Source organism: Halichoerus grypus, chromosome 3, assembly GCF_964656455.1.
Source record: "Halichoerus grypus chromosome 3, mHalGry1.hap1.1, whole genome shotgun sequence".
Lineage (NCBI taxonomy): Eukaryota > Metazoa > Chordata > Mammalia > Carnivora > Phocidae > Halichoerus > Halichoerus grypus.
This window is the reverse complement of record NC_135714.1, coordinates 110,714,890-110,850,015: the sequence shown is the minus strand read 5'-3', so window position 1 is coordinate 110,850,015 and position 135,126 is coordinate 110,714,890. Positions and strand designations below refer to the sequence as shown.

The window sequence follows — 135,126 nt, the reverse complement described above, 5'->3', positions numbered from 1 at the left end:
AGGTACATATGCCTAAACTCTCCAAACACTTGGGCATTTCTTCCTACTGAGAACCTCATGGGTGTGGTAGGGTGCTGATTGAGGATCAAGTTTGGATGGCCCTGTCTTCTTCATATACGTGTAAAACCAACCACAACCTCAGTCGGTATCATCAGGTGTGTCCTTATGCTATACGAAATTATGTGTTAAGATATTCTATTGCACATTTCAATTACATCGAGTCATGGTGCTGCCATCTAAGCATATAAGATCCAAACCAAACTCTCAATTCTAATGTTGTGTCTAAAGCCCTTAGAAAGTACAATATGAACTAAAAAAACCAATTACAACCTTACCTTTCAACTGATTTTCCGTTTGTTATTGGGCAAGTCCTTAATCTATTTGAGGTCAAGTAGATTCACTCTTGAAATGAAAATAATAATACCTGCATTATATACATTGTGGAGTAAATGTGAGAATTAAAATCAAAATGACATGAAGTACAAGAATATGCTTTGTAAAGCTAAGTGAAGTGCTACTTAAAAATATGAGTTATAGTTGTCGATAACCAAATTGTGACACAAATATCTGAAACATGAAAGATTCTCACTTTTTCTTGAGTGTGATAGGGCCTTAGATAATGCACTCCTTATTTACAGTTTCTTCATTAGGGTAAAGAAAACACATTCTGATTGCAGAGTGTTGGAGGCACTTGGAAGCTCCAAAATGGTAGGCAAAGTGAGGCCAAAGATGTTACACATAATGCCATTCTGATACATATAGCCTATACCAATAATAATATCTAACTATTTCCTAATTAATTATTCTATCACTCTCTCGTGTTTAAAAGCTATATCATCATTGCCATGCAACCTGAACTTTTATCTTCAGTCTTTCCATCCATATAGTTCTGTTTAAAAGCATGGTGATTAAGAGATTACAAATGTCCAAATTCAGCTGTGCTACTTTTTACGGGTTTCATCATCTAGTGGCTAACTGGTAACCACTCTGTTTTCTGTCTTGAAAATGGGTATGATAAAAATACCAACCTCTAAGGTTAATGTAAGATTCATATGAGTTGATATATATATTAAATGCTTCATAAATATTAGCATTTATTATTAATACCTTAGTAAAAGACACCTAGTTTCTTAGGAAAATTTTTTTAAAAGACAAAAAAAATTAAGAAGCCAGTCTTGGTTCTTCTCTTTTCTTTATAACTGAAAGCTGTGGGTTCTTCCTTCAAGGTATATCTTAAGTCTCATGTCTAACACCCCCATAATTATTAGTCAGCTTGTCTCCCTGCTTTCTTTCTGACCAAACTACAATTTATTTCCCTGTCACTGCCAGAATGATCACCCTCTAATCAAAATTATCCCGGGAGTTATTTCTTCCCTAAGGTTAAATCTCAATTCTATATTGTTTTACTAATATAAATCATATGATTGTCTAACTGAGCATATTTTAACTGGTTTTCTTAGGCTTTATTGAGATATAATTGACATATAATATTATATAAGTTTAAGCTGTACAAAGTACTGATTTTGTATATGTATATATTGCAAAATGGTTACCACAATAAGATTAGTTAAAACATTATCACCTGACATAGTTACATATTTTTTTGTATGGTGAGAACTTTTAAAATCTACTCCCTTAGCAACTTTTCAATATACAATATATTATTGTTAATTACAATCACCATGTTGGACATTGCATCCCAGAAGTTATTCATCTTATAATTGGAAGGCTTTACCCTTTGACCACCTTTACCCATTTTGTCCATCCCCCACACCCACCCCTGACAACCACTAATCTGTTCTCTGTTTTTATGTTTGTTTTTTTAAGATTCTACATATAAGTGAAATCACATAAGATCTGTCTTTGTGTGACTTATTTCACATAGCATAATGTCTCCAAAATCCATCCATGTTGTCACAAATGGCAAGATTTCCTTCTTTTTTAATGACTAAATATTCCAATGTGTCTGTGTGTGTGTGAAAATAATGAATATCCATTCATCCATTAATGGACATTTAGGTTGTTTTCATGTCTTGGCTATTATAAATAATCCTGCAAATGAACATAGAGGTACAGATTAAAGTAAGCATATTTTATCATAAGTATCTAAGAATACAAATATGTTTCTTCAACATAAGACATATTAGATACTACAAGATTTTTCAAAAGTTACAAGGAAAGATTATTCAAAATATTAAGATATTGGGGGCTCCTGGGTGACTCGGTTGAGCATCTGACTTTTGATTTCTACTCAGGTCATGATCACAGGGTCAAGAGATGAGCCTCACCTCAGGGTTCGAAGCTCAGTGGGGAGTCTGCTTGAGATTCTCTCTCTCCCTCTCCCTCTGCCCCTCCCCCTGCCCATACTCTCTCTCTCTCTCTCTAAAATAACTAAATAAATCTTTAAAAAATATAATAAGATGTTGGATACAGTATGTAATAAGCTTGTTGTTAGTATTCTGCTCTTAAAGGATGGAAAACTAGTCTTAGGTTTCCTCAGATTTCCATTATCCCCAATCCCATTTTATTTTATCATTTTTTTCTGTGTAGGCTTACAATCTCTATATGACTGATATTAGCTGCTATTCATATGTTTATTTTTTATTTAAATATTTCAATGCTCAGATAAGTCCTTTCAGTAAATCTTCTTTGAATTCTTTATATTTTGATTTATCTTTTGGTTGACTGGATTTTGTCATCATGAAGTCTTTATTTGCCAAAAAAATCTCAAAGATTCTGTATTCTCTGATTCTTGCATGCCTAAGCTTATCTACCCATTGTTTTCATGGTCAAATGTCAACATGAGCAGTTAGTAAATCCTTGAATCATAGAATCCATATCTATGGTTTAGTAGTCTTTGGATAAAAACTACATTATCTATATCAAACCCGTATAACATACAACACTGACAAGATTAAGATAAATCTTATAAAGGCTCCCACTTAGAAAATAAAAGATGAGAAAAAACACAAAATAGTCATTCTTCTGGCACACAATAATATTTTGGTGGGTCATGACTGTTCAGCAGAGACAGGAGTGCTTTGGACAGCCGAATTGGTGACCTTTGATCCAGCTCTCTGGGAATATCTCCCTTGTTCATTGTCCTGTATGGCCAGATGTGTGATTGGCAGTACAGAAGTTTATCCTTTTGGGAGATGTACAGTTTTATCAACCCTCCTCCTGTGGTATAAATGTTAGGGGTAGGGATATTGCCTTAGGATTTAAACAGTCATAGAAAATTTTCAATCAGACTTTGACTGTCTTTGGCAGAAGCCCTCTTATAATACCCAGTTAAGATTCCTGTATATTTTCTTCCCATATGTCCACCACCAGATACATTGCCCAGAAACTCATTTTGGGTCTAGAAATATTTGGCTCTTGGCACTAAACTTTATCACTGGCATCGTTTTGTGGTATCTGTATTGAGGAAGGTTCTAATACCTCTGAGTAGGAAGGGAATGATTATCTGTTCCTTGTACCTTGCTTTGTATAAATTTACAATGAGAGAAGCCTTCTTCAGCCAGAGATGGCTTGACAGGAGTTCTTGTAGATGGATCTGGTAAAGGGAGGTAATATTCAGCTGACTAAACTTATCTCCTGTTAACTCCCCCAACTGTGACTCTGATTACATTAACTCTGGTTTGAGGTATGAAATTTTAGGCTTCCATTTGTTAAAATTTCCAAATAATCTCAGTAATTTTAGCATAAAGTCTCTCTCTTAGCATTTAACATAGTTATAATTTGTTTACCTTCTTCCCTCAAATATAAAGCCCTTTCTACCTTCTGTATGAGTTTGCCCCTTTCTTATAGGACTTTAATGAATGCTATAAAAAATAGCCAATACAGACCTATGCCATGATCTAAGTAGTAACATAAAACAAGCCACAGTTTAACCGATTGTTTTGTTAAGGCATAATATATACTGATAACTTGTAAGCCTGAAAAAAGCAGGATCCTCAAGTGTTCTGTCTGCTCTGTGTTTTAAGTTCAGCAAGGTGCATATTTTAGGATCTGTTCCTTTCAGAATCCCATATAATGCAGACTTTTAATTTAACATTGTAACATCTTAGTCCTACTGCTGTATGAGACTAGATTTTTTGGAGATGTTTGTACTTGGCTACATTTATAGAAACATCTTTTTCTGATGATAAGATGGAATTTTAAGAAAGGTCTTCTCAAAACAGCTTAGCATAGATTTTGGTTCCTATATCCTACAAAGCAACTGAGAGGAAGAATGAGAACAAAAGAAACTGCTTTGCTCCCAGCCTCAACATATGCCAGAACATAATTCATGTCCCAAAAAAGCAGTCAGATAACCAACCAACCCAACAAAAAAAACCTTGGCCACTTCAGTTTATTCAAAATTTGGGTTCTCAAAAATGAACCCAATCCTCATCTTTATAAATTAAAAGCAGTCTCTAGACAGGACAAACAATACGTCAAGATTGGCTAAAACATCTAGAGTACTGGATTCATTTCTGTATCATCTAGGAATCTTTTTTCCTTCAAATGACAGATAGCTGATCATAGTAATTGGACAAATTTCTTCTCGTGGCAAGAAGTCCAGAGGAGGGGGTGACTGACATTAGTGCAGCAGTATCACATGTCCTGGCCACTGTATTTGCACATTACTCGTATTCCCCTCCAAGTAGCAAGGTCGTTGCAACTAGAGTAATTGCACCTGTTTTCTAGCAGGATGGGAAAAGAAAGAAAAAGAGTGAATCTCATTACCAGAAAGCAAAAACTCTCCCAGGGACATCACAGTTGACTGTGGCCCATATCTCATGGGTCAGAGCCATCTGACTGGCCACCCTCGGGTAAAAAGTGGCAAGAAAGCAAGGGTTTTGGAATGACGCTTAGGTCAGTTTTAACAATGGTGGGCTGGTCAGCTCCTGAATGTTTACAAAATCTGACTGGTAAACTTTCAGGAATCATGTGAACCAGTTGTTAAACGGAATCTATTATTAAAAATTAAATTATATGAACTTATACTATATTAAAAGAGAAGTGATGAATACTCATCTTTTCCTAATTATTGAATTACATTTTTCTATTGTTTATATTCTTGGGGCTATTTATTTCAATCACATCTTTATAGAGGAAATGCTATTTAAATGGTGTGCTTCTATGTGTCTCTTCCCAAGTTTGCATTCAGAGATATCATACCGGTACTTTACTATTGAGCCTGGTGGGAGCATTTATACCACAGAAATCAGAAAATGCTACATACAAATTGGGTCCTTTTGTGTCTGTGTTTTGTGGATTGTCCAGAGTTTAAAACATGGAAGAGAAAATTTTCATAAACCAGATTAAATTTAAAATTTTCCCTGCCCCTAGTTGTTGCATTGTAATTAAACTTGAAAGTGTGTCTGTGTCTAGAGCTATTACATTCTGAACAACTCAAAAATTTGAGAACTATACTTCCAATGTTCGAAAACTATGATCCAATCCGCAAAGAAATCCCTTGTGTCATTGACGAAAGAACAAAGACTTAAGTCTTTGTTGTTTCACTTTCATCTTACTCATTGAAGTAAGCCAACATATCAACCAACATTCAGATCAAAACCATACTTGGAGAGTCAGTTGTTAAACATTTACCAGCAGGCCACAGGCCAATCAATTATGTTTACCACAAATTCCATGTCCCACAATGTGGAAGACATACAGTCAGAAAGGGAGATGTCCAGAAAGAAACATAAAAAATAATGAAAGGACATCATATAAAAAATAAGTTAAATGTGTTTGTGATGCCTTATCCTGTAAAAGGTAAGGTTCACAACGTAAATTATAGTGTTTGTCAAATAACTGAGGCTTTAAGATTTCCGTTGTCCCAGCAGGTACTCTCATCTATGGGTTTAGGCTAAACAGGCATACATATTTCAGTTCAATCTTAGGAAGAATTTTCTAGCAGCTAAAACCACCCCGAGATGCTGATTTACATTGTATGGTTTACATTGAGAGGTAATGCATTCCCCACTCCTGGAAGTGCTCAGACATGAATTTAATGCGATCTGAACTTTCTAACCTCCAAAAGTTTTCTAGATGAAGTAAGTCTTTTTAGGTCCTTTGCAATATTAAATCCATGTGAGTCCAAGAATTAAGATATTTCTGAACAGATTTATTTAGTGTCACATCAAATTTTATCTATTCATTCATTTAATATGCACTTTTTTGTTGTTGTTTCAGACAGAATTCTGGGTACCAGTGAGAGTCAATAACAAAACAGATAAAAGCCCTCACCTGGTAAAGCTGGAAGAGACAAATGATAAACATATGAACAAATACATAAGCTAATTTTAAATAGTGATAGGTACCATAAGGGAAAATTTAACAATATAGGGGAAAGAGAGTATTGGGGTGGAGGGAGGAGAGGTTATTTTGACTAAGATTGTAGGGAATGGATGTCTTCCACACTCTCTTTGGAGATGTTATTTCAACAAAGACCTGATTGGTAAAAAGCAATGACCAGCTATAAAGGTCTCCGGTAAAAAGAGGAAGAAAGAATAGCAATTGTAAAGATCCTAAAACAGGAATGAGCTGTGCATATTTAAAATAAGGCCATTTGGCAAGAAAGAGAATAGTACACATCAAGGTTAGAGAGGTAGTAAGGAAGTAGATGCTGCATAGTCTACTGTAGGACATGCTGAGGAGCTTGGGTTTTAGCCTAACTTCATTGGAAAACTACTGGAGGCTTTTAAGCAGAAGATTCATATGATTTAAATTATATTTTTTGAGATCAAATGGCTTATGTTCTGAAACAATTCAGAAACATATCTGAAAGTCAGACAAGTGAAGCTAGATTTGAGAATGTCATTTATATTTGAAACAAAATCAGAATTCTCCTCTGTCTTGACATTCTAGATCCTGAATACACACGACCAGAGAATCTACCAACATCAAGCTCTCTAAGCTTCAGTTGTATAATGGGAATGATAAAGAGTACCTATGTTATAAGCTTCTGTGAGGATAAAATTAAATAATAATGTAAAATCCATGGTACGATCAATGAATGCTCAGTAAATGTTAATCTTATGCCAAGTAAGCTACATTTATTTTCCATTTTATCCTCTGGATTCAGCATCTCAATAAATTCTTTTATTCATTTTATAGATCTTTGAATTACGTAACAGTAGGAATTTTATAGGCAAATATCAGGCGTACCAGAAAAGAATATTCCAATACCTAGCTCCTTCTTTCTCCATATATAAGATTTTTAAATAAGAGTAATAAAGAAATTTATTTTATTTTTATCCAATTAACCAATTGTATATCTAACATTATGTTATTTTCTTATTAAAATTGTTTATATAAACAAAATTCACAACAGTGTAAATATTTTTTACAATCTTACACATATTCATTGTTAACATGTGGTTATATATGTATATATATATTTGGTTCTATATATTTTTGGTTATATATATATTTAGGAGAAGGTGTGGGAGAATGGGGTAACTGGGTGATGGACATTAAGGAGGGCACGTGATGTAATGAGCACTGGGTATTGTATAAGACTGATGAATCACTGACCTTTATTTCTGAAACCAATAATACATTACATGTTAATTAATTGAATTTAAATAAAAAAAATTGAAAAAGAAAAAAAGGGAAAAAATGTGATTCTATATTAACTTTCTTTAAGCCAACTTATTACCCAAATGCTTTATCTAGGAAAACTATTTTATCACGGTACATACTTGATTGTATTAGTATATTAAAGAACTTTCTAAAATTTAATAGGAAATATTTTGACAAAAAGAAGATAAATATTAAGTATTGTCTGCCACAAGTAGAAAACTTTAAGAAGTATGACATCTAAAATATCACACAAAAATAGAAGTATCAGTCACCTTGGTTGATGTGAAGTAGGGCAGAATAAAATAACCAATCCTATATATATAGCATTTCAAATAAAGTTTCACTACCATAAACCCCATATAATCAGTTATACAAATTAGTGTCATGTCCATGCCTAAGTGAAGTCACCATTAGGTAGGTATAATATAAATCTAGTTGATGGCCTAAAACGGATGTCATAATGTTTGTCTTTCTTAATATTGACAAAATGTTATCCTGGTGTGAAGAATGAATACATCAGTTATTTACAAATGTACCGTTTTGATGGGAAGATAAGACTTACTTTTCATTTATTCAACCCTCCTGCATGCTAACACACATTATCTCATCCCATTTTATCCTTATAATTATCACATTTTCATTGTTTCAGATAAAAAAATCTGAGCTTCAGAACAGTTAAATAAATGGCTTACTCAGAGTCACAGAATAAGCTACAGAACTTGAAATCAACCTTTGCTTTCCCCATGAAAGCTTGTTCTAGTATCTTGACAATGAACACCAAGGTCATATTTTCTTTAGACTAAAGAGTATGTTCTACTTGCAACCATTCTGCTGGAACAACAGTTAGCCATGTCCCTCACCATCCAACACTCTCTCTTGCTCCCAGCCTTGAAAAAACATGTTTTTTGCCTTCGTGATCTAAAAGTGGCCTTTCTTATCAAAACATCAATATACTAGATCAGAGTTCAGAAAATAGTATTTTCACTTTTAGTTATTTGACATTGTTTAGTGTTAAACATATCTTCCACTCAAGTACAAACTATCTTGAGTGCAGAAACTATCCGGTTTATTCTTTCTTTCTGGAAATTCCTCTGCTTTTCTATGATATTCTCACCCTCTATAAATTCCTCTCTATTTGTGCATTATATTTGCTAACCTCACCTGGCAGGGAGGCCTGGTTGGGAAGTCCAGTTGGACAGGAACAGAACGTACACGGACCCAAAGATTAAATGTTTGAAGCCTTTCCAAAGGAAAGCACTAAGGTCAAATGGAAGGGTATGTGCAAACTGTGTCATTAGAGATGAGTTGGGCAGAGCCAGTGTTTGATCTTAAAGCAAATGTTTAGAGCTGTGATTTGCAATAAACAAGGAATCAAAAAGGATGGAAGTGGGAGTTGTCTTGATCAATTTTAGACACTAGTCCAGCAACTCTCAGAGGATTTAATCATTATTTCAAGCACTTGTTTCTTTGGGTGGATTGGTATCATTCACAGGGGCCTAAAGATAATAAACTGGCATTGAATAAATGTTTAAAAAGTATGTCATGGAAAACCATGCATGATCTGCTCTGCACAGTCATATATTTCATCACTGGACATGAAAAGGCTTACTGATTTTTCTCCTGCCTTTTAAATGATGAAACTTGGCCTTCTCCATTATTCTTCTAACATTACATCTTTCTGTTCTTTTGTTGTTTCATGTCCCTTCCCAATAATCTAAAATTCCTTTTATTCAAGCCATTGAATCCCCACCGTGTACTTGTCCTGGATACTTCCACTGGGCTTTCATCCACCCATAATCCTTCCTCTTTCTGATCTTTCCCCATCTCCCTTCCTCTTGTTGACATCTCATCCTTTTCCACCTGGTTACTTGGTACAAAGAATGAAAGTCAATTCTGTGTATTTTGGACAACTAGAAGGTAATATCCCTTTCAATTTGACCATGTTTTCATAATCACTCGAGCCTCATGTACATTGGGTTATGGTCAAATTACAAAATTTTAACAATTTTCTACATTTTCAAGTTTAGGTTTTGTTTGTGAGTAGTTTTCTATCACTTTTGAACATCAACCAAAAAATCAAAGAAAGATGATTTTGTTTAACTTATAATCAAGGAACAGTTTTAAAACCTATTTGATATTTCATTCAAAGAATCATATCGCCTAGCAAATTATTCTCCTTTGCTGTAAAGGTTCCATTGTTATAAATCAAGTAACAGTATCGAAACTGATGAGGATCAAAACTTCAACTACAAATCAGTCCCCTAATTGGTCTTTCCACTTCCTTTTTCAAACCTCATCTCACAAATTTCCTCTCCCTATTGCTGCCAAAATTGTCTTTCTAAATTATAATACAATCATGTCAAGCTTCTGTTTGTAATACATCAATATCAATATCCTTCCTAGGCAGTGGATGAAGGCTCCCTAGGGTAGCATCACAGATTTCCATCATGACATCCACAACCCCCCTCACACACTTCATCCTAGCCATGCCAAGTAACTATTTTTTATCAGTGTCTAAAACTGTGTTGGGCTCCTGTGCTTTGTACTCCTTTATATCTGAGCTGCCTTCCCCACTCTTTTCTGCCAACCAACAATGTCCCCATTCTTCACAATTTAGCACAAGCTTCACCTCCTTGCTCTTTCCTGTTTCCTTAGACCTGGCTATTGTAGGTTTTATTGCCCAACTTCCTGGCGTCAAATTCTTTTTCTGCCACTTAAGCTTTTAGATAATAGCTCAATGCCTCAGTTTCCTCATCAGCAAAATAGTACTCAGATTAGTTAAAATACATTTTGAACAGGCCCTGTCTCATTAGGCCCTAATGTTAACATGTATTAAACCTCTTTCTAATTATTAAAATGAACATTGCTCATGGAATGACCAGAAGACATTAGGTTCATTTCAATGACCTTCTCCCACTAAATAAAAGTAAATTTCAACCAGATGGTGGTAAGTGGAGCCCACAGTCTAGGAATACCAGGTGTCTCATCACTCATCAAGTTCCCGACATTCTTCCCAAATCTTGTCTCAGTACTAAGAGTGAGCCCTGCTTGTGCAGCTGAGAGTACCATTCCAGAGTCTGAGGTGCTTCCATCTTTGCCTGTCTGCCTTCTCTCTAGGTTTTCTTCTAGAACTCAGTGTCTGAAAGCTGCAAAAGCTACAGTTGCCACAAGGAGCCACAAATAGGCAACTCAGAGTTTTAAAAGGCAAGTGGAAAGCCCCTAGCCAAGGAAAGGCAAGCATGGGCAATCAAGGGACAGTAATCCCCTTAGATACCAGCACTGAAAATAGAGTTTTTTCTATGGAGCTCTGGCCAGAGGGTTGTGTGTAAGACTATGGCAGCCTGGAAGGAAGGTCCACAATGGTGCTCCAGTGATGGGGGTTTTAGGCACAATTAGCCCTATAAGTTGGGCTAATAAAGGTGGCTGGGGGACAGATTTGCAAAAGAGGGGTTAACTGGTTTCTGCATGAACAGAATCTAGTTTCAGAGTTGAAGCAGAATCATGGGAGCCACCTAAGCCAGGTATAAAACTTCAGTTGCTTGATCCTAGTGGAGGTACATCTAAGAGGCCCGGAGAGCAACTGAAAAAGGGAAAGAGAGAAAAACAATATGGGAACATTGTATTATTTGAATAATTGTAAACAGTGGTACTGGGACATACCAGTGAGATTTCAGTCCTGCTTAAACCCCCAGTATCCAGAGCAATACCTAGTACATTGCAGATGTTTAGTGATTGCCTATTAAGTTACTGTCACTTTGAAAAAATGTAATGAAATCCCTCAAATCACAAATATTTTTTTCATTTTAAAAACATAAACAACTATATCTGCCCTATATATTTAACAGAGTTGTTGTGAGTAAAGTGTGAGCTAATGGACACTAAAGAGAGTCATAGGAAATAAAGTAAGGTATTCATTTACATTGAAGTGAGAGAAAAGAGGGAAAATCATAGAGAGAAGAGAGGGTGTGTGTGAGAGAGAGAGAGACAGAGAGCGAGACTTAGAAGTGAGGGGTGGAGGGCATTAGAGCATCTGGCCTATGATCAAGTGACTCATTTTACCAAAGTTACTTCCTTTCTCTTAGAGAAAAAAAGTAGGCAGGCACCTTGTTTAATCATCTTGTCAACTGGACCTCTAGGTAAATAGACATGATATTTTCTAGAAGGATTGGTCCTTTTATAGAGAAAGCCATTAGCAGAAGTTTGCTGCTTGAGAGTTATTTTTAGTAAATAAACCCCAGGTCTATGGACTTATGAGGACTGCATCCTGGATAACGTCTTCTAAGCTACATAACACTCAGGGATATAAAATGGAAAATGGAACATTCTTTCTGCTTTGTGAGGTATTAACTCACAAGGTCTCACTTGGAGACCCCTCGATTACTCTGGGCCAAAGATGTATATCTGATGTGAGAGAAAACAACTTGGGGAAGCACCCTCCAGGTCCCAGAGCCCTCTTTTCTTCCTCTGAGTCTCTTGATTGTCATATCCTTGAAATCATTAGTGAAACTTGGTACTAAATAAGACACTGGATTCACTAGAGTCTGACTTCTTAATCCAATCTTGGAACCAAGTAGTATCCAAATAGTTTCATTTCCTTTTTCCCCTTTACTCACAGCGACATATGGGGTAGAAAAGTGATAAAAATGGAAACCCACCTCTCCCAGTTCTGTGTCTACTGGGGATGAATTTAAGAATACCGTTTCAGCGTTAACAAAATCCATTAATAAATCTTTAGATACAAAAATATGCTACAAAAAAGTAAAGGGTAGAGAAAACAATTTCTCTGCAATACAAAGTAAAAAATTAAATTTTCTGGAATAGAAGTACCCAGAGAGGTATGGGAATGCATTGGAAAGCCTTCCAATATAAAACCTTCATTAGAGTCTGAAACTCTAATGTTTCAGACATTTACATAAAATGTAAAATGCTTTTCAGGAGTAATTTCAATGTTAAATAATAATAATAAAATAATAATATAATAAAAGAACTGGATCTCACATCTGTGGGAAATATTTTCCAGGAAAATGGTAACATGACCCACCATGGAACTAATTTAGTAAAATTAGGAGATTAGAAATCAAGACATACAGATATGAAAAGAGGAGAAGGAGGAGAAGGAAGAAGAGGAAGGGAAGGGGAAGCTGCCTTTCTTCACCCCTAGAAACTCCATATAGATTCGTGGGGATTCAGGGATCTAACTGTCTATGTGACAGGTTTTTAATCTACAGCTATGGACAAGCTCAGCTGACAGCTATGACAAAGTTATAACAGTTAATTTGATATAACATTGTATGTTTGCAAAGTCCAAAGATTTGGGACAATGATTTAGAATATGCAACTTTAATGAAAACACATCTAACTCACCTACCAGGATGGTAAAGAAATACAAATACTATGATTGGCTTACCTCATGGCTTCATCTCTGTAGTTGTATCAAGTTAAGGATTTCCTCAGTAGAATGTATGACTCTGACAGACAGTTTTATAATTTTCATTTCTTCAGGTATCATATTTACTTTTTTTTTAATTTATTTTTATTTTTATTTTTTTATTAAAGATTTTGTTTATTTATTTGAGAGAGAGAGCACATAGAGAGGGGGGAGGGTCAGAGGGAGAAGCAGACTCCCTGCCGAGCAGGGAGCCCGATGTGGGACTCAATCCAGGGACTCCAGGATCATGACCTGAACCGAAGGCAGTTGCTTAACCAACTGAGCCACCCAGGCGCCCTATCATATCTACTTTTTAAATGTACTTATCTTGAATTGACTATATCTCAATTTTTAAAGATTAATTCTAAAAGTAATAAAATTAGTCACACATGCTAGCCCAGTTATCCATCACTTTAATAAAATACCACAAAGATTAGTGGTTTAGAACAACCACCCTTTTAATATACTTTATAATTTTGGGGGTAGCAACTGATGCAAGGTTTTTCTGGACAATTATTTGGCTCCACATGTCAACAAGGGCGATTTGGTAGCATCCAGCTGATACCTAGGGGAGTCTGATGGGTCCAAGACAGCTTCACTCACGTGTTTGGATCTTGGCAAGGCTGAATTCAACTGAGCCTCTCAGTCACTCCATGTAATCTTAGGACATCTCTACATAGTCTTTTCAGATGGAGAGCTGAACTTACACTGAAGCTTAGGGCTCTAACAGCGAGGATTCTACAAAGTAGGAAGTGGCCCTGGCCCAGAAATTGGCAAAGCATCACTTCCACTATATTTTACTGATAAGGCACTCACAGAGCCCAGCAAGATTCAAGTGGAGGGAACCAGTAATCCCCCTCTCAATGAGAGGAGTGTCAAAGAATTTACAGCCGTCTTTAACACACTACCTTATTCCATCCAAAATTGTAATATCCCAGCCCATTTAATTCATAATGATTGACTTTATATTTATAACATTTTAATAAATTTTTATCATTCTATCCTACAATAATTGGTTGAAGGAGGACTATCTAAATATAAAAACAAATGAGTTCTTTGTCATCTGCTTACTAATCCACCTAGCTCAGGCAATGCATGATCTTTTTAAAGTTGTTCTCTTTTTCTTGAAAAAAAAAAAAAACAACCTTAAGCATTTATATGAGATGAAAGTTGACACCTCTACAACTCTTTGTTTAGATTTGGAGTTGCATAGGGTAAAATAAGGTATATTTTCTTTTGTCAGGCAAAAACTGCAGAATATGAATTATGTTGATTCATAATAGACATGTCATTTCTAACCTTCCAGTCTTCACAGTCTGAAAAACAAATTCCACTAGTCATAAACATCCTCTTAACTGTACATATGCTCCACCTTAACCTTGAATCTCCTTCAGGTAATTCCCCATGCTGAGTTGTTCTGGTCTGACATCTCCTTTGTGTGCTGGGATTTAAGTTAACCTTTTATACTTTTATAACAGATGCCGCATATACTCTAGTCAGGGATTTGGTTAATTGCTTCCCTGATGGAGAGACCATTCTCAGTTGCAAGGGATTTAAAAAGATTCAGGAAATCAACAACAGGTAAATTAGGAGAGGATCAGAGACTTCCCCACTGGAAAAAAATGTAAATGTTAAAAGCTTGATCTAATCCTCAGGCTCATGCATATTTCTAAAATAGGATTTGTCAACTGCAAATGCAAAGTAGCTCCAATTTGATATTAGTGACTTCGTCTGTTTTATATGCTGAAACCCTAAAGCAGCAGAACTGACTGCCAAGTATTGATGTAAAAGTATTGACAAAACAGAAGGCTTCACAGTGAGGACATCCTCTTATAAGGCTCTACACAGTGACTCTATAGTTAGAGCTGCTGTCTCTGCAGTATCGCATCCCTGGTCCGCTGACCTGTTGGACTTGATTTCACCTTCTAGCCCTCCCAACAATTAAAAAAAGGGGGGGGGAGTGTAAAAGGAGGGGAAGGAGTCAGTTAACTATACCATATGTAGGAATACATTACCTGAAACAAATTATCTTTGCAAAATAAGGGAGGAAGAGAGAGCCATCATAAAATAAGCAGATAAGTTCTTTCAAAGATTCAGGAGTAATGAATAACGTCTGCATCATATCTTTCCATTGAATCACACTTCAACAGTGCATACAGGTCTACTATGACTTTTTTAGAAAATAACATGCTGTGGGTAGAATCTCTTCTCAATAAGTCATTAGGTAAGGAAATCGTATCCTTTAGTTAATTGTGAGTTCTATCAAACCAGAAGATATACTGATCACCGTAATGGATTTATCGTTATTCTAACCTGCTGAAGAGGCTTAAAGAAATACTGAGGTTTTGCTGTATTTATATAACCCAAATGCATGCTTTATGGGAGTTAGTATTAGTGACATAGAGAAAAGCCCTCTATAATAGGGTCTGTTTACCCTGGGGGCTGACTAGACAACCATTTGGGACACTAATAGGGAATATTAGCATTTTTAATTACATTTATTTTTAATTCATACTTTTAAAGTTTTGTATATGTTTCATAATATACATTGTATTTTATAGAGTCATATACATACGTACTTTGCAAAAATAGATGACAAACATAATGAAAAGGAATGCTCATTTTTTTTAACCTATAGTTGTGTATGATATCAAATGTTTGGTGAACACTAACCTTGAAAAGTAGAATTATTCTTAGGGTAAACATGGTGTTCTGATTTTAACAAGAATGCCAAGAGGACGAGTAGAATAAAAAGAATATAAGCTTTGAAGTCAGCCTGTCTAGAGTAAGAGTTCCATTTCCATCTTCTAAAAAATAATATGGCCTTAAACCAGTTATTGACACACCTATAAAATGGGAATAATAATAACAAGCTTCATAGAGATATTCTCAGGATAAAATAAAGCCTAAGTAAGGAAACTAAGAGACAGGAGAGAGCTGAAGTGACATGGACAGACCACTCATGTGCATTCAGCATTCTACTAAGGCATTTTATAAATACAGCAAAATCTCTCACAGGGGCTGAGGTTTTGTCTCAGTCACCCCACCTCAATCTTACCTTATAAACTTCTCTTATGATAAAAAATCAAGCATAGCACTTCTCTCTCCTCTTCTTTGCTTTCCTTTCTCCCCATTCTTTGTTCCTGTCACTTATCTCCCGACCCAAATCCCCTCCATCTCCCCTACACCGCAAACCAGCAGCAACAGCAAATATTACAGCTCAATGTTGAACTATAGCTCTAAAGATTTAAATTTGATAGCCAAGTAATTGACTCCAGTTAATTGTTTCTACTTTCGATGCCTCTTTTTATGTCTCTTTACATAAAGATATTTTAAATGGTAGAGTTGAAATAATTATCCAAATATTTCATGAATAAAATCTTCATTGATGTGCATTTATTTAGGGGGGACTAAATTATCCAATTTTAGCTACAAATATTGATCAGATTCACCCAAACTTGTTTATATTTTATCTTCTATAATTGTGTAACTAAATACCAACACTGTTTATTCTTTTCTAGTGTCCAAGTTTTTTGTTTTGTTTTGTTTTGTTTATTTAAAAGATTTGGCCCAGAGAGAGAGACAGCAAGAGAGGGAACACAAGCAGGGTGAGTGGGAGAGGGAGAAGCAGGCTTCCCGCTGAGCAGGTAACCTGATGTGGGACTCGATCCCAGGACCCTGGGACCCCAGGATCATGACCTGAGCCGAAGGTAGACTCAACAACTGAGCCACCCCGGTATCCTCTAGTGTCTAAGTTTTAACTGTTGGGGACAGTGTAGCCCTGGAAGTGACTGGGTGCAATAAGCTGTGAAGGATTTCAGATAGGTAGGGGAGTAAGGGATAAACCCTTATGTAGGGCTTTCCTCCCATGAGTTAGGACCTCAGAAACATTTAGCTTCATCAATCATAATAAATAATAATAATAAATAAGAAAAGAAGACTACAGTATATTCAATTCTAATGGCATAGATTTGGAACAGTTCTAATGGCATATATATCCCTTTACAGTGTAATTTCATGATTAAGAACACAGGCTCTGGAGATCGACTGTGGGTCTTGCTAGCTCTGTGACATCATCAAGTTGTTTAACTTCTCTACAGATTTCTTGTGAGGGTTAAGTGAATACATAAAGTAAAACTCTTAAAACAGTACAATCATTGTTTAGAAATTATTTGGCACTATTTTCATTCCATCTTATAATAAAGATGGCACCATTTATAGGAGATTTCTACCTGGAAACTCAGGAAAATCTACCACATACCCTGAATCACTACAGTGACATTGGTATGGATATTCAAAATAAATATTAAATGATAAGAACATTAAGTTTAGAAAATGAGCTATGCATACGATTATGAGCATTCCCCAAACAATCTCAGGACTTATTAAGAAGACTGAAAGTAATACTTTAAAATCAAGTTATCATCATTAATAAATCACTCAAAAAAAGGCTTGAAATGTTGTGATAGGGCAATGACATTTCTATTTCTACCTCACAGAGACCAACACACCTCAGAGACATCAACATCATTTATAGAATATAGGTAGGCCAAGATATCCTATAAAGTTATTAATGTCATCTCCTTTTAACATAAAATTATACAATGTACAAAGTATAGAAGAAAGGAGCCCACTCAAAATAATTTGTCATTTTGCACATGTTCCAGTGAGAAGTTTCCAAGAGCAGTAGGTAAGAATATCCCAAGGCTCTTGGAACTTATACCCCTATTTTCATGATTAAGATCATTTAACTATCTTTACTCTTTCTAATCACAAATATACACTAAAAAGACCATTTAGGAAATTGCTGGATAAGCTTTTAAAAATGTAAATCTAATCCTGACATTCTCCCTCTTAAATTGTTTTCTATATCCCTAAATCAATGACTTAAAAAAAATCTGGGGATCACACATTCCTCAGAGACAGAAAAGGGCGGGGAGGATGGCTGGGATAAAAGATAAAGGATGGATCTAGGACTGATCCTGAAGCACTACAACATTTGGAGGCCAGACAAGGCAAGACTAGTATAGGAGATAAAGAAGGAGGAAGCAGTGAGGTAAAAGAAAAAGTAGGAGAATCTGTCTTTGAAACCAGAAGAAGAAAAGAGTACTGAAGAGAAAAGAGCAGACAAGAGTGTCTAATTCTGCTGAGAGTTTGAGTAACATGGAGATGTGACCACTGGCTTTGACACATGGAGATTGTTAAGACATCATCAAGAGCAGTGTAGGCAGTAGAGTGGAGAGATTTAGAGTAGATGAGAAAAAAAAAAAAATGAGAGATGAGGCAATACAAATGGTTGTAGAAGTATCAGTAAGTTTGATACAGAAATGGGAAGATAACTAATGGAGTACATAGGTCAAAAGAGAGTATTTTTAAAGATTTTATTTATTTATTTGAGAGAGAGAGAGAGAGAGCACGAGCCGGCAGGTCGGGGGAAGGTGGAGCAGAAGGAGAGGGGAAAGCAGACTTCCTGCTAAACAGGGAGCCTGACAAGGGGCTGGATCCCAGGACCCCAAGATCATGAGCTGAGCCAAAGGCAGACACTTAATCCACTGAGCCACCCAGGTGCCCCAAAAGAGAGTATTTTAAGAAATAGATTCTAAGTTCTATAATGGTCAGTGATTTTGTTTTGTGCACTACCCAGTGCTCCGTGCCTACTACTATGATGTTGGCACACAGTAGATGATCAAAGAATTTGCTGGATGAGTGAATAATGAAATGTAGGGTATAAACTAGAACTTAGTTGAGGAATGATGGATAGGATCCAATGTAGAGAGAAGTTTATGGCTAGAGAGAGGGGGAAAAGCAACCATACCTGCCTTCATTGTGTGGAACTCTTCTCTTGATTTAGTACCATGTCATCCCCATAGGTCCAGAAACCAGAGAGTTTAGGATGGCCTAATTATTTTCTTCCACTAGCAAACTTCTACTTATTTTCTATTTCACCTTGTTTAGTCCCCTCAAAGAAACACTTCCAGATGCCTTTTTGTATTTGGAATCTTCTCTTTACTGTGCTAAAATTGTTGTTTTTACTTGGCTGTCTTTCAAACTCGTCAATAAGCGCCTTGATGGTAGAGACTATGCCCTACTTGACTTTTCATCCAGTGTCTAGCAAAATGTCTGGTATAAATCAGACATCAATACACATTTGATGAATAAATAATAAATGACATTCCTCCTGGGCATATAACATGCTTTTCAGTCAGCACACACATTCCGGTCTTCTTGGCATTCTCTTTTATTTCTCATTACACAGTAATCCATGACTGGATGTTAATATTTTGGTTTACTAGTTTTTAGTGGGTTGATAAGCTTGATCGAATTCCTTGCAGTTTAAGAGAATGAATAAATTCCTTTTATGGATTATGCAAATTTGGGAAGTAGGACCCTAATCCCAAGAGGCAGAGGCCCAGTCACTTTCATTGTGTACCAACTTAACCAACATAGATAGTAAAAGTAATAATTTATGATGTCATCTCACAAATGTTGAATAAAAATATTTTCTTATTTTCTTGAGTAGTTTAAACCCTTAAAATTAAAATTTTAAATTATACTTTATTACATTTCATGTGGACATATAGTCTTCCTTTTAGCAATCACGTAAAGCCAAACAATAAGACAATAGACACTGTCACAATATAGAACAATATTTTAAACTACTTTTTATTTAATGTCCAAATTAGATTTGTCCTAATTGAATAATAATAAAAAACCTTTGACGGTAAGTTCTCATCTCTAGTCTTTGTTGTTACAAAAATTGTCACTAAGTGAACTAATATCGTTAACATTTATTCTTATATCCCATGGCTTAAAGAAACTACTCTGTTTTGAAATATTACTCATTTTTTTTTGTAACTATGTTCCTCTGGTCTTTCATTCCTATTAATATTCAACATGAAATATGATGTCTTTAAATACCAATAACTGTCCCAGTTCATCCATAATTCATAAATGCCTTTTTAACATGTAATCCATAGGTATTGGTATTGCCCATTGATTCTGGAATTCAAATGAGATAGAATAGTGGTAAGTAGCACCAGAAAATAACTGTCAGTTTCTGCAGTTTTATAAAAATCAGCTGTTTAGATGCAGTTTATATTAGCTCCATGTCAAGGAGGAAAAGCTATTAGAGGCACCCTGTGGATCCAAATTCCATTTTATTTATTTTCTTTACATTTTAACAATGTTTGATAAGGTAAAGTTCTTAAGAGATACTGTATCATTTTCAAGACAGGTTACTGAATCTTAAGAATAAACTAGTCCTACCTATGACAAATGCCATTCTCAAAAATGAATTTTAAAAATATTTACAGCTGTCAGTCCAAATATATGGCTGTGTTCATAGAAATATGATTACGATTCCAAAGTGAAAAAACAATGCATGGGTGAAATATCGTGTCTTTCTTAAATTAATCAAAGAGCAGTTCTAAAGACAACAAAGAGGTGTCCCTTTAAGGGTTAAGATGTTTTTATAAGGCTTTATTTACTTCTCCTAATAATGAATGAAGCTTTACCTCAAAGTAGATAAAAATATTTCACTTCTAGAAATGCCTCAAGAAATTTAATCCACTTCCATATTGCACATTATAATGTTAACAATGACCAACTATATTTCAGATACATTCAAGCCAAAGAAATGCTTTTTCAGTTAGGACAATATCATGGCATGTTCTCTAAGATATGTTGATTAATCAAATTCTGTAAATGGTAGGGCTAAAAATGATATTTGTATTTTATCCAAACTTTTAGTCTCACATTTCTTAAAATGCTGAGTGTATATTCTAAATAAGAGTTAGGAGAATATCTTGTGAAAAGTGTGGGATTTTCATCTCAGTGTGAGGGTGACAAACAAGAACACAGACTGCTCTCTTCCTCACTTACTCTGCTCTAGTCACTTATATCTGTTTCTGTCAGGGTTTGAACATGGAAAGAGAACCACCATGATTATTACCAAACAAGTAATATATTTAACTTTAATAATTATGGGAGATGCTCAGGTTCATCCTTAAATAAGCCACACTCATCCCCACCAGAGTGTCTCTCCCTTTTTCTGAAATGTCTTTTCTCCTCATGGCTGGTTCATAAATTCATCCATGTCTCAACTAAAATGTCATCTCCTCAACAAAGCCTGTCTGGCCATCCTATCTACTGAGGTATCCTCCATAATTCGGTATCCCCTTACTACACTTTACTTTTATTCACAGGTCTTATCATTTATTGACATTTTAAAATAAATTTAATAGAGGCGCCTGGGCAGCACAGTCATTTAAGCTTCCAGCTCTTGGTTTTGGCTCCAGTCGTGATCTCAGGGTCGTGGGATCAGATCCCACATGGGCTCCTCGCTCAGCTCTCTCTCTCTCTCTAAAATGGGTAAATAAATCTTTTTAAAAAATAAAGTAAATTTAACAGGTAAGTTGTGCATTAATTATCTACAAGCTTGATGGGGGCAGCCATTTTGTTCACCTTGTTCACCATTGTTTTCCTATAACCAAGAATAGCATTTAGCGCATAAAAACCACACACACACACACACACAAATAGTGGTTGAAGGAAAGAATGAATGAGTGACCAGGGTAGTAGTAATAGTGACAAAAAAAGTAAGATAGAGAAAAGAAACATTACAAAGCATGTTAAAACAGGATTCATTAAATCACTAGAAGATAGAAGACATAAAAGGAAAGAATAAAGATGACATGGAGGGGGCACCTGGTGGTTCAGCCTGTTGAACGACTGCCTTCAGCTCAGATCATGATCCCAGGGTCCTGGGTTGAGCCTGCATTGGGATTCCTGATCAGTGCTTCTCTCTCTCTCCCTCTGCCCTCCCCCTGCTTGTGTTGGCTCTCCCTCTCTCTCTGCCAAATGAATAAATAAAATCTTAAAAAAAAAAAGATGACATGGAGGATTTTCAGACCAAATGACAAAATGAATTTGTTTTCCATAAAATGCAAGGCCTTTTGTAATCTGGTCTATGCCTCTCTCTCAGTACTTCATCTCTTGTGAACCTGACCCCATGTGCTTTTCATTAGTCCAAGAGTAATTACAGTTCTTGGAAACACCAAGCTGCTTTTCTTGTGCTGTTCCTTATGCATGGAGGATCATTACTTATCATTCACCACATTGTTAGTAACAACCTATGCTCTAAATGATGTGCTTACTCTTCTCACAATGACCAACTACCTTGCCCAACAGGCAAACATGTCAGTTTTCAAATTCAAGTCCAGTATCACCTCCTGTTGAGAGGTTTTTCTATTGATAGTTGCCTTTCCCCTCAAGAGGAAGGGGACCCACTGGACCCTATTCAAACTCTATCATGGTGTCTTCACCAATGCCCCATCCTGAACTTGTTTACATCTGTTCTGACCAGCCAAGTGGGAGTTTCTTAGTGGTAAAGATGCCCTTTATTCATTGAATTAAGAGGATAGGGGAGAGAATATCAATTTTTAAATTAAAGGATGGATCTAGATTGGTCAGTTTGATTAGAACAAAAAAGGAGTTGTAGTAGAAATAACTATCAATCTAGTGCAGTAAATGTGTTGATTTATTTTCTAGGTAGTATGCTGAGTATAGAGGATACAATGATGAATAAGATGAGATTTCTGTCCTTAGGAAGTGAAAAATCTATAAGAGAGCTATACCTGAAAATTAAAATTACAACATAGAGTTATGTACATGATATAAAATTGTATCCAAGTTTCATATGTTAAAATATATAGATTTGAGTTTTATAAATATAAAAGAAATAGTTGAATTTATGACATAGAATCAGATCACATCAAAAGCACATATACAAAGCAAATGCCAAACTAACACAGTTTCCATTGGGATTTCAAGACTTTAATCTTTCCTTAGATTCTACCACCTAGGTATCTCAGTAACACACAATCCAGTGAATAACTAATCAAAATGTAAATAACTAAAAAAATGTATGACATGAGAAACTGACCAAAAGTGATAGAAAAAAATTTATCAAACAAAAAACTCAACTAATAGTCTAATGTATGCTCCGTCCACCTGTAAAAAATGCACAAATGTTTTGACTATTTTAATAATGTTCTCCTCCGCAACACTGCCCCCACCCCTCACCCTGTGCTGTAATGAATATTCAGGTTAAATCAGATCATCAATACTAATGTCCTTGAACATAATTGATAAAATAGCTTTGAAGTAATGCTCATGCAGTAAAAAATTTTCTGGTTGAATAAAGGCGTTGAAAGGGTTAGAAGAGTATACACATATCATGGAGAGGTAGAAAGCCAAAATTATGTCATTGAGAGTAGAGAGGGCAAAATAAATGTTGGAACTTGCCTTTAAGAAATGTGGCACACATGTGAATGAGAGGAGAACCTTAACAATCTGAGGTGTCACTTGTCACACATATACACACACGCTAGATTTGTATGAAATGTCGTAAGATTTATGTGGATGTTTTCAAAAGCATATGAACAAGTTAAGGTAGTCCTAGGAAGATCAAATGACTGATTACTCACCAAGAGACCTCACATAAAGACAATAACTTGGTAATTTCACCATGTCCAGATGTTGGTCTCGAGAATTGCTAAATCTAGGTCTCCCCAGTACCATAAAGCTGAGAATGGCTTCTGAAAATGATACTCACAAGTGACAGAAGGGATAAGCTAGGACCCAGCTGACTTCCTCGACAGCTAGACCAGTACATAGAGTTTTCAGGCAGAACCTTCTCATGGCTGTGCATCTTGAAAAGAGAGGAATCAAAATAAGGAGAGTTAGTTATATAATTCAGATGGCTAATTGCATCATACTCTGGGACCTAGTCCTTCTAACTCCACAAGCGGATAGAATGATTCATTAACAACTTGGAGTTCCCCTCTACCGCCCTCTCTCCCTCTCCATCTCTTTCTCCCTCTCTTTCCTCTCTGGAATTTATTTTGGCACTTCTTTCCTCTTTGATTAACCCATTCAGTCAAGACAATTTCTTTTTTTTTTTTTTTTTTCAGTCAAGACAATTTCTAATATGAGAACCATCTGCCTCTACTTTTATTCAATTTGAGTTTTCCTGTTTCTAAATTCTTGAAGGAAAGGGGGGTGGGTTGGAACTTACAATCACACATCTACCACCTACATTTTCTATAATGTCCCATGCTATTATATCAAGCTACTTTCAGATTTGTGATTCGTGTTCATACACAGAAGCAGATGGAAGTTTCTCCAGCTCCTTTACAGCCTTTTGAGAACATCCACATTTCCACTTGTAATGCTAAAGATACTCTGAACATCTTGTATGGGACATTGATCTGATTAGATCCTGATTCTGAAAGTATATAAACCAATAAGGAGAAATTAAATAAATATTGATGTAACCCTACTGATGTTAGTAAACTTCTCCCTTGCTAATCCTTTAGATAAAGATCATGGATAAAATCACCAATGACATCTTATACCACCAATATTATACTTATGGAAAATAATCTGGGTATGTGAACAGATTTTAGGTTGAATTTTTCACAAAATTCAATTTTGTGTTCATTCGACTGTTTAAATAAATCCCCATGATGTTAAATAACTCATCCCTCTCTGAACATCTGCAGTAAATGCTTTCAGAATTGAAGAAGTTAGACATAATAGGCATGTTCACAGGCTCACTGGTCAGAAAGACTACGAAAATAAAATTTTAACACAAAAAACACTAAATGTAAGTATTTCTTTCTTAAATTTAAACACTACTCCTGTATCATTAAATCATAAAAGTACACTCTTTCACGTTTCTGTTTTTACACTTTACTTTTAAATTTAATGTTTTATTTGATCTTTTCCACAAAGAGAGTATAGTATCTCTACTTACAGAAAAGTAAACATACTCATAGATATTAAGTAATTTACCCAAAGTGATTCAGCTAACAGGTAGCAGACCAAACTGAGGACTAAAACCAGACCCATGGAAACTGAATCAAACTCTAAAGGAATTTTCAATATACCAATAACACAGTGTCGTTTGCCTCTCTTTATCAGAAAGAAAAGTTATTTTTTTTAAATGTGTCATTTAAATGTAGGAAAGGTGTTGAATCTACATTCTTCTCTTTAATCCTGTTTCAAATATATAATGCCAGAATTCCTTCTTATTTTATCTTCTGATCATGAAATAACCAGCAGTGAACCCTCCCTAGAATAATATTAAAGTATAAAAGAAGACATTACAGTGATAATATTATATATATATTATATTAAGGCCAGTGTTACCAGCAGAATAAAGACCCCAAAGGGATGAAAAACAAGAACGTCTGCAATAAAACCCATGTTCTGAGCTCAATTCTGTGTTTTTAAAATTGCTGAGAGTTACAATGAGCTTACTATGAGCAAAAGGTCTTGTTACCTGTTCTTTTAGACCTAGGCTTGGAGTATCAAAAGTAAATAATGGCCTTGTAGTTTTCATGAAGCTTCTGCAACTCTCCCCCAAAGGCTACTGGTAATGACTTCTTGTCAAAAGGAATAGAAGAAACATTTTTTCAATTCCTCTGGAAGTAGTTCTGCATTGATTTCAGAGATATAGTCATGCACCTGGCCAAGCTGGCAAGTGGACACTCAGTGCCCTGCAGCTCTCTGAGGCAAATCAGAACCTTAAATTACAGCAGCAGCCCAAACGCTCTCTTGTTCCCTTCAGATTTTCTAATATCACTATTGCAGCGATATAATTGATTTCACTGTCATAGGTTTGGTGTGTTATGCTCAAATTATACACATAAACATAGTATCACTTATATCTCAACATTAAAATCTCTAATATGTATAAATGTATATGTATTTGAATTCAGGCTTTCTGTTGTCAATGTTTTCTTGGGAAAAGTCATTCTTTGATTACAGAAAATTTTTATTCCAACAATCTATGACACCAGATGAAATCATTTCATTTTAGATCCTCTGACATTTTCAATTAACTGGTTAAAAATGGATTTGTGCAAATCTGGGTCCAGATTCTGGCCACTTCACTTACTGGCTATATAGATTTAGGAGCATTGATTAATATATCTAGGTCTCAGCAAGATGCTGGAAAAAACGATATACTTACTGGGAAATAATGGTAACACTCATTTTGTAGATTTGTTAAAAGATATGATCCATAAGAAGCACTTACAGTGTCGGGCATATAGTACATGCACAGTAAATGTTAGTATTAGCTTAAATTAGTTCTATTAGTGATAGGTATCTCAAATACATGTTAGCAATTATGATTCATAAGAATCATGAATTGTCTCCCTTGTACAGTTTTTGTTGTTGTTGTTGTTTTTGCTGTTTCTTGATTTGTTCTGTTTGCTTAACATACATATTTGAGATAGGTAATTTCCATTTAAGTTGTTTTGAAATGGAAAGAACTATTAACATAATAAATAAAAACTACTTTGCATGTAGGTTTACCCTTTAGTGTTAAAATAAATGTAGAAGACTGAAAATTATTAGTATCTCTGCAGTAAGATAAATAATTCATAATTGTCAATAGAAAAATAAACATTTTAAGAGGCGCCTGGGTGGCTCAGTCGGTTAAGCTTCTGCCTTCGACTCAGGTCATGATCCCAGGGTCCTGGGATCAAGTCCCGTGTCAGGCTCCTTGCTCAGCGGGGAGCCTGTTTCTCTCTCTGCCTGCCACTCTGCCTGCTCATGCTTTCTCTCTCTCTCTCTTTCTCTCCCTGACAAATAAATAAATAAAATCTCTATCTAAAAAAAAAAGAAAAATAAACATTTTGAAACATCAGAAGGTAACACCCTATAATAGCAACAGCAGGTTTCTTTCCTCTCTCCATATCTTCCCTGTGAAACACTTGATTTTCAGTTAAGATAGTGATTATTGCTCATTTGGGTAGCTAATAGATTCTCCTCATCTAGGCTCCCAATACTTCCAAATGAGCTTTTAGAATGAAAAGTAGTTCTCTGGAGTCACCCAACACAGTTTGTCACCCATCCTGAGATAACATACAGTGAAGTCGGGAACTTCAGTGTGTATTTGTGCAACTTTGTGCAACTTTCAGTCTTTCTATGAAGTATGGGCTACAGTGTCAGTAGGACCAGATCTGAATGACTTCTATGCCTTATAGTTAAAGAGAGAAAGATCTTTCCCATGGCCTATACATGCACGTCCAATGTGATAGCCAGTAGCCACTTGTTTCTATTTAAATTTGTCTTCATTCATTTAAATTAAATAAAAAATTGAACGTATTTCCTCAGTTGTACTAGCTACATTTCATATGCCTAGTAGCCACAAATGGCCAGTGGCCACCACATTGGGTAACAAAAATATAGGCCATTTCCATCATTACAGAAAGTTCTATTGGTCAGCGCTGACCTCGACCTTAGAAGAACAAAAAGACAAGCAAAGCCTGAAGTCAAGTATTATATCCCATCTAGAGGGTATAATGAGAGGTAATCAAGACTCACTTCTTGTTCTTACATTTATTCATATAATTTCCTTCCCAAATTAGTCCTGATTTCTTATTTGTTGTATTGTTATTTGTAACTTTATAGATGTAAGTCAATGAATGTCATTTCCACTTGTGGAAGAATGACAATGATATGCTCCATGTATGGGTTGTTCAGATTCAGAGGGAAATTTTGGTTATTTTATTTATATTTTACATCATGTTGATGGTAAAACTCTTTTTTACCCCTAGTATCTTTTTGGATATACTGTGGCTTCTCAAAACCCCACTGACTGAATTTCATTCCATTTGGGAATAATTTAAGATAGTATCACTATATAAAACTGCCTATTTAAAATTTCATTCCCCTGAATGTCCCTCTGATAGGTTCACAAGATTTCATTCCCAATGCTTAATATTAATATCTTGTCCTAGCCGGTCTCTTATTGTTACAGTTAAGAGAATCCATGGGCTGTAAGACTTTAGAGAAGAGTACATTTGAAACATGCTGAACAGTGGCGCCTGGGTGGCTCAGTCGTTAAGCGTCCGCCTTCGGCTCCGGTCATGATCCCAGCGTCCTGTTCGAGCCCCACATCGGGCTCCCTGCGCTGCAGGAAACCTGCTTCTCCCTCTCCCACTTTCCCTGCTTGTGTTCCTTCTCTCGCTATCTCTCTCTGTCAAATAAATAAATCTTTAAAAAAAAAAAAAGAAACATGCTGAACAATTGTCCCTCCCTAAATTCTGATGATAAAAGACATCCTAGAGGAAGGGCTACATTAAATGTTCAGATGATATTCTGCTTGCCAAAGAGAGCCAGCTGTTTATACTTGGCGGCATACTGCAACAGAATTATCTCATTTGCAAATCTTGGAATATGGAGATGCAGATAAATGTTAGCACTATAAACCAGCAAATGTAGAATGAGCTGTATTCTTAGCATTTGGAGGAAGATTTCATATTTCATATTTGTACATATGGAGCTTTAAAAACTTATTCGTAAACATGCCATCTGAGCAACATGGCACATAAGGCATTTTTAATATGGCCAAAGCTGTATTAAGACACTCCTTATATAATGTTATACAAACAAATATTTTAACATTCTACTCATATAAAATGTTAATAAGGTGTTTAGCAGCAGAAACAAAAGTGTCTTCTGTGTTTTCATAATAAAATGAGTGTTTTCTGCCAATCAAGCGTCATAGCTAAAGACAATATTACTCTCTCTTAGAGACAAAAGGTCACATCAGAATTTCTTTGGTAAGCTCACATGGTTCACACATTCACATCTAAGCCTTCACAAAAAAGTAAGTTCATCAGTCAAAAGGAAAAAGTGTATTCTTAAGAAATTTGTTTATGGGTCTGAAAAAAATGTCAAGAATTCAAAGGATTGGGTGATGACGATTTTTTTAAACATGAGATTTTATTTTAGCTCAAGTAATTTTTTTTCCCCTTGAGAGAAAAAGACCCTTCATTTAGGGTAAAACATTATTATTTGTCCTTGAATGGAAAGAAATTTGGCCATCACTACTAATAGCTAAGCAAGGAAAAAAATCTGTTCTTTTCCCCTCAGTTGAAGAGAACCATTCTGGGTCTGTTAATCAATTCATTCTTTCCCCTGAAGCCAGATGCTCTTTTTAAAACTACAAATCTGATCACATGGAATTCTTAATTAAAACACTACAATGGCTTCCATTGTCCATAGGAAAAACATCTAAACCTTTAAACCTTAACATGGTCTACAAAGTACTGCTTGATTATTCTTTCCTGCATCTACACCTGCCATGACACTGCACAGAGTCTCACAGGGCACCTAATACACAGAGGCACTGTATAAATATTGAATGAATGGGGAAACAAACATTATAATTTTTTTTTTCCTCAGGCAAGATGCATGCAGAGAAAAGAGATGGGTGGGATATGTACATTTACCTGACCACCCTATATAACATAGGAATACCTTTGTCTCCGCATTCTCCATCTCCTTATCATGTTTATTTTTCTTATAGCATAAAATATCTGACTTTTATTATTTTATGGCAAAAATGTCATCTGGTTTATCCACTTATCTCCTAAAGGCTTAAAGAATTTGACATTGAAGTAGATGCCATGATAAATTTCTATTGAATTAACAAATGAAGGAATTAACTCTGCTCCTTAAGCACTTACTTGGGTCATCTGTTAAATGATCCAAAAGCATTTTTCAAGGCCACTTTGCCTTCAGTCATTATCTTCTTTCCCATCTACCATTCTTCTCTCCATTTTTGAGTAATTATTTGTTCAACGCAAAGATCCTTTTGTTCTTCCCTCATTTAAAAAGAGCTTTATTGGCACTCTTTGCCTTCACAATAAAGTTCATGGTACTTAGCCTAGACACAAGACATGGCCCTTGCTAACATTGCCAAGCTAACTTCCACCTTCATCCCACACTTGGCATGTTACAGCCAAGCTGATCATCTCTCAGTTTTTCAGGTCCACCATACTTTCCCTCACCCACTGGTGTGTCTTTGCATGAACTGGTTCGTCTGGCTAACCCCTTTTATCTGGATAAATTCTTAATTTTTTTGAAGGTTTGTGCTGTAGAGTAACTTCCTCGGGGAGGGCTTCTCTAGAGCTCAAATACTGGGGGACTTCCCTGCTTTGTATTTCCCTGATGCTTCCTACTTTCTATATCATATACTACTTACCTTCTTATCATTTGATTGCTTACTTGTCTGTATTTCCACTAGACAGTGAGGCTTTTGATGGCATACGTGATCATTGTTTACACAGGTGGCTGAGCGTAGGGTATTTGCTGAATGAGGACATGGAGTTAAACATCTCATAATTCTAAATCAGCTGCAAATCTCTGGCAGTTACTTTTTAGATGGACACTGGGTACTCTTTCCCCTAAGACCTAAAACAATACTGGGGACAATAAAGACCTATGGGCTACCGCAAAGAGAGAGAGAGCATCATGATTGATCCCCTGATTGGCCTGTACTGACCGATGGATAAAGAAGTTCAGCTTAGTCGAGGGACAGACTGACATTGTCCAGAGAGGAACTGAACTCATCGCCAGCAACCTGCTTGAAAAAACTAATTCTTTATTATCCTAAACTCACACACCCAACTCCCCATAGGATATTATTTCCAAACCCAGTATCACTTTTCTTATTCCTATAAAGCTGCAAAAACTGCCATAAGAAGCAAGAAAATGTAGGGAAAAATCCAGAAAAACATAATATAAGAACTTGTGGCATTAATTTACTGATTAGTCTCTGATTTTCTAGATTATATTATCTTTGGAATAAACTCTTAGATTTCACCATAAAGCACGTAAAATTGACATATTATATTCCTTCTAAGATTGCAATATTATATTGCTACAAGTGTCAAAGTGGATAAGAATGGAATCTTAGCATATCAAAATCTGTTTTTAACTGCGTACAACAATGCTAAACTCTACGTTCTCTTTTAAGATTATTTGGACAACCTGACATAGCATTAAGAGGGGCTGCATACATTTTCTCGGCCACAGCAGCAATGGGAAGACAAGTCTCCTCCTCTAATCTGATAATAACAATTTGTTATCATAAATCAAGAACTGCCTTAGGAAACAACTGGAAATATTGAATAATTACCGGAGAAAGAATAGTTCAGCATCAAATGAGCCAAAACTCAAATACCCATTTTGAGACAGATGTACATAAGTTTCCATGTAGATACCATCTGATATAATTGCCTAACACATTTTTAGTTTTGGGAGAGTTCTTTGCCTCTTTTGACCTCAATATCCTCATGAAAATGGGGATAATAATGTCTGCCTCACTGTTTTTTTGTGTGTGGAAATTTAATTAGATAGGAAACATAAAGTACTTAGCACACTATTGGCATAAGCTCAGCAATAATTGGTTGATATGTTGTTTAGATATTTTTTATGGCTTCCCAATCAAGCATGCTAATTTAATTTTAAAATGACCTTTGATTTTTTAGTTATATGGGGAGAGAGGAGGGGGAAATTGCAATAAGGAGGGAATAAGAGAGTGTGGTATAAGGTTGGAAGAATTATAGGGAGCCCAGAATGACTTGTCTATATTCAAGATGTTTCACTGACCAAATGGGCTGAAAAAGCAAATGTTGACTTTAAACAGTTTACTACAGAAAAGCGACCTTTTAGAGAACTAATTTGTCAGTGATTAAGCCAACAGACCATATGAAGGGCCTGCTGTTCTTGAAATGTATTCATTTCTGTTATCAAAGAACCAGCTCCAATTGACTAACACAGTATCTCCTAGAATTTGTAATACAGTTTAAATATGTAAAAATTCTGTGTAGCTACCTCCAAAGATGGTGCCCCAGTGGACCACACCTCCTAGGAGCCATTCCCTTACGTAGTGACCCCACCTCCTTGGCTGTAAGTGAACTGTGACTCACTCTTGACCAAAGGAATGCAGAGGAGGTGATACTATGGTCATAATGACCAGAAGTTGAATCGGAAAAAGCCTTACAGCCTTAGAGAGAGACTCTTAGAACATTTATGTGTGGAATGCTCCCTCTCAGAAAACTAAACTTACTCTTTGAAGCCTAAACCACATGAAGAGGCCAATGAAGACAAGCCAGTTGAAATCCCCAGCTGAGTTTTCCTTAGCCCAATAGCCAGCATCAACTGTCAGCTTTGTGAATGAGCAATCTTGGAAGTCTAGCTCAGTTGAGCCTTATTCTTGCTGCAATTCCAGCCAGTACTTAATTGCAATTGCATGACACATCTCAAGTAAGAATTGTCCAGCGGAGCCCAAACAAGTCACAGAAACCAAGTAAAATAATAATAAATTATCGTTTAAACATCCTGAGTTTGGGGGTAGTTCTTATGCAGCAAAAGACAATAGGAATGGATGCCTGTTAAAAACTCCTGGCACAGAGAAAAAGGTATTAATAAGATAAGTTCAGTTGATAGAATCAGAAATTTATCAGAGAGTTTAATTTTGAATCAAGTGCTATTCAGTTGATGTCAGAAACTTGGTAGAGATAAATTATATTGTATTACAATTCTAAGAAGAACACAATTTAATTTCCCTAAAATTAAGATGCATCTTGCTATCAATGAGATTGTATAATTGACATTTATTTTTCTCAGAAGTACTAAAAGATGCTTCTTATAATTGATGGCATCTTAGATCTTGGAATACAATATATTGGATGGATAGTCTAAAAGACTCCCCCTTGGGCTAACTTCCTCAGAATTTCCTGGAGAGTCGGTTTAAGAAGATTTCTAGTTTTCACTAAATTAGAATATCTTGGGGCAGGACCCAGGCATTTGCATTTAAACTTCCCAGGTGATCCTTATGTGTAATAATATTTGAAAAACATTGATTCACATAGCAAAATCTCTGTCCTAGACTAGAAAATTAAGTAACCAGATCCCTTTACTTTAGCTCCCCATTGATACATGTTCATTAAGTTGTAAATGGCATTAGACTTTTGACACTTCTAGAGTCTTAAACTGAATTGTTCAGTAAAGACACTTATTAAAAATATTCCTATATTTTCTTTAAAAAACCTCTATAAAGTGTAATTTCTATTATATTTCTCAATGACAAATTCATTTTAAACATTAGAATATTGAATCTCCTCCTCCCTGATAGATAAACTTTTATGTTATTTTTATGTCAGTGATCCAACTGTCTATATGCCATCTATTCTAAGCCATCACAAATATATATGTTTCATGAATGTCAATATTCCTTCAATTCAAAAAGATTTAGATATTATAATTATGAATGTCATATTTTAATTAACTAGATTCCCTGGGGAGAATGTGAAAATAATTCTTGAGATATACAAAATTCTAAAAGTTGGTATAAATCTGCACAAACATGCTTTCTAAATATCTAAAATTTTATTTTACATTCTATGAGGTTGGCATTACCCTAATACTAACACCAGACAAGATACTACAAGAAAAGAAAATTATAGGCCAATATCCCTGATGAACATTTATGCAAAAATGAACAAAATATTAGCAAACCAAATACAACAATACATCAAAAGGATCATACACTGTGATCTAATGGGATTTATTCAGGGATTCAAGGGTGGTTAATATCCACAAATCAATCAACATGATAACCACATTCACAAAACAAAGAATAAAAATCATATGATCATCTCAATAAATGCAGAAAAAGCATTTGACAAAATTCAACATCCATTTATGATAAAAACTCTCAATAAGGTAGGTATATAGAGAACATATCTCAATATAATAAGGGCCATATATGACAAACCCACAGCTAACATACTAAATAGTAAAAAGCTAAAAGTTTTTCCCCTAACTTTAGGAACAAGAGAAGAATGCCCACAGTTATCACTTTTATTCAACATAGTATTGGAAGTCCTGACACAGCAGTTAGGCAAAAAAAAAGAAACAAAAGACATCCAAATTGGAAAAAACAAAATAAAACAGTCACTGTTCACAGATGACATACTATATATAGAAAAATCTAAAGCCTCCACTCAAAAGCTATTATAACTAATACATGAATTCAATAAAGTTGCAGGATACAAAATCAATATACAGAAATCTTTTGTTTCTGTACTTTAACAGAAAGAGAAATTAAAGAACAATCCCATTTAAAATTGCATCAAAAAAATAAACTACCTAAAAATAAATTTTATTGAGGAGGCCTAGATATTGAAAACCGTAAGACATTAATACAAGAAATTGAATAAGACACAAATAAATGGAAAGATATTTCATGCTCATGGATTGGAAGAGTTAATACTGTTAAAATAGTCATATTACCCAAAGCAATCTGCATATTCAATGCAATCCCTATCAAAATAGCAATGTCATTTTTCACAGAACTAGAAAAAATAATCCTAAAATTTGTATGGAACCACAGAAGACCCTAAATAGCCAAAGTAATCTTGAGAAAGGAGAACAAAACTGGAAGCATCATGTGCCTTGATTTCAAACTATACTACAAAGCTATGGTAAATAAAACAGTATGGTACTGGCACAAAAATAATCACATAGATCAATGAAACAAAATAGAGAGCCCAGAAATAAACCTATGCTTATATGGTCAGTTATGCTATGGCAAAAAAGGCAAGAATATACAAGAGGAAAAATACAGTCTCTTCCGTAAATAGTGTTGGGGGAAAACTGGACAGCCACATGCAAAATGAAACTGTACCACTTTCTTACACTCTATACAAAAAAAAAGCCCAAAATGGATTAAAGACTTATATAAGACCTGAAACCCTAAAACTCCCAGAAGAAAACATAGGCAGTAAGCTCTTTGACATCAGCCTTAGCAATATTTTTTTGGATCTGTCTCCTCAGTCAAGGACAACAAAAGCAAAAATAAACAAATGAGACTACATCAAACCAAAATGCTTTTGCACAATGAAGGAAACCACCAACAAAATGAAAAGGCATCCTACTGAATAGGAGAATATATTCATAAGTGATATATCTTATAAGGGGTTAACATCCAAAATATATAAAGAACACGTATAATTCAATATCAAAAAGACACAAGCAATCTGATTTAAAAATGAGCAGAGAACCTGAATTAACATTTTTCCAAAGAAGACATACAGATGGTCAATAGGCACATGAAAAGATGCTCAACATCACTAACCAACAGGGAAATGCAAATCAAAACAGCAATGAAATATCACTTCACATCTATTAGACTGGCTATTATCAAAAAGACAAGAAATAACCACTGTTGGTGAGGATGTGAAAAAAGGAAACCCTTGTGCTCTGTTGGTGGGGAGTGTAAATTGATGAGGCCACTATGGAAAATAGTATGGAGGCTCCTCAAAATATTAAAAATAGAACTACCATACAATCCAGCAATTCCACTTCTAGGATATTTATTCTAAGAAAATATAAACACTAATTTGAAATACATATTTACCTCTATGTTCACTGAAGTATTATTTACGATAGCCAAGATATGGAAGTAACCTAAATGTCCATCAATAGCGGAATAGAAAAAAAAACCGGATTATAAATATATTATCTATTTTTAAATTATTTATATTATATACGTATATATGTATATTATATATATGTGTGTGTACATTTATATATATATATATATATATATTACTCACCATAAAAAACAATGAAATCCTGCCATTTGTGGAAATATGAATGGACCTAGAGGGTATTATGCTAAGTGAAATAAGCGAGACAGAGTAAGACAAATACCATATGGTATCACTTATATGTGGAATCTATATAAACAAAACAAACAAACAAAAAACAAAAACAAAAACAGACTCATAGATACAGAGAACAATCTGATGGTTGTCAAAGGGGAGACAGGTGAGGGATGGACAAAAGCGGTGAAGGGGATTAAAAGGTACAATTTTCCAGTTATAAAATAAATAAATCATGGGGACGTAATGAGAACATAGGGTATATAGTCAATAATATTGTAACAACTTTGTATGATAACAGATGCTAACTAGACTTGTGGTGATTATTTTGTAATGTACATAAATTTGGAATCACTGCATTATACATGTAAAATAAACACAATATTATATGTCAATTGTTTTTCAGTAAAAATATTTCAATGTCTTAATTGTGTAGAGAAGTGGACTTGTTTTGCAAACATCTAACAGATTACCTTCATATATATAAATATGAGTGTATATATATATATACATATATATATAGTGCTTATTGCATAGCTCTTTAACTCTCTTTCCCTAGAAATGTAGAAATTGTTGAGTCAATTGTGAAATTAAATTTGACAGTTCATATCCTGATAGTCATGTTGCTAGTATTTGTGGCTCCTTTTTGTTCACTAAAATGCAGCTGGAAGCAAATACACTGTAAAGGTGCCCTAGCCATCAGCAACCTTGATAGTCAACCCTTCCAACTGGTGAATAATTAAAACCACTACAATGCACTACTACAGTCATTTCTGTCCATCACATGCAAAATACGTTTCCCAGAATTTTATTTTTGGAATGACTTGCTTAAATTCTCACTTTGAGAACATGGGGACAAAAACATATGTTAATAAAGTTGTAAGGAGTGAATTCAGCTTCACATGGTGGCAGGAAAAGAGAGCAGATTGTATAACAATTATCTTTACCTGATGGCATTGCACACAGAACTGCATTTTGTATAGCAATTCAAATTTAATAGTTATTCAACAAATGTTTATTCAGTAAGTTCTGTAAATAGAATAAAAGTCTATGTAGGTATGAATATGCTGCAATAGAAAGAATCAGCTTGGGGCAATAATATTTTTGAAGTTAAAAAATTTGCAATTTTGTTTTTAATTAGAACCTATTTTAGAAAGAAACAAAGGGAGAAAGTTCACATTAGGAAACTGAAATATCCAGGGATCAAAGTTCACCTGGAATTACACACTCAAATATACCACAGAATATTTGGGATTTTGTACAAATATTAATATAATATGGATTATAAATATCCACTGTCTTTTTCTGACTATGGATTTGAATGCTACTATTCTTTCCAAAAGCAATCATTTTTAAGCAGTAGATGACATTTAAAATTCTTCCTTTCAACCAAATTTGGGTAACATAAACTTTTCCACATTGCTTCACACTGCAAGAGAAGTCTATTATCTGCCAAACTAATGGCATTCCAAATCAAAAGAATTTCATTTGAAGATAACCAACATTAACTGCTAGCTATTTGAACTGTCAAAGCCCAAGAACATTATATGTACCAGGAGTACTGAGCTGGGGTAATGAAAATGCTCCAAAAATTGGGCTTAATGATTAAAAATGTCTGATAAAAGAGCATTTCAATCTTTTGAATCATAAAATATCAATAGGACATAAGGACAACTAAATAACTTTGCCCGTCATACAACTATGTGTGTTCATCAATTATCTTTTGCATTTCTGTAGTTTTATTCTTTCTCCTTCTTCTAGTCTAAGTAGTGGTGGATGGAGTACTGGTACTAAAATAGTGGTTGTACTGGCAATTACAATAATATAAGTAAGAACTATCATTTAGTGAATGAACATTTACTATATGCTTAGTATTGGCTCAAGTGAATCACCCCATCTGAGAGGTTAAGGAAATTGCTTAAGGTTTTGTAGCTATTAAATGAGAGAGAGTGGGATTATGAATTCCCAGTCTGTCTGACTGAAATTTTCACCTTTACCAAAATAAGTACTATGTAAGAAATATGACTTTGTCTATAAACTCTGTTAAGATCTTTCACAAAATCACATTTTATTAATATTTAATCATGATAATATATTTTGGCTCACATAGAACAATATATTTTATGATTGTGAGTAATTATTTTGTCAATATATTTTTTTAAAGATTTTATTTATTTATTTGACACAGAGAGAGACAGCGAGAGAGGGAACACAAGCAGGGGGAGTGAGAAAGGGAGAAGCAGGCTTCCTGCCAAGCAGGAAGCCTGATGCGGGGCTTGATCCCAGGACCCTGAGATCATGACCTGAGCCGAAGGCAGTTGCTTAACCAACTGAGCCACCCAGGCGCCCCTATTTTGTCAATATTTTTAATAGTGACCTATAGTTGTACATGAAAGTGTTCACCTACATTGTATGTATTTTTAAGTTTTCAGTTCTCAGGATTGTCAGACAATGTGAATCAGGACACTGTAGGAGTTAGTATATACCTAGAATGGAAACTAATGGGCAGACTCCATCAAAGCAGGAGGAGAATAAAAAACTGAGATTCACAGTCAAGTGAATCAGTAATACAGAAGTCAGAATCAAGGTTTCAAGCAAGAGGCTAGCTTATTTAGGAAAAGTCTAAAATATTAGTATTCAAACTTTTAAGACTCAGATTCTCAATTTACTAGACAAACTCAAGATAATACTTGGCTTAATTGAGCAGGTATCTAATAGATGAATGTGGTCCACAAATATATTTATCTACCAAGGATCTAACATCTGATGAAGAATAGTAGGAGAGGCTACATAAAACCCAAAAAGGGTCAGATAAAACAAAGAACCAAGAGTATGACTTACTGCAAATGCTTGACTGACTCACAAGATAATGTATATTTTCAATTCAAAAAACATGATTCAGTAAGATGTGTCCAAACAAGCTAAATTATTGAAGAGAACTGCGAAGTCTGCATATGAAAAGATGCACATGAACCTTGAAAATGCTTTTGTTGCATTATTTAGACTAGTTATAAATGTCAGGTTACTGCTGGTGGTACTGTTCTTAAGAGTGGCATTTGCAAAATAATATTTGCCAAAGTTCACATCACTATTTCTGTGAAAACCATAGGTAAACTTCCTTTTACACAAATTTATATGTTCCCTTAATGAAGATACTATAACTGATACTAGTATAACTATTGTTTTAGTTGAGTTGTTCTTACATAATAGGCTTGATTTACCATATGCCTAAGATGTCTTAAATACATATATCAACTGTTTATGAATGATACGATTATCTCGTAAGGGAAGTACTTTAATTAAAATTGTTTGACAACTACCAAAAGTCACTGTAAATGTTCATGGATTAGCCCATTAAACATTCAAAAAGCTCATTTGTTCAAAATATTTTAATATTGCTTTTATATTGAAAAATGCTCAAGATGTGTTTAATGCATTATACTTTCCTTATTCTACTATTCGTGGACAAAACAATTTTAATGACTCATAGATTATTATTATTAGATGTACTATTATTATTTTGTAATTTATATTAGAATTAAGAAATTTCCACACAGAGAAGCATATACTTAACATAGTTTTGAAAAATAATAGCAAGGAATAAAAATTCTGCATGATGAAATTTATTTATATTGTTGGAAGAGATGGAAATGGTGAAATAATATTTAACAAATGAATAGATGGGTTCAAATAGACAGTAAATTTTGGTGCCAGATTCAAAGGTTCATTATTAAAGGATATGTTGAAACAGAGACAAAAATATCTATATTTGCAAAAACTAGTATTTTTAGCACTCATGAAAATTTAGTGAATTTAGAAGTGATATTATGCAAGATATTAATGTTGTGAATTTAGTTTTTTAAAAAGCAAACTTTTTAAATTTTGATATCATTGTAAACTCTGATGCATTTTTCAGAAATAACACAGAGAGATTCCATTTACATTTACACATTTACTCCCAAAGGTAACATCCCGTAAAATTGTAATACAATGTTATAACCAGGATACTGACATTGAAACTGTCAAGACACAGAGCATTCCTTTCACCACAGGGATCTCTCACATTGCCTTTTACAGCCACACCCACTTCCCTCTCACCAAGCACACTCTCTGCCGCCAGTCTCCTTAATTCCTGGCAACAGATAATCTGTTTTCCATTTCTATAATTTTGTCATTCCCAAGTGTCATTCCCAAGTGTTATGTAAATATAATCATTCTGTGTATAACCTTTTGGGATTGGCATATTTCATTCAGCAAAATTCTCTGAAGATTCACTGAAGATATATTTTTTTAACAGTTCATTCCTGTTTATTGCTGGGGAATATCCCAAGTATGAATGTATCAGATTCTGGTTAACTATTCACCTATTGGAGGACATTTGGGTTGGTTCCAGTTTGGGGCTATTATGAACAGTTTCTAGAACCATTTGTGCAAAGTTTTTTGTGTGAACATAAGTTTTCATTTATCTTGGATAAATGGCTAGGAGTATAATTGATAGGTCATATAGAAATTGCATGGTTAGTTTTTAAAGAAATTGCTGAGGTAGTTTCCAGGGTGGCTGTTCCATTTTACATTCTCACCAGTAATTTGAGAGATGATCCAGTTTCTCCACATCCTCACCAATATTTGATGTTGTCATCTCTCTTTTTTTTTTTTTTTTTTAGGCATTCTGATATGCATATAGTGAGATCTCATTGTGGTTTTGAATTCCATTTCCCTAATGGCTAATGATGTTGAACATCTTTTCTTGTGTTAATTTGCAATCTGTATGTCCTCTTCAGTGAAATGTTTATGTCCTTCCCCATTTTCCAATTAGGTTGTTTTATTTTTAACTGTTGAGTTTTGAGAGTTGTTTATATATTCTGCATACCAGACCTTTGTTGAATATGTGGCTTGTAAATATTTTCTTACAGTCTGCAGCTAGTCTTTTCATTATCTCTTCATGCTCACAACAGGGTCTTTTACAGAGAAAAAAGTTTTTAATTTTGAAGTTCAATGTACCATTTTTTCTTTTATGGACATGTTCTTGGTGACAAGTGCCTAGTCCTAGATCTCAAAGAGTTTTCTCCTATTTTTTTTAAAGTTGTATAGTTTCATGTTTTTTATTTTAATTTCATGATCATTTTGAGTCTTTTTCTTTTGTATAAGGTAGATTTAATTGGAGATCTTTTTTTTTTTTTTAACCTATAGATGTCCAATTTCTCTAACACCATGTTTTGAAAGGGATAGCTTCCCTCTATTAAATTGCATTTGCACCTTTGTCAAAAATCACTTAAGGGTATTTATATGGATCTATTTCTGGGTTCTCGATGGTTGCCATTGATCTATGTGTCCATCCTTCCACCAATACCACACAGTGCTGATTAGCTATAAGTCTTGAAATCAGGTAGACAGATTTCATCCCACTTTATAATTCTTTTTCAAAATTGTTTTAGCTATTCTAGTTCCTTTGGGTTTCCATATTAATTTTTAAATAACTTTGCCTATATCTATAAAATCTCTTCCTGGGATTTTTATATAAATTGCATTATATCAGTATATCATTTTTGGGAGAATTGTTATCTTTACTATATTGAGTCTTTCAATATATAAACATAGTATATCTCTCCATTTACTTACATCTTTTAAAATTGTTTTCATCTGTACTTTGTAGTTTTCAACTTATAAACCGAGTACATGTTTTTGTTAGATTTCACTTAAGTTTTTCAATTTTTAGTGATTGTAAATTCTGTAGTGTTTTCAATTTCAATATCCATACACTTACTGGTTTTATATAGAAATATAATTAATTTTGTGTATTAATTTTTTACTCTGCAACCTTGCTTAAGTCACTTATTAGTTCTAAGGGGTTTTTGGGTAATTTTTTGGAAATTTCTATGTAGACAGTTGTGTTATTTGAAAATAAGAACAGTTCTATTTTTTCCTAATATATGCCTTTCATTTATTTTTTAGTCTTTCAGCATTAGGTATAATGTTATCTCTAGGTTTTTTTAATATATGTTCTGTATCAAGTTGAGGAAATTTCCATCTATTTTTATTTTCTGAGAGTTATTTTTTATTATAAGTGGATGTTCAATTTTGTCCAATGTTTTTCTCCATTGGTTGATATAATCATGTATTTTTTTTTATTTTGCTAATATGGAAGATTGAATAAATTAGTTTTCAAATATTGAAACATCCTTGCCTCTGTAGCATAGACCTCACTCAGAATTTATAATTATTTTTATATATTGCTGAATTATATTTGCTTATATTTTGTTAAGAATTTTTATGTATACGGAAGAATAATAGTGTGTAGGGCTATTTTTTTTTTTTTTGTACTGTATTTGTTATGTTTTGGTATAAGGGTAATATTAACTCGATAAGGTAAATTGGGAAGTGTTTGTTACTCTTCTATTTACTGAAAAGGATTGTGTAGAATTGATGTTAGTTAATTCTTTAGATGTTTGATAGAACTCTCCAGTGAAACCACTTAAACCTGAAATTTTCAATTTCCAGATTTTTTATTATAAACTCAATTTTCTTCATAGTTGTATAGATTTTTAGATTTTCTTTTTATAGTGAGTGAATTGTGCAAATTTGGATTTTTTGGTGGAATTGGTCAATTTCATCTAACTTGTCAAATTTATTCATGTAGAGTCATTCATAGTATTCTCTTTTGATGTCCGAAGATATCCTGAGTTTAATTCCAGTTTTATTATTTTGTGTATTTTATTTATTTCTTTGTCATTTTTGCTTGTAAATTTAATTGATCTTTTCAAAAATCTGTTTTTTTTTCATTGATTTTCCCTATTGTTTTTCTGTTTTCAAGGTCATTGATTTCTGCTCTTATTATTATTATTTCCTTCTTTCTACTTGCTTTGGATTTATTTTGCTCTTATTTTCTTGATTCTTGAGGTGAAAACATTGATTTTTTATTTGACTTTTCCTCTTTTATAATGTAAGCAACTAGTAAATAATTTTCTTCTTAGTACTGTTCTAGTTGTATCCAAAAGTTTGATATGTTGGGTTTTCATTCAGTTCAAAGTGTTTTGGGATTTTCTTGAGAAAAATTTTCTTGATACATTCTCCTTTAACCATGGATTATTTAGAAATAATAATTTGCTTGGTTTCCAAGTAAATGGAAATGTTCCTGTTATCTATCTGTTACTGATTGCTAGTCTTATTCCATTGTGGTTGGTGAAGGTCTTCTTCATGATTTCACTTGTGTCAAATATGTTGAGATATGCTTTATAGCCCAGGATTTGGCCTATTTTAATATATGTTCTACGGGAACTTAAAAAGAATGTATATTCTGTTGTTGTTGGTCAGAGTATTCTATCAGTGCTGATCAGATCGTTTTGGTTGATGGTGTTGTTTAGTCCTTCTGAATAAATATGAATATAGTTCTTCTATATTTGCTGGTTGTCTGTCTAGTTGTTCTATCAATTGTTGAGAGTGCCCAGAAAGATACTAGGATCAAACACAAGCTGTCCAGGGGTTAGGATTCACCCAAAGGTCACTGTGTTGTTAGACAATCATTCTAAGTCATATATATATATGCCACTCATGTATTCCACAGCATGAAATTAAAAGATTTTTCTTAATTACCCAGTGCACCTAGTATATTTAACAAGATTTAACCACAGAAAGATAACCAGTGGAGGATGTATATTAAAAGAGTTATTACAAGGTAGTGGCTTGTTGTGAAGGTTGGTTAAGCAGGTTAAAAATCTGCAGACCATGCTATCAGAAAAGGCAAGTTGAAACACGTAAGTATGAGGTAAACCTGCTGTCCACAGGTGGAATTTCTTATTCAAAGATGCCTCAGCTCTGCTCTTGAGGTCTTTCAACTGGTTGAACTATGCTCACCCAGATTATCTACAATAATCTCCCTTACAGAGAGTCAACCAAATATGGACTTTAACCACATCTTTGAAATACTATCATGGTATCATCTTGATTAGTGTTTGACTGAATAACAGGATTGTAACCTGGTCAGTTGACACATAAAACTCACCATCACACCAAGCTGTTTCATCTCCTTCAGATACCTCTCCAAAAAAATCCCTTCTAAGTGAAGCTTTCTCCAGCTCTTTTACTTAGAATTATACCACCTCCCACCAAACACTCCCTATTCTCCCTTCTTGTTTTATTTTTTTTCTTAACATGATTGCTACCTTTCACAATCTATACTTTGTTTAATTTATCCCCCCCCATTAGAATGTAAAAACCATAAGCATAAGTATTTTTGTTTATTTCATTCATTGTTACATTCCCAACAACTAGAATGGGCCATTGCACAGAGTAGACATTCATTAAATATTTCTTAAATGGATGACCAAGGGGCACCTGGGTGGCTCAGTCAGTTGAGCTTCCAACTATTGATTTCAGCTCAGGTCATGATCTCAGGGTCTTGGGATCAAGCCTGATGTCAGGCTCTGCCCTCAGAGATATCTGAGAAGATAATTTATTTTTACTTCAAAATGTATTGTTTTATTTATATTATACCTCAGAAATAATTTTCAAGAAAATAGCAGTACTGATTTGCATAGTAAAACTCCATAAAAAAATTATTTACATAGTAAATTTTAAACTATACACATTATTTGACTCATCAATTCCACTTTTAGAAATCCACCTTATAAATAAATTTTCCAAAAGTTTACAAAGACAGTTGTACAGGATGTCCATTACAACACCGATTATAAAGGCAAAAATAATAACCTAAATTTTTATCAAGACAGAATTGGTTAGGGGTGCCTGAGTGTCTCAGTCGGTTAAGCATCTTACACTTGATTTCAGCTCTGGTCATGATTTCAGGGTCGTGAGATCAAGCTCTGCGTCAGGCTCCACACTCAGCAAGGAGTATGCTCGAGATTCTCTCACTCTCCCTCTACGCCTACCCCCCTCGCATGCACGTGCTCTCTCTCTCTCTCCCTCTCTCTAAAAATAAACAAAATCTTTAAAAAAAAAGACAGAATTGGTTAAATAAAATACTGTACACTCATGTTATGAAATACCATACAACAGGTAAAAAGAAAGAGGCAAAACTATGAGTAAATATTTAACTACGTTAAGTGACAAAAAGATAAAGAATAAAAAAGAGAGTATGTATTATTAACCCATGTGCATGAACAAGGATAAGCATGATAAAAAATAAAAAATAATAAGGATAAACGTGTATATTTAAATACGTTTGAATATCAATAAAGAATTGCAAAAATACAAAAAAAAAGTGTGTTAATAGTGTTTATGTCTACAGTGTGATGGAAGGCAAAAGCACACTTTCATTCTTCATTTTTTTATGTTTTAGTACTGACTGACTCTTCAAAGTGCATTTATTACTTTATGATTAAAAATTGGGTTACAATAAATAAATAAAATATGCATATGCTTTGACACAGCAGTTTTGTTTCTAGTAATTTATCCTAAAGAAATGATTAAGGATGTGCATAAAGATTTATGTATATAATGTTCATTGTAGCATTGTTTATTATAACAAAAATGAAAATAGCCAATCCTGCAATGTGAGTGTAGTTAAATAAATTACAGTACATCCATTTTATGGATATCATGTATTCATTAAAATGATGCTGTGGAAGTTTTCTCCTAACATGATGTATCACCCTTTCTTAAGTGTAAGAAAAGGGGGTAGTTACAAAATAGAATGTACGGTAGGCCCACATTTTGACTAAATATAAGCATTTTTTACAGATGTCTCTATGTCAAATTCTTAACTGATTGCCTCTGTTTAGTCTGTCTTGGTTGGTTTTTATGGGTTTTTTTGTGCATTTATGTAATTTTGAACAATTCTGCAAAAATATGCATTGCTTTTAAAAACACAAAATGTTACAAAAATAATTTATATCATATTTAAAACATGAGAAATTTTCCTGGATGAGAAAATAAAAGGCTCACAAGTTTAGTGTAAAGTTTATAAATACGTCCTGGTCCAGATTTTTATTAGTAACACCAAAAAGGGTAATTTACTACAAAGAAGAAACAAAATCAAACATCTGTCAGGATAAAGTTGGATAAAATCAAGCTCACTGGGAAAAGACTGAGAATTGAGTCTGAATGAAGGCAAATATCTAATCTTAAAATACATATTAACTTAGTAAAAATTAACTTTTATTATTGTTATGTCACTTCACTTGATTTCAAAATAAATAATTACAATAATTACCATATGCCAACTGTTAGCTATATGGTTCTTATGTAATTCTTACAACAGTCCTGAAATAGGCCTTACTATCCACTTTTGGGGATATTTTGCCAATACTGAATGGAATATCATAAAGACTTCAAAAATTGCTCAAATATATGCAGTTAGTAAATAGTACGGCTGAAATATAATCAGATTTCTTTGATCCCAAACTCAATATACTTTATCTCCCCAGCCTGAGAAGGTGTTTTACTACTTATATTAAACAAACCTGATGTCCAGATATGTTCTGGACATAGGGACACTTGAAGGAATAAATCCAAGCAATGAATGGGTATGACCCAAGGGAAACTAGGGTTATAAGCCCAGGATAATTATAGCACAAAATAGAATTTGGGGAAAAACTTTAGTTGGAGGAGTATGGACAAAACCTCTAAAATTTAAAAGAGTGACTAAAGAATAGTTTTGAGTCTTCATAGAATAATCTGCTTAATCCCCTTTCTTCTAAGCTGAAAATTTTAAAAATGGTAGTCAAGGACTTCTTTGGGCAAATCAATTATTCAGCAATTTCAGCTTTTTCTCACGCACAGGAGAGCATTAGTGGGGACAATAGAAAAGCTCTGTCATGGGGACCCATGTTTTTTGGCTCACAGGAACTTGGTAGACCCCTGAAAGAGTCCTTTGACAGCATAAGTGGCACCTTGACATAGTCAGCAGTAAACTTGATGACTACAGTATTGGAATTAGCATTGGTGCTGTGCAGCGGTATCGAGGAAGGATCTGGGCTGGGGAAGATGAGTGCCTGTCTATGACAGGAGTCTAGGAAAGGAGGCCAGAGCAATTCAACTTGTCATAGTAAGCAGAGCAAAGAAGGGGAAAGGGAGCAGCATAGAGGATGGGCCCATTTACTAAATCTTAAAGTAAATCCCTCCCCCTCAAAAAGGAATTAAAACCATCAGAGGTGTGATAGAATTGTCCGGAGGCCACAATACCAGCTATGGAAAATGTGAGAACATAAACTAATACCTTTTTTCCATAAGGATATAAAATATCATATGTTTTTATTGCTTTGTAATACATAACTAAATTAAAGATGTAAGCAGTTTATCAAAATCAAATGTTGTCTACCTCGTTGGTGTTTAGCAAAACTATCTGTATGAATATGCTTAGTAATTTTGAGATTTCATAGTTTTGTAAGCTTTTGTATCCTTTTAGAACCTTTAGGATATTTTCTCCCTAGTAACTATGACTATATGAAGTCATTGGTAGGAAAAAAAAAAAAATGTCAGCTACCTCTCTTTTTTCACTAGTCCGATTATTCAGTTCCTGAACTTAACCAAGAGGCTCCTTCCATTTCTCTCTTTTGCTCCTTCTGTCCCTACCCCCCCCCCCACTACTTGCCTTCCTTGAGTCAAATATCCCAGGAAAAATCAAAAAAGAATCAGAAGTGTCTTTGGATTGAAAGGGATAAAAACAACAGTGCATTAACAACAATGACTCTGAAGTATAAAAACATGGAGGAGGGAGTAAAAAGCAATCATGTTATATCTATCTTAATATTATGAATTCCTAATCATCAGCAAGCAATAGTGTGCAGAATGAGATTACCAAGGGAACAAGTATAGATAGAGGAGAAAATTCCACGGACAGAGCCATTAAGATCTTGCAAAAAGACTGAAAATCAACATCCAGAAAGACTAAAGAAGAATTAAGAGAAAGAGAGGATAAATGTTTCAAGGAGGAGAGAGTGATTAAGTAGGTCAAATGCTGTCAATGGATAAAATAAGTAAGAATTGGCAGTTGGAATTAACGATACAGTGATTATTGGTGACCTTGATTAAGTTGTTTGAGTCATATGGGGAAAAAAAATAGAATGGAGGGTCCAAGATAGAATGGAAGGGGAGAGGTTAGAAGGCTAGGAAACTCTTTTGAGGAGCCTTGCTGTCAATTGTAGAAGATAAATAGAGTATTAGCTGTAGACAAAAGTGTAATGAACCAAGAATTCTTTTCAAATGGGAGGAATAATAGCATGTTTATATGCTAATTGGAATGATCCAACAGGGAGGAAATCTGAGGATGAGGTAAGATAGGGGAGAATTGTAACTGAGTAGACAAGAAGGTTGTGATCTAGTGCCCAAGAGTAGTACCTGGTGTAGGCAAGGAGCACACACAACTCATCAGTAGTAGCAAAAGAAAGGTAGAGAATATGGGCAGAGATATGGTCAGCTGGATAGCCGCCGTGGTGGAATTCTTCCTCTAACAGTCTCCTTTTTCTCAGAGAACTTTGAGGTAAAATCTGAGAGTAATGATGATGGAGGCAGTATTGGGAGACTTAAGGAGAAAGAAGACATGAAATAGTACTTAGGACAGTAGGACTGGGAAGTGACTTGGAAAATAGAGAGTGATTACCGCAAAGCTTTACAGGCCTCTTGAGGTAAATTACTATGATGTAAATTGAGACGTGTGTATATCTGTTGTGCAGGGGCAAGCACCGAGAAAGAAGAGAGTTGGATTTAACCAGGGCCAAGGTATAGCCAGGAGAGTAAGACCCAGTAAGAGAGGCACAGGGGAGCTGCCATTACCTGCCAAGGACTAGCTATCATGGTTGACCATGGGAGTAAGGCTGGGTTTTAGAGACAAAGACACAAAGAAGGGAGAGGCAGTGAAAAGTGGTGGATAAATCAATTGCAGGTATTTTATTAAGGTGCTTGGATTGTAGGAGATGGCATACTAGAGAGAGTAAGCAGAAAAAGCAAAATGGGGTGGTCTCAGAGTGGGAAAAAACATTTGTTTGAAAATCAGAGACAATGGTGAAAACAGTGCTTATATATCTCTCAGCTGATGGACTTGGCTAACAAGAAAAAATCCCACTTTAATATTTGCATCCCAGGTATTTTAAAATTAGCAAAACAATCCCCTTTTGGTGGGCCTGAGAATATTTTGTGAGATGTTTCATAAAATAACCTGAGAGGATTCAAATACCTAAACTATAGCGTCTTATGTTTACAACTGCACCAACAAACATATTAACAAAACACTGAGGTATCTTTCTTTTACCTGTCACTCTCTGTGTGTAGGTAAAGTCAATAAGGCTTTTCTCTATAGATGAATTTACATCTTTTAATCTGGTATTTAAATAGAATTTAAAAATTCCTTTTCTATTGAATTGTCATTTAATCTAATCCAGTTATTTTAAAGATATATTCCTTTGCTGTGCATTATAGCTTTGAAATTTATTAGTATCCAGATTCACTGAGGTGCACCTTCTCTGTAAAGTGAACAGAAGGAGGATTAGTGTGCAGGTGGTGAGATCACTTGTGCAAAACATGGGCACTTCCAAGCTCAAAGCATTTACGTATGCCAAACTGAAATTTTGGCTAATTCTTGATGAAAAGTCATTTCAACTTTAACATTGGTCTGCCTTGGCCAGACAGGGAGAATATATACAAATACATTTGCCTACCTCATGATTGACTATATCTAAGGTTGTAGAATTTGTGTGTGAGAAGGAAGAAAATAATTAATCTTATAAGCATTTAGATGGTCACGATTAGGCCATCTGTGAATTATGAGGCAATAGAGAGATCTTCCTTTTAAACTCAGCGACCTTCAGGTATTCAAAAAGGGTAAGGAGAAGTTGGAAATCTATGTCGCCAGATAGCCCTTGGTCGATGCCAACCAAGTACCAATTACCTGACAATCTGTCAGAGTCTTAGCCATACTGTCATAAATAGGACCACAGTGAGTAAATTACATCCTTTCATTCACAAGTTTAGTAGTATTTCAGTCTCCTGCGAAAACCTTGTATCAGCCTTCCTGACAACTGGTAAGAGATAATTTCATCACTAATAACAAAATTCAAGTATTGCCTCTGCATTCTGTAGGCTACCTTCTCTAGTCCTTACCACCTTCAAACATAACTGTCTAGTCTCAGTAGTATAAAACAATAATTGTATGGGCTTAAGGACAAAAGAAATGTGCGATCCAGCTATATCATTTGTCAGGCCAGATGTACTCACAGACGTGAGTCCTCTTATAGGTTTCTGAGGTCTCAATCTACAATAATAAATTCATCAGTAATAAAATTGCATCAATGAGAAAATGATAAGGTTTGTTGGTCCATATGCTGTGAACTATAAGACAAGCAAATGGCCCAGTAAAAAATCATATCATATTTTCAACACATATTTATTGACCAAGCTACTATGCCAAGCATCAGTTAGAGGGCATGAAGTCTTTAAAGTAATAAGGGAGGTGAAATGCAAATATTATGCAAGAAGAAAATGAAGCTTGCTAAATAAAAGTATTGCGGAAAGTTTGCTGAAGAGAATTGAAAGAATTTAGACAAGTGTTAGTGTAAAAGAAGGTGAGGGAGGGAAAAGTGGGTGGAATGCTTAGATGCAGGGAGTCTAGAAGCTGTGTTTGGATAATAGTAATGTTCACTATGGCAGGGCACTGGGACTTATTATAAAATGGCAGGAAATCAAATTAGAAAGGTAGATGGGCTGTACATATATGCACAGACCAGGGGTTCTCAAAGTGGCATCCAGAAACCTTTGGGAGTCAGTGAGATTATTCCAGGGAATCTGCAAGGACAAAATGATTTTCATAATACTATTAAGATATCATTTGCCTTTCTTACTTTCATTCTTTTTTGAGTGTACACTGGTGTGTTCTAGAGGACACATACCATGTGATATTTCAACTGATGGAATACGGAACAGACGTGAGAAATTGGTGGTCTCCTATAAATCCAGACATGAACAAAATTTGTAAAGAGACTGTAGAACAATGAGATTCTTCTCACTGTTTTTTGTGTTTGTTTTGTAAAAATATTATTGTTAACTTGTAATATATGTTTATTGTTTTTATTTTTAAATGTATTCAATCTATTTTATAATTTGTTTTAATTTCTAAATATGGTAAAGATGAGTCTATGCAACCTATATTAACAACAGTACTTTGAGATTTTCAATGATTTTTAAGACTATAAAGTGGCGCCTAGACCAAATGTTCGAGAAATGCTGGTATAGATGAAAGAATTTGGACTTCCTCCCTAAAGATGGGTTGAAGAAGAAGTGATCATTAAAATCGATTGAAAATGAGGGGACACTGTCAGAGTCTGGAGCTCTGCCATACTTACCTGCTATATTTCACTACAAAATCTATTTTGTAGCATTTATAAATTTGCCCATTTAGCTTTGTGAATAATTTTCCCTCCGTGTTAAAGAGCAGACAGCATTGGTAGTAGGCACCTCTTGCATCCCAATTCAAAACCTCTTGGTCCTTATCCCAACTGCCCTTGTCATCACTAGTCCTGCACAGGCTTCAACTCTTTTGCTGGGTGCTGTCAGCCTTGACCCAGATCTGCACCACCTGGGACACTCTTCCCCCACCCCCTGGCTTCTCTGAACCAGTGCAGGATGCCCACAGGAACCCGCTTCGCACTCGTAAGTGTGCCCCTCCCAGAAAGGTTAGCCGCTACCGTTGAACAATGAATAACGAGGACCAATAAGTAAACATTTCCCCCCCCCTTTTTTTTTTCCCTGAGTGGAAACTTCTGAAACAGGTTTCATAAGGTTTCTCAAAGGTGCCAGGGAAACCTGTCAGAGCAGACAACTTGATAACCCATCTTTGTTTGGCTTTTCCTCCTTCCTGGTTTTACTTCCTCTCTATTCCTCACTTCTGCTTCCAGGGATGATGTTTGCAAATGAAAACAAGTCTTTGCTTCAGTCTCTGCTCTGAGGGAACCCCAAGCTAAGATAATATGCAGCCAATTTTTTTTTTTTTCCTTAAAAATCCATTTTCCTGTCACACTAATTCAATTCCAATCTGTTTCCTGTTAGTAAAAACTGAAAAGTGTCATGGAAAGTATATATTTGTAAAACAAGAGAAGCAAATGTGAAATGCATCTTTGACAAACAAATGCTCTCATGTACATTTTTGCTTCCATTTTTTAAATGAAGACAAATAATAAGTTGATAATACAGTAGTTCAGCCATAAAATGGATCCGTTGGTCAAATTAAGCTTCTGTTGGGTACTAGAAAAAAGTTAAAATAAAAAAAAGTACCCAATGAACCAGGAAAATAAAGTATTTTAAGCTTTTAAGATCTTTTTCCACATCAAGTCTGAAGAATAATGGTCAAGAATCTAATTTAACATTTTCCAGCGCCCTAGAATTCTGCATACTTTTTCAGTCCTTAACAGAAGCCTTTCTCCCATGAATTCAATTTCATGCCATCCCATTAATATCCTGTAGTGACATCTCACAGGTCATCATTAACTTCCAGAATCTCCTCTGGCAAAAAGTCCCCTTCTCAGGATTTCCACTCAGGGCTTTGGCCCCATGTGAGTGTGCTAAACATACTTAGAAGAAATAAACCTATCCCAGTTGTATTAATAAGTCAGAGACTATGACCCTCTCATTTAACACATCCTGCTTAGTAGTTATTAAATAACTATTGAGGGAAGTTTGATGCCCTTTTAGTAACCCACCTCGCTCATCGTGTTGGTCTTGTGGTCAAGACTGACATAATTTTAAATATATTCACTGTTTCACTAAGAATTATTATTCCATTTGCTTGTTCTACTTTCTCATTACATATAAATCTCACTACCTATTGCTTAAATATGCAATTATGTGAAACATAATAGAAAATAAGCCTCAAATTTGTCATTTCTAATTATCTGAAAATGTCAATGTTCTTCGAAATATTTTTCCTGTTTAAGTATAGATTTTGTAGATTCTCTGGTAAATATCAAACCAGCATGCGAAATGACTCAAATAACATTCCCTCTTTGAAAGCTTACTTGATCATATCTACCACTCTAGGTACAGGTAGATTTTAATACTTCTGTTCTCCTCTTTAACATATGAAACTGTATCATATGTTATTTCACATAATGATTAGCCCATCTGCCTGTCTCTTTAAGCACTTTAGCTGCAGACACCATGCCATATATCCCAGTGTATAGTCCAGTGCCTAAGGAATAGAAATTATTAAAAAAGTGAATGTGAGAATGAATGGCTAAAAGAATACATCAACAATACAAGAATGATGACACAAATGAAATAACAAATAAACGAATAATTGAAACAAGTAGCTTTAATAGAGTACCAGAGTCTGAATTCCAGAAGCACGCAATGCAAAAGTCCAGACCAATCATGAAGTTGTGTTTTTTTTTTCTTTTCTTCCAGTTTCCATTTCAGTGTTTAAATTGTTTCTGATTTAGTGGAAATGAAAAGAGATTTTTCACTGAGCTAATTTTTCTATTTTAATGTTCTTTCTGACTTTAATTAAATATCCCCCATAAGCTTGTCTTTTGCCTTCTCTCTCTCCCAGAAGTGAAGCAGTGAATGCTCAGCTCACAGGCTTCACAAAGATTTCACAGCTCTATTTTTAATGCTCGCAGTAGAGTTGGAGACATACATTAAGAATTTTTTTAAGTCTTATTATTATTAATTCCAACAAACTGTTACAGAGAAAGGATTGTTCCGATCAGAATTATACTAATTAATTTTACATAATCAGGGATTGGCCTTCACTGCGGTTTTGTGTGTTCTTACAATTTGTCATTCTCTGCTGGATGCCAAATCCGTACCTTTGTGCTTTTACTTTTTCAGCAGTGGTATGCTGTACTCCAGATGCCAAGACTTAGAGCTTTGGAAGTAGGCACATATAAGATAAAAAGAGAATTATAGTTTCTTGATTAAAATTGCTATTTAGAAGTGGCACTAAGTTTTGTTTGCTGATCTTTGTTATTTTGGAGGGGGGGGGGCTCTTTTTTTTGGTACCCAAAGGTCAGTTACTTTGTGTATTGTTGGCATGGCGTGAGGTAAGGCACAGTGCATGACAGCTTCGGTGAAGTTTACTTTTCGGTAATTGGACTGAAGAATTTGCTTTTGGCCATTTATCTAGAACTATTTCACTATCCTAGAGCTTTTGAAATCATCAATCTTATATATATCACTTGGATAGCTAGCTTGACAGTTTTGATGGGCCATTATTGTGGTTTAAATTTTATTTTTGGAAGATTTCATTTGACATTTCAGACTTATTATGCTACCTTGAAAGCTGGAGTTCCATAGGGCTCTGCCTTTGATCTCAGGTCATCATTAGTTAATGCCAATGATCCACAGCATCCCCCTCGTGTGAACAAGAACTCAAAAAACTTGTGAAGTACCATTTCATTGTGGCTCTTTTTTCATTAGTAATTATATTGGACAGTTTGAGAGTAGTCTATACATATTATAGAAATTCTTTCAATGTAATTTCATTAATTACCAAGATGAATAATAATTAGAGATTACAGTGTTGTTTGATTAAGGATAAATAATGAAGTTATGATTAAAGTGATACTTCCTTTCCATAAAAATTGAAAGGAGGAAAAGGAAATGCAGACTACAGAGTCCCTGGTTCCATTTCTTTCCTCCTTTTCTGCTACTGAAAAGAATTTTTATAGCTGCATTAAACCAAGACTGAGTGTGACTGTAATTAATACCATTATTAAGAAAGGTCATTTCTAGGTTTATTTTGCTTTCAGCAAAGCTTCTGTAAAGAATATATTAAAGAAAAATGAGGCAAATGGTCATTCTAACAAACAGTCACAATGCTATATGTGAAGAGCAAGTATTCACAAATAGCATTTCTGTAAAAAGAATTCTGCTTTAATGTTTTGAAAAGATCAAGTGGTTCACAAAAAAATTATTTATACACTTTGTAATGGTATAAGGCATTGCATGTGATATATGAAACATATAATGATGTAAGTCATTATTATTAAGAAGTAATTTTTCATATTTGCTTATTTACAAGAAATAAAAAATACTCTGAATTACAGTTTTATATCCCTGCATGCAGAAATAATTGTCCCTCAATTTTCCTTATTCTTTCACTCATGAAATTCTGAACATTCAGAGCACTTCTACCTAAATAACTAAGCACAATCTGGTTTAGGCTGATAGGTAGGAGGATGCTTTCCTAAAAATACTTGATTCAACATCATAGCATCATTAGTTTTCTTGTGGTGGTATCTTCTAGGTGTTACATTTTTTAAAAAAGTTCTCTCCAAATACCTGAAATCACAACATACCACTGGCATTTCTTCCATCTACTATGTAAATAATAATTATTCTATTCACCAACCTGTAATAGTGCTTATGATCCCCGTTACAATGCCAACTGATTATAATGCCATCAGACACTGATCGACCACTGCATTTGATCCTCAGTACACTACACTATTTCTTTCAAGGTGCCTTAAGCCTCAATAAAACCTTCCCTTTACATCTTTACATTTCACCGTCAAATTTGCATTTTATTTTATTTTACTTTATTTTATTTTATGTCTTTCTGTGTTGTCATTTCAGCTCAGGGGCATTTTTTCAGAGAACAAAGTAAATGGCAAGAGCTGTAGTAGAGAAATCATGCATCAGAGAATACTCTTCAGTGTCCAGGAGAGTGCTGCTTGGCTGAGAGCATTTGCGGCACAGTCTTCTGGTGCTCGCTGGCCAAAAGGCTAATGTTGGTCTCCTGTCCCAGCTCTCCTGGCTGAGAATGCGTGATAACATTTAACACATGCAGGGGATGTGTGTGTGTGTGTGTGTGTGTGAACAGGGTACCATAATAGAAGGATGTATGTGTAAAATAATGTTTTTATTTTTATTTTTTTTTTTTTAAAGATTTTATTTATTTATTTGAGACAGAGAGAATGAGAGAGAGAGAGCACATGAGAGGGGGGAGGGTCAGAGGGAGAAGCAGACTCCCTGCCGAGCAGGGAACCCGATGCGGGACTCGATCCAGGGACTCCAGGATCATGACCTGAGCCGAAGGCAGTCGCTTAACCAACTGAGCCACCCAGGCGCCCTAAAATAATGTTTTTATTTATCTATTGTACAGAAAAATAATAAATCAGAGATGCATGAAGTGAAGTTAATCTAGTTATGTGTGTAATACCCAACAAGTATAAAGAGCCCAAAGGAATTGAAATGGTAAGAAAATAGCACATCTCTTTCTCTCCTTCTGTTCTCAAATACAATTTTTTATGTGCTAATTAACTACTGGGGGACTATATTTTCCTTCTATTTTCTTTTGATCATGTGAACTGAGAAGGCGTTTTACAGAAATATACTGATGTTAACAGAATCCCATTACAACAAAACAATATGTGTGACCACATGAGATTGCTTTAAAAGGATTTGTTTCCATTATTGTCAGAATTATCTTTGTATTCAGCTTTCCGGTATAAAAGCAGATTTAGAAAATTTAATCAATAATATGTATTATAGAAGTTACCTATAGGTGTCATAATGATGTTGTACATTTCTGTTTCAATTAACTTCAGGAGAAATAAATTAGGTTTGATTATATACAAAATTTACTGGAATGAGAACCTCCTGCTAAGGATACAGAGCATTACTCTGCTGAAAACATTGGGTATACTTTTGTTTGCTCATTTTAAACCCTGATGAAGACATGTCCTTCTATATTAGGCCAAAACCCCAATTTCAAATATTTACCTTCAAATGCATACCCCATAGCTTCTAAGCAACATAAAATTGCTGGCTTCCCATTATAATTTCTTTTCTCCCTTCTTCAGCTAACTGAACAGTTCTCCCGTGTGGGAAATCCTTTCTTCACCACTAGCACAAGGCTAAGCAGATGAACCAACCTACAGTTACCAGAGAGCGCCATCTACTCGATCTCGTCGATGGTTAAGAGAAGAGACAAACCAAGGCATCAGAGTCCTTGCTTGGACTTTTGCTTGACCACTGGAGAAAGAAGATTTCCCTCTTTACTAGGAGAGTTGACATAAGGATAATGGAAACCTAGAGCTAGCATCGGCCTGATGTCTTTGCTATGACATGGGTGGAGACTGCGTAACAATGACTCCAACTCTGAGGAAAGCATCAGAAATAATTAGTTCTGATTATTTCCCCCAGGAAAGTGAGAGGATTAGCCTCCTAACATTGTTCGAAACCCTTAAACCAGTAGTGCCTGAGTAAGGTTTACTCCTTGGACAACCTCCCTGCAACCAATTATATGAGATGAAAAATCCTCCTTTTGGCCTTTTTAGTTTAAATGCGTTTTTGTCACTTGCAACTGAAAAATTGTTAAGACATTTGCACGTGCAAACGCACGCACACACATTTAACACTTGACATGTTGAACGTACAGGATGGCACATCTTATCTTGGAAGTGTTGGAAGTTAACTTTTAAAAATAGAGAAATGTTCTTGAAAATTCGCCTGAGAGAATGAAGGGATATCTTAGGAAAAAAATAAGTAACATGATTCACTGTTAATCTAACATAGTGTTTCTTGGAAGAAACATTTAGTGTCACTTTTCTGTTGTATCTCAAGCCCTGATTGTGATGCTCAGCTGGGCTCCAAAAAGTAGCCTCCAATCCCAGAATTTTCTTGTTGACAGAAGTCCACTCTAGAGCTAACTTCACCAAACTCCTTTGCTTCTTATCACATGCTCAGCCTGACCAATAAGTCAGTGGCAGAGAATGTTGTGTAGCTTCTTCCCATTCTGAGATAAAACTAAAACTAACCCATAAAACTAGTTTTTTTTTTTTTTTAAGATTTTATTTATTTATTTGAGAGAGAGAGAATGAGAGACAGAAAGCATGAGAGGGAGGAGGGTCAGAGGGAGAAGCAGACCCCCCGCCGAGCAGGGAGCCTGATGCGGGACTCGATCCCGGGACTCCAGGATCATGACCTGAGCCGAAGGCAGTCACTTAACCAACTGAGCCACCCAGGCGCCCAAACTAGTTTGTTTTTTAATTCCCAGAGTTGTGGATGAAATCTTTATATGTCACCTTACTATCAGAACGCTAACATCTAAGTTCCCTTCTTTGACCACATAGGAAAAGTTAGGAGTTACATACAGACTGACTGTAGAAAACAGCAGGAGGGAGAAAGAGGCTTCCTCTCAGTCTTACCTTTACCTTTAGGTAAACATGAACTAAAATACCCTTTGGAAAAAGGCATAAATATTTTCCTATTTAAATAAAGCATGATTTGTTATTTTTGCTTTCAGAAAATTTAAAGAAAAAATTTTAATCCTTACTAAGTGGAGGGGAAAGAAGAGCTTAGATTCGAAGACAGGGTATAATCCATTAGGTATATGGCAGAAGCTAGAAAGAAGAGAGGACTGTGGTTTAAAAATTAAAACAAACAGTAATTCCTTACATCCACCCACCTTTACCATTTTAATGTCTCCTTAAGATCCTCCCAGCTTCCACCACCTGCATTTCTTCGCTGTGGGCTTTCTCTGGTTCTCTGGCCAGTGCTCTGCTTGTGCTAGTAGCCGGCAGCCAGAAGTTCTGGGGAGTTTATGCCCTAAACCTAGCCGTCCTCCACCAGTGACTGACAGGACTTGGTATATAAATACCTCAGCTTCCTCATACTTCAAGTGAAGAAAAAAATATGATATATGTGTTCTGTGTACTGCTTCTCCTAACTCCTCAGGATTAATTTACCGTTGCCCACAATGTATTATTAATTGTTAATGTACCCTTTATTGCCTCCTCTCTTCCCTATCTAAATTTGACACTTGTCTACTGTTATTTTCTAGAATTACCTCTCAGCCAACCAGCCCATCCCAAATCCTTGTCCTTGTTTGCTTTTTTAGGATCCCAAAGCAAGACACCTACAAATATTAAGCTTTATGTTAGACCCCAACCCATTTATGGCAGATTAAAAATACAGTGGAGAGGTAAGATCTAAGATAAGACCCTTCTGAATTTGGGCCAAATTATTCATCATCATCATTAATACTATTTTATCTAAAAACATTTGTTTTATAACTCACGATTTCCTGTTTCTTTGTTCACCGTTTATATTTACATCTTACTCCTTCTTTTATTACTTATTCTGGACTTGATTTCATTCTTCCCATAGTATAACATTTGATGTATATTTTGGTAAGAGTTTGTTTACATTCATAACTCATGGTGATTTTTTTCTAGAATGTTCTTTGCCATTTCCTTAATAAATCTTTGTCTAGATATAAAATTCAGCTAATTACTAGGTACAAAATTTTAAGTTGCAAGTTATAGTCTCTGAGCATTTAAATTTCTTTCACTGCCATCTGTGTCTTTTAGTATTAGTGTACTAAGTTTACCCTTTGTAAATAATATGTTTTTTGCGTTTGATTGCTTTTAAACAACATATTTTTTCTTAAATACTCTATATTTCATTAAAGTGTATCTAAATGTAAATTTCTTCTTATTCTTTCTGGTCAGGATTCACCATGATTCATGAATGTGAGAAATCAAGTTTTTCTTCAACTCCAGAAAGTTTGCAGGAATTGTCTTTCATATTATCTCTTTTCTACTCTTTGTATTCACTTTTTGTTACTGAGAAGTATGTTGGCCCATCTTGCCCATTCTTCCAGATTTCGTAAAATTGCTTTCATTTTATTTTACCCCTTTAACTCTCTGTGCTTTATTCTGAATAATTTATGCAGCTCTTGTTTTTGTTTCCACTTTTTTCAACAGCTGTATCTAATCTAGTCGTTTAACTCTTCTATTTTCTCTCAAGATTACATTTTTCAACTTATAAAATTTTTTTATTTTAAATTTTGTTCTGATTATTTATAGACTCTTGTTTTTGCTTCTTTTCAATCCCATATTTCATTTTTTAAGACATTTAAATATACTTCTATTTTATATCTTATAATTTTAATATCTGTTCATTCTGTGTTTAATTATGCTGTTTATCTCTACTGATTATTTATCATGGCTTATTTTATTTTATGGAATTTGGGGTTGTGAATTCATTTTCAGGAGAACTTTTTCTACAAGAACCCTGTACAGCCTAGATTGTATTTTGTCCAGAAAGCACCCACACTTGTTTCTTCTAGTAGCAGGGCAATAGTAATAGAGAATTTGTCAGCCCTAGATGTCCTTGACTTCTCTGGCAGTATAAATTGAAAGCCTAAAACATTGTGAGGGCAAGAATTTGGTTACAAACTCTCAGAAGCTTTTGTTGTTCTCCTCTCAGAGCCTCGGAGTAGATGCGGAAGTTCAAAGGTTCTGACTTTATGCAGTCCCAGCTAAGTCTCTACCTAGCCAAAGTCTAGTGCCCAATACTGTGGGAATGTGTAAAACTGAGCATTCTAGTGACCTAAGCCACCAAATGCCCCCCCCCACCCCCATTCAAGCCACAGCTTCAGCTCCCACTTTGCATGCATATCATCAGCTTTCTTTCATTTTATAGTTTTGGGGGATTTTTCTTACTCTTTTGTTAGTTAAAGTATGTATTCCAAAGTATTTTATTGTATTTTATCCAATGTTTCTAAATGTTTTAAAGAAGGGTTTTCATATTATCTATTAAGTTGAGGTATATGAAATTTCCATTTTTTGTCAGTTCAAAACAAGTGAAAATCATTGATTTCATATGGTTCAGTCTAATGTGTACCTATATTAACGGAAATAAATATTTCTCTAGTCTTTCATCCTGTTAAATAAATGGCATTTACTGGGAATAGCAGCTGGTTTTTGGTGGTTCTGTCAACTGGTTATCAGATATTTGGACAGGATTTATGGACCATTTCCAAATTAGGACCATTTTCTGTGCCTCATCAGACTCTAAGTTGAAAAATATCACAATCAAATCTTCAATACTGAATGATTCAATTTACAGTGTGGTGAATAAGTGCCCAAATCATTCCTTGGATGTGTTTAGGAAATTTTACTGCATTGGACATGTATAATTTAAATATATATATTTTAAAATATATCATTGATTTCTTTCATCAGCAAGTGAAGAAATAACTTCTCTGCAGGAAGTAAACTCTTGGTAACCTAGCCATTTGCACCATAGTTTTCTTCTTCTTTTTTTTTTTTAATTTTTATTTATTTATTTGAGAGAGAGAGTATGTGAGAGGGGCAGAGGGAGAGGGAGAGAATCCTCAAGCACACTCTTTATTGAGCTTGGAGCCTGAAACAGGGCTCGATCCCAGGACCCTGAGATCATGACCTGAACAGAAAACAAGAGTCGGCCACCTACCGACTGATCCCTCCAGGTGACCCCAAACTTTTCTTCTTAAGAAATATTTATATTTATCCTTAATTTTTGAAATTGACATATATTGGCCACCAAGTGATAGGTCTGGCTATGCCAAATATGCCAAATTTACTAAATTGTCACTGAAATAAGTTACTAAGAAAGATACCCGAAATCTCAAGAATAACCTATACAACCATTTTCAGTGGTCATGAATAAGTGTGTTTTGTTTGTTTGTTTCTTAATCTCATTTCAAAATCATCAATCTTGTGCAGTCTTGGTTCAGCAGGATAGAAAAACAGAGTCATAACTTAATAACCACTTTTTCAGAGAGCACACAAAAAACATGCAGACAAGACCATAATTTGATCTTATTTACAATTTTCTCCATTTTATTCAACAGTGGATTAAGATCAGTGGACATTTTTTTTAAGTCTAAATGTCTAAAGAACAAAAAGATGCATAAATTGGCAGTGCAGCATAGCCACCATAACTCAGTTTATAAAAGTCCTTAATTAAACGAGAAATCTCTTCTGTATCACCTTTCTTCAATAATAAGCAACACAAAACGTGTTGAGCACTTCTCTGTCATATGCATAGGCGGAGTGTTGATTCACACTTTACACATCAGAGTACGTTCCACAGGTGAACATAATGATGCCAAGTATACCGTCTGCTGACAGCTCCACAGTGCATCCTCGGGATATTATGCAACGACATACTATGTCAGTTGATGAGTGTATTTTCCCCATAGTTGGTTCTGCTTTCCCTCACATGATCCTATTTATCATTAACTGGTTTGTGACGCTCTTCAAAAAATGGCATGACTTGCATTTTTTTACTATAAAGACTAAAACTTAGAATGCTAAACATTGATAGCTAAGGGTTTTTTCTCTATTTGAACACATTAATTAATTTCACACAGAAAATTGTGCTTTTCATCCTGTACAGGTAAAGTCCAGTCAGTTCACCACAGAGATCACTATGCTTTGTTTTAAATTGGCACATGAGCTATGAAGCCCCCATGTCACCATTTAGGTTTAAGCCCTACAACTCCGTATAAATGGCTACCAGTTAAACAAATCTAATTTAAGATTATCTTCTTTGAAATTCTTATTTGCAATTTTCTTTTGCTGCTACTTTGTGAAATCACTATATGCTCAAGTTTTGTTCTAAGAACAAATTCACATCCTTTATTTTAACACTAATCCTACTCAATGTTTATATTTATGACTTTATTCTGTGTTGCAGTATTTATGATCCTATTTTATCACCACCTTCATGCTTTAGTGAGTGACTTTTAAGCTATTGATCCATTTCTGTGAGTTGGGGATACAATAAAGCAATATCCCAGTTACAATAGAAATGCAAATTTAACAAATTTAATTAATAAAATGTAATTTATATGAAAATACCTTAGTCAAGACAAATTACTCCCTGTTAAATGAATGTTAGCCTAGACCAACTGTCCAGCACAGTACTTACAGTCCATTATTAAAAACTTAACAATGATTATGGATGTAATAGAATTTCTGTGAAAAGTAGTCAATCTCAAATTTCAAATGTATGAAATACATGTGAACAAAAGGTTTCATCTTTTCATATTCATAGAAAATTGTCAAATCTCCATTGAACAATTGATAGTCTGCCATACTTTAAGAAGATGACTTCAGCTAATAGAGAGCCATTCTGTAGAGGAGAGACATAACCTTCATAAGCATAACATAGTCAAAGGTTCAAATGGTAAACAATAGGGTATGAATTTGGGCATGAATAATTAGGAAATGGTAATGGTAAGTAGAAAGTTGATGCAGAACCATTTTGGTATAAAATCCACAATTTCCACTTCCTACCTATAGTTTTTTTTTTTAATCTACTCAATTAGGCAACTATGGCCACCAGTTTACTGAAACAGGAAGGTAACATACTACCTCTGTGTTGTCCAATACAATGATCAGGGATCTGTTCCCACCTAACTTACTTGACTCATTAGCAATATTGGACTCACAGAACACACTATTCCCTTAGCTTCCATGACACCACACTTCCTACCTTCCTATGTCTGACTGAGCCTCAGACTTAGTCAACTGCTTAGTTGGCATTAACTTTTTCTTTTTTTTTTTTTTAACATTTTATTTTTTTATTTAGAGAGAGAGAGAGAAAGAGAGAGAGAGCAAGAGCAGGGGGGAGGGACAGAGGGAGAAGTAGGCTCCCCGCTGAGCAGGGACCCCCGATGTGGGGCTCGACCCCAAGACCCTGGGATCATGACCTGAGCTGAAGGCAGACGCTTAACTAACTGAGCCACCCAGGCATCCCTGGCATTAACTTTTTCATACCTAATAACTATTGAAAAATTGAACTCAATACCCAGATCCTTTGTTTCCTGAAGCTTCCTCACCTCAATAAAAGTCACTATCACTAAGCCCATTATGCAAGTCCTTCTTTCTCACCTACCATTACAGCCTATCAACACTAACTCCAAAACATATCCAAAATTTGTCTCCATCATTACCACTCTAAGCCAAACTGCCATCAGCAATCAATCGGGGTGCTTCAAAAGCTTCCTAGCTTCTTTGTTAGCTTGTATGATACGAGATGGTAAAAAAATTAAGAAATAAAAATTTGAATATCTCTATTTTAAGATATCTCTTTTTAAGACTGAGGCAACTTGAACATGTATAAGTCAAGAAGAACTGGCCAGGGGCACCTGGGAGGCTCAGTCAGTTAAGCGTCTGCCTTCAGCTCAGGTCATGATCCCAGGGTCCTGGGATCAATCCCCTCTTCAGGCTCCTTGCTCAGTGGGGAGTCTGCTTCTCCTTCTCCTTCTGTCCCTCCCCCCTGCTTGTGCTCCTGCCCTCTCTCTCTCTCTTTCAAATAAATAAATAAAATCTTAAAAAAAAATAAAATAAGAAGAAATGGCCAGAGAAGTGGAAGGGAAATGCAAGGTGCAAGTCAGAGAGAGGTTAAGATATAACCAAGGAGGCAGACAAAATGGATGTCAATAGAGTGCTTATGGAGTCACTGAGACCACATTCTGAAACCAGTGATGGCTTTATCACCTAAACATCGTGGAAGTAAAAGGGGTAGGTAAACAGCATGTATTATGGATTGAAGCTCTACGAAGGTCATGTTGGAGAAGCACATTCAACAGGGTGGTGTGGGTAAGATACTGCTATAAAATTCTCTTTATGTGGTCATTGTGAACTGTTTTGCTTGCATAGCAACTACCTAAGCAGCCATATTGCCCACATCCTCTTGATTTAAAAGAAAAACAATAGCTCAAGAGAAGTTACAAAAAAAATTAGAGGGCACATTTTGAACGCTGTTTTGCTCAAATAACAATAGGATGACACTCTGCCCAAGATAGAACCAGTGTAATTGTTGGTAGCATCTCCTTTTCTCCCCAGTGTGCCCTAGTTTTGGATGATAAAACATTGTGACTTATAGTAATCTTTTGTAAAATTACATAATAACATAATATATAATATTTTAATAATAACTTGTAGTAGAGCTAAAATACAAGATTGCATGCAGCAATAATCAGCTATTCATAACTAAGAAGAAAACGGGCAGCAGAATTTATCCCAGTTTGAGACTTGTCAGGTTGAGTCATGGAATACAATAATTTCAATATGTATCAATCAGGCTGTTCCGGGCACCACTCCACACTGTTAACATGTGTAATCTCATTTAACCCTTAGAGCAAGCCTAGGTCTTTTATAATCCCCACCTGGCAGATGAACCGGGAGACTGAAAAATTAACTAACATGACTAAGGTACTAGAGCAGCAAATAGTAGAACTTACAATCAAAAGCAGACAATTCAGTAGAATGTTAAGGTATTCATGAGTGCAGAAGTAAAAAGACAGGGACATGGTTTAGGAGATAAATGACCAGTGGGTGACTCTACACTGGGATGATCAGAAAAAGACAAGAGTTGAACCTAAAGGCAAAACACATGTTTTAGTAGCAGTAAGGGGCTGACTGAATGGGCAGACAAAAGACTATAGTCAGAGAAAAGGATTTCAAAGTTTGAGGCCATGTACATAAAACCATGTTAAAAACTGAGCAACCTGGGAGTAACCATGCATGTGAGTGGCTGAAACACATAAGTAAATCAAAAAGTTTTAGAAGTCAAGGAAGTCAAGAAACTACAAACCAGTAAATTACTTCAAAAAATATTGAAATGCAAATAATATAGAGGTATTAATATCTCAAAGAGAGAAGTAAAAAGGACAAATGATACTTTCAGGAAATAAACTTTAGGCAAAGCCTTATTTCCACCTTTTCTCACTCACACACACACACACACACACACACACACACACTCATACTGAAATTCCTTTGATTCTAACACCAGGCATTAAGGAGAAAAATTTAGAAATGTGAAATGGGGTGTTTAACAAATGTACTTTATATAACTGTTAATGTACTCAGACTATTTTATCTAATTACTAATCAGAATGTCAAAATGTAGCTTGTACTTATTATCAATATAAATATATTTCCATTAGCTCAAGACAAAATTTCATAATGGTCAATGTACCCCAGAATCCACATGATCCTCAAAACAAAGAGTAAATCTCTGTCCACTGACCTAATTATATAATGAGAGAGAATTTGCTTTGCTTTTTTTCAAAAGCTGTTTATTTTTCTCAGATGTCCCTCGATAGAAACAGATTTCATAACTTAAAAAGGAAACTCATTTAATCAACTGATATTGTTCGTCCCTTTGTTTGTTCCAATAATTGCTACATTTTTAACACCAAAGGAAAATACTGAGCCTGTCCTTAAAAGACTTTTTTCCCCCCATATTAAAGCAGGAAGGATTATATTTATACAGAAGTTGAAATAGCTTTATTTGAGTTAGGAGAGAAACAGTGATAAACCCGTGCCACCAATTATATAAGAGCCTCACAAGGAAGCAGCACTTTGGTACTTAGAGGGTTTAGGAAAGTAGATTTGACAATGTTCATTTCACCTCGCTTCGACACAAATAGGCAACATCATTATTTGTCAATAGTAAATGGCTGGGAATAAAAAATACCACTGGATATGAACCCACTCTGATAACCCTTTCCATTAGATTCATCACCATACAATACATTAAAAGCCAATTTGTACTGTTTAGCTTATTAAGTTCCTTTTGTACTTAAACATTTAAGGGCTATTGGTCATAATCAAGAGCCTAATTCTTACAATTTAGATTTATTAACAAAACAAACTCAGTTACAAAGATTCTGAAAACAAACAAAGTACTAAGAATTGAGTGTTAAGATTCAGTAAATATCACTGAGTAACCTTACACATCCCTAACCCTTCTGTTCTTAAGTGTCTCTACTGCTAGTGGGAAAAATTCCTTATTTGCATTGACTTATTTTTCTAGACAGCAAAACTGTATAGAAACTGTCAGATTCCTATAGTTTGGGGGACACCCTCAAATAGTATAGACATTTTTTTTTAACTTTGCTTGAAGTTTCAAGATTGCTTTTTGGACAATTCCAAAATACCTATCACATTTCATATTGAAAGCTATTTACAGAATGATAGTGCATTTTCCCAACACCCTTCAGAGGTCACTAAATGCATTTTCATTTTCACTTTTAAACTATGTCTACATTAAAACAAGGCAATCCAATAAAAAGTGAAAAATTCACCCAGAAGGAGGTTTCCTCTAAAGCATACTGAACACTTTCTTTGGAAGATTTTCCTATCTAACTTCGGTTTTAGAAATATTAATTTATTGCTGGCAGTAAGATTCCTTCTTAATCTATAGGTGATTAGTCTTGGGAGTATATAGAAAAAGGAGAGAAATCTTGGCTCACAGAATCTTCTATTTTACTCATTTCATGGTATCTTTCTGTCATTCCACAGCACTAGGCAATATCCAAGTCCAATGCCGATTCTGAAGGGACACCTTCAAAAAGATATACTAAATTGTTCCCTTTAACATTATACACCTTCTTAATTATTCTCCATTCTCCTTGCATTTATATCCCTTTCCATGAACATAAGTGTTCCAGTATCTCCTTCAATACAGAAACAGAAAAACTCCTGATGCACGTTTTCATGAGACCTTTTAAATATTTCAGGTTTATGGCCAATACACCCCTGATGATCAATACATCAAATATTCTAAGTTATTAAGAATTTTTATCTACCACCTAAAGGAATGTATGCCTTCATATTTGTATTAATTTGTCTCTTTTTCACAGTGGATATAACAAGTCCCAGGCAAGATTATCTCCATTCTTAGAACAATGGCATAATAGTTCAGCTGTGAGTTTTGGGATCAGATTGCCAGATTAGTCTGGAATATGACAATATCTATGTGTCCTTGGGCAGGCTATCTAACTCCAATTTTTTTTCCATTTCTTCATCCAAATATTGGAGCTAGTAATAAAACTTTCCCTGCAAAGTTAGTGTGAAGATTAAATGAGATATCATAGTCAGCTTTTTTAATTAGAACTCAGAGTTCTAAAGTCAGAGCTCAGGTTTCATAAGTATTATCTGATGTTTGCTGATGTTGTTTTGTTTTTTGTTACTATGATTATTTTTAATAACCCTGGGATAAGCATATTTCTTCATAAAACCATCTAACAAAAGTAGGTCATTGTGCAAATATAAAGCTGATCCACACTTGAGAAAAGGTCATATTCAAAAGCATTGAGTGTATCTGAGTTCACTCTGGTTGTCTTTAAATACAAGGCCCACAAAAGTTCGATATCAAACTCAGTTAATTAAAATGAGCTTATCACTAGATAGAACGTTTAGCAGAAAGTAGAAGTAGAAACTATTTCTGGAGGTTCTCTCTGCCACTGAAAATCTCAATACAAACACAGTCCCTAAATGATACATAGATAATGTTGTATTAGGTCCACAGAGTTACCTTTGTACTTTGTCTCATTAATCTCACTCATTTCAAAATATTCTCTTTGGAGACATCAGAGTCTCCATCTAAAGAAATTTCCTTATTGAATATCAAGTTATAAAAATAATTGTTTTGGTAGAGGGAAAAAGGCTAAATGAGACAGAATCAGGCCAACACAACTATTACTCTTTCAGGAATTTTAGGGATATGGTCTTTTTTTAAATTTTGTTTTGACAGCTATAAATACATATTTATGAAATATAAACATTATTAAAATATTGAACATTATTATATCCAACTTCTGCTTAAAGATACAGGTTTTTATGATATATTTTTATAACTTTCATCAATAACTTTGTGCAACATATGTAAAAAATAGTTACACAAATTGTTTTCTTCTCATTACTTGAATCTAGTTCCCAATGCTGTAGAATGAAATCCAGTTTGCTTCCAGATAACAGTACAAATAGTGTTCAAATATTGACTTGTCTCATTGTAATAGGCAGAATTCTAAGAAGGCCTGCACGATCTGCACTTCCTAGCGTTACATCCTGAATAGTTCCTTCCCTCTTCTTGAGAGTGCATGAGACCAGTATATTGCCTCTAACAGAAGATGGCAAAAGTCTCAGATTAGGTTGTGATATGTTTTTTTTTTTTCAGTTTTATGAAGGTATAATTGACAAATAAAATTCTAAGATATTTAAAGTGTACATCGTGACGACTTGACATACGCATACACTGTGAAAGGAGCCCCCCATCTAGTTAATTATCACGTCTGTCCATCCATCCTCACACATTGATCTTTTTGTTTTCTTATGATGAGATCATCTTAAGTTCTACCCTCTTAGCAAATTTCAATTATATAATATAGTGTTAAAAACTGTAGTAATTGGGACTCCTGGGTGGCTCAGTCTATTAAGTGCCCGACTCCTGATTTCAGCTTGGGTCATGATCTCGGGGTCGAGGGGTCGAGCCCTCGTGATGGGCTCTGTGCTCAGTGGGGAGTCTGTTTGAGATTCTCTCCCTTTCCTTCTCCCTGTACCCCTCCCCCCACTAACACACATGCTCTCTCTCTTTTTCTCTAAAATAAAATAAAACCCTGTAGTAATCATGTTTTACATTAAATCCTCAGATCTTATTTATCTTATAGCTGAAAGTTTGTACCCTTTTACTAACCTCTTTCTATTTGTTCTATACCCTCACACCTGGTTACCACTTCTCTACTTTCTGTTTCTATGAGTTTGACCTTTTTATTCCACATATAGGTGAGGCCATGCAGTATTTGTCTTTCTCTGTTTGGTTTATTTCACTTAGCGTAATGCTCTCGAGTTTATATGTTTATAAGACTGCCTTGCTAATACACACAAGAGAGACTCTCCTTATGGCCTTGAAGAAAAAAGCTGCATTATGTGAACTTCCTATGAAGAAGGTCATGTGACAAGGGGCCACACATGACCTCTAAGACCTAAGGGCAGCCTCCAGTGACAGCCAGCAAGAAGTCAGGGCCCTCAGTCACAGAGCCACAGGAAATGAATTTTGCCAACAATCAGAAGGAGCTTGGAAATGGATTCTCCCCAGACAAGACTCCAGATGAGAATGCAGGCCTGGCCAGCACCTTATCATGGCCTTGTGAGGCCCTGAACAGAGGACCAGGTAAGCCAGATCCAGAATCTTGGCCCACAGAAACTGAGATAATAAACATGTGTTGTTTTAAGCCATTAAGTGTGTGGTAATTTGTTAATGACAATAGAAAATGAATACACTCATTTTCCAAGTCACATTTTGAAAAATCAGGAAATGGAAACAGGAAGCCATACCTTTTTTTTTTTTTCTTTTTTTTCAGTTGCCCAAAACCTCCACTGTTGCTTTCCTCTTCTATCTGGCTAGATCACCAACAAATCAGGTAGTTTATGATATCCTCTCCTTATCTTCTGTTTCTTTTGGTGGGAATATGGACAGGGTTTTACAGAATGGGAAATAGAACATATCATTCTTTGTCCCAAGTTTCTGTCACCAGTAATTTCACCTAGTTCAGCTGTAGTCAGTTCTATGTATAGCAGTTTGAAGTGATTTAAATAACTCAAAATGGCTTAAATAGAAAGGAGATTGATTATGTCAAATGACAAGAAGCTTATCAGTAGGGCAGGCTCTAGGCTCTGCAAACTAAAACTCCAGCTCAGCTTCTTTGTGATTCTTTTAGCAATTTCCTTTTCTAAGTTGGTTTCATCCTGTAGCAGATCCAGTAATCACATCTAGACTTGACAAGTCTGGCATTCAGAGAAAGGCTATTCTTTGCTATTCATTCTTTCCCTCTCTCCCTTTCCAAAGAAACCTTCCTAGAAAGTAGCCTGCAGACCTTTCTTCATGTCTCATTGGCCAGAATTAGGTGTCACATGTGTCTCCTAAAACAATCATTGACAAAGCTAAGCCAATCAAACCTCATCATAGGGGTAAGGCAATCTTCATTTTCCCTGGAAGTTAAATAAGATGATCAAATTAGGATTCGTTAGTGGGAATCCACAAGAATGAGAAGAGAGTTTAAGAAGATATATTCGAAGAAGTTATTCCATAATGGATATTAAAAGACAAGTAAGCAGTACTCGGGCAAAAAAATGGATGAGAGAAACTGAAAGCAGAAGGTTAGGCATGTGAAAGGTAATCAGGACCTGAATTAGGATAGTTAGAGTCTAGATGGAGGGAATGTGAGGAGGGGGAAATGATTTATGAAATATTGAGGCAGTAAAATTAGGAGGATTTTTTTATCTGTTATAAAATATTCATTTCCCCCAAAACACTGCATACACAACTCAACTTTCTGTAGCCAGTTCACTTACAAAATTAAATTACTTCCAAAGATAATTCGTGAAATTTTGGAAATACACAGTATTCATGTTAAAGGTCACAAATGAGTTAATTTCTCCTATCTAATATGAACATTTCAGACTTGAGAGCAACTAAAAACTGACCAGTATGCTAATTGCAAATACCAGAGATAATGGATTCAAAATATGAGAGCCACTTACGCATGAACAGTCTTCATTTCAAGATAGAAAACCAAAAGCAGGAACTGTTAAAGCAAATTGTCCTCCTATGAAAGTACTCTTATATAATTTCAAACTGTCCATTTCTTTAGAAAAATCTTGAACTGGGATTGTGAAAAGATTCATGTCATTTAAATATCTAGTGTAAGGCTTTAAACTGCTGTACACGTGAATAATTTTGCGAAGTTCAAAATAATTATATATGACTCCCCATAATTAAAATAAAATTGTTAAATTAAAAAAGACAATTAAAGCTGGAGTAAAATGATCTGTGTTAAAATCATAAAATCGTCATTGCTCTAATTATCAGCACGATCCATCTTTAATCTATGACATTTATAAAGCAAGAGATTTTACTTATCCAGTCTTATTAGCATAATAATCATTGCACTTTACATGGCTTTAACAATAAATTACTTCCCTTATATTCAAGTTTTGCCCAGACAAACAGAATTAAATATGTATTGAACTTAAAGGTTAAAGCCCCTTCATTAATTCTGTTATTGTTTTTCATAAGCCAATTTCTCCATTAGGGTACCTCTTGACTTCATCACATTGATTCTAATCATTTTCTAGTAATGAACCCCAGACGGACATGAGATAATGCCTTTGGGCATTTTCACTTGTAAGAAACCTCAACCCTTAACCCCTTTCACTTCATTTACATAATCATTTGTATAGATCCTCCTACAGTTGGGATGTGTCTGTGTTTTTCTGCATTAATTTTCAATTTCACTATCTTGGAACCACCTCTTCCTTGATTAATTTCTCTACATTTTTCTTCATTGCCTCCCCAGTCCTATACCCATTGCACTGAGGTTTCTTGATATGCTGGCCTCCTAGCCTCCACTCATTTGGTCATTACTTAGAAGACACTGTTAAGGATTTTGAAGGACTTTGACTTTGATGGATTTTTTTTTTTTTATTTTGATGGATTTTGATGCACATAAACAAACCACTATAATCCCTCTTTTTTAGGCCATTGTATCCATGATGAAGACTTCAGGTCTTCAAACAGAAGTTCCCCTGGTTCACACAATCCTACTCTCCAAGAGTTCTAGATTGTAACCTGGGGAATGTAGTAGGAACTCTCCCTTTTATTCTACACGTTCTTCACATCATACTTTCTGTTATTACAAATAATTTGATTGAAAGAGCTGTTAAAATGTAATGTAAAGATTCTCAAACTACAGTTTAAATGGGGACAGGTAGCATACAGTCACCTTTCTCCATTTTAATGTACACTTGGCCTCTTTTCTTAGTGTCACCCAACTTCACTCTTACTGTCACACTACCTCACTCACAGGCCAACTGGGAGTTCACTCTGTCCATAACTGTTCTTTTAAAAAAGTATCTTTCTCAGTGGTTCTGTTTCCCCATTGCCCCCACCCCAATTAATTTTCTTCATCTCAGACACAGAATTTTTATCTGTTCTGAATTAAATTAAATTCCACTAACTGCTCTTTCTTCAAAGATGGAATTTGACCAACACAGCATCCACTCTAGAATTTCTTTGGGACTTTCCTTTTCTCGAGACTGGGTTCATGTCCCCAGATCTAGAGTCATACAATCCCAGCTGCTTTCATTACTCATTGATCCTTCTGCTGTTGGTCAAGTATTAATCTATCACAACCTTCTCAAAACCTACTTTTGCTCCACTCATACTTTCAAAAGAGATAGCTACACTGAGCTGAGGCTCTGTATATTTTAATGCCTGTTTAGACAATGAAGAAACTGGTCATGTTATTGCTATTAATCTAAATTCTGCTCAAAATTCTTCATTGGCTTCCCATTGCATTTAGAATAAAATGGCAACTCCTCATCATGGCCTCTAGGTCTGCATGATTTGGCCTCTGCTTCCATCTCCAACATAATTTCTGAACACTAATCCCACCCCCTGCACTGCAGTTTAGAAAGGTCCAAAAGGTCAGGCAGGGTTATCCCTGCCTCTCCTGGAATGTTTCCACAGAACTTTGTCCAGGCCCATCTCTTTCTCAATTACCTATCTTTGTCAGCTTAAATGTCAATTCCCTAGAGAACTTTTCCTGATTGCCCCATCTAAAATATAGCCATATAAAACCCAATACATCACCCTTTTATCTGCTTTACATAATTTATAATTGCTTCTCATATTTGTTTACTTATTTATTATAATTTCCCTCCAACGGAACGTAAGCTCCATGAAAGCAGAGGCCATTCTGTCTTGTTCATTCACTCTTGTATCCTTGGCATTTTGCACAGCATCTGGTCTATAGCAGAAACTCACTAAATATTTACTAAATAAATAAACAAGCAGATGTATGTATAGAAACCATGTTAATGCAAGGAATTAATTTCTTTTTGCCAGCTGATGTATGTTAAATCCCACTCTCCCAAAATAAGTGATGTAGGACTCTTAAAGCAATCAGAATTCTCCAAAATCTGTTTGGAACTAGTAGACATTTCATCCAATCAAAAACTTCAAATGACTTACTTTTTATAAGCCACAATTTCTAAATTTCCAAATATTCTAAAATATCTTACTTATTTTCTTCTTTTTGATGTCATTTAAGCCTAAATTAAATGGAGGGATTAGAAATCAAAGTACCTGGTGTTTCCAGGCAATTGAAAAAGGCAATTTCATAGACTGTAAACTCCTTCATGAGACTATGAGCTCCTTGAGGGCATGTCTAACCACATCTCGGAAACCCTATTAGTGCCTATAAAATGTCTCCTTGTGAATACACAGCAATAGTTCACAGACAGCGATGATAAATAGTTATGCAAATTCACTTCAGAGTCTAAACTATTTACAAATGCTAGAAATAACAAAATGATTGTGGATACTTTTTTTTTCAGATTCAAAAATGGAATCCATATTAAATACACATTTGCTCAGCGTTTTGGGAATAATGAGTGCTGAGCACTCTCAGGTAAAGTGCTCTGTGAGGCACAGTCATGCTGTCGGCTCACAGGAAACTCTTTAAAGTGGGAATATGTAATGCATTCAATGGCCTGATTATGTCCTAAGGGAAGACCCAACTAAGGACTTCACTTAGTGGTTAGAAATGATTCAGAAACCTGAGGAAATCAAGTCGACCAGGAGGCAAATAATGATTAGAGACTCTGGGAGTCTTTCTTTGACATCAGTTTTAAATGAGAGAAAATAACACTTAAGAAGACCAGGTACTAGGTAACATTTTTATACACCATTTTTTTTTAAAGTAAATATCTTAGAGGCTTAGTTTGGAACCAATAACTCTCTGGATTTTGATTAAGAAATAATCAGAAATGGGCGCCTGGGTGGCTCAGTTGGTTAAGCAACTGCCTTCGGCTCAGGTCATGATCCTGGAGTCCCGGGATCGAGTCCCGCATCGGGCTCCCTGCTCAGCGGGGGGTCTGCTTCTCCCTCTGACCCTCTTCCCTCTTGTGCTGTCTCTCATTCTCTCTCTCAAATAAATAAATAAAATCTTTAAAAAAAAAAAAAAAAAAAAAAAAGAAATAATCAGAAATAATCAGAAATCAGAAATTTTCCCATGAAAGTATTTCATTAAACCTTTTGAAAGCATTCCCATTAAACCTCTAAGTTAGGTTTCAGTACTTTTTTTTTTTTTTTTTTTTGGTGTTATGAGCATTTTGTTGAACCGGCAAGGGGTGTGCTAGACCCCGAGAAGACTCTTCCCTTAGGTAGTTAAGTTTTGGAAAAAATGTTAAGAGTTAGGAATCACACAATGCTTGAATAGAAGACATTGCTCAAAGTGATTTTGATTAAAGCGGGCCAAAGAACGCATGCCAAATTATCTAGGCAATAATGTTCTGGTAAATCAGAAAATTTTATCCAGAAAGACTTATCAGGTATAAAGATGATAAAAGCATTAAGGGCAGTCATGAAGCAGCCTGGCAGACTTTCATCAAGGAAGACTACTTCCTTTAGGTGATTATATCATAACTTATTTGAGGGGAGAAAGGGGAAACATTTACCCATCAGCTCCCTTTCCCCATCAGTCAATGACTCATCTCCAACAAGCATTAATTCTCCTGAATTTAGGAGTTACCCAGATGTGGACACTGAAAGGTGCAAGCATGAAACTAGGATGAACCTCCAATAAGCTGTCAAAGCCCACATGGAACTAGTCTTTGCAGTGGTGCCTGAAATAAGAGATATGTAAGGCCAGGCGTAAGCAGCAGTGCAAAGGAGGTAACCAGTACGCTTCCTAAGCAAGCTCTGGATTCTTGTCAATTTGGATTTAAAAAGATCCTGCTTTAAATAAATAAATAAATAAATAAATAAATAAATAAATAAATAATAAATCCTGCTTCAATTCATATATTTATGTGTATTTGTGTGAGTGTGCACAATAATACTACCTTATTAAGAAGACTGGCTTTTTCTCTGTTCTTATCTTGGCAAGAATATTCCCCTAGCCCAACTCTTCCAATCAGTATACTTCTCATAGCTGGACAGAATTTTTAGTGACAGCCAAATACTATCTAGTTCTTCACACACACAAAAAGATAGCTGTCAGGGACGCCTGGGTGGCTCAGTCGTTAAGCGTCTGCCTTCGGCTCAGGTCATGATCCCAGGGTCCTGGGATCGAGCCCCACATCAGGCTCTCTGCTCAGCGGGGAGCCTGCTTCTCCCTTTCCCATCCCCCCTGCTTGTGTTCACTCTCTCGCTGTGTCTCTCTCTGACAAATAAATAAAATCTTAAAAAAAAAATGAAAAAAAAAGATAGCTGTCAGATGAAATCAAGCATGGCTCACTTTATTTGGAAAAGAGTATGTGTGGCTGTAGAGTGTTTTGTGTGCATAGTCCCATTCTGCTCCACTTTTACCTCCGAAAGTGATGGGTAAAGACCTTGAAGATTTACAACAAAAATTATTCTATATTTTAATGAAAACTTAAGATTATAATTACACATACATGTTTTTTTTTTTCCCGTTTTTGTTTTTTCTGAAGTGATTTGGAATCATATCAAGTGCAAAGATTTTCCTCTGCTTACCGTTACCAGGGCCAAAAAATGCACATGCATGGCATTTTATGTTGTAAAATTTGGAAAATATGCAGATAAGTTTCCCATAGTTGATGCAATTCTAAAACTATAATTATTTATTTCTAGATTTGTAATAAAGACTCTTAAAACATAAAGAAAAAATTCTGAATAATAGCACAAAAAGGGGGGAAGGGGGCTGGGTGGCTCAGTCGGTTAAGCGTCTGCCTTAGGCTCAGGTCATGATCCCAGGGTCGTGGGTTTGAGCCCTGTATCGGGCTCCCTGCTCAGTGGGGAGCCTGCTTCTCCCTCTCCCTCTGCTCCTTCCCCTGCCTGTGCTCTCTCCCTCTCTCTCTCTCTCTCTCTGCCAAATAAATAAATAAAATCTTCAAAAAAATAGCGCAAAAAAAAAAAAAAAAGAGCATGAAACAAAATAGTGATGGGGCAGGTCAGATACTAGCCTTACCAGATATCAGAACTTAACCCAAAGCCACTTGTGGTAGGAAGAATAACAACCCCCAAAAGTTGCCCCCTAATCTACACAACCAGTGATTATGTTATATTACATGGCAAAAGGGATTTCCCAGGTATGATTAAAGTTAAGGATCTTGAGATGGAAAGATTATCCTGGATTACCCAGGTGCACCCAACCTAATTACATAAACCTTTATGAAATAGCCTGACTTTAAGACAGAGGATAAGGGCACTGAGGATAGCATTACAGTCCTATTTAAATGGAGTAGAGAACTTTTCAGCTGCAGAGAACCAGGGAGATGGCTGGCTGCAAATGACTTGACCTGTTGTTGCTGGCTTAGAAGACAGAGGAAGGAACTCCATGAAATAAGAATTCCAGCAGTTTCTAGAAGCTGAAAAATGCAAAGAAATGGATTTTCCCAGAGCCTCCAGAAAGGAACACAGCCCTGCCAACACCTTGATTTTACTGCAGTGAGACCCATGTTAGACTTCTGTCCTCATAACTATAAGATACAAACTTTGTATTGTTTAATTCACCAAGTTTCAGTTATCTGATACAGAAGCAATAGAAAACGAATTCACCAGTATAATCAGGTTCAATGTGATGTTGGAAGCAGAATAAATAGCAAGCAGGTCACTGAAACATAAGATAATGTAGAGATAGATCCCAGTTTACACAAGAATTGAGTATTTGTCCAAGATGGCCATTCTACTCAGTGTGAAAAGGGAAATGGTGACAGGGTTATAAAATTGAGCTGGTACAATTTCTATCTATCTGGAAAAAAATAAAACTGTGTCCTTATTTTAGACCAAGAAAAAAGAAAACTTTTTTTAAAAATATTTTATTTATTTATTTGACAGAAAGAGAGAGCGGTAGGCAGAGAGAGAAGCAGACTCCCCACTGAGCAAAGAGGCTGATGCTGCAGGACTCGATCTCAGGACCCTGGGATTATGACCTGAGCCGAAGGCAGACACTTAACTGACTGAGCCACCCAGATGCCCCAAAAAAGAAAAATTCTTGATGGATTTTAGCTTTAATGAAAAAAGGGAACAATGAAAATCTTGTAAGAAAAACTGGGAGGTTATAAGTATATTATATACTACAAATACATAATAGGTTGTTAACATGGTTGTGGGGAGAGACGATTGGGTGAGAAGGAAACAGAGGGGAGACAGTAGAAAAAAGAAAAGAAAAACAAAGACTTGGGGTGCCTCCCCAAGTCTTCACTACTCTTCACCAGAGTAGTGAAAGAAAGAGGCTCACATATCAGAAAAATGTATGATGGTGATGATGCTAACATCTAGAAGTCAATCAGAAAATTTGTCCCAACCTTCAAGAAACTGTGGAGGCATAAAGAGCTCTTCTGAGACTGTACTGATGGAGTGGGATAAATCTATCACCTAACACCAGCATCCTATAGACACTGAGCCTCTCCATCTCCCACTCCCCCTGCTTGTGTTCCCTCTCTCGCTGTGTCTCTCTCTGTCAAATAAATAAATAAAATCTTTAAAAAAAAAAAAGAAAAACAAAGACTTATTTTAAAAGTATGTATGATATAATAGTGTTTATATATAAAATTGTTTACATATAAATAACTTTTAATAAAGCATAAAACAATTTTCATATGCACATCTCTTTCCTGTCATTTGGTTTCAATTTTTCATATTGTTTTAGCGATAAATGAAGACTATTTGAACACCTGTATAAATTACTGTTAGTAATATATTCAGATCCCATAGAACACAAAGTGTAAAGAAAAATGCTTTTAGATACGACCTTCTTAGTGTTCTCAAAATGTCCACAGGTTGTTCAATATTATTAGTTGTTCATTCAAAACCCTCACTTGCCTCGGGTATCTCTGATCCCTGTTTTATCATCCTTCTTCTGCTCTGTGCTGACAGCTCTCGAGTTGAAATTATCTTCTCCTTGCAGTCAAATTTTAACAATCCAGTTATCTTTTTCTCTCTTTATTATTCATCTGTCTTAAACCAAATGAGAGGATTTTCTTTCCAGTGGGACTTACTCTTCACACTTTTTAAAAATGAAAGTAACTTTCTTTATTGTAGAATTGAATTCATATCAAAAAAAGGTCTGAACCCCATTTAAAAGACGGTTTTCTAATGGAAGAGTTGAAAGGATTTCTTTATGAAATAGCTTCACCTTAAGACAGAGGATAAAGGCCCTGAGGGCAGCATTACAGTGAATCTCAAAGGTACTCTTCTAAATAATGCTAATACAGCCAAAAAGCAGGGTATGATGAAGAATTTGGAAGGGCACTGTCTCAGGAGAAACGAGGGACCGCTTATCACCCAAGACAGCGGCGGCCTTCCTCTGTGATCTGCTGTCTGAAGAAAGGCCTCATGAGGAGAGACAATAGACAATGAAGAACATCCGAGAATGGTAGAGAAAAGAAAAAGGAGGGAACAAGAGAAGAAAAATAAGATCCTGTGCAAGTAATACTATGACTCTACATGGAACAAATCAACTTGTAGTCTCTAACCTGGTCTGACGCGTCACGATTAATAAATCCGGATTGTGTAATATTGTGAGGTGAAAATGGATTTTGGAAAGGAGAGTTCCCTGGGGGCAGAGTAGAGGTGGTTCACTCCATTCAGGCCACGTTTTAGGTGGCCTTTGTTTTATGACCCATGAGGACAATGTATAACTGTGAAGTTGTTTTATCAGACATCATGGAGGGGGAAATATTAGATCACTAGTGTTAGAGATAAGCGCAACTCTGTCCTTTCCTGAACTCAGTGGCAACTCTTCTGGTTATTAATCAAAGCTCCTCTGACATAACTCCGGTGGGTGAAGGGGGTGGGGGGAGAAAAGACACTGAGGGTGAGGAAGTGGTGATAGGGCTGACATTCTTCAAGAAGCTGTGACTCTCAGAAGATGATTGGCTTCTGGAATTTCTAGGAAAATGCTTAGCCCTCTCAACTCTGGAGGTCTGTCTGAAACTCAGAAGAAAGTTGACTGAACATAATACTGCTGCCACATTTAGAAACTTGCCTACATCTTCTGCAGAAAATATTGTGGGCTATTTAGAGTCTACTTTAAATATCTATAGATTATATTTCCAGTTTAATACTTGGGGCATTAACTCTATTCATTTCACCAGCTTCAGTGAATTTCCCTTTTAGAGCATAATATTGCATTGAAAATGTGTCCTCTAACCTATGATATTTATGTGTCATTTAATATGAAATTTATGAGGTTCCATTTCTGATTTCCAAATGGATGCAAATTAGAACACAGAGTATTTACATTCCTTCATTTCTAGCCCACATACATAAAGTTTGACTTTAAAATGCCACTGTGCTTGTCTGTTTCATAGAAGCTGTATGTATTTGTATGTCCTTTGTGTCTCTAGAACACTCGGGATTTTAGTTTTTAATTTAATATTGGGCAAGGATTGGTTATAAAAATACTATGCTATTGAGGGTAGAAGTGAATCATTTTTTTTTCTTTTAATTCCCGAGACATTTATAGGTTAGAGTAGAATTTGTAACCACATCATCATCTAACATTTTCATGTCTTCTTTGGAGATTAACAGTTAAAAGTCTATAAATTCTTTTTGCTACTCAGAAAATATTCTGGGTAGAAGAGATATTTTGGTCTGTTCCCATTTACTTTGTTCAGAGAAGATAGATCTTTAGAAAATGAGAACCCTGTTTGTTGCAGATAAATGTTTGTTTTCAAAAAGAAATATCTATATTCCCTTTCTTTTAATAAGCATTTTATGTTGGTTAAATACTGTGAACTATTTGCATTTCCACAGGTGATATTTTGGTGGTGAAATGCAAACCTATGACTTAAAATCATAAGTAATTTTCTAAAAATTCTTTTTTTAAAAGATTTTATGTATGTGAGAGAGAGAGAAAGAGAGAGAGAGAGAACAAGAGAGAGCATAAGGGGGGTGGGGGAGAGGGAGAAGCAGGCTCCCCGAGGATCCCAGGACCCTGAGATCATCACCTGAGATGAAACCGCGCCACCCAGGCACCCCTAAAAATTATTTTCTAAGGTGGTGGAAGGCAGTGGTTGGACAAATCGCCTGTGAATATAGTCACTGACTTTGCAATGGTAATTGCAAAGGGAAAACCTGCTGTAAAGGAACCAGTATTTTTTGTGCGCAATTTGGACAAAATATTTGAAATGCCAGTAATTTTTAGATATTATTATTGTTGATAAAATAGTGCTCTGTTAGTAATTCTGCTTCAGGAGTTGAAATACAGGAAAATGACATAAATATTTCAAGAAAGATATTAAGACAGCATGTATGTCTTCTACACCTTCATCACTTTCCTTCCAATTGCATTTCATGTAAAACTGTTTATACTTACAAATTGTCACTTTTTTGTCTTCTGATAAATTTGTGATACATAACCTGTTCCTTCACTTCCCAAAACAAACAAAACCGTTCATTCAGCCAACAAAATGTCCTTACCATACTGATTATTAGTCTTTAAAGAAAAAAATTTTATTTATTTATTTGAGAGAGATAGAGCAGGAGATAGAGCAAGGGGGAGGAGCAGAGGGAGAGGGAGAAGCAGGCTCCCCGCCGAGCAGGGAGCCCCAAGCAGGGTTCCCTCCCAGGACCCCGGGATCATGACCCGAGCCGAAGGCAGATGCCTAACCGACTGAGTCACCCAGGCGCCCCTAGTCTTGAACTCTATAAAAATTGTGTTAAAATACTTTGTTGAAAAGGTCTGAATTAATAAACAAAACCATTTTTTTAGAAGTGGAAGATGAGTATTTAAAAATGTGTTTGCATAAAATCTGAATAAAAACTAGGTTAATACAAGCAGATAGAAAAAGAATTGATCTTCTCTCTCATATTCAAAATAAAATCAAATTGGTGTGGGTAATATACACGATAAGAATTCAGGACACCTGGGTTCCATGTCCTGATTTTGTCACTGGGTATGTAACGGTGGTGGATAAAGTCTCCATTCCTTTGTTTCTTTCCTTGTAAAAGGAGGCTACTAATTTTTAACCTTACTTGATAAAATTATTGTGAAAATCAAATATGTAAAAATTTTCAAAGTTGACGTTGTCAACTTGGAAGGAAACAAATTCCAAAAATATGCACATATGAGTATCCTCTAGATTCCTCTAGAGTCGAGAGCTCTAAGTCAGTGAAATTTTGGGAATTAAAATATTGTGGCCAAATCAAGAATTTTGCTTTTGTGGTTTCTAGCCTTCCATTATACATTTTCTTTGCTTGTTTTTTATTGCCTCATTAAATAGCTCCAGAATATATGCTAATATTAAATCAAAGGAACTATTTTCCAACAGATTTACAAAGTTCTACAACTTGAGCTCAACAATACAAGAAAAATTCATGTTCTGTTGTTTTTTACACCTAAGCGTTCATAAGTTCATGGAAATCTTCTTTGAAGTTATAAATAGGTGCAAACTTGAACATATAAATATTCCTGGACTTTCTGATAAAATTTATCTAAAAAAAAAAAAGTAGGGGTGCCCGGCTGACTCAGTTGGAAGAGCATGTGACTTATGATTTGGGGGTTGTGAGTTCAAGCCCCATGTTGGGTGTAGAGATTGCTTAAAAATAAAATCTTAAAAGTAAATAAATAAATACATAAATTTTTAAAAAGTTAAATGTATTTATTTCCATTTGTTATGAAGAATAATTTTGGACAGTATTTTTTTTTTTTTTTTGGCCAAACAAACAGACCTTACATCACTTCAATAGAGATTTATTTTGTTTTTATCATGTGCTTAGGAAAATTGGACCACTGACACCTTTTAACAGTGTAATACTATTAATATTAATAGAGAACTTTCTCAGCAGTCCAGGATCCAGTCATTTATATGGTTCCAGTGCTAATAAGAAACTAATCGTTCTAGATAATTAAAGTCCAGAAATCAAGATTCTAGAATAGAATCATACATAAATATCCTAATATATACACATAAATATGCTAATGACCCATACCATTCTAATATTTCTTTTCTATAACACCCATTAAGGTACATTATTTTCTGATTCTATAATAATTCTATAAATGTTTTACTGGCTTTCCGGTTTTAAGAAAACTTGATAAATGTATTTCGGGAACTTCAAATGTTTGAAGATTGATAGAATTAAGCCATACATTGAGGTATATTTATATGCACTTGGGTTTAGTTCTTAATCTTCATTCTGTGTTTATATAACTTACATTGTTATTTTCTCTGTTTTTCTTTTCCTTTTCTTTTTTAACTTCACTGTTAGTCTTTCCATTTTTCTTAAATTATTTCCCCTGACCTAGTAATAAAATATATATTTTACAGTTATTCATTGAACACAAAATGCCCATCTCTCACATCAAGATAGACCATATTAGGGGTGCCTGGGTGGCTCAGTTGGTTAAGCATCCAACTCTTGATATCAACTCAGGTCTTGTTCTCAGGGTGTGAGTTCAAGCCTGGCATTGAACCATCGGGGAGCCTACTTAAAAAAAAAAAAAGTTGACCATTTTACCCCCAAGCCTTCCATTTACTTCTCACCACATTATGATGAAACACTTAGATGATTTTCACCTTTTCTCTCTTCTGCTCTTTTCTCAGCCTCACCTCTAAAAATGAGATAGAATGTTTTTGTCACTCCCCTCTCTGACCTTCAAGTCATTACTAATGCATAAGTTTGCTGAAATTACTTACTGCTTTTAGGCATATATCAATATTAGAAGGTCTCTCATTGCATATCCCTTTTGTTACGAGTCCTTATTTAGGAAAGATATTACATATTCTTAGTGTATCCTATTTATTTAGCCTTATATTAAAAGAAGGTAAGAGAGAAAGAGTAGTTGCTCACTGTTTTCTCTTCTTTCATATCTTGAAGTCTTTTTCTAATTCACATTTTTTTTTCAGTTGGCCCAAAGACTCTTCCTTAAGTATTTTCTTCAATGGATTAATTGGATGTATTTTCTGAGTTGTTACATATCTTCAATTTTTTTTTTTTCCTGGCAAGTTAACATAGAAGGATTCTTGGATTGCAGACCCTTTTCCTTAGCAGTTCATAGATGCTTTTAGTATTCTACCTTCCAGGGCTGCAAATGAGAAGTCCAATGCCAGTTTACGTTATTTTTTTCTATTTGCCTAAAAGCTCAATATTTTTTTCTTTCTCATTAGCATGCAAGGAATTTAGCAGGTTATAACTAAGTGTGTACCATTTCTCTTCAGTTCAGTCTGAAGATTGGTAAACATCTTTAATGGGTATCAGATCTCTCTTTACCTCAGGAAAATTTTCTTCTATCACTTCTTTGTTATTGCTTCTAACATTTATCCCCCCCCGCCCCGAACTATGTTAATTGTTAATTGCTTGTTAGGTCACCAGGAACTATCTTTCATGTCATCTTTTTTTCTTTTTCTTTTCTCATGATTTCTACCTCTATATAATTTGCCTTTATCTTGGAGCTATTTCTTGCACCTCGTTTGATTCAGATCCCTGATTCAGATATCAAGTGACTATCGTATCTTTAAATCAACTATTAAATTGTTTGGATGACAAATCACATTTTCATTTTAAGCATTTATTTTATCCTATTTTATTTTATTTTAGGTGTGAAACTTTCCTTTCAATATGTACTTTTGTTAGTATATGTCGTTCAAGTGGTTGTTCACCTCATGCTGCAGTTTTGCTGGGTAAATGTTATTCTGACCAGAATGATCACTCTTTCTGAGTGCTTTCCATTTTAGATGGGTTGTAACTTACCAGGCTGAGCTCCAGGGTCATAAGTATGGTTATTGTTACTAAGCAACAAGAGTTCCACAGGGGCTGGGAGATAAAACAACCACTTCTCTTATAGGCCAGTAGTGAATAAAAAGGCAGGTTTTCCGGCTTCTCTGAAACACCCCCCACCGCCACCAAAGAATCCTCTCTGGTCTTTGTGCCCAGAGAAACCCTGGATGGCTTTGTGCCCAGAGAAACCAGATATATTCATGTCCCTATGATTTCTACAATTCTCTGAGAACCAATACCTTCCCATGATGCTCCATCTTCCATACTTCTTTCAAGACTTCCAGTAACCAATTCTCTCCATGTAACTCCAACAAAATCCAGGCTTCACTTGCCTATACTCATCCACCTGAAGGCACAAACTACCATGAAGCCCAGAGGCAGCAAATATATTGGGGCTGGAAGTAGAGGAAAAAAAGGAGATTATGTTCAGATTGCATATGCTTTATTTGTTCCCAGAACTCTACCAAAGTGTTAAAAAAGGAAAAACAAAACAAAACTGAATTATCAACTTTTGTTAGTGTTAACCTATACACCATTGGATCATAGTGTTGTAAATTTATGTACATTCATATTTATAAGGATTTATTTATATTGACCCATTAAAAATAACTGATTATTCATAGAATTTTATTTCTAGGTCATAGATAAATTATATATATATATTTTTAATTTTCTTCCTCATGTTTTGTGTTTTCCAAGTTTTCAAGCATGTGTATAAAGTGAATGCGTGTGTGTGTGTGTGTGTGTGTGTGTGTACATAGATATAATCAGAAAAAAAGTTTTTTATAACACTTTAGGTGTTCAGCATACAGGCTAAGTATTTATTATTTTAGTTTGTCTACTGTACTTTTGAATTTGAAGCTCTGAGTAGGTTGCATTATTTGACTTGCTTTTTGATACTCCATGCATCTAGAAGTGTTTTGAAATCGTAAATCTTTTGCTTTTTTAAATTAAGAGGGTAGTAGCTACTGAAGTTTTATCTACTGATAAAGGCTACATCCTCTCTTTGAAGCCTGCACTAGCCCACTTCTTATCAAATGCAGCTTTGCTTTCTGTTTTTTTGTTTGTTTTTTTATCATACATATGTGAAATTATACTTTTCAGCAGTCTACTACAGACTCCTGTTGAGAAAGAAATGTATTATCTCAGCTGGACACGACTCCACTAAAATATTGAAAATGAATGAATGGCAGAAACACTAAGTATGAAATTTAGAGTGTAAACAAATACTCCCTAGGCAAGAGTGACTTCAAAACTAATGTCACCTGCTGGCAGGTGTAATCTATAGGTTTCACTGCATGTTACTAATACTTATGGCCCCTTCTCCATTTCTTGAAATAAAAGAATTCTATCTTTTATTTTAAATATAGAGCTTAATTTTTAAAATCTAAGATCTAGATTTTATGTAACGGGGACATAATACATGAACTAAATCTAATGTTCTTATTCCAAGGGATGGAAAAAGTCAAAGAACAAACTTTTTATCTTTTTAGCAGTGGGCCTGAGGGACATGGAATTCCAGAAGTATGCAAGGTATTTCAGAGTGGATATTTTTAGCCCTCCTAAATTTCCCAGGACCTATGTAGACATTTGCCTCAGTAGAATCAGAGATCCATATCATTTCCCCTTCCATTGTATCTCTTACCAGGTTGAACTTTATAGTCTATTTTTACATATTTGATCTCTCATTAAGCTGTGAGTTATTTCAGGGAAAATGCCGTATCATATTGTTTTTGTCATTAGTATGTCATTAGTATGACACTGCTTAAATGAATGAACAAATACTAGCATAATCTACAAGTTGCAAGAAGCTATGAAAATGGACAACCACACACAGAAACAAAAAACAAAATATAAAAACTCCAATCAAACCGTACAGAACAAGCAAAGGAAACAATTGTCAGATTTTAAGACACTCTCATAAAATGAAGTGGAGTTTTGTCTTTCATAACTTTTCTGTTTTTTGTTATCATATAGGTACTTTAAATTCACGCGTTGTTACCACAACCGAAGTAGGATCTAGTAGAACACACACACACACACACACACACACACACGAAGAAATGTTTTGTCCTCTATCAGTCAAAATTGTGCTGCAACTAAGAAATTGTGCTGCAGAAATTTCAATAAATGAGAGTGTTATTCATTCATGCAGGCAGTTCTGGGCTAGTTGAGAGTCTCTTTCAAGTCATTGAGAAAGCAGATGATTTTGCCTTTCTGTTCCACCATGAGTTGTGTTTACCATCCTCAAGATTGCTGCATGGTTCAAAAATCACTGCTGGAACCTCAGCCTTCACTGTTGTTACAGATGGGGACAAAGAAAATAGCAGAGGGACTTTACTTAAAATGTATCAGTCACACATGTCTTCAAGGAGGATTGTAAATGCAGCTTTTCAGCATAGCATCTTGCCAGTTTCCTAGTACCAAAAAAAAGGACAGAAGAAGGGAGAGTAGGCAGACAGCCAGAATTTCTCACCACATCACAATTCCAAAGAAAAGTTCAATTATCTGGAATAGGCCCTTGACTCAGAATAAGATATACAAACTCAAAAACACTGTGTGGTACTGAATTCTACTAGTTGGGGATACAGATCTTCAGATCAAAGGACAATCCATCTTTTCCTAAGGACTGCGTCTGGTTAGGTCACACGCCCAAGTCAACTCTGCTGAAAGTCAGAGAAGGCAGACTTCCTGCCTTTATCAGTAGTAGGCCAATCTCTGACATTCAGCCACAGTATTGGCAAAGAATGTAATTTTGCATATGAGATATTATTTTAAATTTAATTATTTTACACTTGCCCAGAGGGCTGGCTTCATGGATGTATACAACTCATGCAGTCTCACAAGATACTAAGCTCAAAAGCACTCTGCTCTCATTCTCCAGTGTTGTCGCCTTGTGTTTTCATTTTGCATTAGGAATCACAAATTATGTAGCTAGTCCTGTTCCCACATAACATAGCAGAAGAGTCCAGAAAATAATCAGAAACAGTACTATTGAATGCTTAATACCGGAGGAATGAAAAATAATTGTCCACTACTGGCTATAGATTAAATATATTTATGTCGCCATAGGTAACATTTACTAGACATTGTAAATAGCACACAACTTAGAAATCACATAAATTGTGACCCTGGAGCTAATTAAATTCAGCATCTAATAGAGTGCAATTTATTGACAGCTCACTAAAATGAATTAAGAGAAGCAGTAACTGCAGTGTGTTAAAAGTAATAAAGTGTTGATTTTTTTCCTAAGCTTTTGGAAGATTATTATAAAATTGCTCTAGGCCACTCAGTTAATGTGCTACACCCAATTACTATTCTTAAATCAGTGAGGACATGTCTATTTATTGAAAAGTAACTTACTTGTTATTGTTTCTAATTTTTATTCATACTTAAGAAATTGGACACTTATTAAATATTGAAATTGAGCAAGGCACATTATAGATGTCAGGTTAATGACATGCAAAGACCAATTTGCATTGTATTATCTCTGTTTTCAGGCACTTTTCATTTCTAACATAATTTTAGCACAGGGAGCATGAATCTATGCAACCTTCTTCCATGATTTAATTTTTAAAAGCTGAAATTTTTCACAAAGAGAAGAATATTACAGGCAAATATAGAAGCTTATTCACTTTACAGGGACAAAAGTCCTTTTGAAAACTTCCTCATGGACAAGGAAGATTATATTCAAGTCCTAACTATTCAAGAAAACAAACAAACAAAAAAAACCATTTATAGCTGTTATCCATAATCAATTCATATCATCAAGCTGCATATCATACAAAAGTCAAGACCCCTGCCTCTTTTCTCTTACAATCTAAGAAATTCAAGGCAACAAAAGGAATAAAATGTATAGATGATAGCACAAGGAGCAATGCAATTATTTTAAGGAAGCATACGAAACTACAATTTAAATGTCAAGATAGAGAAACCAAGGTAAATATTTAAATTGGATAAATTAGCCATTGCTTATACCTATAAAAGAATTGGGTTTAGGGGCGCCTGGGTGGCTCAGTCGGTTAAGTGTCTGCCTTTGGCTCAGGTCATGATCCCAGGTCCTGGGATCGAGCCCCACATCGGGCTCCCTGCTCAGCAGGACGCCTGCTTCTCCCTCTGCCTGCCACTTCCCCTGCTTGTGCCCTCTCTCTCTCTCTCTCTGTCAAATAAATAAATAAAATATTAAAAAAAAAAAAAGAATTGGGTTTAAGTGTTTTGTTTTACATTAGCTTTTCAGGTTTTGTTTGTTTGTTTTATTTTGTTAATTTTTAAACCAGTGAGCTCCCTTAAAATAATTCAATGCATGAGATTAACAATGTAAACTTTGTGGCAATATTTCACTTAGGTATGGAGAGATTCTCCGGACTACTGTCGGCCAGTAAAGGGAAATACAAAATGTGCTTTACCAAAGCCATAAACCCATTGTTTACAGTTCGAATGCAATAGTGCAGTCCAGCTCAAAATGCCTTTTAAAAAAGCATAAAGAAAAGTTCAGTCTTTGCTCCAATTCTTTGGTTAATTGACATAATCCCCCACTTTGTTTTATTAGTGAAGATGAATCCTTTAAAAGTTGATGATCTGGCAAAAGAATGTTATACTGATCTTGTACTAAATGGACACAGGCTAATGTAAAACTAAATGAATTCTGAAAAATGGAGCAGCAGGAGTTACAAAAGCAGAAAACTAAAATTATTAAAAACAATCCATCAGTCCTAAAGAAATTCTTTTGTCCACAAAATTCTTAAGGAACCCATTCCTTCAGAAGGAACTATTTTTGCATTATGTCAAAATGCCATGTTTCCTACCTATATAAATGTCATTTCATACAAGACAGTATTTTAAGTAGGGACTGCATAACTTTTCACAGCCCCACATTAAAGCACTGGCAAGTGTCCTTTTTAAAATACTCAGGCAAAGGGAGCCTACCTATGAATGCCTCCTCGCTCCTGACTCAGGATCCTGAAGGTTCTGTAATCACTAGAGATGAAGAAGTGTCCCCCTCAATTATTTCCTGCACTGAGACAGAAAGATAGATTAAGATATTTAAATGTTCAGATCTTTACATTTTATAAAATTCTTACCAAAAACTTAAATATAGTAGTGTATAAATTTTAACAAAACAAGTAATTCAACTAAGCTAGGATTGATGCTTTCTCTGCTTTGTGCGAAAGGATGCTAGAGAGGCCACGGGGTCAAGTGCAGGTATGATTGCTCAAGACAAGATGAAAGCTATTATCTTTATCTTAATATCGGTGGTAAGGTATTGAAGTATGCCCATAAGGAGATACTCAGTACACGCGAACTAACCCTTCTCCCTGTGTACCCATTGCTTGAACTAGTCATCTATGGCCAACCCATGTACAACCCCAAACATAACTTCTATGTAACTCTAACTAAAAATACATGACCAGCTGTATAACAAATGTCATCTTAGGAAGATTATGATGCCCCTCTTGAACATATTAACAAATGTAAAAGCTATGTGCAATCTAGAAAAATAAATTAAATATATAAGGTTCAAAATACAAACTAAAACAAAAGCCCTTAGTGCTTTTACTTGAGAATGTTAAAAATGTGTTGTTGTTGTTTTTTCTGTTCTAAAGCATGATTATCTTATTTAAGATAGTATTTTGGGGAGGCACCTGGGTGGCTCAGTTGGTTGAGCATCCGACTCTTGGTTTTGGCTCAGGTCATGATCTCAGGGTCATGAGATAAAGTGCCCAGCACAGAGTCTACTTGAGATTCTCCCTGAGACTCTCCCTTCCCCTCACTCTCTGCCCCTCCCCCACGTTCATGCTCATGGCCTGCATGCAGTCTCTGTCTCTCTCTCAAATAAATAAATAAAATCTTTTTAAAAAACAAAATAGTATTTTTTGTAGGAAAATGCAACATTTTTCGGTCTCTGACCTAATGAAAACAAGATAGAATTATGTTACCTGTAAGAAATCATCAAACAAAGTCTACAGCCCATGTGATTAAAAAAATAAGGATTCAGAACAATAGAAACAGTGGCCCCCTCCTCATTACCTTCTCCTCTGCTGGTACATTTTAACTACATATGTCAATAACCGCGGTTGACAAAATCTCCCAATATTGCGTTTAGGAAACCTTTGTGCACCTTATTTTCCCCAAATGAACCAACAGCTTTAGTGGAAGGAGCCCTTAGAGGCAAACTAGGCCTTCCTTTTGCACGGAGCAGAAGTTCGTTCTACTGACTCTGCAAAATATCTCAAGTGACAGAAAGCTCCTTTCACGTTTGGGCACTTTGTGGAACCCAAATCTTCCCTCTTTTAACAGCCACCCATTACACCTAATTTGGGTGAGTGTAGCAACATAGAATTCGTTTTAATTCCCTTTTAAAGTGAATTACCACCGCATATTTGCACATATTTACTGTTTTCAATTTTCTTCGGTTGCACGTATCCACACATCCAGGTCCTTCAGCTCCCCCTACAAGGCCCTGTGCGGCTGGACCCGCCCTCTGAATGCCTCTGATTCCACCTTCTCTTTCACAACCTCTTCTCAAGCCAGACCTGTCTTCTTTTTGTTCCTTTAACCCAGTATCCTTGCTTCTGCCTAGGGCTTTATGCTTGCTATTGCCGGGTTCCGGACCTCCAGATTCACATGGCTAACGCCTTCGGATCTTTCAAATCTAAGTTCAAATGTTATCTCCTTTTGTTCATAGCAGCATTTGAAACTGTTTTGTTTACTTAGTGATAAATTATTGCTTCCATCCTCCCCCATCCTAGAATGGAAGCTCCACGTTTACGGAGCCCTTGACTATACTACTGACTGCTGAATCCTATGATAAGTAGATCAGTTCCTGGCACATAACATCTATATAATAAAAGTTTATTTATGAGTGAATATATGCTATATTCCATAAAGCAGCTAGAATGTTCTTATATGAGTACAAACCCAAAAGCAATTACCCCACTCTTGTGCTTGCAGCTATGGAAGCTCTTCCCATCTGGGATCCATGCAGATAGTTGACAGGCTGTGTGCTACACCACTCTGTAGGTGGTTATTTAGGTAGACTACAGTGTGAACACAACTCACTGGAGTTGTGCAGTGCCAAGGCCTGTCCCATTGTTCCTAGGAGTAAATGCAAGCTCCAACACCTAGCTTATAAAGCCCTCATTACCTGGGGGCGCCTGGGTGGCTCAGTCATTAAGTGTCTGCCTTCCGCTCGGGTCATGATCTCAGGGTCCTGGGATCGAGCCCCACATCGGGCTCCCTGCTCGGCGGGAAGCCTGCTTCTCCCTCTCCCACTCCCCCTGCTTGTGTTCCCTTTCTCGCTGTGTCTCTCTCTGTCAAATAAATAAAATCTTTAAAAAAAAAAAAAAACCCTCATTATCTGGCCCCACCACTCTTTCTGATTTATCTTTCCTCCTCTTCTCCCTTGAAATTACTCATCAAACTTCCTGACTTACTTTCAGTTCCCCATCGCACCATGCTTTCTCTTATCTGCTAAGCCTTCTACAGAAAACAATGTACACACCTTTCTTCCACACTCTGGTCCTTCCACAGACCATCTATTCTCATCCTAAACTTGATTAAGCTCCTTTTTATATCTTCTCTTCATTTTCTCTGTTCTCCCTCCCATATCATTAATCACCTTATTGTGATTTTCACTCATCTGTTTTCTCATTTCTTCTAGGAGGTGTGATAAGGGAAATCTGTGTCCTAAAATGGCTGACCCAGCCAGCAAAGGAGTCCCAGCCCCTGCCCCGGGGCTCTTCCGGGTTTTTCTCTCTGCTCTGCTTCCTGCGCGTGCCAAAATTACCAAGTAGGCAGAAGTGCATAAATTACCCCCTTTTGTTTGTGCTCGGGGCTCAGATCTTTGGAGATCATTCTTCTCTGAGCCCACCTGCGTTAAATAAACCTCCTATCCTCCAAGATCTCCGAGTGCTGCTTGGTTCTTCCGTCCCGCGATCCAGTCCAGGTTCCATAACAGGTGGGGCCGTGTTTGTCCTATTTACCATTATATCTCCAATATCTCTGGCAGAGAGCTAGATGAATTTTTCACACGAACAAACAAATAGTCATAACATATTTTCTATATTGTATATGATCTTGGCCATCTCTTTTTGCATTCTCTATTTTATCATTGTCCAATTTTGAAATGTAGAACTCACATTTGATTTGTATTTGTGATCAAATTTCACCTTGGGCTAATCAATACAGAAAACAGTGAGTGTTCTTATATTAATATAGTTTATTAGTACAATTCAGTATGTTCCTATTTTTCTATTGAAAAAAGTCCAAAATATTATTCTACTAAATCTGTGTTGACCGAATTCATATTTAACAAGATCATCTCATCTCTACTTGATTTCATCAGTATCTTCTATTTCCTTTTTACAAATATTTTTAGCAAATATATTTATTTTCCTTAGAAAGAAGTTTTCCACTAAAAAGTCTGCATAGAAATGATAGGTAAAATATATTTAGGTCCATCTCCTCATTCTCAGCAGCCATAACTTTGAACACCTTTTTGATCTTGTTTTATACCTAGTAAATTCCGTGTGGCATTTAAGTCAAGTTAATTTCTGTGACTTTAATAGGACATTGTTACCAGATTTTTGAATGTCCCATATTGTGACACTGATTGCCTCATAAACAACCCAAGCCTGTGGAAGAATCATAGGGGTACCCTGGCACTCACCTTGACCTCCCATCCCATTTTCTGAACACTAAAAGCAAATACATCTGATTTCTTGCCATCCACTTTTTAAAGAAAAGCCACATCCTCCCTAGAATTTAACGTTCCTATGAAAGGAATTTTTCTCATGGTCGGATCCTTTAATTTTCAGCAGCAGTGTCATTATCACAGAAACACCAGTACCAGCCCTAGAGTATACATTCAAAGTGATATTACTTGAGTTGACCTATTATTCAAGCAAATGGCTCTTTCCAGATTGTTAAAGTTAGGTGGATTCATGCTGCTACTGTAATCTGATTATAAGCTAAGACAAAATTTTAATTTATTTTAAATGGCAACAAATTCAAAATGCAAATCAATGTCACTATGATAGGATCAAATGCCTTTCAAACACAGAGCAGAGAAGGTAAGAATGATTTTCTTTGAGTATTATCTTTTAGGTATAAAATTAAGAACTAGATATTAAATCACAGAGACGAGCTGATCTTCTTAAGAAGCTCAATGAATATGAAAGCAAAATGAATGACATGAGAGGTATTAGACTTCAACGAACCTGAGCAGAGTGGGGCTTGCTGAGTGTGTGAGATAAATAGCCCGGAGAAGGAAGATGGAAAAGGGGACAGTGACTGGGAGCTGCAGGAAAGATACCACTCAGATTGGCAGCAGAAGTAGACAGCTCAAGTGTGATAAAGAGCTTTCAAAGGTAAAAACTCCCATCAAGCTTCAGATGGCAGATGTTACTGTATATGAGTCCAGAGTGGAATCACAGGATAAGATAGAAGAGGATGCCAGATAGAAATAAATAATGAAAGACCATAGAAAAGTCAAGAAAAGACTTTGTTAGTTAACACTTTATTTGAAAACAACTGCGTTAACAAGGTGATGATGAATATTCTAGGACAAACATAAAGGGCATTATTGAAATGGTAGATATCAGTCAGGAGAATTGGAAATGAGCTTTCTTTAATTAGGAACAAGAGTGGAATAACAAATGTGGAAGTGACATTTGGAGATACTAAAGATGAGACAATATGTTTTCATATGTTACTATTTGCTGATGGACCTGACGATTCATCGCATCGCTGCAGAGGAACTTAGAGTGAATAATAGTTGACCATCTGGTTGCAAACTTTGACAGTCTTTGAAGATAGTAGTTCATAGGGAGCAAGGAGTAAAGAAAATAGAGTTTTACCAACTGTATCAAAGTTATATGGAAGTAAAGGGGTTGCCTACTAATGAAGATAATTACCTCTTCTTGATAAGAGATGAAGGCACAAAGCTACAGCTGGATAATAAAAAATTCTTCTAGAACAGAACAGCATAAAATTATATTCAATTCAGGTCCCATGCATTATTAACTCCCTCAAAATTAAAGCATTTCTTTTAGTCTCTGGTGAGGCAGAGGCATGTAATGGAAAGACCACAGGCTTTGAAGTCAGATAAACATGGATTCAAAATCCAGCTCCATCATCTACGAGTGTGTGATTCAGAACAAATCTTCTAACCAATCCTCACTTTTGAAAATGAAGACATAGCTACCTATCTCACAGAGTTTTGAATGGTTGGAAAAAGAGGAGTATATTAGATGACCACCACCGTGACTTGCATTCATTATTCCTTGAACAAATATCTTTTGAGTGCTACCACGTGTGAAGCACTGTGCTAGTGTCAGATTATACAAAGGTGACTGAAGACAGATTAACACCTCATAGGGGGAGGAGATACATTACATTACAGAAATAATGTAAAAATATGTAAAAATAACTATCATGGTAAGTGCTGCAACAGAAACAGTGTAGATAACATGACTATTTGATGTGCTCAGAGGGGTCATGGAGGAGGCATCTGAAAAGTGACACTCGAGCTGATATTAGAAGGAGGCACTGGAATTCACTGGGTGAAGAAAAGTAAAAACAGAGCAACAAAGGTAAGTATCACACGCCATGACACTGGAGAGATAGGATAAGATAGTGTAGGATGGAAAGGTCTTAAAGTATGTGCATAAGGACATAAATGAAAGCAACCACTTTCCCCTTTGTATGCATTGCTTCTACAATCTTCTTTGTCCAATCAACATGAAAACACTAACCAGAACTTCTCTGTGTTCCTTAAAATGTCCTTATCTATGTAATAAGGTAGTCTTAAAAGCACTGTGAGTTATCTCTCAAGCATATTAACATATATAATGACACCCTTGTACAACCTGTAATGGGATAGAAATGGGATAGGAACAGGCATGATCTCTGGGCAATGGGCAGGACCTAGACCACTGATGTTTAGATTCCAGAAGCAGCACAGCACAGGCCCCTGGACTAACTCTTTCTCTGAAGAGGGTGATTCTCTCCCATGTTCACACTCCCCCCAAACATACTCCCCCAGATTAAAATCCACTCTGACACTTGCTTTTGGCTTCTCACATGAAGGAAAGGGCAGAGATTCTCTTAAACCTCTGGATAAGTTAATTGCCCTAACTTATATATGTCAGAAGAATCTAGGTTATGTTAAACTAACAAAAACCCATAATGTTTTAAGACAACACACATTTGTTCCTTGCTCATTTTTCATGACTTTCATAGGTCAGCTGGGGAATCTGTTCCATATTATCTTCATTTTGGGGGTAGGCTGAGGGAGTGACCACCAACTAGTACGGAAATGCACGTCACAACCATACAGACCTCATTGGCTTAATCAAGTCACATGGCCATATCTGATTTCAAAAGAGCAGAGAAGTGCTGTTCTACGACATTTCTGGATTGAGGAGAACCAAACTATTGTTAAATAACCATACTGACTGCATATATTTACTATCATTATGTATTCAAAGAACTAAAAATGACTTTTTCATACCCACTTTCAGGGTTTCCTCTTATCCTGTATTGTGATTTCTTTACCATTTCTTTACTAACTCCAGGGAATTTATTAAACAACCTCCAGCTAATGGGGCATCTGGGTGGCTCAGCCAGTTAAGCATCTGCCTTCGGCTCAGGTCATGATCCCAGAGTCTCAGGATCAAGCCCCATATCGGGCTCCCTGCTCAGTGGGGAGTCTCCTTCCCCCCTCTCCCTCTTTGCCCCTCTCCCCAGCCCCCACTCGTTCTCTCTCTTTCAAATAAATAAATAAAATCTTTTAGAAATATATTATAAATAAATAAATAAATAAATAAATAATTTCCAGCTACTGATGTTTATTTTCAATGACTCTCCTACAACATACATATCATGTTCGCCTTCTCTTGCCTTATAAGTCTCTCCAAGCTAATGCTCCCTGGAACGGATAGACTGCAATCAAATCAACTTACTAGTCAAAGTAACATGTTACATTGATATAGAGAAATATTTAAAAGTTACTTTGACAAATAATTTTTCATTTAATAACACAACCAACTTGGAGGTCAATAGTGTACTCATTTGACAGGGAAAAAAGCTGAAATTCAGATAAGAATGACGACTAGGCAGGATGAAGTGCTAATAAGAGATAATGTCCAGATTTGAAGCTATGTCTAATAACAGGAAAGACACCCTTTCCATTGTACTACATATTCTCAAATCTGACACCTACTTTTCATTATTAAAATCTGTGTATATATAAACTGTTATTCTACAGATCACACAACAGAAAGCAAACAAAAGCTTAGAGGCTTATAAGTTGGTATGCACACTCCAGAGACTCTACTTCAAATTCATTAACTAAATGTAGGCACTCAGAGTCCCAGTGCATTAACCTCATCAGACATTGCAGATAATAACTGACCCCACCCAAATCACAGGATACGGGAAGTATTGACATAAAATAATGGAGTCACATCTTCTAAGTAGTAAAAGGATTAAAATACAGTCAGAGATAAAAGAAGTAAAATACCCTTTCAAAATGTAAATTACTTCTTCCATAGCAACAGTGATAATGTACTAATTCTAAGAGTCAAATAAATTATTCAAGGACACTGCCATTTAGTTTGTTTCTTGACTCCATAGGGAAAAAGTAATTATGTCTAGCCTAGCCAAGCCTATGATAACAGATGGCTATAAGGGAACAAAAGTGAAGGTAATATCTTCAGAAATCTACCATGATGTTTCATATTTTAGTGAAAAATGTCTTTGGAAGGACCTTAGAATCAATCAGTCCAAGATTCTCATTTTATATCTACAGAAGTTCAGACCCAGAGAGGTTAAATACTTTTCTTGAGGTCACATAGTTTGTGGCAGTACTTAACTTAAAGACAGAAGGCATATTCCAACCATGAAAAGGCTGGGAAGAAAACTACCAATTACTTAGCATGTTCTTTGATGTTTTATTCACATTGTCTCACCTCATGCTCAAATGAGCACAACGAAAAAGGTATCATTTTCTCTTCTATTATAAGTATATCAGGAAGCCAAAGATAAAATAACTAGCCTGCATTCACATAGGAAAAGGTAGACCTGAGGCCGTCTTCTTTTCTTTTTTTTGTCCCCAAAGATGGGTGCTTTCTCCCACACCGAAAGCCCTGTGAGCATATGCACTCCCCTGCTAGTGTGGGTGTTCAAGTCTGGATGACGTTTTGCCAATGGTGCTATTTTTTTTTTTTTTTTTTTTTTTGCCAATGGTGCTATTTTAAGGGATTACTGCTTGTTTTAAAAGATTTTTGACTAAAATCTCTTCTAATACTATCATTCTGGGATGTTTGATTGATGTGTCTGTAACTTCTTGAAGGGCTGTCTTATTTGAGGAGTTGGTTAGATAATTGAAATAATTCAGGGGTCATTAAGATGATTGAAATTGTCTTCCTGGATTATTGTCCCAGGCCTTTAGAATGCATCTAAATGTAAGGGCCTCCTATAGAGAAGTTTCCTGAAGACTGAAGGAGGGATTGTCTTACAGATTTGCAATGGATTCTCTTAGTGAGAAAAGAGTTGCCATTGTGCTTCTGGAAAGTGGATAATCAGGTCTCCCCGAAAGAACGGGGCCTCTTCCACGTGGCCACACGCACCATAACACACCATATCAATATGATTGGGGCTAGAAATAATACACAGTGCGAGAAAATGATACAACAGTCAACTAAATGACTGAACTACTCCTTTCTTAAGACTGCCCCTTGCCTCACTGCCGTCTTCTAAATACATGTTGGCTTTGTCTTTTCTGTTTTAAGGGATGCGCTGTCTGGTCTAGATCTACATTAACCCCAACAACTGGGGGCACAGGTAAACGGGCAGAACCACCCAGGCAGTCCTGGTGACTGACAGCAAAGAACAGCAGCTTGCCCAACACAGGCTTGATTACATTTCCGATACAGTCCCTAGACCTCACTGCATTTTTGGAGAGTTTTTTTCAACATGCCAGAGACTACAAGCTACCACCCATACCCACAACCTAAATACCACCTCCACCAGGAGAACATCCAACTAAAGGATTAGAGGAATTCAGCCTGGGCATGCCTATTTTTCCCCATTATACATATATTTTTATTGAGATATAATTAAAAATTTTTCTTCTCTAGCTTTACTGAGATACAGTTGTCACACAACATTGTGCAAGTGTAAGGTGTACAATGTGTTGATTTGATATATTTATATATCAAAAAATGATTACCGCCATGGCATTAGCAAACACCTCCAGCCTGTCACATGATTGTTTGTTTTTGTGATATAATATAATGTTACAGTTCTGTATCTTTGGATGAATTTATACATCCAGGTTACTGCCATCCTAATTACGATGTGAAACATCCCCATCCCAATAAGTTTGTTTAGTGCCTCTTTCTGCTGAATTCCACCACACGGGCACTTTTGTGTCTTTTTTCTTTCCCAGAGCATGTTTTTGAAATGCATCCATGTTGTGCAGATCTTGTGTCTGTCTCTTGTATGGGAATTGTTGCAAATCATTACAATATGTGACCTTTTGTGTCTAGCTTCTCTCATTAAGTTCTTTATGGAGATGAAAAACCAAAAGAACTAGCAGTGAAGCTCATGGAAAGAATTTGAGATTCCATAATAGGACAAAGGGAGTAGATGTTAGGATCTTGGTAGCAGCCAAAATGGACTATTTTGTGGCCAACAGAATGGTCTGGGAGAGCCTCAAAATTGGGGCATATGCTGAGTTGGAAGGAAGGTATTGGATGATCTGTATAAACCAGGGAAGCAGGGGGTAGGCACCATCAGGGAATCCTGAAGGTCCATCCACATTTCTCTTGGAAGAGCTGGTCTTGACTTCCACCCCAGCTAATTGCTATTGTTTGGCTTTTTTTTTTTTTTTAAGATTTTATTTATTTATTTGAGAGAGACGGAGATAGCGACAGAGAGCACAAGTGGGGAGGAGAGGGAGAAGCAGGCTCCCCACTGAGCAGGGAGCCCGATGTGGGGCTCGATCCCAGGACCCCAGGATCATGACCTGAGCCAAAGGCAGATGCTTAACCGACTGAGCCACCCAGGTGCCCCATGTTGTTGTTTGGCTTTCTTGAGCTTTGTTCTATGGTTCTTGAACCAAACCTGCAGTACTGTGGGATGTATCTCCAGTTTTGAGGCCATTTCTTTCTGAAGGCTGGGAGCGGGGTGCGGGTTCTTGCTGAACAAGAATTCCAAATCTGCCAATTGTTTCTCAGTGAACATTGTTCATTTCCTTTGTGAATGCTTCTGGTGCTTTCTTTTAGGAAGGTCTACTGCACCTGACATCCTGAGATCTAGATGTGTTCACATGTTCTGGTCCTGTGTCAAGCCTGGGCATGCCTTCTGAATGAAAACCTTATTTACAGCATTCCAGATCTCATTCAGGCACATTCTGAGAATAAATAATGGCTACAAGCATATGCAGCTATCCAAAGGCTGTTCTCAAGAGCAGCCTTAATGCTAGGGTTGCCTACAGAGATCAGTCTTTCACTGTCAAGAAGAGACAAGACCCAATCTATAGTCAACATAAATATTTCACTCTCTTCTCCCCCCCCCCCCATTTGCCATCCCTTGGTACTGATGCCCAATCAGAGCCCAGTTCAGATCTCTCAACTGCATTCTTGGATGGAAAAACAGAAGTTCAATCCGTGTCCGGCACTTTGTCACTGCTTGCAGTGAACTAGGAAGAAAAAGCCTAGGGAAGGGTGGTAAGTCAGGCAGGATAACCAGAGACCTATTATAATAAGCAAGAAGCACCTGGACCCTCCCGAGGTCCAAATCAAGTTTCCACTGTACTCAACTAAGCCTTGCAGTCCATGTAAATATGTGAAACAGTGAAAAAGATTTTAAAACTCTTAATGTAATTTTTTTTATAAATTAGATACTTGATGGGCTCAAAAAGCAGTAATCTTACATTTGCACAATGCTTTATAATATGCAAAGATTTTTCATTCCTTCCTTGAATCCTTTCAGATAGGAAAAGCAGGTGTTATTTTATTTCAAAAATAAGAAATGAAAGACCATAGAGATTATGGGAAATGTTTCAGGTCACAGAGGAAGTAAATTTTGAAGCAGTCAATAAATGCCTTTTTCTATTTCCTCTCACCCCCCCTTCCCCTGTCAAGGTATATTTCATCTACAAAGTAGTCACGAGCTGTGTTTTTCCTTTTGTTTCTTTTGACTTTTTTTTGGAGATACTTATATTGATCTGCAAGTTTAATAAGAAGCTCTGTAATTATTTTCTCCCCTTGTACTTGTCCAAAAGGAAAAGTAGTTTATATTTCTGTTTAATTCTGTGGGTGGTCTCATTCTTGAAAAAATCAAATGCAGTGTGTTTGAAGTCCTGACACTTTTTTAAAAGCCGGGGATGTTTTTGTTGTTGCATTTGGAAAGCTGACTCTGACATTTTAGTTATAGAAAAAAAAATGTTGATAAATCTGTTGTTTGTCATCTTACCAAAACCAAGAAAGGTAGGAAATGGAACAGCTGGTAGATATTCCAAATTGAGACTGTCAGACAGAATGAGTATGAAGAGAAATCTGTTGATGTTGAGGCTTTTGATCTGACCCCCGCAGGCAGGGGTGGCTCTGGCAGAGAATCACTCCCGAATACCACTTTCAGGTAAAAGCTCTAGTAAGTGCCCACATCCAAAACGCTTGGAGGATTGAAAGGACTTTTCTCCAAAAGAAGTTTCTTTTCCATCTGAAATGCCTACTCTGAATTAATGATTAAGATCTCTATGGTATGGAATTAAATTCAATGGAAGAGAGAGCACATCTTTATTATGTTCTCTACTCAAAGTTAGCAGTTGCAGAAACAGGAACCAAAATGATGGATCAAAAGCGGTCACTTCATGGTATTTATATGTTGCATTTTAAACTAGATTTCACATAGCTGTGACAAATATAACTTGAAAAAAAGACTACTCTTGGGTTAAAAAAAGAAAGCCAAATAGTGACTGGTGGGGGAGTTGATGGGAATTATGGGAAAACAATAAAATTTTCACTTAATATTTATCCCCACAGAGCAGATACATGAAAAAATATCTTATCAAATATGGTGAGTTCAATCTCCTCTGTTATTTTTTTCTCCAAATCAGTTAACTATTCTGCTCAAATGATACATGTTTTCTTCCAAGAGTATTCAATTTTTAATTTTCATACTTAAATGCATTTTTAAAATTTGCTCAAGTGTCCTAAAGGAGACCATTAACTTGATAAATTGATTTATGGTCTCTTCATATTTTGTAGGTTTTTGTTCTGTTTTTTCATATAGAGGCACATGAACACTAAGAAGCTATTTACCAAGTTAGGTTTCTCAATGTATTTTAGGATATCATTTCCTCCTTAGATAAATGTGCTGAATTGCTTAGCACTGCTTCAGAAAGCACACAAAGCAATTTGAAAAATATGCAAATATTATGTTGGGCTTTTTTTTAACATTGAAGGAAAAAATAAAATGTGTCCTACTTGAGCATATTGCCCTTTTTACTTTTGAAGAAAAAAATCCCAGATCCATATAAATAACAGTATCATTGAAAACTTCCAAAGGAAAAAAAAAGTTATTTCCAGTCAATCTTCAATGGAAACCACTGGAGAATTTTCCAATAAAACAGTCATAGCGATCAGAATAGCTAACAGCTCTTTTTTTTTTGGTTGTATGAAAAATATTTAAATGACCGTAGGCAGTTATAAACAATAATTCCCTCAGATATCTCTCATCCTCCTGTTGATTCTTCCTTCCAAAGAAGTAGGTAGATCAAATATAACTGCCTAAGGAAGTATGTAACTAAAATAAGTACTTTTTATATTTTGAACTCAGGTTTTTACTTTTGAGTACATGTTTCTTAACTTCTGCTGGTTTATATTAACCTTATGGTTAAAATTCCCCCAGCCCCTATCTCCAATAAGATGGTTACACACATACATATTTTCAGATCTTTATCTTCTCAACCCTTATAAAGAGATATAATACCTTGAGTCCACAACTAAAAGGGTGGGGGGAAGGGAGGATGTACTTTCTTCTCCAGAAGAGACATTAAACAAGAGCTCACCAAAGAATGTTTTGAGACCCAATTCCTTCTTTCAAAAAATATAAAAATAATGAACCTCGTCCTCTTCAACAAAGTCTTGCAATTTTGAACATTTGTAAAGAATTAAGACCTAGGAAAGACTGATCTCTAATATCAACATATAAACCTTGATTTTGTCACACGTTTTCTACCTGCATGGTGTCACAGCAAAAATTGTAACAGAAAAAGGTAAACAGGCCAAGAAGACTTTATTCAAGGCTATTGAAATAAAACTAGAGAAGCCAGAAATAAGTCTGAACTCCAGCCCACAAAGGGTTTTTAAAGGCTGGAGTGAGAGGGAGAGCATAGGCCATCTGTGTTTGCTAACTGGCTTTACCCAAAGAAAAAAGAAACTTCTCATATTTTGGACAGAAGACAATGTTACCAGCTTGGAGCAAGACACCCACAAAAGTTAGGCTCCCACCCTCCAACAGAGACAGGCAGATGAGAATGCTACCTCATTGATGACATTTTAAAGAAATGTTTCCCAGATCCTTGAGAAAGATATTCCTGGGATATAAAACTGGCAAGAAGCTTTTTAAAAAACATATCTTGAAGGGGCAGAGAAAACATTTACAATTAGGTTTCTAAAGTAAATATTCTAAGAAAAGTGAGGTTAGGACCTTAAAGTCAGAAAGAAGCCTATCTAAAGTTCAGTCAAATTGAGGGACAATTAAGATCCTCTTGATCAATAATTATAGATATATATATCTAGATACAGATGGCACAAAGTGGCTTATAAACTCAACCTTCTTTACTTAGGCACAAATTTTACCTTGCTATTATCCAAGAGAGAAGAAATAGAGTTTACAACACATCTTTCCTGGGGACCATCCTTAGCAGGAATAAGAACAAGGAGTTCTTAAGAATTACAAACAGCGACAGCTTCTAAAAATTTATATTAAGTATCATTTAAAAAATATATTTCAAAACACCATTCTAAAGCCCGGCATCATGGTTATTGTCACAGACTGTAGAATTAGACTTCCTGGGTTCAAATATCAACTCAACTATTTAGTAATTAAATGATCTTCAGCAATTACTGTGCCTCAAATTTCTTTTCTTTTTAATTTATTTTATTTATACATATTTTTTTGAAAGAGAGATACGGAGAATGGTGGGGGAGGGGGAGGGGGAGAGAGAGAATCTTAAGTAAGCTCCATGACCAGCACAAAGCCCAACGCAGGGATCGATCCCACGACCCTGAGATCATGACCTGAGCTGAAATCAGGAGTGGGACGCATAACTGTCTGAGCCACCCAGGTGCTCCTCTGTGCCTCACATTTCTAAGTAAACTGAATAATAATAATAATTCATCACTGGATAACTGGTAGGGTTGAGTTTATAAATGTAAAGTACACAGAACAGTGCTTCATATATAATAAGTATGAGGATGACCTTTCTTTAGTCAAAGAAGACTTGCTACTAGTATTGCATAGCAGAGCCCTTCTCATCTTTTGCACTGCAGAATTCTGAATCAGCTTTTTTCAGGATGGTGATCAATATCTTCAATCCTTTTTTTCTTACTCTCACTAGGTGTCATTGTATTTATTCATACATCTGTAGGATAGATCATCTTATAAATTCATAAATATCCCTGAACTGAGTTCAGCATACTGGACAATAAAGCCATAACTAGTAGAATAATAAAAACAAGGCTCATGTTGTTGACATGAAATCTAGAATAATAGCAATGGGTGGGTTTTGGAAGCACATGATACCAACAATTCATCATAGACTTACCCTCACGAAACATCCCAAGAGTCTGGAATAGATTCCTGCCAAAGAAACTCATGATGCCTCCTGCTTCTCCTTAATTACTTCCTAAGCTTCTGGCATGAATGAAAAAAATAATATAGAGGAGGAAACACTACAACTTTTAGAGTTGGAATCCTAGTTCTTTTAATTGCTACCTATGTGATCTGAGCAAGTTAATTAACTTTTTTGAATATTAGTTTGATCATATCTGTTTTTAATTTTTTAAGAATTTAAAAATAGTAATATATTTTAAAACATTTAGCTAATGGTGCTAAATGCTTCCTCTTCTGGTGCCGTTTTCCCCTCCCCTTGCATCTTTATGAAACTCGCTAAAACAAGCTCATTCATTCATTCAACATGTGGTGTGTTATGCCCTCCCACTGTAAATCCTAGGAGTACAAGGGGAATATGGGAGACAATGGATACTCCTTTACAGAAATTGTGTAGCCAAGTGGGGATGCATATAAATGAATAGTGAATTAAAACTAAATGTGATAAATACCACAAGAAGGAAATGCAGTGTTCTGTGGAGGAACCTAACACCTCATCTATAGTTGGATGGTCAGGAAAGGCTTATAAGAGACAGTGAAGTCACCACAACTGAAGTAGTGTTTTTAATGAGAGTAAATACTATTGCTGAAGCATGAGCTTGGGGAGGAAAGTGGTGAAGATTAAGGCTAAAAAAGTAGGTATTGCCCAAAGAAGGAAGAGATATTTAAGTTGTGTAAAAGAGTTTGGATATTATCTCATTGGTAATGGGAACTGAGTCAATGATTTTCAGCTGAGGAGTCACATGATCATATTTATATTTTAGGAAGATAATTGCAGCTATAATACAGAAGATGAAACAAAAGGGAAGAGATAAGTTAGAATCATTGGTAATAATTGAGGCTGGACTTTCAGGTAGTCTGAACTAGGGTGCTGGAAGTAAATATGTAGAGAAGTAGATGAACTCGAGATATATGTAAGAGATGCAATCAAGATGAACAAAGATGGAAAATCAAGGACAACATCTGGGTTTCTAGTTTGAGCAACCGAGTGGAATCATTCTCTAAGATGGGGAACAATGCAGGAAAAAAATGGAGTTGAGGAGGGCAAGGACAAAAAGTCCATCTTTTTAGGTGTATGTGGGGCAATGAGGTGATAATGATAAGAATTCAAATATATAATTCCAGAACTCAATGCCAGAATATAGATAAATCTCAAAATTGAGTGGTAGATGAAAGTATCTAAGGTCAGACTACAGAGTAACAGAAGATAAGGACACAAGACAAAATGCTAAGGAGCTCCAATATTTGAGTTAAGTAAAAAAACAAAACAAAACAAAACAAAAAACCCATAGAGGTGGCTGGGAAAAAGAGGGAAAAGAGGTAGGAGAAATACTCTGCACATGTGTTATCAGAGAGGTAAGGAAACAGCATACCAACCAGACCTAAGTAAACAAACTTTTAGGTAAATCAATTTTTTAATTGATCAGGCATTAAATAATGTAATATAATATGTTTTATTCCTGACAACTTTCCTTGATGACTGCTAAGCTTCTTACCTGACAGAAGTCAAAAGACAGTTTTTGAAAGATAAAGACCCAAAGTAATAAAATGGAAAACAAAAATAAAAGACAAACAATAAATAAGACAAAAACAATAACCAAACCACACTTACTAAACTCTGATTCCTTAGTTGTTTGTGATGAGTAGCCAGTTTTTATCCTAACTCACCCCTGGAGAAATTATTAGTTCTTTAGTTTAGTGGATTTTCTATGTACTAACACCAGAATAATCTTTCTAAAATGCAAATCTGGTCTGTCACCATGTAGCCAGAAAACCTTCAGTGGATTTCCTGGACTTCCTGGATAAATGCCAACTTGGTCTTTCTTTTTTTTTTTTTTTTTTTAAGATGTATTTATTTATTTGAGAGAGAGAGAGAATGCGTGCACCCTTGTGTGTGTGCCAGCAGGGGGAGGGGCAGAGAGAGAGGGAGAACCCTTGAACTAACAACATTAGTTCATAATGTTGTTAGAATTTGATCTAATTCTGGAGGATACTTCATAGGCATAGGTATATTTCTAATGTGTGCCAATGTGAAGCCATAAGCTGGTAAGATTAATTCACCAAGCCCAATGAAGATAAATTTCTAATCTGTTAAACATGAAAATAAAATTACTATAAAAACAGTAAATTTTTTGAGGGAACAAATTCTGTCAGAGCTTGTATACTTATTTCAATTAGAAAATCCATGGAGATAAAATAGTGATGCACAGACAGAACAATTTTCTCCAAATCCACCACTTTTCCCTAAAGCTTTTAAAGTCCTTTCAGTCATTTAAAATAGGCCCAATATATTTAGGGTGAGAAGTAGGGGAGGGCAGGTAATATGTACACAGGAAGCTTTCTGTGACATAAGGGTGATAAATTTTATAAATAAGACCTTTTGGTACCTTAATAAATAAGGATAGTCTGATGGAACCTATGAGAGATAGAAAAAGGAGGCAGACTGTTATAAAGAAAAGAGTACAGATTTTAGAGCCAAGCAGACCTTGTTTTGAATCTGTTTTGCCACTTGTCAGCTACATGACATTGGCAAGTTTTTTAACCTCTCTAAGCTTCAGTTATTGCACTCACTTAAAAAAATAGAGAGAGAGAGATATCCCTCCGGCAACATTCTAGAAATTAAAGGTAATATAAACATATAGATTAAAGATAATGTAAATATTTAAAGATAATGAAAATGCTAATGTAAAGCAACTAGCATGATGATGTGCACTCAATAAATAAGAGTTATTATATATTTTTATAAATACTAGTATATAAATTGTAATATTGTGTAAGTACATTACCATATTCAATAAATATTGAGTGCCTTGCACAGTGCCAGGTGGTGGGGATGAAGGGCTAAACAAGGCTGACAAGGTCCTCTGCCTGGTAACTTAAGTTCTAGTGTACTTCCCCCAAATCTGCACCTCACTTCCTGCTCCCAAATAACCAAGCACTTTTCTAAATTTAACAGTAAGAAAAATTTGATTTATTATAAAGACCAAGTTGGGGGGGGGCGCCTCGGTGGCTCAGTAGGCTTTTGATTTCAGCTCAGTCATGATCTTGGGCTTCCTGTTCAGTGCTGAGTCTACTCAAGGATTCTCCCTCTCTCTCTGCCCCTCCCCCTGCTGGCACACACACAAGGGTGCACGCATTCTCTCTCTCTCTCAAATAAATAAATACATCTTAAAAAAAAAAAAAAAGACCAAGTTGGCATTTATCCAGGAAGTCCAGGAAATCCACTGAAGGTTTTCTGGCTACATGGTGACAGACCAGATTTGCATTTTAGAAAGATTATTCTGGTGTTAGTACATAGAAAATCCACTAACAGATCTTTGCAATGGTTTGGCTGAGAAATGATACAGCCATAGGAAAGAAGAGAGTGTACTGATGTAACAATGTGTCAGAGACAGAATCAATAGGGTTGGTTTCTGTTTTAGATAATGGATGGCCCATTTTATTACCAACCAATATAGTGAACATAAAAGAAGGCGTTAATTGGAGTGAAAACCAGGTAAAAGAGTTTTTATTAGATGAATTTCACTTGGTTTTCATTTCACCAAGCCACTTGCTCTTTTTGCATTATGTGTAATGGGAAATAAGGTCTTTCAAATCCCAGTTCAGATGTTCTATTCTCCACGAAGCCAGCTTAACCCAAGAACAATTGAACTCTCCTCCCTCTTCTGGGTTTCTTGTATACTCCTTAGTTACTGGCTATATCTCCACATCATACTATATCATACATTTACCTCTCTCTACTACCGTGTGCTTCTTGAAATTGGGCCTGATGTTTCATCTACACGTGTTTATCCAAGAATGGCAAAATGCTAGGCACATATAAATAATTTTGAATTGAATTTCTTAAGATAGCTTCTTATAGATCAAGATCTATAGAATTACAAATATTATCTTTATGTAACCATTTATTAGTGCTCTCAAAATAAATACACAGTAAGGTGTCTGTGGACACATTAAAACAATCTTTATATAAATAGAGTCAAGAAACTGGTTTCAGGCTCTGGATCCATCAATTACTAGCTGTGTGACATTGGAAATAAACATTTTTTAACTTTCTGAGTCAGATTTATAATCTAAACATAGGTATAATGATACCTGTTCGATCCATCAAACATAATTGAATGGTTCAGATGAGACGACATTCTTAAGAGCAGACTTCAAAACCACAAAAGAATATAGGCATGCAAGTTATATGTTATCTTGAGGAATAGTTCTTTAAATCATGTATGTTTGTTGATCTTTTTATACTTTCTAAAAGATATGCAATATGTAAATATGCTATTGCATTTTTAGTACATATTTTATAATTAAAATATAGGAATAACAGAAACAAATATTCAAATATACACTATCCTTCTGTTCTTCATTTCTGTAGAAAGTCAATTTTTTTATTATTGAACTTTCTAAAATTTACATATTTCTACAAAATATAAATTTTATACTGAGCTGGATTGGCATGAAAAACAATCAATTACCACTGGGATTTATTCTTGCAAATCACAAAAGCAATAATTAATATGATGCATTTAGAAACAAGTGGTATTAATTCTTTAATTCCTGAGTTTTGTATCCAAAAAAAGTTATATGAAATGTTAAAAAAGAAAAAATATTCAGCCAGAAATAAATAAAGTAGAGAAATCAGTAGAAAAAAATCGACAAAACTAAGAGTTGGTTTTCTGGAAAGATAAATACAATTGGCAAACTTAGCTAGACCAACTGAGAAAAAAGAGAAAAGACTAATAAATATTTCTGATGCCACAGAAATAAATGTTGAGACAACTATAAACATTTATTCACCAACAAATCGGATAACCTAGAAGAAATGGGTAAATTCCTAGAAACAATACAACATACCAAAAATAGAAGAAATAGAAAGTCTGAGTAGATCTATAATTAGGAAGGATATTGAATCAGTAAACAAAAATCTTTCAAAGAGGTCTAGGAAAAGTCTAAGACTAGATGGCTTCACTAGTAAATTCTACCAAACATTTAAAAAAAAATGCCAGTCTTTCTCAAACTCTTCCAAAAGGAAATTAAAGAAGACAAAAGAAATGGAAAGACATCCTGTGTTCATGGATTGGAAGACTTAATATTGTTAAAATGTCTATACTAACCAAAGTTATCTACAGATTCAATGCCATTCTTATCAAAATCCCTCTGGTGTTTTTTACAGAAACAGTAAGAAAACAATAATAAAAATCATATGGAACTGCATAAACCCAGAATAGACAAAACAATCTTAACAAAGAAAGAAAAAGCTAGAGGCCTCACACTTCCTGATTGCAAAATACCTTACAAAGCTACAGTCAACAAACAGTATGGCATTTACATAAAAACAGACATATAGGTCAATGGAACAGAGTAGAAAGCTCAGAAATAGACCCATAACTATAAGGTCAACTTATTTTTGACAAGAGTCCCAAAAAACACAACGGGGAAAGGACAGTCTCTTCAATGAATGATGTTGAGAGAATTGCATATCTACATGCAATAGAATGAAATTGGACCCTTATCTTACACCATACACAAAATTCAACTCAAAATAAATTTAATACTTGACTCTAAAACCTCAAACTGTAGAACTCCTAGAAGAAAACAGGAAAAAATCTTCACGACATTGGTCTTGGCAATGATTTCATAGATATGACAGGTAACAAAAGCAAAAATAGACAAGTGGGGCTACATTAAAGTAAAAACCTTCCTTGTAGGCAAAGGAAGCAATCAAGAGGGTGAAAAGGCAAGCTATGGAAGGGAAGAAAATATCTTCAAATCATGTTTCTGATAAAGCATTAATATCCAAAATATATAAAGAATCACTCTACTCAATAGCAAAAAAGTCCACAAATGGCCTGATTAGAAAATGAACTCAAGACTTAAATAGACATTTCTCCAATGAAGACACACAAATGGTCAACAGGTATATGAAAATATGACCATTGTCACTAGTTATCAGAAAAATGCAAATCAAACTCACAATGAGGCTAGGGTGGCTATTAGCTAAAAAACAAAAGACAAGTGTTGGTGAGGAGGCAGAGAAATTGAAGCCCTAGTAACACTGTTGCTGGGAATGTAAAATGGTGCAACCATTATATTAAAAGGTATGGAGATTCCTCAAAAATTAAAAATAGAACTATCACATGACCCTGCAATCCTGTTTCTGGGTATATACCCAAAATAATTGAAATCAGTATATCAAAGAGATATCTTTATTCCTGTGTTCATTGCAGCATTATTTACAATAGCCAAATAAGGAAATGACATAAATATCTGTCCACAGATGAATGGACAAAAAAAAATGTGTTATATACATGCAGTGTAATATTATTCCTCTAAAGAGAAGGAAATTCTGAAATATGCAACAACATGCATGAACCTTGAAGACATTATGCTAAGTGTAATAAAGCAGTCACAGAGGGACAAACACGGCATGATGCCACTACATGACTTATCTAAAATAGTCAGACTACTAGAACCAGAGGATGGAATGGTAGATACTTGGGGCAGGGAGAAGTGGAAAATGTGGAGCTGCTATCAAAGAGCATAAAGTCTCAATTATGAAAGATGCGTAAGTTTTTAAGATCTGCTATACAACATCGTGCCTATAGTTACCAATACTGCATTGTATAGCTAAAAATGTATTCAGAGGGTGAATTCCACCCTGTGGTATTCTTACCACAATAAAATAAAAATTTTAGAAGTTGCCTCATTGATTATTTAAATTATGCCTTCAAAAATTTGGAATTTGCCAATCTCAGGGATCATGTGGTTGACTCTTTCCCTTAAACTAACTCAATAAGGATATCAACACCTTTTCTATTAAATTCTTTCATTAAATATATTAAAGGATACTTAAAGTCATTGCTAAAAGCAGCTACAAACTATTATTTTTTATTACACAGTGTCTTACTAAATGAACATTTACTTAGGAAGAAAGAAAGAAAGAAAGAAAGAAAGAAAGAAAGAAAGAAAGAAAGAAGGAAAGAAAGAAAAGAAAAGAAAAAAGAAAGAGGGAGGGAAGGAGGGAGGGAGGAAGGAAGGAAAGAAGGAAGGAAGGAAGGAAAGAAGGAAGGTAGGAAGGAAGGAAGGAAGGAAGAAGGAAAGAAAGGGAAGAAAAGAAAGAAAAGTAGAATAAGTGTATCATCTTGCCCATTTCCTCTGGCACTGCTGATGAGTATAGTCAATTTGTTTTTGTTTTTGTTTTTTTTTTTTAGATTTTATTTATTTATTTGACAGAGAGAGACACAGCGAGAGAGGGAACACAAGCAGGGGGAGTGGGAGAGGGAAAAGCAGGCTTCCCGCTGAGCAGGGAGCCCAATGCGGGGTTCAATCCCAGGACCCTGGGATCATGACCAGAGCCGAAAGCAGACGCTTAATGACTGAGCCACCCAGGCGCTCCAGTCAATTTGTTTTTGTGACCCCAATTTTTCTCTGGTTCTTGCTGACCATTCCCTGTTGTTGGCATATGAATTCTATACAAATCTTAACACTACCAGTTAAGCAGGGTAGTAATTTAAAGAGAATGGGTTTTGTATCTTGCCTTCATCTATTATTAGCTAGGTGACCTCACCCAAGTGAATGATTTCAAACACAAAATACGGTGCATAGGATCCTATTATAAAAGCTTAGGCTAAAACATGAAGTCCGTTAGGCCTTCCTTCTTTCCGTCTTTCCTTTACTAAGGAAGTTCTAGCCTTAAACTGAATAAATAAAAATCAACAGTCTCTAAAAAAAAAGAAGAAGAAGAAGAAAAAGAATTCTCAGCAATTTCCAATCCTTACTAAAATAAGAACCTGTACTGAATCTTGCATATTACATTTTATACTAGATGATTTAACTTTATCATCAAAATATAAAAATGAAAGAGATTAGCAAATCTGATTAAAATAATGGTGTAGCATACTAGATTATATTTGCTCATTACTTTTCTTTGTATTTTTTCTTGCTATGTTATGAAATAAAATAGTCACAAGGCCGGCATATGAAAGCTGCAGTTAAGGGTCAAGGCTTCCTAAAGCACCCTCAGTAAACATTCTTATTGTAGTAAATTGTTCTTCCATTTCTTAGAGATTTAAAAGGACAGGTTTAGTGGAGAAATAACCGGAGTAATAAATTCCCTTAAGAGAGACAAAGTGGTTTGAATTTGTTATAAAATTTGATTGAAAATAAGCTTTAAGAGATTACTTTTAACCTATAAATGCATGGTTTCTAATTCCACTTTCATATCTCTGAGGAAAAAAAAAACCTGTTAGATCATTACTTTTACTTTTACAGTGTGCATAGGGTCCCCAAGTAATAATTTTTCAAAGTATTTTTGATGTGAAAGATAAAATCCTGCCCTTGATATTAAAAAATATTATCAAGGCAGTAAGGCTGCTCATCTAAATTGAGGGATTATCACTATTAAATTGAACATGTATATTTCTGTAGGAGATCTATAATCCCCAATTTTTGGAACAATGATTTTCATCTTTACTTGCCTGTCAAACATCTATAATTCAGATTAACTTGACAGCTTTATGAGACATGATAATTCTGTCCGTTTGAATGCAACAGGGCAGGGATTTTATTTTTTCTACCAAGAAGCCATAACAATATTACAAATATCAATGTAACATCTAGCTATGACATTAATGATGTTATTTCATTCCTAGATGACTAGATTAAAACAGTCTTGTGTATGTATTAAAAATGATAATAATCTCCAATAAACAAAAAAAGCACATATCTTTAAATAATTCTTCTTGTCCTTCGTTTTCATTTGGCCAAGAATATAAACTAGACTTTTAGTGTACAATAGCATGCAGCTGCTAAAAAAGGAAAGATCACATGGAAATTTGGGCTGACAAGTTATGGCCTGATTGTGGAATTGTGTCAATCCACAAAGAAGCAAATTCACCAAGAAGCCTTCACCAAGGCATAAAGATTGTGTTGTTTTTCTGATTCTAAGTGACATCAAGGGGCATCTGGGTGACTCAGTCGGTTAAGCGGTTAAGCCGCTGCCTTCGGCTTAAGTGGTGATCCAGGGTCCTGTGATTGAGCCCAGTGTCGGGCTCCTTGCTCAGCGGGGTGTCTGCTTCCCCCTCTCCCTCTGACCAGCCCCCACCCCGCTGCTACACATGTGCTCTCTCTCTCTCTCAAATAAATAAATAAAATCTTAAGAAAAAATAAGTGACATCAAGAGACTTTTTCAGGTGTTACCAAATTCTCTTCCCTGTCACAAATTCTACTCAGTTTATGTCTGAAAGAAGAATAACATTTTTTGTTTTGTAAGTGTTTGTTAAAAGTATATGTTTAAGAAAAAAATTGACTTTGCTTAGTGCTTTACACTGAAGTTGATGTGGACAGTTCAGAAAACTTCCTAGATACTGACTGCAAGGCAGCAGAGGGCAGGACAGGCAAGGCCAGGTCTTTGGCTGAAGAGCCAATATACCCCCTGACAGATGACTCCATATTGTATAGAAGCAGGGAGTGACTTGGTCCTACAATGGCTACTATTCACCTTGAAAACTGTGCGTCAGCCAGATGGGTGAACTGGTATTGAAAGTATAACAGGAAGAGGCAAGAATCCTGAGCACAAATGGCGCTTACTAAATGCCCATCACAGTGGGAAAAAGACAGTGTGTGGGAGTGCAGGACTTTAGAGAACCATGGGTACGTGGCTTTATTTTTCTCTTTCTCTTTTAGATACTAAAGCAGAAACAGAGAGTTTAGGCTTGCTTAATAAAAATGAAAACCTCCCAGATAGCATATTGAGGTGCCTTGCCGAAGTAAGAGAACTGTTTATAGAAACTACTTACAGGGGGCGCCTGGGTGGCTCAGTCGGTTAAGCGGCTGCCTTCGGCTCAGGTCATGATCCCGGGGTCCTGGGATCGAGCCCCACGTCCAGCTCGCTGCTCAGTGAGGAGCCTGCTTCTCCCTCTGCCTGCCACTCTGCCTACTTGTGCTGTCTCTCTATCTCTCTGTCAAATAAATAAATAAAATCTTAAAAAAAAAAAAAAAGAAACTACTTATGGTAAGCTGTTAAATCTTTTTGTTGTTCTTTTGGTTCAGGAAAAGGATGTATTTTTAGTTTACTTTTTGCTGTTATTGTTACCGTTATTTAAGAGTCTATCTCATAATGCCTGCCTATTTTTAAACAAGCCATAGGATATTTGGCAATGTGTTTTGAAATAAAATGAAATTATATAGCAATTACTTTTCATTAAGGAAACTGGGAGCATTTGGGGCCTATTTTGACAAAACAAATAAAACCTTTTTAAAAAGATGAGCGATTATAAGTTAGTATGAGTACAAGAAAAAAATTGTCATTCTATGAACACATTTGACAGAGGTTCAATAATCATCATTATTAATTAATAATGAAAGCTTTCATTATTTCAAATGTTCACCAATTAGCTAAAAAGAATGAGTTTACACAAGGTAACTGTATCATTTATGGGATAGAGGATCTGGTATTTTTAAATCTCATTCACCAATTGGTGGTACGTTAGTTAGTAATTTTGATAGGAAAATGGCCTAATAAAGTAACATTGATAATGTATTGTCACTTTGGTCACATAAAAACTTCACAAAATCTAGGCTGAAAGAAGTGACAATAGTTAATTAGCTTTAGTTTTCCACAATTCAAAACAATAACAACAAAAAAGCTTCCTTACAAACTTTTATATATCCATTTAAAAAGAAAACATAGCAAGCTTACATGGGTGAGAAGAAATCTAGGAATAATAGAAAGCACACAAAAAAGAAACAAATTTTCAAAATATGAACTTGGGCTAGGGTAATAAATTAAAACCAAGTCTATCAAAGATGTTTGATATAATAACAATAAATGTTAATGTTTGGTCACTAAGAAAACCCAATGAAAATAATTTCTATCCTGAGATACTATATTTTCTCTCAGATTGGCAAAGATTAGAAAGAGCATTAATGTCTGGGATTAACTGGCTATGAAAATGGAAGAACATGTGCATAACATTGGTAAATAAAACCTTCCAGAAGGAAAATTTGGCAATATGGATCAAAATATTTTACAAAGTTATCTGCTTACTCTTTCTCCAGCAATTCTACTTCTGAGAATTTATTCTATTGAAGGAAAACCAAACATATTCCCTCCATTTTGCTTATGATAGAAAATAAATCCGGGCGCCTGGGTGGCTCAGTTGGTTGGGCGACTGCCTTCGGCTCGGGTCATGATCCTGGAGTCCCTGGATCGAGTCCCGCATCGGGCTCCCTGCTCAGCAGGGAGCCTGCTTCTCCCTATGACCCTCACCCCTCTCATGTGCTCTCTCTCTCTCATTCTCTCTGTCTCAAATAAATAAATAAAATTTAAAAAAAAAAAAAAAAAGAAAAGAAATCCAACAACAGAGATTTAGCTAAAGAATTTATGGTACTTTAGTTTTTTAGAATAGTGATATAAGTGAAAATAAGATCACAAAACTTTACATAATGAGCAATACATATACAAAATATATACACACATGCATATGCACATATACATTTACATATATCAACAGTGACTGTCTCCCATTGGTAAAAGTCCAGATTGTTTTATTGTTTTTAAGACTTTTCTGTTTTCTAGTTTTTTGCAGACATCATATATTTTTTATGAAATAGGGAAAAATGAAGATAATTATAGTTCCCATTGGTAGCTGATTCTAATATATAAATAAGACAAGCACTCAGACCATAGATAAGCAGTATGTCTAATAGTTAAGGTTAATGCCTCTGATTACCATATGGCCTGAGTTCAAGTCCCAGAGTCATGAGTTATCAGCTGCGTAACTTAGCCAAGTTACTTAACATCTTCGTTTCAAGGTTTCCTTATGTGTAAAATATATTAATTGTTCCTTATTAGGTTTGGATGGCCAAGTGAGTTAACGTGCATAAAGAACAATGAACCTGCTTCACGGTAAGCACTACAAAAGAATTACCAATTTTTATTGTTTCCACTTGAACATAGGCACCACAAAGACAAACTTATTAATTAATTAATTTATTTATTTATTTATTTGAGATAGAGCATGAGCAACAGGAGGGTCAGGGGGGAGGGAGAAGCAAACTCCCTGCAGAGCAGGGAGCCAGATGTGGGGCTCAATCCCAGAACCCCAAGATCATGACCTGAGCCAAATGCAGATGCTTAACCAACCAAGCCACCCAGGTGCCCCAAGACATTTTTATGTATTTTGTTCACTGACAAATTCCCAGAACATAGAACAGTAAATGGTAGGCAATAAATACATGATGAATGAATATATGTAGAAAGGAAAGGGAAGAAAGAAGGAATATTTCCTTTATTTTAATAAGAATTATAACTCACATGTAATAACATGGCAGGAATATTATTAATGTTGAAGATTGTGTACTTATTAGGGTGTATTTGAATACCTTTTATCTAATTCAGTTCTTTTTCAAATTAAATAAGAAAAGCATAGATTCTGTACCTTTTCTTAGAAATCTCTATAACTCATTCTCTCTCATGTGTACTGGAATAAATTTTGACCAATTGTTGACTTAATTTTGAAGTTTTTGAATTATCACCTAACTCTAAGTCTATATTTTCCCTTTAACTTACACGGAGATCCATTTATTTTAGAGGAGAACCCCACGCTTTACATGGACAGTGGGGGATAAAAAAAATAACATGGTGGTATTTGGACAGTACCAAACAGCAGAGTTTGAAAGGTGTAAAATATTTCATATTTTCCTTAAGGATATGTAAATGCTTTGAAAATGTCATGAAGTGATTGTTTTTTCTGGAAAGTCCATTTTCATTATTGATGAATGTTGTGGTAGAATGTTATCAGGTTAGTCAGCCTGCTTTTAAAGTATCTTCAAAAGAGATTAGTCATCAAATAACTGACACTTAGGAAGCCAACTGTGGACTTCCATTTCAAGATGACAAAGTATAGATATTTTTGTACCTTTTTCTTAAAAAATCACTTCTAAAATGACAAGGAGAAAAAAACACGGAATCAAAAATGATCATTGGTAAAAACAGGAGACATCTGCAACCCTGAATCGCAATACATAAGGGCTATAAGTATGACTTATAGAAAGGAGGGAAATCATACTTAAATGTTGATGGAAATACCAATGAGGAGAAAACTCATTTGCCACTACAGAACTCCAGAAAGACTCAGGATTGTAGGCTTAATCAGCTTAAATTAGTGTTGATATTGGAGCGGAAAACAGGGTGATGTCTTTTTTTCCTTTTTAATGACTATGTAAGGAGCAGTCAGATGCCCCAATTCTTACTCCCAGCTACCAGGCCTGTCAGCCCCCAAAGAAACCAGATATTTATATTCTGGATCTTGTCGGGCTCCAGAGTAAAAGATTCCAGGCAGAGGAAAGGAAGAAAATGCAATCTATACTGAAAACTAGGATTTTAAGTACACTCCTTATGTGAAACTACCTATTATGCTTAAGGGTGAAATAACTACATAAATTATTTGGAATTTTCATGGAAGATTTGTCTGTTCTCCATTTATTTTTTCATTATTTTTCACATCACTATGGCCTCATGGATATTTATTTTATACCCTGGGTTATAATCCAGTAATACTTTCTTATCAAATTATGCCATCTTTGACCACTGACATCCCTTTCAGTTGGTTTCTGTGTGTCATTTTGTTATGTCACCATCATGGTGTTGGTATTATACTTTTAGCACTTCATTACTTTCTGTCACTTCAAGATGCTCTAGGGTTATCTTGAATATTCAGTCTTGGTCCTACAGTCAGCCATTTCCTCAAGAAGCCCTGTTTTCTTTAATTGGAGCATTGCACTAGAACCCCAAATCTGGATGCTAAGCGTGCTATCTTTCTGTTTCTGATTTCTAGCTTAAGTCCATTGTGGTCTGAGAAGACACTGTGTATTATTTCTATTCTTTAAAATTTGTTAAGGTGGGGACACCTGGGTGGCTCAGTGGGTTAAGTGTAGTACTCTTGATTTCAGCTCAGGTCATGATCTCAGGGTTGTGAGATTGGGCCCTGCCCTGGGCTCTGTGCTGGGCATGGAGCCTGCTTAGGATTCTTGCTCTTGCTCTCCCTCTGCCCCTACCCACCCCCAATATTTTTTTTTTTTTTAACTTGCTAAGGTGTGTTTTATGGCCCAGAATGTGGTCTATCTTGGTAAATGTGCCATGTGAGGTTGAGAAAAACATGTTTTCTGCTCTTATCGTATGACGTATTCTATAAATATCAATAATAACAAATTAATTGATAATGTTTTTCAGGTCAGGTACATTCTTATTGATTTTCTGCTTGTTTGAGCTATCAATTAATTACTGTCAGAAGGTGTTGAAGTCTCTAATTGTAAGAGTAGATTTGTCTATTTCTCCTTACCTAACATTTTTATTCTTTGTTGTTCAGTACCTACATGTTTAGGATTGTTAAATCTTCCTAAGAATTCCTCCCTGTATCATTATGTAGTACCTCTCTTTATCCTTGATTATTTTTGTTGCTTTGAAGTCTGCTTTGTCTGAAACTAATACAGCTACTCCAAGCTTTGTTCTGATTAGTGTTTGTCTGGTACATCTTTCTCCATCCCTTTACTTTTAACTGATCAGAGTCTTTGCATTTAAAGTGGGTTTCTTATAGACAACATATAGTTGTGTTTTTATCTTCTCTGACAATCTCTGCCTTTTAATTGGTGTATTTAGACCAATCACATTTAAAGTGATCATTGATTTACTTGGATTCATGTAAACAATGTTTGTAACTGTGGTCTACTTATGACCAGAGCCACCTTCTTCTGCCGTCTTTGGTTTTAATTGAGCATTTTGTATGATTCCATTTTATCTCCTCTTTTAGTGGATCAATTATATTTCTTTAAAAAACAAAACAAAACAAAAAAAACTTTTAGTGGTTGTTCCAGAGTTTAAAATAATACGTTTTTAACTTATCTAAGGCCACCTTCAAATAACACTATTCCACTTGGTTTTGGTTCCTTATAACAGAATAAACTCAATTCCTCCCTCCTGTCCCTTATAACATTGCTGTCATTCATTTTACTTATCCACATGCTATACTCTTCCAATACATTGTTGCTATTATTGCCTTTGGAATGTTTTCTCTTAGACCAATTAAGAATAAGAATAATAAATTATTTTACCTTAGCTTATTTTATCTCTGCTGCTCTTCCTTTCTTTACATAAATTCATGTTCCTGACTTATATTATTTCCCTTTGCCCAAAGAACATCTTAATATTTCTTCTGAAGCAGATGTGCTGGTGATAAATTACCTCAGTTTTTGTTTGTCTGAGAAAGTCTTTATTTCTCCCTCATTTTTGAAAGATAATTTCATTAGGTATAGAATTTTAGGTAGGAGGTTGTTTTTCCATCAACAAGGCTCTGGTAAAGTCTTTCCTCCTAGCAAGTAAGCCTTTCTTATGGAAAAAGCCCTGGGTGTTTTTCACAATTATCTTTTCCCTCCCCCTGCCAGAGACTGGAAGGGATCTTTCTCAGATCATCACTAAGAGAACCTGGTAGGGTTCCTGGAGGTAAAGCTCCAAAAGTGTGTGGGCTCTCCATCTGTGGCTCCCAGGAGTCTACCATTGTATAATCTCCAGCTAGCCTCTAGCAATTCATCAAAATTGTTCTTTTAGTGTTCCTATCAATTTCTGGCTCCAGTGTCTTCTGTTCCAGGTAAGCTGATCTCAGATGGGACTCTCTGTATTTTCCTATTTCTCCAGATTTCAAGGTGATGGTTTGCTCTGAAAACTCAGTCCTCTCAGGGGTCCAAGAAAAACCACTGATTTTCAGTTTGTTCAAGTTTTTGTTTTTGTAAGGACAGAAGTAACAATTTCCAAACTCTTTACATGTCAGAGCTAAAACTTCAAGTCTGAATGTAAAATTTTGATGATAAAAGTTCAAAATTAAAAGGTGACTTTGGACTCAAACAAAAATTTGGGCAATTAATTTTGTAATCTTGTGATATAAGTGATATGAAATTATATACAGAAAACAATACTATCCGCCCTGAAAATTATTTACAAACCACTTCCAGCTATATTCATCTATTCCACTCAAATATTTCCTGAGGGATATGGACAGCTGCAATGCTGGCTATAACATAGGATTCATATTGGTCATTCGCAAAATATAGAGGAGTAGAAATTTTTAACTTTTAGAAAAGAAGCATAAAGAGAAACTGATGATAAATGAGGAGCAATTGGCTGCTTTCAGTAATTTTCATATTAACACTTTTAAAGAAAACATTTTATGAAAAATATTCCTAAAGCAAGTCTATATCTCTATTGACAATATTTTTAAAAATATATTTACAACTTTAGTCATCACCAGCTAATGTTAATTTTCTTATTGAAAATAGAGTAAAAAATGCTAGCTCCATCATACAGGTTTTCATGATGCATTGAAGATTATTTGAGTAGGATTATGACACTAATTGATTAAATACTATATTTTTTAATAGGTAATTATAAGAAGAAACAAAATACCATAATGGGCCATGAATAAGGTACACTTGGGACTAATAGTGGGGATAAATTAAGACATACTAGTATGCTAATGACAATGGATAATGGTTTGGATGGTGTGGAGAACTCTGGTCCCACTTCCTCATTCCTAGCCCTGTGAGTTATCTAAATAACATCTAGAAAACCCCAGTACAGAGGATTCAACAAGTTTATGTCTTTTAGCTTTCACATAGAAGAATATTCCATTCCAAAAATATTTATGATTTAGTTAACATATTTCTCCAGACTTAAAAATGCTCAGCCACAAGCATATACTAAATGTTTAATAGTGTTAAGAGTGATAGGGATGTTATAGTGTAGAATGTCCCCTATTATAAATGACCTACAGTGGTAGGATGGTGCCCCTATATCCATACTGTTTTGTTTTGTTTTTTACAAACAAAAATTCAATTTGGAAAATTTTTTTTGAAAATTCACTGGTGGCACCTTTTTGAAATAATAGAAAATCCGACCACACTAAGCCAGAAATTCTACATAGTAACAATCATTTAGAACTGAACATAGGTTCAGATCTATACACACCAGGGTGATCAATCAATAAAAGATGGAGGTTTGGCTTTAATTTTTGAGCAGTCTCCTTTAGTGCAAAAATTGTCTCCAGACAATTTAAGTGTAGCTTACATTCACTTACTTCTTTTTTTTTTTTAATTGGGGACAATCTGAATTTGTTGAGCTAAACTAAAAGCAAGTGTTTTAGATTGATTATTTAAGCCTTTGGTTCTCACTGTAATCTGAATACATGCTGTATAGAGCTAAGCACTAGAAGACTCATTGTTTCTCTCTGAGAAATGTTTCCTACTCTAAGCTTGTGTCAGTCTCTTACCTTACCTGACTTTCCTCGGAGGCCATTTGAATTCAGGATCCCTGATTTATAGTCAGACCAACCTGGGTTAAATCCCAGTCCTGCCACTTACAGGTTGTAAAATTTGGGGCAAATCAACCAACCTCTTTGAGTCTCAGTATAAATAAATAAATAAATAAATAAATAAACAAACAAACCAACCTATTACTTCGTGTGCAGTCCAAAAGCAGAGCTACAAGAGCCTAATAGGAATAAATTCCTTATATAATCTTGGGGTTGGGGTATGGGCAGGCTGGACATCTGGAAAAAGGAGTTGGAACATCAGAGAAAGTCACAAATTCATCTGATGCACTGGCACTGTGCACAAGTCAGAGTTTTCTGGACAATCCAAGAGTCCAAGCCTGTCGAACCACCAAAACAAGACTATGAGAAGGCAGTTACTGGAGAGGTCCAGGAGAACCTACGGCCTCTGTTTATCTGTGTGCCCACAGTCAAGTGTCTGATTTGGATCTGTTGCTGCTGTTGGCCAGCAGGCCTATCCGTCCAGAAAACAAGTTCAATACAGGACAAAGGAACAGCAAGCTAGAATTCATGGGGCACTTCTGTTTCTGACCATCACAATTATCTGTGAGTAACGACTGTTTTCCTCACTTGCATCCTCCAAATCTCACACAAGTTCCTCCTTCAGACAACTCTAACCAAAACTCGACAAGAAAGGTAATTCAGGAACATGAATTCCAACTTTGCCAAGTAGATGCAGAACAAGAATTTACCTTACAGAGCTATGAAAATTATTAATATATGGTACTATAATCCAGCTAATCAGTTGTCCCTGAGAGGAATGCCATGCCAGATCTGAACAAAAACTCTATAACTCTGAAACTTAGTATAAAGATTACAATTATTGTTAAACAATGAGTGAGCAGGGTAAACTGAACGAAAAATTTCATTAGTGAGAATTTATAATGCAGAATCTAAAGAACATCATTTGAAAGAAATCCCTACTAAACATCCCTTTATCATCACCGAGTTTTTCTCCCTTTGATTTCTTGCCCTCTTTCACAGAATATTTTGTCTTTTGGGCTCCTGTCTTGCTCCATTTTTTGATGTGTCCTGCGATGGTTAATTTCATAGGTCAAGTTGACCACAAATGGGGACCCAGGTATTTGGCTAAACTTTATTTATGGGCGTGTCTCAAGGATGTTTCAGGATGAGATTGGCATTTGGATAAGTAGACTGAATGAAGCAGATTATCTTTCCTAATGTGGGTGGGGTGGATATTATCCAAACCATTGAGAAAGGAAGAATTCACTCCCTTTCTGACTGTTGAGCTGGGACACCGGTCTTCTCCTACACTCAGACCAGGACTCATACTATCAGATTGTCTAGACTTCAAACTCCGACTGGGACTGACACCACTGGCTCCACAAACTTAATGGCTTAAAACAACACACAATTACTGAGGTTTCCATGGGTCAAGAATCCAGGCATGGCTTAGGTGGGTCTTCTGCTCAGGGTCCTACAGACTGCCATCAAGATGTTCACTGCACTATGCTCTAACCTGGAGGCTTAAGATGGGAAGAATCTGCCCGAGGTCATTCAGGTTGTTGGCAGAATCATTTTCTTGCAGCAGAAGTCACAGTGATTTCCTTCATCAAGGTCAACAGGAAAACATCTCTGAACACAGGGAGGGCCTAAGATTCTCTTTTAAGAGCTTTCACTGGATTACATCAGAGACCCACCCAAGAGAATTTTTCTTTAGATTAACTCAAAAGCTCTCCATGTGAGGATGCATAAAGTTGGCAGTCTGTATCTGGAAGAAGGCTCTCACTAGAACCTGCCCATGCTGAGACCCTGATCTTGGACTTCCAGCCTTCATAACTGTGAGAGATAAATTTCTGTTGTTTATAGGACATCCAGTTTATACTATTTTGGTATAGCAATCTAAGCTAAGACATTTGTGCAACAACATGTATTAATCTTTCTATGATATCAAAAATTAAGAGCAATATAAATATGCAAAAGTAGAGAATAGTTAAGTAAATTTGGTTTATTAATACTTTGATATTTGTGATATCATTATTAGATCATGTTAGAGAGGAGTATTTACCCTACTGTAGAAAAAAATGTTTAGATAGATTTCTAGGTAGAGAATAAAAACAGACTATAAGACAGTATGGATAATATATAACTATTTTACTTAATATATACACTAAAAACACACCTCTTTGATTCTTCCTTTTTTTTTTTTTTTAAGATTTATGTATTTACTTTAGACAGACAGGGTGAGCACAAGCAGGAAAAGCAGAGGGAGAGGGAGAGAAAGAATCTCAAGCAGACTCCAGACTGAGTACAGAGCCTGACGTGGGGCTCGATCTCACGACTATGAGATCATGAGATCATGACCATGAGATCACGACCTGAGCTGAAACCAAGAGTAGGAGGCTTAACTGATTACGCCACCCAGGTGCCCCTGATTCTTCCATTTGTACAAGGCCTTTTCTTCTGCTGATGTGGTAATACAGGGAAGAGTGAAGAGACCAATCCTAGAATCACACTGCCTCAGTGCCAACTCTGGCTCCGCAACCTACCAGCCTATGACATGCGCAAATGGTTTAACCTCATTCTGCCTCAGTTTCTTGTCTATAAATAGGGAACCCTGACAGGTTTATTACTGCTACAGGGTTATTGTTTAAGTATGAGAATTAAATGGGAGATAATGCATGGAAACACAGCATAAGGTTTAACACAGAGAAAACAATACTCAATTTTAACTATTAACTTACTAAGTGACCAAAAATATATGGAAGAACTGAATCAGTTACATGGATGATAGAACAATCTAGAATATCTGAGAAGAATGTCTCACAACTTGTTCACAAATTCGTGAAATGTGCATTTAATTTACACAATCCATAATGGATATTATTGGCCTATCCTTTCCAACAGAAAACAGAACAAATTGCCTAAATCATTACCTAGTATACTATGTTATAGAGAAAAAAATAGAGTCTTAACAAATGACATGGAAAATAAGAAATATTAATGTCAGGAGTAATTAGTCTTGGTAGGAAATAATCAGCACAAAATAAAACTGGCATTGTCTAAAAGTTCCTGGTGAAGTTTGGTATTCATTTAAAAATAGCAGAAGAGGGGAACCTGGGTGGCTCAGTCAGTTAAAGTGTCTGCTTTCAGCTCAGGTCATGATCCCAGGATCCCGGGATTGAGCCGCATGTCAGGCTCCTTGCTCAGCGGAAAGCCTGCTTCTCCCTCTCCCTCTGCCCCTCCACCCTGTTCATGCTCTCTCTATTGCTCTCTCTCTCTTTCTCAAATAAATAAATAAAATCTATAAAAAAATGGAACCAAATTTTATTTCAAAAAGATAAATCTCTAATTATCACCAGTGAACATGGATTGGATAGAAATAATGATTTCAAAAGAAAACTCAGAATAGGAGGGCATAGAAGTAATTATTTTGATCTAGAGAAAAAAACTGGCTTTGGATCCAAGTTCAGTGTTTGACCCACTATAAATCACCACCTCCAAGAGAATAAAACGAACTAAAAAAGATCAGAACGACGAAGAACTGATATTTCTATGACCTAAAATTGTCATCTTAAGGTAGAATATTAGCTGCTGAAAGGCAAGCAAAGGGAATAAAACCGAGTCTGGAACCTTCATCAAGTAGGGGCTTTAAATGGGGTTACCTAGTCACTTCCCAGCAGGGCATCAAGAAGTCCTTATTGGGGCTCTGTGAGATTCATGGAATTAATGAAAAGTTGACAATATTTTTCTTTCAACTATAGCATTGTTAAATGGCCAAGTTAATTGCTATAAAATGAAGAATCCGTGCACAAAAGGAATCTCTGCTTACATTGACCGCAAAAATCAGTGGAAGGATCAGGACAGAAAGGTAGACAACCTCTGAGAAAAAACAGCATTGGGACACAAAAGAACTTACATATATCTTAAACTATTGGTAAAGCTTTCACCACCACCACAATTTCACACTTAATGTTTCCTATTTCATACAGTGCTGTCTCTGAATCCTTAGAAATGTAATTGTACTCTGGTTCAGAGTAGGTGTTTGAGAATCCATGGATTGAAATAATTCTGTTCGCGAGCAACCTTTACAAATCCAACAAGACAAATTATATTTTCCCATGTAAGCACAGAATTTTTTTCAGTATTACCCATCCAGTGAATTGCTTTGTTGCCTATAGTGAATAATGTAAACATCTCTATCTCTCTCTCTCCCTCCCTTCCTCCCTTCCTCCCTCCCTCCCTTCCCCCACCATTTCCCTCCCCATGCCTTCCCTCTCTCTCTCCATCTCTCCCCTCTTTTTCCCCTCTTTCACTGTCCTTCCCCCTCTCTCTCTCTGAAAATCCTTCATCAACTTACGTCAACCAAAAGTAGATTTGAGGCTGGATACAAATAATCAATACATAAAATAAAAACATAAATTACATATATGTGTGACTTTCGTATGCTTTCTGAATTTGGATGGAATTAAGAACATAATGTAAAAATAGATGTGTGAGAAGAAGTAATGCCCTGGACTAAAGTCAGAATGCCCTCCACCTTCCAAGAACAGTTCTGAGGCTTGCATCTACTTCACTCTCTGTAAACTGATAATGTCAAAGCAGGGGATCACTGCATAACCTAAAATTCTATGAGGTGATGTAAGCAGAGCATTGAGAATCAGTAATAAGGACTTAGAGAAATAAAGTATAGTACTGAAATCTTTTTCACTGGGAAAAAAAAAAAAAAGTGAGAACAGAGATAAAAACAGAAGTCTTTATGTAAAATCAACCAGCTAATACTAGATCCAAATATCTATCCTCTGGGAAGGCTTCCCAACATTCTCAGTTATACCTTTCCTTGATGTGTCTCTGACATTTTAGACATGTGCCTATTATAGCACACAACACATTGTCGTCATCATCTCTTACACGTTGGCTTCTCCCATTGTGCTGGGAGTAGCCGGGAGCAGAAGCACTCTTTCATATCCTTGCAGCGTCAGCACTAGCAACAAATACGTAACATATAGTCAATAGAGTCAACATATAGTCAATTAATAGCTGCATTAATAAATGAATTAATTAATTATTTAGTCAGGCTTAGCATGATAAATAGCTATCCAGAAACTAAATACATTAATCTCCCTCCCATCCCCATTTTTTTCCAGAAAATAGCAAATTAGGGTTTCAGTAGAATTTTGCTTTCTTTATCCAGTTATAGCATGTATTTTAAGCACATATTCCATATAAATAACCAAAGGTATATGTACACATTGATCAAACTAACAAGAAAGAAGTCATCCCTCCTAAAATTCTTTTAGAATCAAATATTCTACTTTTAACAGAGTTTTATTTAACCTGCAATCTTCTTTGCATATTATACTCTCTAGTCGATCATTTTCTACATGTATTTTATGAATATAGAAGTAAATCATATTAAATATCAAATTAAGAAAAAATACATACAATCCATGGTAACCTTAGAAAACAATTTGAAGCCATCATAGGCATATGAAACATAACTGTAAGAAATATAGAATGTGAATTTAACAAATTTGAATTAATAAAAAAGAAAAATAATAGACAATAAGAATAATCTTCAGTGTCTATAAAATCCTTTATATTTTATAAGGCACTTCTGATACATGAACCCTATATCTTTGTAAGAATTGGATACATTATTTCCACTTGCCAAGGCATAAACTGAGCCTTAGTAAATTACATGACTTGTTGGATTTCATGCTAATTATAGGTGGTAGAGTTGAAACTACAGCTGAGAGCTCCGGATTCATACTTCACTTTGCTTTGCATCAAAAACCACACAGTACATCCTTGTTACATACCAATTCTGGTAAATAAATGTATTTTAAGTATACACTCCACACATAGTACCATTAATAAGATTCCTATTTTAGTACTTTGCAGAAATATCAGAATGCATAAATGTTAAGTACTTTAAGTGTAAACCAATATAAGCATAAAGCAGTATTATTAAAACACAATACTATGGCATTTAAAAATTGACTTGTCTCAACTGATGGAGAATCCAATTTAGGTTAAATAACTATGTTTATGAAATTACTTCAGGATTTATTGGCTGTAGCATGATAACTCATCAACTACAGTTGAGCTTACAGGAACCTGAGCAGAAAAGTTAATTAACAACAGTTTTAAAACTGCCGAAAGCTGCTGCAGTTCACTTTGCACTCTGCATACATAGCAACATGTGCCGGGCTTCAAAAAGAAAGTCATTTTCTAAAACTGTTTACTTTCATGTCATTGAACTCATTATTAAAAATAAGTGAGCAATATTGATTTGGATTGTTTAATAATTCAAAATGGTTAAAGGCAATAACAGCACTTGAACAGACAAATATTTCCTATTATTGTTTACCACCAACTTTATACTGACTCAATTAATCCAGGCATCGTTTCCCAAAACAAATTGAAATGCAATTACCAGACCAATAAGATACTAAAGTCAGTAACTTAAACCTCAGGGAGGAGATTTTATAAAGTGATATAATCAATATTGCATTTGAGGTGGTATATGGTGATGTTAATTTGCCACAGAAAATACAGAAATTCTATTACCTTTTAAAAATTAAAATATCTCAAAATCTACTGACATGATATTGGCTGCGCTTTGAATGGCTGCTTTGCAGAAACTATATGATTTAAAAAAAACAGCTTACATTCATACGCTTTGAACGAGGACATCTGCCTCTTAGGTAAGAGAAATTGTGGCTGATAAATGCTTGGCCTTCAGTAATACTTAGTAAGAACACAAGTTGTCTTACCAACACACAAACAAATTTCATATATTCCTTGTGTTGCAGAAATAGCTGTCCATGATTTTTGCTCAAAAATCCATTCACAGCCATCACATTTATTGTCTTATCAAATTTCCCTTCAAAACAATAAGTATTGGCCCTAAAACCAAGTTGTTTCTACATTTGCCCATCGTAACTCTTTATAAAAATTGAAGAAAACAGAAGAACAGTAACGTACCTTTGATAGAGAAAATCATGCACCTGTTCCAGTTACCCTTCTTGGACTATGACTAGTTTTCTTCATAAACCTTTAAATCCTCCAATTCACTATTACCAGTTTAAAAGAAGTGAAATGCACAAAGCTAGAAATCAAACTCAAGTAAGGAGACTATGATCAGGAACTACCTTAAGCCAAAGGCAAAATCTATTATTGGCTAATAGTGCACTTTCTGTGTGTTTTTTTTCTATATGAAAGCACTCTTACATCCAACCACAGAATAAGAATAACTACTAATTGGTTTTCTGCTCAAAGAGACATATCATTGGTTGGCAACTAAGGTAGCAAGAATAGTATTTTCACCCACTCACAGCTTTAAAAATGAGAAGAAAATCTGATGTACTGAATATAGATAAGAAAATCTTTCAGATTCAATAAACTTGCTGAGGAAATATTCTTATTTTCCTTTAAATTCTGATTGGTATAATGATGACCATTGTCTTTAGAAAATATAATCAGCATCAAATGCAAAAAATGCGAAATTAAAATACCATTTTGCGAGACTTTATAAATTTTAACATTGTTAAAGGTAAACTCTGTAAGAGATTAAAAAATGGAAAGACATATAAAGATAAAATTAATATTTCCACCCACATACTCCCCATTCCAACCTCCTAAAATGACAATATGAAGACCCAGGTTTTTGTACTTCCAGCAAGTTCTCCAAGCCTGTACAAAGACACACATCTATCTTAGCAGATGTCTTGTTGCAGCACCAGATTCATGAAGCGTTAGTTTACCCCAGCTATTGGAAGTACATCTGTAAGATGGCTTTCACTGTCAGTTACCCTCAGGATGGCCTCAGCTAAATAAAACTGCCTCTTCAAAACTCATGTTTGCTTGCAGGGGCAGTCAGCATCTAAAGACTGCTCATCTCGGGGGTGAAAAGGTCCGCTCCCTCATCCCAACCCAGAACAAATGTGAGAACTATGCCAGTTCTAAAACACACATGAAGTAGCTGGAGGCTTGTATTGGTTCTTGGTCCTGAATCTTCTCCCCCTCCCCAATCCTGTCTCAGCCCCTTCCTCCCACAGGTAGGGATGTGAAGAGAACTCCTAGTAAACATCCAGCTTATCATCTCAGAAGATTTACAAAGACATTTGAAATAACATTTACTATTTCACAAATAGGGTAAGAGCCTTAAAACAGTGTGATTTTAATTATCCATCCCCTGCCTTTGTGCATCTTTTGTCTTATATTTTACTGCTACATATGCTATAAACCCCCCACTACCTTCTTACTGTTTTTGCTTTAAATAGTCAATATTTTATTAGAGAAATGTAATTACACACATACGCAGAAGGAGAGAAGAGGAGTGGGAGAGAGAGAGGGAGAGAGAGACCTTTACAAAGGTACTAAAATGTCTTTTACATTGACCCTCTCAGATATTTACTTGGTCTGATGTTCTTCATTCCTTGATAAAGATCTGGAATCAAATCTGGTATCATTCATTCATTATCCTTTGGTCTAAAGAACTTTTTTAACATCAATTGTTATAGAGAGCTCTTAGCTCTTGTTTCTCTGAGAATGTCATTATTTTTCCTCCATTTTTGAAGAATATTTTGGTTCAATACAAAATTTAGATGGACAGTTTTTTCTTTTAGTGCTCTAACGGTGTCCATCTGACATCTGGTCTTCATTATTTATGAGGAAATTTCATTATCATTTCCTTTCACTTTTCCAGGTATGTAATAGGTCTTTTTTTTTTTTTTTTTACTACTTTTGAAATTTCTTCTTTACTTATGATTTTTAGCAGGTTGGCCGTAATACGCTTAGTTTTTCTATTGTTGTTATTGTCTGTATTTGCTCTTCTTGGGGTTTGCTGAATTTCTTGGACTGTGGGTTCATATCTTTTATCGAGTTTTGAAACACCTCTCACATTATCTCCTCAGAGATTTCTTTGTCCCCGTAGACTCCAGCAATACATATGTTAGACTGTTTCTTATTGCCTTATAGATCTTGACTATTTTGTCCCTTTTCACTTTTTATCCTCTTCTTCATTTTGTATAGTTTCTATTGACCTTTCTTCTATTTCACTGATCTTTCATTTGCTGTGTTCTGTATTCTGTTAAACACATTTAATATTCCATTTCTAAAATCATATTTTTTACTTCTAGCCTCTCTATTTGGCTATTGGAAATTTCCATTTCCATTAGATTAAGTCTCTGCTAAAGTTTCTTTTTATAAAATTGTCACAATTTTCCTTCTAGATTCTTTACCATTTTTTCATAATTAATTTAAATATCCCTATCAGATAATTCTGTTGGGGCCATCTTTTAGTCTGCTTCTATTGACTATTGCACTTTTTTTTTTTTTTAAGATTTTATTTATTTATTTGAGAGAGAGAGAGAGCACACGAACAGAGGAAGAGGGAGAAGCAGACTTCTCCCTGCTGAGCAGGGAGACTGACATGGGCCTGGATCCCAGTATCCTGAGATCATGACCTGAGCCAAAGGAAGACACTTAACCCACTGAACCACCAAGGTGCCCCGACTATTACCTTTCTTGACTTTGAGTTACAACCATCCATCCTTCTTTCCTTCCTTTCATGTGTTACAATTTATTTTTTATATGCCACACATTTCTATTAAAGACAAGTGGGGACTGAAGCAGTAAGTCCCAGCAGACTTTCTTTTGTCAGTCTAGCTACCGTAGTGGTGGATCTAAGTCAATTTGATCTAGAATGAGGCTGTGTCTAAGCTTTTTAAATTTTAGTTTGATTCATTTCACCATGGACTTCAAATATTTTGAGCAGGGTCAGGATTTTTCTCTTGTCAGGGCCTTTGATCTGAGAACTTGTATGATTCCAGAGATTTACCTGTGTTTGAAAACTGAGCCATCTGGCTGTAGTTACTCTCAATTTGTGTTCCAATCTGGCTGCCTGCTTCTTGGATAGCAGAGAAATCACTATTGCTCTTCAGTCATGCTCCCTGTTTTCTGAGCCTTTCAGTCCTGCTGTCTACCTGAGTCTTCCTGGACAGCAGCCCTATACTCCTAGAAAGCTTCAAGTGTCCCAGTAGGGTTTTTCTCAGCTACCCTCCAGCCCCCCAGTGTTGGCAATTGATTCTCTGAGTGTCTCCAGAGATCTATCTCAGCTCCCTTGTCCTCCTCCCTGACTTGGGGCGGTAGCTGCCTTGTACCTATTGAGCTTTCCTTTTTTGTCTCCTTCGTTTCGTTCTCACTAAAGACCTATAGAAACAAAATGTCACAGGTGGACACTTGCTCTGTGACTAGAAAGTCTAATCTTTCAAACCAGCCCACATGTGGTCATTAAAATTTGATTCAAATTTTGACTGGCTTCTCTTTTCCTGGTCTATGGTGTATTCCTCCTCTTTCAACAGTTCTGCCAAAGATGAGAGGAGCTGTGGTTCTTTCCTTTCCTATAATGGGCTCCTCACTTCCTGGATTTCAGTTCATTTAAGTTTTTGTCTCTAATGGGTTTTAAAACCTATTATTTTGAAGTTTATCATGCTTTTATGGCTGCTGGCCTGAAAATAAGAGTCTCATGATTTTATTTTACATCTATAGAGTTCTTTTTCTATTGAGAATATTAAATCTTATGAATTGATATTTGAACCTTTCTAAGAAGTTTTTAGTCAATCTATACCAGATTTAATTTTTAAAATATTAAAATCCTCAATTATTTTGTCTCCTTTGAATTATCAAAGATATAGATAAAAGGGTTAATTCTTGTTCTAGAATAAATTATTTCATCACTCAAGGAAATTCAACTCTCAACAGTAATTGCTGCCACTAACCCAGGCTTTTAATAAATTGATCAAAATGTACAGTAGGTGGTTTATATTTATACCAGATTGCAGGACATTATTTTGGTATATATTTTACAGAAATGTATCCTATGACAGAATAAATTTAAAAATTAACAAAAACACTTGATATAAGTCTAATATATTCTGAAATATAAAAGTACTATGTGCATCTAACCACTGATAATGATCACTTATCTAGGATATAATTTATGCCAACATCAGACAACCTAAGATCTCAAGGAGTTGATTCTCTAGTAGCGCCTTTTGCCTTAAAGTCTATTTTGTATTGTATACATATAGCTATCAGGTTTTTTTGGTTTTAATTTACCCAGCTGTATTTCTAATCTTTTTATTTTGAATCTTTCATTATTCCTACTTTTTGCATTTCTTTAAACAGCATATAGTTGATTTTTTTATCCATTTATCTTTTAACTGAACTGAAGCATTTTACCTAATCATTTATAATTACTAATATAATTTGATTTATTTTGACTATCTTATTCTATGCTTTTTGTCTCAGATTTTTACATTTTTTCCTTATTTCTGTCTTTTGTTGGATATTTTTATTTTACTCATCCTCTGTACTTGTTTAGAGATCACCCTAGAAATTTTTACATCCATGGTCATCAATATCTGTACATTCCTCCCAAACAGTTTACCACTGCACACTTGATAGCCTGGTTTTTCTGTGTTTCAGTTATTCTTATCTTTTTTTTTTTTTTCTGTCCTGACAAGACATTATTACTACTGTGCTATGAATTCAGTGTTATCTAATTCTTTTTACTTCAATGGTAGAATAGACAGAGTAGACTTAGTCTGATCAATCACCTCCCTTCTGGGATAGGTGAAACTTCTGGAATCAATTTGTGCATCAGTTGTCTTTTCCTATATAATGAATTACTCCAAAACATACCAGGTTATAACAAAAACAAGTCATTATTTCTCATAATTGGTGGGTTGACTGAGCTCACCTCAGATAGATGGAATTGATGAAAATTTCTCTCACATAGGCTTCTTATTGTCCTCTTAACAGCAGCAGCATTCCAAGAAGATAAGCACAAGCACTTATCAAGCCCACTACTTATGTCTTATTTGCTGATTTCATATGGACCAAAGCAAGTCACATGGCCAAGCACAGAGTCAATATGGGAGGGAATACATAAAGGCATTGTGGAGGAAAGGAGAAGAATCAGCTGACCTGGATTATTGAAACCCTTCACATTTGCAAGGAAGGCTTATCTTCAGGATAGGCCCTTGGGAGAAGAACTTTGAGCCCTTGTAATAGTCTGCCTAAAATGAATGTTTTTGTATGCCTGAGGCCCTACATCATAGCATACCACTTTGATGAGATAATTTATGCTAACAATGCCTTTTATGGTGAATGACTGTTTTTGTATGCCTCAGGCGATGGGCCAGTTCCATCAGATAGTTTATGCTAACATATGTAATTTATAGAGAAGGCCTGTTTTTGCTCTGTAAGGCAGGAATTTGAGTAGCTGAGATCAGTCACACAAGTACCACATGCCTATAGAAGTGAACCCCAGTAAAAACACTGGACATCATGGCTCAAGTGAGCTTCCTTGGCTGTTAACACTTCATATATGTTGTCATACATTGTTGTTGCCACTCCCCTGGGCAAAGACACCCAGAAACTTATACGTGGTTTTTCATGGACTTTGCCTCATATATCACTTTTCCCTTTGCTGATTTTAATCTGTATCTTCTCACAGTAATATACTGCAACCAGAAGTAAAAGTTTCTGTGAGTCCTTACAATGAATCACAGAGCCCGAGGGTGGTCTTGGGGACTCCCACCAAAGGCATGAATGCCCATAGGCAAGATTATCGGTGATCTTCAATGTAGGAATCTATTACAGAGAGTGACAAAGACCCAGACTTCAAACAAATAGATTCTAAATATTGCCTGAAGTTCAAAGATATTCCAATACACAGCTCATGAAGGAATGAATCTGCTACCTTTCATTACTTTTCTCACTGGCCAATTACACACCTCATGGAGAAGTTTAATGCCAGTTTTCTCTGTAAGGAGCCTAAGGTTTCATCCATACCTGGTAGCCCATCTGGTTTAGTGGTAAGAAGTAGTTTGAAGATGAAAGTAAATCAGAAGGGAAATAACAATGGATTAAAGCTGAAAAATCTGCAAGACATACACTCTCTCTAGAAACAGTATATAGGAAACCACCAAAACTAAAAGTAGGGATAAAAACAAGGACACTATAGAAATTCAAAGCCTGGTTCTCACAGTTAAAATAAATATTAAACATAGCCCAACTCCTGGACCGATTAACATAAATCATCACATTAAATGCGTTTTATCTCAGTACCTATGACCTAACACATCATATCATGCTTTCACCAAAAATTATAAATCATACCAAAAGGCAAGAAAGGCTCAACATAAAGAGATAGAACAATCATCATATTAGAATTACCAGACTGATGGGCCACCTGGGTGGCTCAGTTGGTTAAGCATCTGCCTTCGCCTCAGGTCATGATCTCCGGGTCCTGGGATCGAGTCCCGCATTGGCCTCCCCGCTCAGCGGGAAGCCTGCTTCTCCCTCTGCCTGCCGCTCCCCCTGCTTGTGCTCTCTCTCTCTCTCTCTGTTAAGTAAATAAATAAAATCTTTAAAAGAAAAATTACCAGACTGAGAATTTTTTTAAAAACTATATCAAATATACTAATGGCTCTAATAGAGAAAATGTACAACATGCAAGAATAAAGGGGTGATGTAAGCAGAGATGGAAACTAAGAATCAAAAGTAAATTCTAGAAAAAAGAAGCACAGTAACAGAAATAAAGAAAGAATACCTTTGACAGACTCATCATTAGATGCAGCATAGTAGAGAAAGGTGTCAGTGAATTAGAAAATCAGTCAACACAAGCATAACAAACTGAAATGCAAAGACAAAAAAAGAAAAGACGATGATGAAGAAGGAAAAAAAACAAACTAGCATATCCAAGAACTGTGGAACAATTTCAAAAGATATAAACATACATCTAATTGGAATAACATAAGAAGAAGAGAGAATAGAACAGAAAAAATACTTCAAAGAATAATAGCCAAAAGTTTCCAAAATTAAAGAAAAACACCAAACTATAAATCCAAAAAGCTTAAAGAACACCAAAGAGAATAAATACCAAAAACAAATCAAAATAAAACTCTCATCAGGAGTGATGTCAACAAAATAGCAGAGTAGAAAGCTCCAGATGCTTGTTCTACTCTTTTGAGAAACATCAAATAAACAACTGCAG

At 35.6% G+C, this 135,126-nt stretch overlaps 1 long non-coding RNA gene across 4 annotated transcripts; it reads right to left on the bottom strand.

Annotated features, from left to right (window-relative positions):
* Nucleotides 1–23,498: 23,498 nt before the first annotated feature.
* Nucleotides 23,499–128,346, bottom strand: LOC118551211 (uncharacterized). 4 transcript variants are annotated; one of them, XR_004924957.2, is made up of 4 exons: nt 128,046–128,346; nt 88,738–88,827; nt 84,051–84,206; nt 23,499–23,717 (listed from the first exon to the last, which is right to left on the bottom strand). It is a non-coding gene; the product is annotated as an uncharacterized LOC118551211 (long non-coding RNA). The 4 variants fall into 4 exon arrangements; XR_013446166.1 differs by lacking the exon at nt 23,499–23,717 and adding an exon at nt 81,609–83,119; XR_013446167.1 differs by lacking the exon at nt 84,051–84,206.
* Between the last annotated feature and the right edge of the window lie 6,780 nt (nt 128,347–135,126).